Raw genomic sequence first — 123,390 nt, 5'->3', positions numbered from 1 at the left:
TGATGATGTTGATTACGGATTTCCTTGCCTTAGATGGTGTTGTAGGATAAGATGCCATATAGCAGTGTGGTGTACGTTGGGCCACGTAATTAGGCAGTATTTGGTAATTTGCAATTTCGACTCGATTTTACCGTATAGGATTTACATCTTTCTTTTGGAAAAAAATAATATTTATGTGGTAGATACTTTGATGTTGAAATTACTCATTTTAAATCATGATAAAAATTAGAATTGAAAAGCACATCCACACGGACTTCTAATCTAGGACGCATGAAATTAGTTGCATTATTGCTTGTGGTTTCATAAAGTACATTTTGACCGCGTCAATGTCACGCGATGAATATCCAAGAATTGTTTTCCACTCACGTGATGTCATCCATTACTCTCTCTCCTCTCTCTCTCTACTCTCTCTCCTCTCTCCACTATTTTATAGTGGATTGTTCTCCAAGAAATTACTTTCGAGAAAAAAAAGGCAACATTTTCCCTTGTTTGATTGAAATATGAAAATCAATTAATAATTATTTTTTATCTTTTGAAAAATAAAACTTGATTTATTTTTCTGGATAGACGTGCACTATTTGTATGATATAAGACATATTTAATTACTATGAACTTGTGGTAGATATTAGGCTCAATTTCAAGGGATTTATGCTCAATTTTTATGAAACTAAATTTCTCCATCAAGGAATCACATCAAAGCATGCCCCACGGGGGCACTGGCACTTGGGTCTTGGCATGGCTATCGTGGAGTTGAGGATAAGCATCGAGATCTTGGCCCAACCGTGAGAGACTTGGGCTAGGCCTTTATGGACCCGGGCCTATGCCCTAGTGACTTGGATGTCAAACTTGGGTATTTGGGCATAAACATTGGATCTTGAGTATGGCTATTGGGACTTTGGCACGAGCACTCAGGCAAGAGCACCAAGGTTCTGGACCGGTTTTATAGACTTGGGTTAGCCTCTAGGACTTGAGAACTCAAACACTGGTGTCGGGGTATTTGGTAGAAACGCCAATATCTAGTCGTGTTTTGAAAAATGATTTGCGATTTTTCAAAGATGAAATCATTTTCTTAAATTTAAGTGTAGGCTTCTCTACTAACTATGACAAAAATTTGCCATTGACTTATTATTTTCCTAAGCGATTAATGAGGAGGAAGATGTTTCTCGAGAAAAAGTTTTGCTGCAAAACAAACAAAGACTACAAATGTCAGGAGTTGAATTTAGATCTCATACAACCTAGTGGACCCAACCATTTGGTTCAGGTCAATAGTTGGCCCTCAAGTTCCCCAACAAACCCAGATGCAAATTCATGACCAGTCTGACCTGACTCAACCTCTCAAATGCTTGACTCGAGACCTCAACGGCTGAACCCCGATGCGACCGACCACGATATTTGGCGATCGAGCTCAAGACCGCCGCTTGGCCGAACTTGGTCCCTGAAAAATGGCTCATCCATGAGGCCGACGACTGGATTTTAGGAGAACCTGGGAAGCACCGGGTGTCGAGCTCGTGTCTTTTGCGATCCGAATCCGTCAAGAGTCCCCACGGGCAGGACACACTAGATTTTGCCTAGTCAAGGGTTTATTTCCTTAAAAACGCGTCGGGATTTTCCACACGCTAAATTATAAGAAATCTCAAAATAAAATTGATAAGGAATATATTATTGAGATTAATATTCACGAAAAGTAAGCTTGGCCCAATAATTGGGCAAGAATAATGGCGGTCAAGTAACTATCAAATTCGACGAAAAAACAAAGGAACTTTCCAGTATAACCGACCAAAAAAATTTAAAAAGCAACTGTCAAGTATCGTTAACGATAGGAAAATGTCACAAAATGGTCCCTATACTATTACCTAACGCGCAGCATTTGGTCCCCGAACTTTTCTGACACTTTGGCCCCTAAACTATTGATAAATATCCGATTTGGCCCGAACTTTTAATCGGCCATTTTGGTCCCCGAACTATTTAATAAATGTTCTGATTTGGTCAACTGACGGGCCAATTTGGTCCCTAAATTATTGATAAATATTCGATTTAGTCCTTAGTTACTGTTTTTCCTTTTTTATTTTTTATTTTTATTTTTAAATAATTTTAAATTTTAAATTTTTAAATTTTAAATTTTTTTAAATTTTTTTGCTTATTCTCTCTTCCCTCCGCCGGCTCCGGCGGAGGGAAGCCGACTCCGGCGAGGGCGGCCCTCGCCGGCGTCGAGCGAGGGGCTCCCTCGCAGATCTGGCGAGGGAGCCCCTCGCCGGCGTCGGGCGAGGGGCCTCGCCCGACGCCGGGCTGCGAGGGAGCCCCTCGTCGGCGTCGGGCGAGGAGCACCCCGGCGTCGGGCGAGGGGCTCCTCGCAGATCTGGCGGGGCTCTCGCCCGACGCCGGGCTGCGAGGGAGCCCTCGTCGGCGTCGGGCGAGGAGCACCCCGGCGTCGGGCGAGGGGCTCCTCGCAGATCTGGCGAGGGGCTCCCTCGCCCGACGCCGGCGAGGGGCTCCTCGCCAGATCTGCGAGGGAGCCTCGCTCGACGCCGGCGAGGGCCGCCCTCGCAGATCTGGCGAGGGGTGCTCCTCGCCCGACGCCGACGAGGGCTCCCTCGCAGCCCGGCGTCGGGCGAGGGAGCCCCTCGCAGCCTGGCGTCGGGCGAGGGGCTCGCTCGCCAGATCTGCGAGGGAGCCCCTCGCCCTCGCCCTCGCCCGACGCCGGCGAGGGGCTCTCCTCGCAGACGCCGGCGAGGACGGCCCTCGCCAGATCTGCGAGGGAGAGCCCTCGCCGGCGTCGGGCGAGGGACTCGCCCGCTTGCGAGGACGCCGGCGAGGGGCCTCGCCGATCTGGCGAGGGGCTCCTCGCCGGATGCCGAGCCCGCCGCTCCGGCGGAGGGAAAGCGAAAAAAAAAAAGGAAAAAAAGGAAAAAAAGGAAAAAAAGAGGAAAAAAAGGAAAAAAAGAAAAATAGTAACGAAGGACTAGATCGGACATTTCATCATAATTGGATCAACTCGAGCCATCGAAAGTCGCGACTAGATCGGACATTTTATTAATAGTTCGGGACCAAATCGAGCCATTCGAAAGTTCGGGGACTAAATCTGACATTTTATCAATAGTTCGCGACCAAATCGAGCCAATCGAAAGCTCGACGAAATCGACATCGAGTGAAAATATAGGGACTATTTGTGTAATTTTCCCTTAACGATACAACATTTACATACGGTAGATTATTGCTATAAATGAATATCGACGTCAGGTCATGGGATCGACAACTTTGTGAACAAATATTTGCTCAGCCATGACGTGCCTGACAAAAGACCACACCGATTATCAATAATTGCACAGTTTGACTTTGTAAAGTAAGCAGTATAGGTATTAGTGTATTGGCAAAATTACTGGAATTTTTTTTGTTAAAATTTATTGTACAAATATCAATTCAGTTCTAAACATTTCAATATAATCAATTTAGTTATACGTATTTTGATAATTTGTCAATATAATTATTCCAACCAATTTTGACTAGGAATTGCCGATATGGATCGCCAAACATATTAAATATCATAGTCAGCACTGATATAAATAATTTTTTGCACTTTTAATTTTCTGAATTTCTTTTACAAATTTTTTCCTTCTTGATCCACCTATCACCATAAGGGCAAGGCTCTTCCTTGCCGGATCTAGTGAGGGTTGATCCTTGCCGGCCATTGCTACGGCCAAGCAAGCAAGCAATGAAGGACAAAGGAAAAGAAAAAAATTTAAAAAAAAAAAAAAAAATCTTCGTCGAAATGTTATTTTCACGAGATATATATAATCCATCCAAATCCAGCGTTTAATTTTACAAAGGGCATTTTCTTGTTGCCCGTGTAAAAATGAATATGCCCGTGAATATTTTAAACCACTAGTCAAAATCCCAAAAGACGCATTGATTTCGCTAGTCAATTAGTCCGGCAATGTAGATTTGTGACTTTTTAATGTTCCTAAAGTTCACGAAACTATCATACTCTCACGCCTTTTTTTAATTAACATGACAAAGAAAACGGATCGCAATGTTGTTATCAGTCCATTGTGTTAGGTTGGTCTTGGAAAAGCGTGGGTAAGTCCAAGCTCTATTAATTTCAGAGTCCGAAGCTAAATTCATATAAAATTGCACGTGCTTGGGATGAACTTGAAGAGAAAGAAAAAAGAATGCGTGCAATGTTAAGCGGTCAACGAGGTTTTGCTCGCATCATTTGGAAGTACGGATAAATTTCTCCCAATACCAGCTACAGAAAATGTGCACCGTGTTTGACTTTTTCTTCTTATTTTTTGAGGTAGAAGAAAGCAATGCATTCTCCAACGGTACCAATTTTAGGCTCTGTTTATTTCGTTAAAAAATGAATAAGTGCTTACATTGCTTGAGATAATTGATCGTTGAAAAATATTTTCATTATAAACAACAATTTATGTTTAATTATTTTTCGTGAATGATGTAAATACTTTCTATTCATTTATTTGTATAAGCGATAAAAATTATCATTTTTTCGGTCAAAGTAGAGGGTTGAACTTATTTTTATGAAATTCCAATTGCTTCCATTCCTACGAGATATATTTTGTTCCCAAGTCAAATGTAATAATTTCAGTGGGTCCATTATATTTTGTATTAGATTGATGACGAATATAGAGCTATAAGCTCAAGAGACCAAGCTTGTTTTGGCAACATTGACTCAGGGTGTCAACTGCCACATAAATTGAAATTTAATGACGTTGGTGTAAGCCATCTGAATTCACAGGCAAGGCTCATCTACTGGAGGAGCTCAATAGGATACGGTGTATAAACATGCAATACCGTACTTAGGAGTCAGTCTAACTTCTACGATGGGTGCAATGTCAATTCATCATGATTTCATGGTGGACATGTTATACCTACCAATTGTATCCTATTTAAAAAAAAATATATATATATCAAAAAAGTCCTAAATCTATTATAATTATGTAAATTCATTCATAAACTTATTTTTTTAAACTTTTTACAACTGTATTAATTCAGTTTATCCGACCGACGTTGACATGGATAATTTTTTAATAATATTTTATCTTACTTAATTTTTTTATTCTTTCTTTTCATTTTTACCTCTTTGTTTTCCTTATTCCTCCGGCCGGCAAGAAAAGAAAATAATTTTAAAAATTAATAAAAATTCAAATAAAATAAAATATTATTAAAAAATTATCCACATCAATGTTGGTTAGATTGACTAAATTGGCACAATTGCAAAATGTTTAAAACTCAATTAGCCAAAAAAAATAAGTTTATACTTGAATAGGCACAATTGTAACGGGTTTTAGGGGTGTGCAATGGAAACCGCTCGAACCGAGACCGGACCAAATCGGTCGGTTTTGGGCGGTTCCCATGGTTGGTGGTCCGATTCCCGCTTCCTAATCTTGAAAATTGGCGCCCGGTTGGTCCGGTTCCCGGTTCAAGGTGGGAACCGGACCAACCGGACCAATTTTTTTTTATATATAATTTATATACATATTTATATACATATAATATATAAACACATATAATATATAAATATTATATATGAAACTTATTGCAATCGAAATTGCAATTGAGGTAACAATCTCTTATGTGGCCAAGAGACCACCAAAACTTTTAGAAAATTTATTTGTTAGTTTTATCTTCTACTCAATGTGGGACAAGGCTTTAGGAGTTCCTCATACTCACACTCTCTCTCTCTCTTGCTCCCTTCACTTGCAAACGACAAGGCACTTCAAGCCTCAAAGAGTCCGACATCGACTAAACATTCAAAGTATAAAATAGAGATTGTCTATAAAACCTAAGTCAAGCACAAATTTTACTCAAATTGTTCACGGCTTTTATGTTTAAAATTAAGCGTGAAACACATAAACTATGATTGATATTCACGCAAGTGAAATTTGAATATTTTGCACGTGAAAACATGTGTGAGTAGTTTTATTAGATTATTCGGGAACCGAATTGGATTGATCGGTCCGGAGCATGATCATTCTTTAATGAAAAAAGAAAGTGCCGATTCTATTGGACCTGACCGGATTGGACCGGAACCGATGGTCTAGTCCGGTTCCCGGTCTTAGGACCAAGCAGTCCGATTCACGGTTCCCAAAATTGTGAACCGGTTCTCCAGGTCCAGTTCTCGGTTCCATCTTGGAACTGGACCGAATCGGGAACCGATCACCTTTAATAGGTTTATGACTTTTTTTAGTAATTCTCTCCTACATATTTCTCATTTACATTTTTCGGGAATGATATAAAAATTTCGACATGTCTAGTGTAGTTTATCGAATCAGATTTGCAATAGCTCGTGTGCATTACTTAGGGATCGCCATTCTAACCTTGCGGGTCCATGTCCATAACGTCCCGTTTCAAATAGGACGATCAAGAATCAAGACACTCGATTCGTGGGGTTTTGGGATGGGCCGGTTGGACCCGCCCCGCCCCACCCCTCTCCGCGATCTCGCATTTGACAGATTCTTCTAAGTCCTCAAGATGCAATTGCATAAGGTTGATAAAAATATGCTTTCTTTTCTCTTCCATTGTTTCCTAATATCAATCATGAAGCCTCCATAATCTCTAACTTTCTCTCTCTATTTCCATCATTTGCTTTGATGCTCTTAACCAGTTTTTTAATTCATGTGGTGCGTGAGGATTTCCTCAAGGGACATCGGGCAAGATATAAAACGCATTCAATCTTCAAACCAGCTTTTAATTGGGTCATGTCAGCTACAACACATCACAATTGCAAATTACATTCCACGCCGCTGATGGTGATTGCCGTTAGTCGATGGTGATGGCCTAACGGCACGAGGTTGATAATCCTAAATTGTAGGTCATGCGATTCTGACCCTCTTGCAATGGTAGCTTATATATCTCACTTTGATAGGGCTATGATGATGATGCTACTCACCTACCTCGAGTCAATCACAAGAGGTGTTGAGTGACGAGCTCTCTATTAGTCTTAGATCGACATGTTCCATGTGGAAGAATGACTACTATTTACACAAGTCATATTCAAGATAGAAATTATGAAGTGGAGCTGTACCTAGTAAATGATAGTGGACGTTACTGTTGTTAGTCTTATCATCTTACGAAAGAAATATGACGAAAGAAAATAGACAAATAAAGATGCGATATTTTCCTTCATCTCCGAGCCGTTTGATTGGTGGAATACAAATCTAAATCTTACCTACATCTATAATTAGTCATGTTTTCACGCAATTGACATTTATAACTTGCGACCGAGCAAATTAGATAGGCCGAGAAACACATGGTTCTTTACATAAAGTGCGTTGGTCGAGGCGACTTTAAGACAAGCCCCCTTTAGCTTTCCTAAAATTGCTGTCCTTTTGATTGTTGGGAGTGGAAATAAAGGCAAAGCTACACTTGAGTTTTGTCTCTCCTAGTGCCACCCATTCGAATACGGGCATGTCGAAAAGTAAAAGAAGTTCACTTTCTTATTCCCCTTTTCTTTTGCCGAGAGAAATTGACAATTGAAAGGAAACATAATAATTGACCGAACCTGTTCATTGAGAGAGGGACAACCTCCTTTCCTTCCGCTCCAAGAATGCATATAATACTACTGATGTTACACTGCTGTTTAGTGCAGATCCGAGTCAGAACGAATATGCAAGAGAATATTACTGGGTATCATTGCATTAACTTCACTAATCAGATAGTCAATTTTATAATTGAAATCTACTTAAATAATGAGATTCACAACAAGGGCAAGCGAAATGAACACCAAATTGAAGCAAACAACATGATATATAAGGAACACAATCTTGTCAAGGAAGACATGATATACAAGAGAATATTATTGGGCATTATAGCATTAACTCCACTAATCACATAGTTGAATCTATTATTAAAATTGCTTAAATAATGAGATTCACGAGTAGGGCAAGCGAAATGAACACTGAATTTACACACATTGAAATTTAGAGAAGAGAATAATTACAAACTCGTCAGACGGTTCCCGAATATATATAAAGGCACTCTAATGCGATCTTTGAATATATGGCGTTAAGAAAAACATAATTATAGAACTAGGTTTAGGCCGCCATGCCTGGAGTGCAGGCTCGTTCTCACTTGCGTGATTCAATCTTGTTTGTCCAAAGAAACGAGCAGCACCCTCCATTCCCATGCCTGCGTCACATCCAAAAGACGGGAATTCGTCAGAATCATTTGGACAGCAAGTATTTAACAAAGTTTCTTGATGCATAGTTTTGTTATCTGATAAAACCTTAATTTGGATTGCTATTTGGGACATGATTATAGAGTTCCCTGTCATGTGTCCTAGATTAGAAGTCAGGATATGGCATGGTGTGACTTGGAAGGCAATCCGAGTACAGTTTAGACTCAAAACAACTGTGAAATATACTCCAGGACAACAGCAAGGATTCTCATTTCAGAATCATGAGATTTTTCCTAATGGTTGACCCTACTCCTGAACCAACCATCTATGTGGTTGGAAAAACTTGGAATGGATTGTCCAGGAAATGAACTGGAAATTGCACAGAAACACCTAATTCTTAATTTTCCAAAAAAGGGTCCGTTCTAGAACAGAGACTTTGACTCTTATGCTTATACGTTGATGGAAAATATCCGGTGAAAGTTTCCAGGAACACAAGCAAAGTCTCCGAGGAAACAACCATCCAAAATACCAGCTCAGGTCTCTGCAGAGAGAAAATTCTCCCTCCCTCCTTGCAGAGAACCCACGAACCTCATGCAAAGATGTCTCTATTAGCATCGAAATTCTCTTAATCGCTAATCAGCGACTGATTTTTTTCTCTAATTTGCAACAGAGCTTCCTGGGGTTCATTAATCCTATTCCTAATGTGCAAATTTTCTCAACTCTATTATTAGCTGGAACAGAACCTGATCCATCCTGGCATAAGCACAGAAAAGCCGGAAATGAAAGTTTGCTTAATATGAACATACCTCTTGCTGCCACTCGAGCTGTTGCATCTGCTGCTGCTGCTGCTGCTGCTCTTCATGCTTCCGGCGTTCAAGCTCGAATCAACACTCTCGCTGTCGCCCGACACGGAATTCCTCTTCTTCCACCACTCCTTCTCGACCCCGGCGTTCGCCGGTCCATCCATCGAGGGCCTCGGCGAGACCTTGCTAAAGTTATTGCCTGTATTGTCCTTTTTCTTCTTGCTTGAGCCCCAAGGAATTGGGAACACCATTTTAAGCAAGAAGCCACCATTGTCGATGCTTCCACTCCTCCCCATCATTTGCCCTTTATTATTGCTCCCATCAGCTCTCCTGTTATTGTGCTGTCTCTTGGCGCCCCCGTCCCTTTGGATCACCGCCATGGTGTTGAGCTCTTGCCGAGCCCTCGGCAACTCGACAAGGTCTTTGAGAGAAAGCTCGTAGCACGTCTCCGGCATGTTCCTCACCATCTCCATGAGCTCCATTTGCCCACGAGCAATTGCCTGCGTCCTTGACGAGGGCGACAAGCTCCGGTAAAGGTTGCCACCCCCGCCACTGGGGTGGCGCTGCGGGCTCCCCGGAGGGCTCGACTGCCACAGAGGCGGCGTGCATACCCCGGAGTCCTCGTCTGCGTTCGTCTTGCTGCGGAAGTCGCAAATGTTGGTTTGAGCAGTAGCCCTGTAGTTTGCATAGCTTTCGGCGGTCTTTCGAGCCCGGGAACTGTAGTCGAGGGCACCATCGCCGGAGACATGGATGTGGTTGGTTAGCCTGAGGTTGTCTCTTTGCCGGGTCGGGTCGAGCATGGTATGTACCTGTTGTTGTTGTGGCGGTGATGTGTGGAGGGTAGAGGAAGGAGAAGTGAGTGATCCTGGTTTGCTATGGAAGAGAGAGAGAGAGAGGTGGGTGGAATGGCATTATCAAATCAGCAACCTTGTAGCCATTTCTAAAATTTGTCACTATCTTTATTTCATCTAGACTTAATAATTAATGGGGAGCTCTTGAAATAAAAGTCAAGGTGTTCTAGATAAGCAGGAAATAGGCCCACATCATAAGGCTAGAAAAGCAGATTTCATCCCGATCAAATTACACGGCATTACAAATATAACATCACCGAATCAATCAAAAAATATTGCTTATTTATCACGCGTAAAAATGAAAATGATAAACGTGTGAGTCAAGAAAACGAATGCAGTCGATCGTGTCACGCGATGTGAACACCACGCGGTGTAATTCACGCATAGCGAGATGTTTCTTTGTCCTCTTTTCTTGTCTTTTGAGGAGGAGGAGGAGGAGCGTTTGTTTGTTGGCTTTTGCGATATTCCGTTTGCGTGGAAGGGAAAGACAGGCGTGTCTACTTCTGACGGGCGCGAGAGGAACAGGGGATAACGGGGCCATTTGAGACGTATCTGAGTTGAAAGGCCTTAATTATTACTAATTAATTTAATTAATTGGCCAAAAGGATTTAATATAGAGATTTTTTTTTTTTTGGGGGGGGTGGAATATTTGTTGGGTTACTTTCGGAAGAGGGCACTGGCAAGGAGACATTTTTTCCGGCTGCACATAAATATATATAATATTACCAAAACGCGATGTCGTTTTGCTAGGGACTGAGACATCATGTTGTTAGGCTCGGGTCCCCTCCTGCCCCCGGTCTCTTCACTCAACAAACTTTGGTGGTATAAAAATATTCCCTTGAACGGCTTAGGAGTCTATTTTGGCCCCCAAAAAAAAAAATGAAAACGAATCAACTTAGAAGTCAATTCGTATCCTCCCTCTTTCTTTCTTCTCTCCGGATGAATACTCGCACCTTGGGACGTATGAGGACAGAAAATTAATCATACGAATGCGATTGCCCTTAGACTGGACTGGCGACGGTCCGAATTCCTAGAATTCGAGACCCTCGATCGCGAGGCCGGCTCCCAACTCTCTCTTTATTTAATAAAGCGCACGTATGGCATGGTGCCATGATCTAGAAATAGGTATCCAAAAGCCTAGTCAATCTCCAAGTCGTCGCAGAGTTACTAGATGCAAATCGGTCAAAAGTAGAGGTTTGGTATGTCGCACGTCAGGTTGGCCCACGGATTAGTTTAGTCGTGGTATTCTAGGTCGAGGGTCGCGCGTCGCGTGAGGCACTTCATTAATCGCCGTTCCTTGAGATTTGTCAGCACTCGAATCTCCAGTCCCAACCTTTCTTTTTTCCCCATTTTCTACAGAAAATAAGATGAATTTATGTAATCAACCTTCACGACAAGAATTCGTGTTGTCTTCGATGGCCCGACGGACGGGGTAGGCAGCTTCGTCCGCAGGTGACCAGTACAAAAGAAAATTGGGTTGGGAAAATTTTTGGAACTTGGAGACATTGCTTGAGCTGAAAGGCCTCGCCCAACGAGTTTTTGGCAGTACTGGAAAATGAGGTGGCCCTTCGAAGGCACTCCTCGTGGTCGGATATGATGGTCACCTGCCTTCGGTTGCTTCACAATCATTCGGTTGGCTCCATGACCGTGGCTCCTGTTGTTCGACAGGACGCTTTGCGTCGGTTTCTCCTTCCCTTAGAAGCTTCAGAGATCAATTCATTGATCTAAATACAATTAGGTCGGAGATTTCTGGAGAAGAAAGGCTACTCCGGTCTCGCAAGCCCATAACACATTGCACATCATGTTGGAGCAATATGCACGCCAAGAATTCTGACTGATCGTGGCGTAGTTTTGCCAGTTGCTTCTTCTTCTTCTTCTTTTTTTTTTGTGACAACCGACTACATTGTCCAGGTGGGCCTTAATATGATGGAGCTTCACAGCGCGAGTCCAGTCCCAGAAACTGTTTGCTAATCAGACCGACGGATATGTAGTTAACTACTTCGCCATTCTGGGCATGCCTGCAACTTCATTTTTCACATGGATCTGAAATATTCGACTCTGCCAGCAGCCTGGAAGCCCATTCTCCCAATTTGGGGAACCCATGCTTTTGACAAGCACCGTGTATTCTCTTAAGCATCGAAACTGTTGGCTCAAATGGCATTGTCTTAACAAACTTTTTAAGCTCGCGCATCCGTCCAGCACGGCTGTAGAGTTCAATCATTTGCTCATAATGCTCCAGCCTAGGGATAACGCCATAAACATTTGTCATGGATTTGAAAATCCGTCCTCCCAAGTCAACAAGATCCTCACAGATACAGGCACGCAACAGCCCTTGAAAAGTGCCGTGGTCTGATTTAATACCTTCCTTGCTCATCAAGTCGAACAATTCTAGAGCGTCTTTGCCCAACCTATTGTGGCAGCAGCCCAGAATTATGGAATTCCAAAGAACCACATCTCGTGGAGCTGCTTCCATGAAAACTTTTAGGGCATACTCGATGCAGCGGCATTTGGAATACATGTCAATCAGAGCTCCTCTCACGACAATATCAATCTTATATCCTCTCCTAATCATGAATCCATGAATTTGCTTCCCATGAGCAAGAGCACTAATATTAGCACAAGCAGCGAGAAGAGTTCCAAAAGTGAAGACACTGGGCATTGCCTCCCATTGCATCTCACAGAACATTTCCATCGCGTGTTCACTCCTTTGATGACGAGCATAACTTGTCAGCAAAGAATTCCAGGAAACTTTGTCCCGCCACTGACTCATCAGGTAAAAACAAGCTCGAGCATATCTGAAGTTCCCGCATTTTCCATACATATCCAAAAGAGAATTGCTGACAAGTAAATGGGAAAAGAGACCACGTCGATAAACAAATCCATGCACTTGCTTCCCCATGAAAACATCTGAAAGGCCAGCACACAAGTTTGAGATGAGTGCAAGAGTGACATGGTCAATGTCCTTGGTTGAACTGCGCATTAAAGATACGAAATTCAAGGCCTCATCCCACAGCCTGGAGCGAATGTACCCTGCCAACATTGCATTCCAGGATATCACATTCCGTTCCGGCATCTCATTGAAGAGCTCCCTAGCCTTTCCAGTTCTCCCAACCAAAGCATAACCAGACACCATTGAAGTCCAGGAGACCACGTTCTTGGCACAAGGTCGATCAAAAATCTTTTGTGCAGATTCCAATTCAACGCACTTAACATACATATCAATGAGTGAACTGGAAACCACTTCATCATCTTCCAGACATACCTTAATTGTGAACCCATGTATTTGCATTCCCTCCGCAAGAGCGCGTATCTTAGAACAAGCGATAAGAGCGTTTGAAAAGGTAAACTTCAGCGGTCTAGTATCAGTCAGAAACATTTTGAAGAACATAACAATCGCTTCCCTCTCATCCTCCATCTCAAGATACCGCCTCACGATCACATTCCAAGTCACCGCATTTGGTCTTTCCATCTCATCGAACATCTTCCTCGATTCACCCATAACACCACATTTCCCGTACACGTCGACAAGCGAGCTCCCCAAAATTACATTACCACAAAAGGCACGCTTCACCATGAGTCCGTGGATTTGCATGCACAGACCAAGCTCCCGAACGACACCGCAAGAGCCGAGCGCACCGGCAAAAGTGACCTCACTCGCGGAAACCCCGGACGCGTTCATGTCGGAAAACAAGCTCAGCGCCCTCTTCGCGCGCCCGTTCCGCACATACGCAGCGATCATCGCGTTCCAAGACCCGCCATCTCTCTCGTGCATCTCGTCGAACAGCTCGCGGGCGTCCGTCAAGCAACCGCATTTCCCGTAAGCCTCGATGGCCCGGTTCAGCAGGAAGGGCGGCGGCGTCCGCTTGAAGGCGGCGCCCAGGTGGAACTCCACCTTCCGGGCCTCGACGGCGGCGCGGGCGGAGGAGCAGAGCTGGAAGAGGCGAGCGTACAGGGAGTGGGGGAGGGGCTCGTGGGAAGCGAAGAGGACGTTGACGGCCTCCTGGAGGCGGCCCGCGTCGAGGTGGGCGAGGATGGTCTCCGTCAGGGCCTTGGCGGCGCCGGGTCCGGGCGGCGGCGGCGGCGGCGGCGGCGACCTGGGGCGGCGGACTTGGTGGAGGAGCTGGTTGAGTAGGGAGGCGGCATTCACGCCCATGTAACCGAGCACGGACGATGCGACGATGCGCAAAGGCGACTTCCTGTCGGTTGCTTACATGCTCGGAGCCGGAGCATGCGACGAAATTCGACAGGAACCCAACGGAGTTGTCCGAGCAGAGAGATCGAGCGAATGCGAGACGCAGGTGATTTGTCCGAGCTTGTGGATTTGTGTTTTGCGAACCGGACATAAATTACATGCTAATATCACGGAAAATCCCGTTAATGATAAATTATTTTTTTTAATAATAAATAATTTCATATTAATATAATTATGATAAATTTATCTCAAATTATTACTTTTATTATAAAATTTAAAATCAATATTTTAAGAATAAATTTATCTAAAAGTAAATCTCATATTCTTACATTCATTAATTTCTATTGAATTAAATTAATATTAACAAAAATAATAATAAACAGTGAGGAAATTCTTAAATTAATAGATTCAGCAATTATCATGTATAATCTAACTCAAAAATTTGATAATGTACGTCAAATTTATCGCATACGTATTAATTTAAAATATGAGGTAAATTGTTAAATATGTATTAATTTGAAATTTTTCGTAATAATAATACTTTTTAAATCAAATAAAATACAAGATCCAAAAAAAAAAATCAAATAAATTTTTTTGGAAGATATAAGTATTGAGAGAATAAAACTTTTTCCCGGGACTGCTTGCAACTCACCATAACGGCGTAGCTTGATAGTTCAAGTAGAAATGCTGCTCTCACCTTCGCCCCCAAGCACCGGCCGACTCAGGGGCTTGCCGACGGTCGCCGTCGTCTGGTGGCGTCGGACTGGCGGGACGCCGGCGCCGGCGATTTTGGAGTTCAGGCCGACAGCTTCTTTAGCGTAAACATCGAGACATCATGGACATGGATGTGCGAACCTGCGGGCACTTACTCCAGTCCTGCAGCACTCGGCTCGCCGTCCACGAGGGCAAGCAGCTCCATCCTCTCCTCCTGAAAAAGGGTCTCTTGAACTGCGCCATCACGCTCGGAAACCGTCTCCTTCAGCTCTACGCCAAGTGCGGCCAAATGGATAATGCACGGCGAATGTTTGATGATATGCCTCTGAGGAATTGCTTCACTTGGAACACGATCGTTGAGGGCTATGTGAGGACGGGAGAGGCGGCCAAGTCACTGGAGTTTTTTAGTCACATGCCCTGCCGCAATGATTTCTCTTGGAACGTGGTGATTTCGGGTTTTGCCAAGAGGGGTGATCTTCAGACCGTTTCTTGTTTGTTTAATGCCATGCCCAGGAAGAATGCAGTCGCGTGGAATTCGATGATCCATGGTTATGCCAAGAATGGGCGTCCCAGGGAAGCCCTTAGGTTGTTTAAGGACATGAATTCGGATCCTTTCGAGAGAACGCAGGGTGATACTTTTGTTTTGGCCACCGTCATAGGTGCTTGTTCTGACCTGGAGGCTATTGATTGTGGCAAGCAGATACATGCGCGCCTTGTTATTGACAGAGTGGCATTTGATTCGGTGTTGGCTAGTTCGTTGGTAAACTTGTATGGAAAATGCGGTGATTTGGATAGTGCAAATCGAGTTTTGAGTAGCATGGAGGAACCAGATGACTTTTCTCTGTCGGCATTGATTTCTGGGTATGCCAACTGTGGTAAAATGGATGAGGCAAGAAGGGTTTTCAGCAGTAGCAATAACCCATGTGTCGTTACATGGAATTCACTGATTGCAGGCCATGTAGCTAATAACGAGGAAATGGAAGCTTTAGTTTTGTTTAACAAGATGCGTGAAGTAGCCGTCCGTGAGGACGCCTCTACAGTAGCCAGTATTTTAAGTGCATGCAACAGCTTAGGTGTCCTTGCACAGGGTAAGCTAATGCATGCCCATGTTTGGAAGAGTGGTCTCCTTAATGAAGTTATTGTCGCAAGTGCTCTTGTTGACATGTACTATAAATGTGGAAGTCTTAGGGATGCTTGCAATCTCTTTGATGAGCTGGAAGTTCATGACACAATCTTACTCAATTCTATGATCACGGTATATTCTAACTGCGGAAAGGTTGATGACGCAAAAGAAATTTTCCAGTCTATGTCAAAGAAAAGCCTGATATCATGGAATTCAATGCTAGTAGGTCTCAGTCAGAATGGTTGTCCTCTTGAAGCTTTAGATCTTTTCTGCGAGATGAATAGGCTTGGCTTGATGATGGATAAGTTCAGCTTTGCTAGTGTTCTCAGTTCTTGTGCTATTATTTCCTCATTTGATCTGGGGGAACAAATTTTTGGAAGAGCCATTGTCATTGGGCTTGAACATGACCCTATCATTTCTACTTCCCTTGTTGATTTCTTCTGCAAGTGTGGTCATGTTGAAAAAGGGAGAAAAGTGTTTGATGGAATGGTGAAAATAGACGAAGTTTCTTGGAATACCATGCTGATGGGTTATGCTACCAATGGCCATGGGATGAAAGCATTGAGTCTGTTTGAGGAGCTGAGGCATGCTGGTTTGAGACCCACAGATATTACTTTCACAGCAGTCCTGTCTGCATGTGATCATTGTGGATTGGTTGAAGAGGGGTGGAAATGGTTATATGCGATGAAATTGGATTATGACATTGATCCAAGGATCGAACACTACTCTTGTGTTATCGATCTTTTTGCACGGGCTGGTTATCTGAATGAAGCCATCGATCTGATAGAGCAAATGCCTTTTGATGCAGATACAACAATCTGGTCTTCTGTGTTGAGAGGCTGTGTGGCTCATGGGAATAGAACTCTTGGGAAGAAAGTAGCGGAGAAAATTATCAAGCTTGATCCGGGGAATTCAGGTGCTTATGTACAGTTATCTGGCATACTTGCTGACTTTGGGGATTGGGAAAGATCAGCAGAAGTTAGGTATATGATGAAGGAAAAACAAGTAGGGAAAGATCCTGGTTGTAGTTGGGCTGACTGCTGAACGCTAAATATGGTACATCATTCTTTTCGTTGTTTATTAGTTTTCCTATGGCTTGTATTCGTCATTCAATTGTTTTATGGTGGATCTTGTTACTGATAATGGATGCTCATCTAGCATCAGTAGACTAATGATATTCTCTTTGGTCAGATTGCTGGAAGGCAGTGAAGAGGGCATCTGGTATACATGAAGTTCATCTCTACAAACATTATGCCTTGGAAATAAAGGTATATATGTCAAGATTGGTAAAACATATTGGAGAGTTGGTAATGCCTTTTCTGCCCTCGTTTTTCAAGATCACTCTGTTGGTTAAGATATGCATATTAGAGGCAGATTTTAGACAGTTATAGATCTCTCTCTTTCTGCTGCTTTTTTATAGTAAGTGAGTGCTTGGTACCTCAAGACTCGAGTGTTTGTTGCATAAACGTCCATTAACTCCTATTATCAGGTTTAGGAAATTTTCAGGAAACGGCTGGATGAGATGCCGGATTAAGTATGCATGCATAGTGTTGGTGCGCTGCGTTACTCTTCCTACCAGAAATCTCGTGCACTCCTGAATGATCTGATGTTGTGGGTAACTTATTCGTTTTGTTGAGCTGGTATCCGATGTCTCTCTGACAAGAATGTCACCGATATCTCAGCTTGCACACTCATGCTTCATTTTCCTTGTATTGCAAATTAGTGAATACTCTATGATGTGACCAATTGCGAGTTCTTTTCTGTTATTTCAGAATCCAGAAACTAAAGCTCTGGTGAAAAGCATAAGCGTAGCAAGTGGCTAATCAGTTGAACTGTCACATCTCAAGCAAGATGGACCATCTAATTAGTATTGCAGGTAAACGATATTTTCATAAATTACTGATGACTTGTCTCTATCTGCAAGGATTTCTGCAAGAGGAGTAGGCTTGTCTTGATGTTCAGTTTAAGCTTTGCTCTCGTGAAATTGGCATATGATGTTGATCCAAGGAGTAGGGTCAGACACTTCTCTTGGATGATTGATCTTTCTACCTGTGCTGGTTACTAATGCTATGCCACAGATCCGACAGAGCAAATAAATGCCTTTCGCCGCAGATACATCAATGTGGTCATCGGCTTTGGGAGGTTTATGTGGCTTATGGGAATGAAGCTCCTGGGAAGAAGGTTGCAGATCAATTGATGGAAGCTCAATCCAGAGACTGATAGGCGAGGGAATTATGAGCAGAGGGTTGTGAAGTATCGGATAGAGAGCGGGAGAGAATTTGTGAATACACAAATGGTAAGCCCATTTATCATGTGTTGTAGATCTTTGTCACCGTGTGATATAGTTGTGATGAAGGGAGGCCCCAACTCTGCAGTTTCATTTTTGCTAAATTATGAACACCAAATTTATACCCATGATGATTATCGGGAGGAGACTTAACCGAAATGCACGCGTGATTGTATAATTGCTGCCCCGTGTACGGAGCCTAACTCGCCAAATTCCAAAAGGATGATAAGGGACAACCCGGGGGCCGAGGATTTTCGGTCCGAAACGGAACCCGTGTTCGGACTCATCCATCAATTTACGCGGGCCATGCCAGACCAGACGTGGTGCGTGTTTGCAGTGAAGTCGGACCCCACAGCACATCACCCCCATAAACCGGGGAAACGTGGCGAAAGGACACCACGAAAGATGGATGGAGTAAATACTTTGCGAACGGAATCCGTCCATCTTTCAGTCGGGTCTCTTTTCAAAGGCACATCACCGTCCAGTTCAGTCCAGTCCAGTCAGGTGTCATTGATGACGACGATGGACCCCCCACGGCAATGCCAACCGCACTTTCGTATCCAAGGCTTATCTCTCCCCGAGAAAAGTCGGGCTCTTCGATGGCGACCGGCTCCTTTGGGAATCATCATAGAAGCTCCGCACCCGCGATAACGTGCTCCGCCCTTACCCCGCGGTGCAAGCCGGAGTAGCTAGCGCGGACGTTAAAGCGGATCCAGGCTCTTCCTGAAGTCAAGGGGAGGTGGCAGTTCAGGTTTAGCAAATCAACGAAAAGAAACCGAACGTACTTCGGAAGGCCTTCGCGAATGAATAGGACTGGTCTTCTTTTTTTTTTTTCCGGCGATTCCGGTCTAGCAAATCAACGAAAAGTAAACGAACGTACTTTGAAAGGCCTTCGCGAATGAATAGGAAGGGTCTTCTTTTTTTTCTTTGTTTTCTTTTGGGTTATTGCCTTAAAATATTCCAAAATAGTACTTCTATGATAAATTTATCTAAAATTAATTTTTAATTATAAAAAATCTCAAATAGGTACATTTGTAATAAATTTGCCTTAAATGACTAAAAAAAAATCAAAATTAGTATACTTATAACAAATTTATCCTAAAATTAATTTATTCAACTATAAAAAACTCCAAACCAGCACAATTGCGATAAATATACCTTCCGTAAAATTAGATTAATACCACAAAAAATTCAAAAAAAATGGTATAACCGTGACAAATAAAAAGTAAAATTCTAAATTAGTATATTAACCAACTGTCACGTATCATTCAAATCAGCAATTTAATAGTAAAATTTAAAAAAAATTAACATAAGATAAATTTGTCACAAATATACTAGTTTATGGTAAATTTATCAAAAGTATACTAGTTTGGAATTTTTGGTGATAAAAAAATTAGCTTGTGTTAGATTTTACTGCATGTGTATTAATTTGGGATTTATGAGGGTATTAACTCTTTTATCTTTTCCCAACAAGACAAGTGATGAGTTGGAAGTCGGATCTACTTCACCTCCTTAGATGAGAACCAACCAATAATGAAAAGAGCATCTTTCCGTCTTCCCCGTCACAGGCGAGCGCGCACGCGAGATAAGACTGAGGACCGAGAGCCCATGTCACACCCTCCGGCTCTAAGTCTCCAAGAAACCATTAATTATCGCGTCCCCCCGCATCAGTCTTCATTCTCTATTCCTCTCCAGTAGACTCCAGGATCCAGCATCTTTTGTCCCACCCCAGCTCCTCTCCAAAGCCTCCTCCTCCTCCTCCTCCCTTCCTTCCTTCCTTCCTTCCTTCTGGGATTCGTCCCTCGCGCGATTCTTGATGGCAACTTGGCTCCGCAGGACAAGAGCCGTCGCTCATTACCTCCGAAGAAGCAGCGGGCGCCCTTCGTCGTCGCGTGTGGTTCTTGATCGCCAGGGGGCGCCCCTGCCCGCCGTGCCACCTCTCGGGAGCGTTGGGATTGGAGGCGCGGCCGGGAGGATCTCGCCGGCCCCGTTCCCGGTCTTCTCGGCCAAGCGCCTTGAGTCCACCAGAGCCGAGAAGCATCTCGTGTCGGTGCATGAAGCGGAAGACGATGATACTGTTGAGGATGATGATGATGATGATGCTCAGGTATGTTTCACGTGGGGATTCGGTAACTTTTGTCTGGGGACACGCAAAAGGTCCCAGCCACGTCCCTCGTTACTACGAGGTTGGAAATAGATGGTCCAACGTAAATCAGTGAACCGAACTGCGTTTCAACTTTAATCCCTTAATTTTGGGGCAGCTCCATATTATAATTATTATTGCTCTCTCATTAACAAAAGATATTTGTCTTTAAATTTTATAAATACTGTTAGAATTATCCTCTGTTTAGCCTATTTGTGTTGGCTCCCATCGCATTTCTTTGTTGCAATATTAACGACAAGCATTTCCTCGCCATAAAAATGTTTTTTTTTTTTTAATGTATTTGAACGGGTTAATATTAAGTAGAAGTGTAGAGTAAAAAATAAGAAATACAAAAAGCATAAATCACTGGAGGATCTTTGAACTTTTGGGCAGCTTCTATGCTCCTCTTTCACGTTGCACCAAGCTATTTCTCTCCCCAGTCATTAGAAAACGTGTAAATACATACTAAAGTTGACTTGAGACTAGGCTTCGTCTCGGCTCGTTCACCATTTGGGCCTGCTTGCAATCATTTCAAGCCCATTCTGTCCGGCCCATTGGGCCTAAAAGGTCAACGGTCATTCGCTTAATATTATCCTTAAACTCAACGGAGATTGCAAATGCTGCTTCTTTATGTCAATTTGCTAACATGGAACTGCAGGTCTTGGATTTCCCTGGTGGAAAGGTTGCGTTTACCTCCAGAATGCAATTCATAGCAGAGTCGGCCGAGGAGAGAGTACCGTGTTATCGAGTGCTTGATGACTATGGACAGCAAATTGAGAATGATTGCTCTGCCCAGGTATCTCCAGCTTGACGAAGGAGGCATTGAAGTAGTTCATATAAACACTGCATATGAAGTCTTATATCGGAATGAATATGACTCGCATTAGTCTCACTTGCATCAAGCGATTCCCCAGTCCGATTCAAATCCATATAAGTTCGTGTTGCGCCCGAAAACTCAATGATTTATTCGTCTACGGTGTTAACTAGGTGAACGAGGAACTCGCCGTGAAAATGTATACGGATATGGTCACCCTGCAGATCATGGACGCCGTATTCTTTGAAGCACAAAGGCAAGGTCGGATATCGTTCTATCTCACATCGATGGGGGAAGAAGCTATTAACATAGCATCCGCAGCTGCCCTTACGGATGATGACGTTGTCATGCCTCAGGTGTGTTTTCTATTTTTCATGAAGGTAACATAGACACGCATGGAAAGTGCACATGCATATGTTCATGTCAATGGACATTGTGTCGTTGTGTACATCTGTTGAAAAATCAGTTTTGAGATAACATAGTTTTGATTTGGCGACCAAACAGAGGAATGCTCTAATGTTTCGCTCGAGCATGTTGGATGGAGCAGTACTAGAATTTTTTATTATTGTGCCGATCGTTCCTACTTCAAAGAGTACTAGCTTTCTACTTTTACAAATTGTTTACTCCTGATAGTAATTGATGTCGAATGACTCTGGTGTATGCTACAGTACCGAGAACAGGGCGTCTTGCTGTGGCGCGGTTTCACGTTACAAGAGTTTGCTAACCAGTGTTTCGGTAACAAGGTCGACTATGGAAAAGGTCGACAGATGCCAATTCATTATGGATCTAATAAGCACAATTATTTCACTGTGTCATCGCCAATCGCGTGAGGCTCCAGCTCTATTTGTTTTCATTTGAATTCTTAATGGATCTCTCTCAATTACGTCAATTGTCAAGCTGATTTCCCGACATTGCATGCGATTATTTCTTCTCCAGAACACAAATTCCTCAAGCTGTTGGTGCTGCGCATTCTCTTAAGATGGATAAGAGAAGTGCATGCGTGGCTGCATATTTTGGTGATGGCAGCACTAGTGAGGTTATTAGTGCACATTTGGTTTATCTTTTTTTCTGTTTCTATTGTTGAATTAAAGCTGATGAATTGAGCATTCCTTTCAGGGAGATTTCCATGCTGGCTTGAACTTTGCAGCGGTCATGGAAGCCCCGGTCATTTTCATCTGTCGAAATAACGGATGGGCGATCAGTACCCACACAAGAGAACAATTTCGAAGTACCCATCTTGCACTCTTGATATATTTTATATACTGATATTAGTTTAGAAGCGCGAGTGCAACTTTTCTAAGTTAATACACGTTTAAGATAGAAATCATTCATAACAAAAAGCTCTGAAGTGGCTACGTCCTATGGCATTGACAGAATAGTTATCTTGTTGTCATGTATTTTCAGGTGACGGCATTGTTGTAAGGGGTCAAGCATATGGAATTCGTAGCATTCGAGTGGATGGTAACGATGCTCTTGCTGTTTATTCCGCAGTACGTGAAGCTCGTGAAATGGCAATCAAGGATCAAATGCCTATATTAGTTGAGGTAGGACTAATTCTGAGTTATCAGAGTCTCCTTCTCTCTTTCAATTTGACTTCGCGAATTGTGATGCATTAGAATGTATGATCAACTTTAAGTAAATCACTCGCTCATGAGTCGAGCTATAAAGCTGGTATGTTCTTCCGACACATAATTTTCAGTGCAAACTGCTGTAGTAATGTCAAGTTGAGCGTTCTGCTAAATATATGCTTTTTATTTATCGACAGGCCTTGACTTACCGAGTAGGACACCACTCCACATCAGACGATTCGACAAAGTATCGACCCATGGATGAAATTGAATACTGGAAAATGTCGCGAAACCCTGTAAATAGATTCAGAAAATGGGTTGAAAGTAACACGTGGTGGGACGATAAAAAGGAGGTGGAGCTTCGAAATAACATCAGAAAGCAGGTTAAATTTGCATAGGCCTCATTCTACCTATTGTTTCTGCAAGATCGTATTCAATGCTTGCTCACAAAATGACCGACACTGACAGTTTCTGTAACGTAATTTTCCACTTGATAGGTACTCCAAGCAATTCAGACTGCAGAGACGTATGAGAAACCTCCGTTATCAGACTTGTTCAGGGATGTGTACGACACTCTTCCATCGAATCTTCATGAGCAAGAGAGTCAACTCCGGGAGACCATCAAAAGACACCCAAAAGACTATCCACTTGATGTCCCTGTGTAGATGGACTTACAATTATTCAAGAAAAGAATTGTCTCTGAAGCGAAGCCTCGTTAATTCGAAACCAAAGCTTAATAAATTCACTGCTCTGTATATAAATTGTTAAAAATTCTTATGCAGTGGCAACTATTACATGCTTCTAATTTGACGTCCGTACAAATTTAAACTATCTCATACTTTTGAAGGATGTATCCTGGTATCATATTTCAGTGATTTTTTTTTTCTTTTTTATCGATCCTGGATACAAAATCAAATGAAACAAATAGTTCGAGAGACAAATGCATCGAGGATAATAGCTCGTAGGGTTGATATATGGTAAGCATCTTCTATTAATCCTGGCTAGAAATTTATATGTTCAGTCAATTGTAAGTTCAGGAATTAAAGTGCCTCTCCACTTGTTTCTTGGAGAGGGACTAAAGATTAGTACGTCGCCCAAATTTCATCATGAGGATTCATTAGACGATGGAAACTCGACACGTTAAAATGCAACAACTAAAAATCTCCCAAAGTCGAGGCCAAGTCGAAGTCCCGGAGTTACTCCGACTTATAAGGCTTACGGGAGGTTTCATGGGCCTCTGCACTCCTGCCCTGGAGTTGTTCATAAAGAAAATGTGCCGATTGACGCAAAAAGGGAGAGCGTTAGGGCCTCACCTATTAGGCCGTATAATATGAGAAAAAAAGGCAAGAGTCGTTGCGCATCTGGCCACAACATGAGACGAAAGCATGCGCTGATACTGGTGTTAATGGCCACCCAGAAAAGGTTAGGAGCATGGGGTTGAGGGTTCTTGTAATTGAAGGTAGTCAAACATCTACTTCATTATGCGCCTCGACGGCAGGCATTCTTAACTTGTTATGAACGATGATCCGAATATTCAGTAGCATCTCTAGGGAAAATCCTACGAATCTTCCTCGTCCCTCCAAGGTGACACCAAGAGAGACGACCTAATTGAAGGAAAATGGAAAGAGAGTGAAAATTTTCCGTTTCTTGATCAAAACTCATTGGATAGCCAGTCCTGATCTCCGCTCATAATTCTAGTCTTTTCTATACTCATTCCACAAGCTGAATTCGTCAATATGATCCTCTATATATTCTGTTATCTGTTAACCCAATTTTGATATGAACTGAGATATTGGTAAGTAGTTGGATATTTTTCTTATTGAGCTTTGCTTCTCGAGTGATCATCAAGCAATTGCGTCCCATGGAGACTCCTACTTCTCCATCCCATGTTATCGTCGCGTATGATGCTACTAAAGTCCGCAATGAGCACGAATTCACGGTGACGCTCCACAACATGCAAACGAGAGGTGACATTCTTCGAGGAGGTGACACCATTGTCATGCTCGGGGTGCTACATAAGGTGCAACACCCTAGTAAGTATCTACGTATCACGTTCTCGGATTGCGATCAATTCAGCAATGGTTTAACAAATCAGAAAATCCATCAACATTCAAAGTTTGATTTGCTTTGGACGCTTTCTTAGTCTTTGACCTCATTGTTCTTAATTTTTTGAGTGTATCATCAATTCTTAGAGAAAGGTCAAAGTTTTTTCCATCAGAAGAAGAAAATTCAACGTTCCCTGTGAGTTTATGATTGAGGATTTGTTGTTTGCCTCGGCATAGTGGGATATCACCTTGCAACCACACCAGATGTTTCTTCGGTTCGTGCAGTGGAGGAAGAAGTCTCCAAGAAGATAGAGACTTTTGAACACATGTTACTGGGGTGTGCTGAGAACTGTGAAGACCAACGGGTAATATTTTACTTCTTGAAGAATCGTATACTTTCTATTTCAACTGTTCATAGCTGAATTGATGTTACATATACTTCATAGATTTTTTCCATGAGACAACCCAGGAGGTAAACAATGAGAACCCACAATTTTGTTAGACACATAACCATGCGAGAATACAAATATAGGGAAAATCATCCACAAAGGCCTAAACCTATTATATTTTTACCAATTTAGTTCTAAACATTTTAATTTTGTCAATTGAATCATAAATCTTTCAACATTTTGCCAATTGAATCTATCCGATCAATTTTGATGGGAATTCACTGATGTGGATGCCGATTGTCTTAGTAACATAGTTAACGCTGATGTAGATAAATTTTTTTTTAATTTTTTTAATATATCTTTTGAATTTTTTTATTTTTAAATTTTTTTTTCTTTCTTTATCTTTTTTCCCCCTTTTTTCCTCCGGTCGATCGCCCAACCTTTGGCAACTAGTCAAAGGCCAAAATTGGCAAGGATTAGCCTCACTGGGATTTGGCGAGGGGCGACATCGCCAACCTTGCTAGAGGCCACAAGAGTCGACCTTGCAGGCCTCAGGTGAGGCTGACCCTCATTGGCTTTGTCCAAGGCTGGCGAGAGTGACCTCACTTAGGCTGACCCTCGTTAATCATGGCCTCTAGTTGGTCGCTGGAGGTTGGGCAACTGGCCAAAGGAAAAAATAGAAAAAAATAAAAAGAAATAAATAGTATAAATAATTTAAAATTTTTGAAAAATATTTAGAAAATTAATAAAATTTGTTCATGTTAACACTAATCATGCCACGTAGGAGAATCACTATCTATGTTAGAGAATTTCAACTAAAATTCGTTGGATTGACTCAATTAACAAAAATGAAAAAGGTTTATGACTCAATTGACAAGGTTAAAAAGTTTATGACTAAATTGATAAAAGTGCAATAGGTTTAAGACTTTTTAGACAATTTATGTAGAATGTCAACTCAAAGAAAACAAATTCCATAGATTTACCTATGACATACACTTAATTTTTAATGAGAACACATAAGCATACTAATAAATGCATGATTACCTGAGCCATGATGGTATCATTGTAAGTGATCAATGAAATCAATGTCTCGGTCTTTCTATATGATTCATATTGCAACACGTATAGAAATTAGGATTTCTCTACTTTTCCTACTATTGATACATATATCCCTAAATATAGGATGTCATTACTTGAATGTTGGAAATTGCTGTTGTTTTATCAAAACTTTAGGGTTTTGAGCTTAGGGTTTAGGGTTTTAGGGTTTTAGAGGTTTAGGATTTATTGAAATGAGCTAGGAGAACAACATTGTTCTCCATTACAAACATAGCTATTCAGAGGGATAGGGCTAATCATTCTTCCCATGTACTTTTTGTAATTCAGATAAATCTTGAAGTTAAAATAACAGCAGGATACCCACTTAAGCAAGTGATTCTGCAAGAAGTCATGACCTGCAAACCAACTTGTGTCATTCTTGACAGGTATATAACGCTACTTTACTTGCATTTCACTGCTTAATACATCATCTAAAATGACCCCCAAAAAAAAAAATTCTCTTATACATTTTGCGAATTCATCATCTCCTTGAGCATAAATGTCAAATGATTTTCTTACATAAAAGGTTTTCGCACTGGCCTGGCATGTAATTATGGAGATACTGTATTTTTGTTGATAATCTTGACAGGCACTTAAGACGGGACTTGAGGTTTTACCTAAAACAGATTCCTTGCAAAGTTGCAATTATTCAAGATAGTCTGTCGGTGGATGTTTTGAGGCCTGAAACCGCAATCGACACGGACTCAATGGAGCACAAGTCATTCTACTCTATTACTAAATCCGTTCTGTCAGTTGCTAGCCAAGTCGGGGAGATCACAGAGCAATCCAATATTTACCATGGGACTGAATCCTTGACAAATAATGCTACACAAGGCTCTGGCATGCTCAAAGACAAGACGAATTCATCTGATTTAGAGACTTGTTTTATGAATGAAAAAACTGGTAACATCCTATTACTCTTTAATAGTATGTTTATGGAAGCATATGTCTAATCTTTAAGCATAGTATAAATTTGCTCATCCTGTTTTAAGTCATTGTTTGTTTCTGAATATAAATTCACTTGAGATAAAATAATTGTTTTGGTTTCTTTTTTTCTTTTTGTGTTTCAGAAAGGCCGACTAAAGAGGAGAACAATATCATCTCAATCTATCAAGGCATCCAGAAAAAGACCGCCTCTCGGGGCAGATTCTCAGAAGCGCCGATCCTTTGTTCAAGTTGTGGCACACGGACCAAACTATACATTAAGGATGCTATGCCTTTCAGCTTCAATGAGATACAGCTCGCAACCCAGGATTTTTCAAAGGATAATTTGGTTGGAGAAGGTGGGTATGGCTACGTCTACAAGGGCCAGCTCAAAGACGGTCAGGAGATCGCGGCGAAGGTGCGGAAGGAGGCTAGCACGCAAGGTTTCATGGAGTTCAATTCTGAGATACACGTGCTGAGTTTCGCGCGCCACAAGAACATTGTGATGCTGTTGGGCTACTGTTGCAAGGAGAACCTCAATGTGTTGGTGTATGAATACATCTGCAACAAATCCCTCGACTGGCATCTATTTGGTAATTGATGTTTCCTTAATTTGAAACCTAAACCAAAATTGGATTTATCATTCTTGTTAGTCACGAGAAAAGAATATGACAAATTCTGTGTGTATAATAATGTCTAAATCATCTGTTTCAGTCTAAGAATTACTTGAGAAGTGCCTTTTTCGTAGACAATCCAACAAGTGTCTTAGAGTGGCATCGCCGATATGCGATAGCCATTGGAACAGCAAAAGGTCTGCGCTTTCTACACGAAGAGTATCGCGGTGGCCCGATAATTCATCGCGACATGCGACCCGGCAACATATTGCTCACGCACGACTTCGTGCCCATGGTAACTTTTTGCCAATTCAAGTTGTTCCTATTTACCAAATTAAATCCATGCCTTTGCAATGTGTTAGGTTAATCAAATGTTTCTGGGTCCGATTAAACTTCCTGGTTTTCACACAGCTAGGTGACTTTGGCCTAGCTAAGTGGAAAACAAGTGATGATCCAGAGCACACAAGGATTCTTGGAACATTAGGGTGAGGATTGATTTGTCATTGAAGTGCATTATTAGAAAAAGAGTTGCACGTTCTAATGCTTAGTTTCCAGTTAAAGCTAAGATTTTCTTTCAAACATGTAGGTACTTGGCACCGGAATATGCAGAGAATGGGATGGTTTCCATAAGAACAGATGTGTATGCATATGGGATGGTTCTCTTACAACTCATATCAGGGCGTAAGGTAGTTGATCCTAAGAGTGACAAGCCACATCAGTCTCTGAGACAGTGGGTACGTTCGTTCATTGCTTTGGTCTTCAATGTTAATTTGGTCCTAAACATCTTATATATCTTTTCGTTTTCTCCCCCTTGTAATTGAGCGACATTGCAGGCGGAACCACTCCTCGAGAAGATGGAACTGCACGAACTCATCGATGATCGGATCGGTGAGTGTTACGACACATACGAGCTCTACCTCATGGCCAAAGCGATACACTTGTGCCTGAAAAGGAATCCCGAACTAAGACCCTCGATGGGAGAGGTAATTTCTCTTGATGTTTTGGGATAATTTCCCTTTTATTACGATTTGAGAATCCACCTAGACATGTAATTTTTTTTTAAAAAAATTTCTCACTATGAGATTCATATGAAAAGAGTCCTTTGCTGCTGTTATAGGTTGTGCAGATCCTCGAAGGGAAGCCCAATCGAATGCACAACTGGAGGGAGCATCAAAGTAATCATCTTTAGTTTCTTCTTAAGTTTCCCTTCAATGTTGTCGGAGCTACATCTTATGACAGAACTGCTAAAAGCAAACACCATCTCCCTCCAAACAATAATAAGTGCCCGCCTTTTGCATCATGGGGATGTAGGTCAACCCCTCGCTGCATCTCTCTGTACGCGGAGGGCAAATACCCACATGCAAAAAAAAAAAATTGGGAAAAAAAAATCCATGCTTTAGGTCCATATGTTATGAATCAAAATTAATTTGTAACAATCCAATGTTCTACTTTGTAGTCTTAGGAGCACAATTTTGGTATCACTCGACTCCCTGGGGTTGAGTCTCTATTCATGATTTCATGCATCACTTGTGTTAGGACTCTTAGCCAAAGAATAATATGTCTGTCCAAGTATATACTTTGGGTCCCAAAATGTTTGGGTCCTCGTGTTAAGAATTTTCGCACGATCAATTTGCTTTTGAGGAAGTCCGCTATTTACTTCCTCTGGACAAGCTTAAAAATTCTCGAGTGACTTTTTACAACGGTCCCGACTGCGTGCTTCGAGTACCGAGATACCGAGTTTAATAGGATGTGGCTCAACTTCTGCCTTTCATGAATAAGGATCAAAAGCATACTTTCCCTTGAGACTATACCCTATCGTCATCGTAACAACTTGTTGGTCTTGGCCTAAGGTAATTTTCTTTTTCCCATTTCAGTTTCTGTGCCATTCCCCTCATTTTTAGAGAAAAATTCTTCTTACTGTATGAACAAAACAGTATCACGCCTCTGTCTTTCATGACGCTGACTACAAACACTCATGAAATGATTGTTAAAGCTTCTCCTTCATCTTCTCTCTCTCTCTCTCTCGCTCTCGCTCTCTCGTGCCCGATCCATCATCTTCCATCTTCCTGGATGTGCACTCTACCCTCGATGCGCATCTCCACTGCGTTTTTCTTTCCCAATCGCAATTATGTCTCGAGGCATTTTGTGTGTGTGCGGAGTTGACCAAGCACACAGTACTCGGCGAAAGTGGGAACGGTTGCAATAATTGAGTTGGAAAGGTGGAGTTCGGAAATGGGGGAGCAAAAGGGGAGAGGGATGAACAGAAATGGTTGAAATCGTCACCTTGACGACACTGTTTGATGAGACATCGTGATTGTTCTAAAAAATCGTTGGTACCCCACCAGCACGAGATGCTATAGAGTTGCATGAGGGCATCTCTTGAGATCATCTGCATCCAAAATGAGAAAGAACCCGTCTTCTTTACCATTGCTTTTGGTATCTTTAGGCCTCTTAGACCACTCTAGTAACCTTATCTCAAATCACGGAAGTCTTCTAACCCTATAACAATCGGGTTGTTTTAGGTTTTTCTGTACGATCTCGAACTTTGATTAATATAATTCAACAATTGAAAAGCCCTTAATTAGATTTATCCTCGTATTTTAAAGGTAAGGAGTTATACCGATAGCACAAATCATATGAATTCCTTTCTTCTTTGCACAAACAATCTTTACATGAAAATGACGACTAATTAGAGATTAGAGAATGAAGTTTTACTTTTGCGTAAATAAATTATATATAAATCATCACGTGTTGTGTGCTTGAATAGGAAATATAGAATCATTTTGCCGGACGAATATGATGATGCATAAAGTAAAAAAAGAAATAAATAAAGGAATCATCATGGGCTATGTCATAACCATTCATTAAAAAATGAAGCAATCTCGGGTAGATGGACCTTCTCAAATTACCACAAAAATGAGGGATCCATGCCATGTCATGGCGAATCAAATGGTTGGGGAATTTTGATTAATCATGAACAAGGGGTGGTGGAGCGAGGGAGGGCCTTGATCCACTCAAAATAAGGGAAAAAGCCAGACAAAGACAGGGTCCAATTTGACAGCAACACTTGGCAGCCCTTTGCATCTTCTACGGTTGCCCACATTTTTATTCTCTTGAAACCTTTATAATTCATTTTTCTTGATCGAATCCTGATTTTGGAAAAGATATGTTGAAAAAGATGTTTCTACTCACTTCTCAGGGGATATATAAATGACGTCCCGAACAAAAATTATCACAAGACAAATAATATATCAAAATAGATACTTTTTTGCAAGTGGCTAGAATGAAATCAATAGAGAATATGAATGATGTAAGATTCGTAAAATAAGTTCAGAAAATAAAGGTATCCCACATTTAATTTGGTGGAACCTTTTCATGGATACCTAGTAGTTGATGCCTTTGTGTATTGTTGAGCATTGCTTTTGGCTTAGTTCCATCTTTTCCCCATTTCTTTGATGTCTTTTTCGGATTTATCTAAGTTCCATTCCCTTTTCTTTTATTTATCTTATTGAAATACTTTGCCTCTACATAAAATTTAAGGTAATAACGAGATTTTTTTTTATGTGAACAAAGGAGTAAGCATATTTGTTCCTTCCATTTCTCATTTCTTTAATCCATTGATATTTAATTTACATGAACGGATTTTTATTTTTTGTTTAAAAAAAAAATCTAGAGACAAATGAGCTATATCAAATGGAAAGAAAATGAAAGAAATATCAGCAATACATATATATATATATATATATATATATATATATATATATATATATATATATATATATATAATACATAGACAGAAGATAGAGAGAGAGAGAGATTCTCAATCTATATGAAATGTTAGATTAGTTTGATCACATATGGTTTCGCCAAATTGACATATCTATTTGATTTATTCGAGTTAAGTGCAAGAAATAAATTTGGTTTTTTTTTTTTCAATAAATATGGATTTTTTCCTAATGTTTTATAGTTTTGTCCTCCACTATTCAACATTTAGAAAGGTTTCATCAGAAATGTTGGTTGGCACTCGTTAGCTAATTAATAAATATAATTTCTTAGTTCTTATAGTTAATACCAATTAAAAAAAAAAAAAAAAAAAAACCTAAATTATTCTTTGTTGTGATACAAATATTCCGAAACTTTTTTCATATTACAAAAACCCTAAACTTGTCCAATGTGACACAAATATCCCAAACCAATATTACATATAGAGCATTCATTTCAATTCCATTTAGTGTATATTCGTCACAATTGTATAAATTCTAAAGTATTCGTTTTGTTTCATAGTGGTAAATTTTGTGTTTTTTGTGATGCAAAAGGAAAGTTTGCGGTATTTGTCTTACAATTTTCGGTGATACTAACTCAATTTTTATACCGTATCATTTACATTTTCAACCAAGTATGTTTATTAAGTGTTTATTAAGAGTGAAGATTATGTGCCTCCGATAGTGATCAGGGCTATGGAGAACGACGGCCAGCACATGTCTGGTCCAGACGGCAAAGAACGAAGCCCCACCCGCATATTCCCTCCAAGCGCGACGTCTCTTGCACGCAGCATCTGGCGCCCACTTGGAGGCGCCTCGGCCGCCCGCCTCCCCCGTCGGGGGCGGGGGCGCGTGAGGGACAGGCGGCCCGCGGGCGAGTCGTCCACGGCGGAGCAATCCGATTCGCTCCCGGTTGATGAGGTTGGTGGTGGGGGTTGTGACAGACAAATGTTTGGTCGCCGCGTCATTAGCAGCAGAGCATCATCCTACTCTCAGTTGTCTTAACGACCCGCCAGAGGGCAAAAAAAAGCTGATATATTTAAAGAACAGCGCCACTCCAGATCCACGCAATCTCTCATGGTTCCTTCCATATTATATTATGCACGCCACAGAGACAGAGAGAGGGAGAGATGGGTTGTGTTGTTGTGATGGGGGGGAAGTGGTAATCCAACGTAGAAAGCGGGGGGGATCAAATCGAAAAACCCAAAAAGGGACGTCGAAAGCTGAGGTACTAGAATTGCCAATTTTTAAAATGGGCAGAACCAGAGTAGTGGAGGGGTGGGCTCGTGCTTGACATTTACAGGGCGGAGCGCTCTGCGGTGCTGTGGTTTGGGGCGCGCAGTAACGATCTCTCTGGCGAAAATGTGAAGAGACGAGACAAAAAGTTCCGTCCTTTGCCGCAGGTACGAGCTTTCTGCACGGGTGCTTCTCCTCCTCTGTTCTCTCCTCTGTTTTTCTTTTTCTTTTCTTTTTTTTCCCCATTCGCCTGTTCTTTCTGTACTCTCGAGTTGAAGATTAAAAACCCAGAAGTGGATGGCTGTTTCATTTGGAAATGTCGTGACTTTATCTGTATGATTTGAGTGTCATTGCCATGAATTTGTTCTTGGGATGAGGTGTGTTAGCTTTTTAAGTTTGCTTCTTCCTAGTTGACGCTCGGCTTTATCCATTTTCTGTGTCATTACGCGACTTCTTTTTTTCCCCCACTTTATTTCCGTTTTTGGTGAATTGAGTAGTAGGTCCATCAATTCCCTCGTTTTGCTCCAAGTTTCCATTCAAAGACATTACTTCATTTCCAGGAATTCAATTCCCCCAAGATTTTTGAGCTGGCACCGTTCTGGAACATATTTTATAGTCACTCTCTCTCTCTCTCTCTCTCTCTCTCTCTCTCTCTCTCTCTAGTTGCTTTAGTTGAGAACTGAAGAAATTGCGATGCTCTGTTCTTGGGAAAACGCAGGTTTCTTTCTTGGCCAATTTGCGGTAGAAGTGAATTCTCAGAATAATTGGTAAGTACTGTTCCTGATGATAACGAGCAACTCGATCGTATAGTTCACGCCATGTAGTGAGAAAATTTACTTCTCAAAGGAATTATCCCTGGGCAAAAGACGTTTTCTTTCCCTTCTTCTTTTACGCAAAATGGAGTGTGGAAACTTCAAGCAGCCGATTCTGGAATAAGTACTGTGAATTGGATAGAGAAGCATGGAAGGAATTCTAATTTTCTGGGGATCTTGTTTGAACTTTTTATGGTTAACAAGTGGGAATAACAATGAATAGGAAATTGTTTTCTTGCCCCAAGAAAACAACAAAAGTGATAAGGAAAGCAACGGCGGCTGTGTTGTCCATTTTGTTGACCACTTGCAAAGACAGCTTGCCAAGAAACTCTGATAACCTGTTGCTTCTCGTGATTGCAATGATGCTTTGCCACAAACTTCCAAATAGGTAATTACTAATTAGGTAATTACTAATTATTAGGTAAGCATAACGGCGGCTGTGTGTCTCATTGTGCCATAATTATTAGGTAATTACTAATTAGCATCCGTCCTTGTTTAAGTGCAAAATCTGGGAATTTACAGCTTGTTCCATACAAAGTATTCTTAATCAGTACAAAATGCTCGGTAGGTAACATTTTGAGGGTGAAAGACAATGCAATGTATGGCAGTTTGCAGTCCACCATAGGTTGATAGATGGATGAAGTAGTCCTTCCAGCGCACTTAGAAATCCCTCAAGGAGGGAGGGGGAGAGAGAGAGAGAGAGAGAGAGAGAGAGATATCTAACTAACCAACAGTTAAATCGTGCTCAGTTGACTTAAGTTGTGCTGGTGTCATTGACAGGTCAATCATTTCTAGACGAAATAGAATCAAGTCGTATGGGGTTGACCTCTCAACTTATTCTTTTCCTGATAATGGGGCATCTTGTACTATTTGCATACTCATTGATTCCTATTGGGTGTAGCAGTGTGCCTATAAGCATTTATTCCGATTGATGTCATAGTTATGAATTTACATGTTTATGGAAGTAGTATCATTTTGTAGATACATTATTTGCTGTGTTCTCTGGTAACCTGTTTGATAAGATGCTGTTTTAACCCAAATAGAACTTCATTAGACAGTATTCCTAGGGATGTATTATCATGACAGTATTCCTAGGGAAGTATTTTTACGTAAGTTCTCATCCGTGTTACTGTTTATTCTCAGTGCAATGCGATGGAACCTTTGGATATTTTGCTGGACCAATTCACTTCAGAATCTTGACCTAGTAATTACTTGATATTATTTGTGCAGATATCAGAGAGTTTGGCCTGGTGATTCTCTGTGCAGATTATGCTATCATGATGTGAGCATATCTTCAAAATACAGAGAGGAGAGCAATTGTGGTAATTCTGAAATTCAGTTTATGGCCTCAAGAAGGTTGTTTGAGTTTGAAAACAAAAAAACCACCTCAACTGGAATGTCCCCTATATGAATAATAAGAGTAATGGGAAATGTTTAACTATATTATTGCTTTGGCAATTCTGATGCACCGTTTTACAGGTTAAAGGAATAGAGACCGCCTTCCTTGTGTGAATTTTTCTTTATAATGGCTAAAGTTTGTTGGCCATACTTTGATCCTGAGTATGAGAACCTCAGCACAAGGATCAACCCTCCAAGGTTCTCTCTCTCTCTCTCTCTCTCTCTCAGTTATTAATGTCCAAGTAATATAGATGAAATATGGGCTTTTTCCATTGTTTCTCACTGTTTTGCATCATTCTTGTTTTCCAACGGGAGCACATTCTTATTTCAATGCCTCTTGCAGGGTGTCTGTAGACAACTCCAGTTGCAGCGACTGCACACTCGTCAAGGTAAGATTTTTCTTACAAGTAAAAAGGTGGGAGGGGCGGGCTACCAACGCTGGGTGTTCCACACCCACAACAGAGTAAATACTTCTGTTGATGACCATTCAGAAATCCATAGCTTTAGCCCTCGACTTATTTGAGTAATAGAAGGCTTCATAAATATTATTGCCTCTTCTCTGAGCTTTTCTTAGGCTCGGTTATTTTGTTATGCAGAACTACAATAAAAACCAACATCTTTGAGAAACCGACGCTTAATACTACAATATATGGCTGAATAAAAGGGATCTCGATCAACTGTGCGATGTTTGCTTGTACAAGTAGGCAAAAGATAGAGAAATCATGTTTTGTTTGTTTCTACACTCCTCTGGCAGCAAAATCGAAGTCTTAATGATGACCAATGAAAATTATGCAAATCTAGGGCAGCTCTCTGGTTTGAAGAGTAGACATCCACATTTGAAACAGAATATACTATCGTCTCGAATTTTGTGCTAATCTAGGGACGGGCTAGCAACGCTGGGTGTTCCACACCCACAACAGAGTAAATACTTCTGTTGATGACCATTCAGAAATCCATAGCTTTAGCCCTCGACTTATTTGAGTAATAGAAGGCTTCATAAATATTATTGCCTCTTCTCTGAGCTTTTCTTAGGCTCGGTTATTTTGTTATGCAGAACTACAATAAAAACCAACATCTTTGAGAAACCGACGCTTAATACTACAATATATGGCCGAATACAAGGGATCTCGATCAACTGTGCGATGTTTGCTTGTACAAGTAGGCAAAAGATAGAGAAATCATGTTTTGTTTGTTTCTACACTCCTCTGGCAGCAAAATCGAAGTCTTAATGATGACCAATGAAAATTATGCAAATCTAGGGCAGCTCTCTGGTTTGGAAGAGTAGACATCCACATTTGCATAAACAGAATGTACTATCGTCTCGAAATTTGTGCTAATTTGGATACATGATAACCATGCTTTGTGATATCCAGGTTGATAGCATGAATAAACCAGGGATACTGCTAGAAGTTGTACAGATATTATCTGACCTTGATCTTATCATCACCAAAGCCTACATCTCCTCTGATGGAGGATGGTTTATGGACGGTATGAGTCTGCTAAAGATTCTAGAATTCGAGTCATTCATAGCAATCTCATTATGAGTAGTGATGTTTAATTTTCTTTGAATTGACAGTGTTTCATGTCACCGATCACCACGGAAAGAAAATCACGGATTCTAAAACCATTGACTACATAGAGAAGGTAAATTGTTTTCACTGTTTCTTGAATCTGCATTTACTGCTTTCTTCGTGTCTGAAAAAGAGAAAACATAGTGTCTCTGAAATAGGTTTCACTGAGAGGTCTTTCACTTAATGAGGAAGAAAAGTGAGACACCATTTTCTTCACATGAATCCTCTACTTTCTAACATTCTAAAATGGAATCCTCTGATGTATTGTTTCCCACAGGCTTTAGGTCCAAATGGCCACCACACAGATCGAACCAAGACATGGCCGGGCAAAAAAGTTGGAGTGCACTCAATTGGTGATCACACAGCTATTGAGCTCATTGGCAGAGACCGCCCAGGTCTCCTATCCGAAATCTCAGCCATCCTAGCAAACCTTGACATTAATGTGGTAGCTGCTGAAGTTTGGACGCACAATAGGAGAATAGCCTGCGTCCTTTATGTCAATGATAAGATTAACTGCCGTGCAGTGGATGATCCAAACAGACTATCGATAATGGAAGAGCAGCTCAAAAACATCATCCGTGGGTATGATGATGATGAAAATGTGGGCCGCACCAGTTTCTCCATGGGATTCACGCATGTTGATCGGCGACTGCACCAGATGTTTTTTGCCGATAAGGATTATGAAAATTGCGGAGTGACAGCTAGTGCAGACGATTATTCTTCCTTGATGAAACCCAAAATCACCATTGAGCATTGTAAGGAGAAGGGGTATTCAGTGGTGAGTGTGAGATGCAAAGACCGAGCGAAGCTACTTTTTGACATAGTGTGCACGCTCACAGACATGCAGTATGTTGTTTCTCATGCTACTATCTCGTCTGATGGCCCAGATGCATTACAGGTAATTCCTTGATAAATTTTCCCAATTAGTTAGTCCATCATCAACTTTCTCCTTGCAGTACAGACATGGAGAGACTACTCCCAAATGAAACAAAATTGGTCATTCATACTGGCATCCACAGGCAAAATTAATTTAATTGCATTGTCTGATATGGCTTGGCAGCACTGAATCATTGAAATTGTTATGCATCAGTACGTTCAGCAATAGCATCAGTGGTGTAAACTTAGACCTTGATGTCCTTCAGAAGATGACATTGATTAGCTTGAGTATTTTATCTTCTACACAATGCCTACTTGCTCATTGGTCTGATTGGCATAGTCAAATATCCAAACTGAAAGTGTAATATTGGATTCTTGGAGTGAGATAACCCATGGGCAGGAAAGATTGAAGAATTACCAAAAAGGTCCAAGTGAAAGACTTCAAAAATTCTGTTGTTTAAATGCCAACGTCATCCTCTGTAAACTCCTCCCAGGAATGTTGGATGCGCTGCTTAGTGTGTCATTCATTTTCCAGTATGAACATTTAATTATGGTAGTTTGTTCAACAAATTACTTTGCGATCTGTGGCTTAACTTGATCAGTTGAATCGTGAATATGTGCTGAGTTGGTTTTATAATCTTTCAGGAGTATTACATTCGTCATATGGATGGTTGCACTCTTGATAGTGAAGGTGAGAAGGAAAGGGTCATAAAATGTCTGGAAGCTGCAATTCAGAGAAGAGTAAGCGAGGTGCGTGAGAATGCTCACAAAAGTAAAATTGAGAAGACCTCCCATATCACTTACTTACACTTCAATGTAGATATGCAACCAAGGAAGAAAATTTTCAATTTTGAAATTTTTTTAAGTCCTGTAGTCATCCTCTTATCGCATTCTGTCTACATGTTGAGATATTTCAGGGTTTAAGCCTAGAGCTATGTGCAAAAGATAGAGTAGGACTGCTATCTGAAGTGACGAGGATCCTGCGAGAGAATGGGCTGTCAGTTTCGAGAGCAGGAGTCACCACGGTCGGGGAGCAAGCCATGAATGTGTTCTATGTGAGAGATTCCTCTGGAAATCCTGTGGACATGAAAACCATTGAGGCGCTTCGCAAGGAAATCGGACATACGATGATGCTGAACGTGAAGAAGGTACCGGCCAGTGGGAGCGCCAAGGCTCCTGAGTCCAGTAATTGGGCCAAAACAAGCTTTTTCTTCGGGAATCTGCTAGAGAGATTCTTGGCTTGAAAACCAATAAGAAGCAAAGAATGTCCTTAGAGGTTGGTAACGAGCACCCTCCAAATGTATAGAGAATAAGCCATTTGTTGACAAATTGTTGGCATGGCCGTGCTTCCTTTCATCCATGGTGAGAACTGTAAGATATGATGCTTGAAGTATGATTTGCTTTAATTTGCTTGGATCTTTTCTGGCTTTATGGCCGGAAATATCAAAAGCTAGCATATAAACTCGTCGCTTGTCCTTAGAATCCTTGACTTGGCAACCTACCTCTCTTAGGAAATGTGTGAATAATTTCTGGTTCTTCTCATGCGAGGCAGTACAAGATTCTCCTATGCAGATTCTTTCTTTTTCTACTTTTTTGTTGCTAGTCTTTGATACAATCAGAAAAATCATAAGCCTTCAAAATCGTGGAGGGTGGAAGTAGGACATAATTCAGATACAGAATCTTATGAAATCTGAGAAATTCTTTTACCTGCTTTTTCTTCAGTGCACCTTTAGGTAGTCTTATAAATAAATCTCAGTCAAACATTTGCTGCTTAAAGGCAAAGAATGTACATGATTAATGCTTCCGATAAGGTGCTCTTTATTGACATCCAGTTCTTGCAAACTGAACTAGCTTTCATGTTCATTCCATCTTCTCGAGATTCATCCTAAGCGGAAGTTTGCAGTTCTTTTGCTCTTAAGTCTCAATGCAAGATTGCCTGAACGCTGCCGAATTCGTTGGTTGCTTCTAGCGTGCTACCTTTCAATGCAGGGTCGGATATTCACCACGATTGTTATTTTATTTTTATTCTTTACGTATAATCTTAGATGACATTTTAGGCGGTTCAGAATAATATCTTAGATGATTTATTTTCTTTATTACAGTAACTTTGTTTTTGTGTCTGAATGATGACTTCTTTAAAGTTTGTCAGAATTTGAAGTTTTTTAATCAGTTTTATTTCCATTTTAAATACCACCTCTGACATTCGGAATTTGAGAATAACATGAAGAGTTCATCTCCGTGCGCCTCGAGCAGGTTGTGCATTCACACATCCTTGCGAGCTCGATTCTGTGTCGCGGGTTGTGTTTCACCGCCATAACCTTTCGTATCAATTCAGCTCTGGGGTATTTCAAGTCATGCAATACAAGATAAAAGAGCAATTCTGTCGATGCACATACTCTGAAGTAAAGTACCATTTTTTGGCTTAGATGGTCGGCTTAGGATCGAATTCATTCAATAACCATCTCTCCCAGCAGGAGCCTCGGGATGGCATAAAACCACAGCAATCCCAAAACACCATTTGTTCAGTTCTGATGTATCTATCAATGTATATATCTTTCACACTCACGTGAACGGTGTCAAGTCAGCCGTCGGAAACACATCGAAAAACCATTTCCCCCCGAAGTGCTAGATGACACAAGAAAATGACATTAACAGAGGGAGAAAAGAACAAAGGCATAAAAAACTGCCAACAGCATCCTGACACCTCAAATGCGTATGCACGAATTCTCAGGCCTTGTTCCCCATTTCAATCATTTCCTTCTTTTGCAACCACTCATGCACGGGGCATGTGATGATGCATGAGGACGAGAACTTGTGCTGGATACACGATCGGCCCGCCCCGCGGGATCAGTCGGGGACAAAAACGGGTTCGAGGGGGAAAGAGAATAGATCGAGATATCATTAAAAAGTTGGCGGAGTATCGGGGCTAGAATACAAGAGAAAAAAAAGATAAAGGAAGGAATGCGATGGTACGGTGAAGATAGATAGACAGAGAAAAAGAAAGGGGTTGCAGAACGTATCTAACATCGACAGCCATTGATGGAGCATTTCGAAGGACCCACCGGACCACTATGGATGATGGGCGTTGAAGTTGGGGCTGCATGTGGGTGGCGATGATAAAATCTTAATATTTTCTTGCTTTGTGCATTACTGCAATCGCCAACTTTCCGTACTTTGATTGCTTTTGGCCTAGCCTAGCATTTCATTTCGCCCTCCAATTTTTTTTTTTAAATATATATTATATATATGTACAGATATAACACCTAACACCCTTTATGTAGCACCAGCGACATACCCCATGCGTCGTACGGATTTAGAAATATAGCTTGTACATAATTCTATATATTGTTTTTTTTTTATATGAACTTCCGTTAGAGAAATAATACATACAGAAGTATAAGAATTTTTTTTTTTTTTTTGCATCGATCAAATTTTCCGCTAGGGTTTATAAGGAGTTCTATATAAAGTGGACCCAGATATTCTCCAATTAAAAGAAAACATGACACGTAAGAGAGTGTCGTACTTTTTGAATCATAACATATGAGTACAATGCAATATTTTGAGCACATAAAATGATGCGAGTTAATAAATTAAAATTTCCCTCTCTTGATAATTTTCCTCCATTTGCGGATATCTTCACCTCTGTACTATCGACTGGGCGTATAAAAAGCGGACAAGGTATTTATGTAGAATTTTCACAAGAATAAAATGATTCATCCTCTCCTCTTCAATTGCTTCTCTCTATTTATTGAGAGTTAAAAGACAATTTCTTCGAGATATCTTAGTATTCCGCATGAGCTATCTATGGAGATTCTCCCTTTTCTTTTTACTTATCATTTGATGTCCATCTCGTTTATTTTCGCAAGAGTTTATACATACCTCAAAACTCATAAAATGTGACCAAAATGTATCATAAAAGGAATTGTTAGATATATTGCAGAAGAATTATTATTCAATCAATGTTTTTAAATAAATTTGTAATAATTTTTCACAAAAAAACGCATACCTAGAATTTTCTTTGTTTATTTTTAGAATAAGAATATTGACATATTCCTTCCTTATCGTGGGGAAATTCCATTACCAAAATCGGTTGTAAATATATTTCACATATATTGATAAAGCAAACCAAAATATGCTTCGCAACGTTGTCAATATTAATTGGGTTGTATATGATTTTTTATTTTTTGTCTCTTACTCATGTCACGATATTTAATGAAATATAGATATTCATGTCACAATAGTGAAAAATTGGAGACCCCATATTTTAACATTTCTATGAGAATGATATTAAATTGAAAGGAGCATGAGATATTATTTAGAAGTTACAATGGGTATATTTTAAAATACGATGCTTATTATACTTTGAACTTGTCACTGCTGTACATTACTTAAAAAAGAAAACAGAGTGCTAATAGTTGATACAAAAATAGTATTTTAATTCAAAGTTTATTCTGACCAATTTTGATGTGATAAGAAGTATCTTTGATATTCCATTTAATTGTATTTGAATAATCTAAAAGTTAAGCAACGGGTCCTTTGTTCTACGTGCTTGTCGTGTAAGTTTTCAGATATAACTATAAAAAACTATTTCGTTTAGAGTATTCTATAATTATGCATTTTATCATAAGAGTCATGACTAAGATACATATAGCCTTTTTTATTCGCGACACTTACGATATATGGGAAGAATTTAAAATATTTTTTTCTCTAAAACAATCATTAAAAATGGTTCTTACATTTGCTAAAGTTTGCTTCTATTTATTTTTAAGCATTCATTTATTTACCAAAACGATAAGTAATTTTTAAAATTTTCCCTATAATATCATTTATCCGTGAGATATCTGCCAATAATTTTGGATGCAGGATACGTACGTGCAATCATGGAAGTGGAAGATAACTATCATCTTGGAATATTAATTTTTAAGCATTTAGTTTCTCTTTCAAAAAATTATATGCATGAATTTGTTCCGTTTACCGTTTCTTTTATCATGCGGTTTGACGCAAAATTTTGTTCTCATCAACTTGGAAAATTATTACAATTTTACTACTAATAATTGTAAATGCTTAATATATGCAATCATGAAATGTGAACTTTTAAAAATTTATTCTTCTTTATAGCTTATATTTAAGAATTTGTTCCATCGACTCAAAAATTTTGTCCATAGATATTTCAAAAGAATATATATGCGTGACAGTAGATTCATCATTGTGATATGCATATGAACTAGAAATTTGCTAAGATCAAAGATATTAGCTTTTCAAATAATCCTCTAATATTATTTACACGCCAAACATCAGCTAATAATCTAAGATGAAAAATACATATGTATTTGCGTACAATCGTGGAATGTAACTTTTGTCATGTAATATGACCTTTTAATCATTTAGTTTTTCTTTTTATGATTTATATACATGAATTTGTTTCATCAAATTTTTATTTCATTATCTTCAAAATTCAGCCAATTCAACTTAAATGGAAATTTTTTTCTCATCAACTTGAAAAATTATTGCAATTTCACGATCAACAATTTTAGATGAAGATGCAATCACCGAATATAGCTTTTAAACATTCAATTTTTTTTTCAATAACTCATAATTTGGTCCCTCAACCTAAAATTTCAGTTCATATTTCGAAATAAAATTGATATATATGATTATAAATTTATCATCAAAATATTAAGAAAAATAAGGATTTGTTAGGATCAGAAATTTGCTCAAGCTACCATGAAAAGTAATATCGAGATGTTATAATCGAACTTTTTTATGCAGCATCAGTCTTGATGAAATCATTGGCTTTTGAATGTGCGAAAAATTGATAATTAAGGTAGTCCACAATATTGCTTTCTCACTCTCTTTTTCTTTTTCGTGGGTTTCAATGTCATTTGCTCAATCTTGATGAGTTAGGCATGCTATGCAGCAACCTTTTTATGGTGCCGAAAGGACCATAGGCTTTTGGAATTTTTGTCGTCACCCCAGATCAAATCAATCAGGGGCAAAGGATTTGACTAACGTACTTGACAAGAATTCTCGGGCGCAATTCGTTTGGTGCATAAATGCGGGGATTGGATCTCGCTGCGAAACAAACGGGAAGAAAAATGATATGACGAAATCTAAAGATTCTTACATATCTCTACACGTCTCTATCATCAGATTAAACTAAGCACTATGAAAAAAGAATTCAAGAAAAGAAAAAAGCCCATGAAAAAGTTCAGACCAGGGAATGTAATCGGAATGTGTAGATCTTTAATTGGCAACTTTTTTTCTTGAAAAGTGGAATCGAGTTGTTTTGATGGTACAATTGAAAATTGATTATTTCATGTTGTATTTCTTGGATGGACGGTTGAAACTTGATTAAATTTTCTCTTAATCTTGTAGAATTTATTTGGATTTATATAGAGATCTAAAACTAAGCCGTGCCAATAAAAAGATTTAAAATTTTATTTTATTTTGCACATATGTGTATGTGGAATGTAGGACTTGATGCACTAAATAAAAGGTCTAAAATTCGATTTTTTTTTTGGGTACACGCATGCTGGAGCGATGGGATGCTTTTTCATGTTTTATTGCCTACCCGAAGAGAATCGCTTGAGGCCCCATCTATTCATGGTAATTTCCTCTCTCTCCACCATTCCATCTTTGTCAATGGAAAACAAAAGTTGGTCTGTTCAAAAAAAAAAAAAATGGAAAACAAAAGTTGATTAAATGCCTTGCTTGACCCTACAATCTAGTTCTCACCGTCGCATTAAATGGGAGGAAATTAGTAGCTGCTTTTTCTTGGTTTTTCGTTTACTTGCTATTATCCAAGGTCGAAACAATCTCAAGGGTAGGCTATAAGCACACGAGTATTTAGCCCAAGTGCTACAGATTCTATGTCCAAATGATTTGTTTATTTTATTGCGGTCGGCCTATGGGTTGAGCGATATTTGCCTGATAGATGCGACACTTTATAAGTGAAAGGAGCGCAACGGAACCGATGATGTCTTTTGTTGGATGCATATGGGCTCATATAATTTTCGCTCCATGTATATTGTATCTGGTGGAGTTGCTTCATCTCTTCTAGTTTCTGTGCCCTAATGTTTCACCAAGGTTTTTCGTCTTATTGAAGTTCAACTTGAATAGATTATAGCTTGCTGACGAAAAGAAAAATTGAATAAACTTTTTTCCATAAAAACAACTTTTACTTCCTTATTTTTCTTTCCATTCCTTTATTAAGCTCCCCTAAGTATTACAAAGCTTTCGCAAATTTTTTTAAATTTCAGGATTAATCGGGAGGAAAAATTAATAATGAGATGCCATTTCAAGAAAATATTCTTAAATATTTTTTCGGTCATGGATGCGTAATTAGAGTAAATGACACAAATGGTTATTGAAAACTTGGCCAAATATGCAATGCGGTCCTCTGAATTTTAAATTTGTTCGATATATTTCCTTATTAGCCCAACATGCAATACTTCATAAACTTTTAATTTATTTAATATGGTTCTTAGGCTTTGAACATGTATAAAAAATTTAGTGACTACATTGAATATATTTAAAGTTTAGGGACAATATTACATATTGAGTTAAAATTTATGGATTTAGTTGAACAAATTGAAATTCCAGAGATTACATAGTATATTTGACAAAAACTTCAAGAATCATTTAAAATTTAGAATCACCACCATTCAAAGAGGAGGAAAATATAGAAAGAAAGTGAACATGAGAAAAAGAAAGAAAAAAAGAAGGGAAATCTACTGAGAATGTTAATTGCTTTTTTGGTTGTGGGGGGAACGGCTTCGGTTTTCAGCAAAATGGAGAATCTTCTACGCACACGCACACGCCTCATCTGTCTGCCACCTCTCCTTCTTTTCTTTGTACCCCACCTCTCTTTTTCTCGTTCAAAAACTTTAACTTTTACAGATTTAAAAATAAAATAAAAATAAAAATAAAATACCCCCACATAAAATTTCGTCTTTATCTAAAACTTTCATCATGGCCCCGCCTTTCACTTCTTCCGTCGTCACCTTTCCCTCGACTCAAAAGATTAGGACGGAGTGCAAAATCTTTAAATTACCCCCCCTCCCTCCATCTTAAAATAACAAGCTTATCGTCAGAAAACTAAGGGCCCAGAATCGCCGTCGGTTCTACCACCGAGATCGAGAGATATTTAATCTCGCGAATATTACTTTCAAGTTATAGAATATGATCATTATCCTGTCTAATTGACGTGAATTAAGTATAAGGATGAATTGACCCAAATAATTTATATCTTCGATGATAATATCCATCCGACGGTTAATTTAGGATGGAAAGATTGGTCTTTCTTCCAAGACCTCATGTTACACGAAACTTTTTCCCTTATCATCGGCACCGCCTCCTCCGCCGGGGAAAAGAAAAGGCCAAAAGAAGAAAGAAAACGTGGGGCCCAAGGGTGCCGGCCGGTCACTCCACGCCACGTGGATTCATACGCGTCGCTAACTCCCATTCGCTTCTCGTACGTTTCCCTCTCTCTTTTTGCTTCCTTCCTTCTCCTTTTTTTTTTTTGTTTGTTTGTAATTTTAATATTATTCGGAGTTTTTTTCAATTCATTTTCTTGGAAAGTCGCCCCCCGTCTTAAATAAGCGCCAAGACGATTCTTGTCTTCCTTCCCCCCCCTGTATATGTTGACGCAGCACGAGAGAGAGGAAGAGGAAGAGGAAGAGGAGGAGGAGAAGGAGGAGACGAAGAAGGCCCTCGAAAGTTTGCAAGAAGAACGAGCGAAGGGAACCCATCTCTCTCCTCTCGAAGGTCGCAGGTGGGTATTCGAGATCACGCCCCGTCGTTCCTTCTTTCCGTCGGTCCTCTTGCTTCTTGTTCTTGTTCTTGTTCTTGTTCTCGTTCTTTGCTTTGTTGGGTCTTTTTCTTTTCTTGATCATTCCCCTCTTCGTCTTGATGATGTACTTGGCTGCCGATCTTTCCTTTTCTTCCTTTCCCTTCTCGTCTTTTCCTGAATCGATGACCGGTGGCGCAGGTATTTTGCTGCTTCGTTGCCTTAGCTAATTTGGCTGAAGTTGCTTCCTTTTGACGGCCTCGTGGTTGTCTAGCTCGCCCTGTCCACTTCTCCCTCTTTTTTTTTGGAAAATTTTTTCGTAGTAAAGTGATGGAACTGATGGATTTCTCGGAGTCCAGTTTCTCACGGTGCCGACTCTGTTTCAAAGAATGAACCTTGGAGGAATTCTGTTTCCTCTTCGATCTTTTTTTCCCCCCCTTCTGATTTGATCATGTGCACCGGTGGCTACGTGCCTTAATTGAGTAACGCGCGCGCGTATGGTGGTCTCGTCGTATGACTGCAAGCTCCTTCTGTGCTGTGTTTTCGACGCACCCTATGATCATGTTTGTTGGTTATGACGCGCTTGGGTCGTGCTGATCTTGTGCTCTGACTACTCTCTTGCCGTTTTACGACTTGCATTTGACCGAAACGTTGTTCTTTGCCCACTTCAACGGGAGTTTCTTATCGAAAGAGTTGTTACAGGTTGTGCCTAGTGCGAGTGAAATGGTGGTTGAGAATAAGTTCAAGGCTGAGGACTTGAACTTGTGCTTTGAAAAGCTGATGATGCCCAGGGGTGGTAGCGATGGGAAGGCGAAGATGGAATGTGGAGTCATCACCGAATGGAAGGACATACCTATGGAGTTGTTGCTACGGATCTTGTCCCTCATCGATGATCATCACATGATAATTGTCGCTTCTGGGGTTTGCAGCGGATGGAGAGATGCGATTAGCCTCGGCGTCACGCATTTATCTCTGGTGTGGTATGCAATTTCCACTGTATCCCTCCACCTGATGGTGGGAACTATAGATGTGTTGTTGCTTATCTAGGACTATGACAGCTAGAGTTTGCACTGTGACTTTAATTGAAGAGGATAGGCTTAATCTTGATTTCTCTTTTCAGTCTGTTGGTCACTTCGGTAGGTACCTGTGCCATAAGAGTTTACTCTGTGACTGAGGGTTGGTTATCTTAATATTTGTGAGGGCACCAATCCTAACAAAAAATAAAGAAAGGAAGTGATGTGTTTCTCGTGCTTCACTTCTGTACTTGTATTTCTGGTGCAGTTTGTGTGATGAACTTGACATCAGCTTGAAACTCGTGAATGTGGCTCCTGATGTGCCACATCTGATTGCACACACAACTCTTTCTTTTAGTATGTCAATCACTGTATGATCATGGGAAAGATCTTGGAGGACATCAGCCAAGAGAAAATCTGCATCACTTGTGACTTAATGAAGTGTTCTTGTATGATGTGTTTCTTCGTGATGTGGTTTTCATGTTATATTTTAGGGTAAAGAAGAACATGAACAACTTGGTCCTATCTCTTGCCCCCAAGTTTACAAAGCTGCAGACATTGGTGCTGCGTCAAGACAAACCACAGCTTGAGGACAATGCTGTTGAGGCCATCTCAACTTACTGTCATGAGCTCCTGGACCTGGACCTTAGCAAAAGCTTCAAACTTACTGACCGCTCCTTATACGCTCTAGCCCATGGATGTCCTAATCTTAGTAAGCTCAACATTAGTGGGTGTTCAGCATTCAGTGATGAAGCTCTCGAATACCTGACTAATCTATGTAGGCAATTGAAGATTTTGAATCTTTGTGGATGTGTTAAGGCAGCATCAGACCGTGCGTTGCTGGTATAACCAACTCGTTTCCCTTGTATCCTGTCATTTCTATATGTGCATCGGGCAATTTGTGATAGTAATATTTCCCCACAGGCTATAGGGCGCAACTGCAATCAACTGCAATCTTTAAATCTGGGATGGTGTGACGATGTGGGTGATGATGGGGTCATGAGCTTGGCATTTGGATGTCCTGATCTCAGAGTTCTTGACTTATGTGGTTGTCACCTTATAACAGGTACTCTTAAGATATGATGGCTGTACCGAAGTTATTTTTATTCCATGGGATACAAACTGATTTCAACTAATTGTTTGCTGATGTGTTAAGAATAGAATAACATGAAATGTGGATGTGATTTTTTCTGCAAGTCGACTATGCTTGTCTTGTGTGTTCATTTTCACTTTAATGATTTTTCCATCGTGAAATTTAAGATGTTGCCTGCATCCATGAAAATTGTCTAGTGATTTGACCACAAAAGGTCGCCTCAGGTGTTCAGATAGATTATAGTCAACTGGGTCGTGAATTTGAGATTCTGGATTGCCTGTGTTACGTGATTGCTCTACTCAACTAGCTTTCCTTTTCTCATTACCTAGAGGGGTTCTTCGTAATTCAATATGCTGGTATTTTCTGTTGAATAATTGTTCGAGTAAGTCTTGAACGAGCGCGAGAGTTATATGTTTCCATCTCTATCCTTCAGTAATGCATGATATTGCTACGGCATCTAACATTTTTAGGCAATTTTCAACGCAGTAATACCATCTCAATGAGGAGCCAGTAAAGGAGCGTAAATATCACTGGGAGAGTAAAGAACTTGTGATTTTCTGATCTCTATGATCAAACTTTACCTGAGAATCATAGTGGAACTTCTGGACTTAATTAGGTGTAGATTAAATGTGTGCACATCCTGTTATTATCATCTAATTGCACTCCAAGCTGTAGAAATATGATGGCGCTTTGCCTTGCCAGTTATGATTCCTGCTCTTGATGTTTTTCTCCTTTTCTTGCAGACGAGAGTGTGATTGCATTGGCAAATGGGTGTCCACACCTGACATCTCTTGGGCTGTACTACTGCCAGAACATCACAGACAAAGCAATGTACTCTTTGGCACAGAGGCGAAAGAAGAATCGAGTGAAGAACAGGCCTTCCCTATGGGAGTCTAAGAAAGGTCAAAGCGACGATGAAGGGCTGAAGAGTCTCAATATCAGCCAGTGCACGGCTCTTACTCCTCCCGCCGTTCAGGCATTATGTGACTCATTCCCTGCATTGCATACTTGCCCCGGGAGGCACTCTCTGATAATAAGTGGTTGCCTGAGCTTGACATCGGTGCACTGTGCCTGTGCTTTCCAAGCTCACCGTGTTCCAAGCTCGCTTCCACACCTAGCTCATTGATTCGATCGATGAGGTGAAGATCCACAGGGATGTGCTTCTCACAAAAGCGTAGGTCAGAGGAGAAAATGATGTTGTGCCTCATGTATATATGGGTCTGTGTTGAAAAATCGCCGGCTCGGAAAACAAGTACATTTCCATGATGTTATTAGAGACTTCATGTTGTCTTGGTCTCTGACATGTTTTGAAGTGTATAATTTGGACTTCTTGGAACGACGCTCTTGGGCTTGTCTCGTGTTTTTTCTCTACCTCTATGTCTTGCTACAACAATTAAGGACAGGATTAGGAACGGAGATTCTATGCTCGTAATTTGCATCTTTGCTAATTTCTTGCGGGCCTAGGACCGGGCAACATAGGGAGCACTGAAAAGTTAGTATGTTCGAACATGTCAATCGATATTTTCTTCGTAATTGAGGCCGTGGGGCTGTGCCAGTCTCTTTATGAACAATGAGTTTGATTTCCATGCGTCTGATACGCCGAGAGTATTGCGCGGGTGCTTTGGGTGATACAGAGGTCATGCGGGTACAAGGTATAAACTATTGCTCATCTCATATTTACGCTTGGTCGCCCAAAATACGAGTCATGTTCTCGGCGTGAGGAATACACCGTCGTCAGATTTGATAACGTGGGTATGATTCTTGTGGGCACGCGAAGAGGAAACGTGATGGACAGAGTCCTAAATTGAGTCACGAAAACGGTGGCTTCCATATGAAGATTCTAGACAAAAAGATTGTTAATTTCGGAGATAATGTTGCGGGATTTGACCTATCTCTTGCGGGTCAGAAACTTCGGATCTACCTTCGGCAGAATATTGTCTGAACTACAATTGCCGAGAGACCACTAGGACCGTCTCGATCAAACCGATTTTCAGGATATCGGTACGGGCTTCGTTGCGCGGAATCTATGCGGTCCAGGATCCATAGCCTTGGTCCAAGGACCAATCATTTTCTTTCCTCTCCCTTTTTTTCTCCGCCACAAAATACCTAAGTACCTGAACCTCGTACGTGACAATGACGTGAAGGAGTCAATGAGAGATGGCCCCTACGGCATTAATTCAGTCGGGCAAATGCTTTGGAATCTCGTGATATCATCTGTTCCTAGCCCACCGAAAAACTTGAAGAATAATATCTGCTATATCCGCACCTTTTGCGCAGGCGCTGATGCCTAAAGGTCCAACGTTGTTTCTTAATCGATTGATAATGACCAACATAACTGGAACACATGTAAATCCAGTCACTGAAATGAAATACACAATAAGGTTCAGGGACTAATTGTGCAATTTACTTGATCGAGTAACTTCGAATGTAAATACGAAAAAGGTTGCGGTGATCTTGAGGTTGAAAATTTGAGCGCAAAGGCCTCTTATCTATGGGTTAACCCACCCAAATCAACTCACAACGGAGTAATTTACGTTGCCAACGCTTAAAGTACTCTACATTTCTGTAAGAGGCAATCGGTACACAGAATCCACTATCCAAAGAAAAGGTTAACCAAAATTGCTTGCGGCATGTTTGATATGCTGATAAATCAGATCCCACGTGATTTACTTCTTACCCTTTCTTTTTTTCCCATTCTTTCCTAACTTTTTGCTCTTAGCTGATTTGCTCTTCATATATGATATTCTGTCTGCTTTCTTCTGTCTCTCCTTCCGTACCTGTTCTAGATTCTTAATCTCTGAACGAATATTAGCATTCGGAAGCGAACGCTGCTTATATCCTCCCTTGAACTTCCTGTTTGTCCTCTGAAATTTGCGATCTCCTGCAGACAGACGCAATACAAACAGGTCAACCTTTAGTAAATATTTACTACTTGAATAATTGTGAGTTCCTCAGACCGGGAAAAAAAATTGTGAGTTCCCATTAGAAGAGGAGCAACAGAGGAGCAAAATCCAAGAAAAGGAGGCTTTGCAAGGGAAGAGAAAAAAACAAATTAAAACCAAGTTAGGAAAAAAAAAACAGAAAAGAAATTTATATCTAAAATGATCATCAAAGGAGGACGTGCGAAGATGTAAAGATTGTCAACCAGAACTCACCTGCCATGCCAGCAGACTCTACAGAGTTCTCTTCGTTACTAGTTCCTTTCAGTGATATCTTGCTGTGTGACCGTTCTTTCCACTTCTTATATATGCCAGTTTTGTTTGCTTTCACCTTTGCTCCACTCTCAGTCTTTATCTGTGCAGCAATCGTTACATACAAAAGAAAAAAAAATCATATATAGAAATTGATAAGCTGCACATATAGAATGAAATCATTTAACAGAAATCCATCAAATTCCCATGTAGATCTATATTGATTACGTTGCTACACAAGTCACAATTCATCACACAAAAAGGAAAAACTAATATTTTTCATCAAAACAAACTCATGCAAGTAATCTTGGCCAAAGGCAATGGTAACCCAATGATTCCACATATTTATAACAACTGTGATGAGGTTGGAAGGTACCTTTCCACTAGCTGTAACACGTTCACCATTGTTCAACTTGACATACTTTTTACTCCTCTGCCATCGAAAGAACACGAACAGATAATAAACTCTCCCATTTTTCAATAGAAAGAAGTCATTGGCAACGAATACGGTCCGACTTATGTACCTTGTCCCAATGGTATGATGACCTCTGCTTCCGAATACCTCCACTGTCATCTGCAACTAGATCGAGGACAGCACTTTCCAACCTGGAAAAAGTAACAAAAAGAAAAAGCCCATAGCGAAAAACTTACTTCTCATAGCCACTAGAGAAACATGCATGTAACGACATCAATTAAAAAACTTGAAAAGGTTAACAGTCATAGTTTACCTATTTGATCCAAAACCTTCATTAGCTCTCACAGCAAGCCCCGACTCCATATGCTGTACAATACAAGGAGTAAATGATAGTTTACCATCTGGCCTTTATGAATGCAAAATCAGATAAATTCAACCAAGAAGCATGTGTCCTAAATAATATTACTTACATGGTTGGTCGGTATTGAACTAATATAGTACTCATCATCCTTGAAATTCCTTGACTTTCGTTTGGAACCACGGGCTGCTAGCACCATGAGAAAATGCTATAAGAAAAAGGACCATATAAAATTGGAAGACACAAAAATATTGTGCATGAAATTGTGAGACCCAATAATCTGATGACGCTCAATGGCAGAGAAAAGCATGTCCATCTCAATCCGGATATTTCACAAATGCAGAATAAAATAATCCAAGGTAAAGAATACAGTTGTCAGCAGAAGTCCACAACACTTTAGAATCAGATATGTGGAAATAAAAAAATTTCAACGAATTTTTCTTTTAAGAAGTCTGCTCTTCTTCCTTCATCAACATGAAACTATCCAATAGCATTCACTCATATGCTTCTTTAGTTTGTTAATTGTCATCGCAGATGGAAAAGAGCAGGCAGGCAAATCTTAGATACTTAACCTCACAATTGGCTTGGGCAGGAAAAAGAAAAACATTTCTTGAGTAAGAGGGAAAGAGACTGCATACATGGTGACAGAATGATATTTCTTAAATTTGAAAAAGTTTGTCTTAAAACATAAATCAAGGAACAAGACCAGAAAATCTAGAAGACATATCAACTGCCTGGAAGCCTTGTTAACATGGTCTTTTTTCATGAAATCTGATCTTATGCCCAGCTAGTTGCACCAACAAAAATATTAGAGCAATAGAATAAAAAAGGTCCAAAAAAGAGAACCTTTTGTCTCCTTTTCCTTAGAAGAAGTGCTCACTGGATTAATCTGCAAGTAAACCAGGAAAAGGAGTTAGTATCCAAGTAAAGACCCCAAAAAGCAACCAGATATAAAAGAATAAAATTGCCTCATCATGCCAATATTTATCACATCAACAAGGACATGAAATAATCTTCCCAAGTCAACCTATTCGAGCCAGATTGCTTAAGGTCACTAACTTCCTTGACCTTACAGCACACTGTTGCAAATTTTAGCAACATCTCAGCAGTACAACAACACATCACATGGCTTGAGATCTTCTTTTGAAATTACAACACCTAAGAGTATGCATTTTCGGCTATTCAAATGAGCAGTGCAACAGCATGTCCTAGGCTTTACAGTTTTTACTTCATCATCACAACAGCATTTGATAGGGTGCAATAGGGAAACAATAGAGTGCGCAAATTCACACATTTGTGAAACACAATTGAATTCGCATCCATTTGGAGGAAAAAAAAAATCCCTACTTTTAACTTCCTGTTGACAATTAAAAAGAGAACAATTACGCATCCTACACCTTAATCACGAACAGAACAGCTTTTGTTATTTAAGAGCAAACACTTAAAATAACTAAGAGAATAAGCATGAATAAAAGATTGGTGTGGATTAAGAAAGTATCATGACATACACCATTCCCAGAAAGAAAAAGTCTATGAGATCAGATGGTGCAAGTTTAATCCTCTAACTGATAAACTACATGAGTGTTTTTCTTATGTACTATACATATTCACAGACAGAAAATGGAAATAAAACCATACCTCAACCTCTTCTGAAGGTTTGCTATCGTGCTTTTGTTGCTGTACCAAATTTATGATGCCATCATGAATAGCTCTTTTTTTCTTCATCACATCAACCCACTGACATGAGGGACCCTGAAAATAAACCAGAGTAAGTAGAACGATTGACAAGATAAGCATTTCACAATCTCTGACTTAAAGATTATATACTTCACATATCAACATCATGCTTGCACGGTAACTTGAATTGGAGGAAAGTTAAAGAGAGCCAGAAAAGTTGACACCATAAAAAGATTTGCATAAGAACATCCCCCCTAAGCAATAGCAGCATAATAGCTGTATGAGCTCTGAAGAGGTACTAGCCATTGAAAAAAAAAAAAAAGATGCATCCTCATTTAGATTTAAGAAAGCATTCCAAAAGGGGGTCATGCTGTTGGAAGCTACCTGCACATGCTTTGATTTAGCAGCCTCCCCTTCAGCTTCAAGAATCGTCTGCTTTGGTCTAGCATAAATCAGAAAGTAAAATTGTGAAATGTTAATTGTTGGTTCAGAATAGAAGCAATGCAGATATCCAATAATTTGATAGATACGTAGCATGCTGCATTTTAGGAAAAGAAATTGAGAAGATACCTAAATGTTTTCAGTCGCTCAGAAAAAGCCAGAGCTACCAATTCACCACCTGCAAGTACATTTCTGAAGAGAGGATGCAAGCCTTCCCGAGGTAAGTCCTTTACTCTTCTTATGGACTCTTTTGAAGGTGACGGTTTTGTTTTTGAATACAATCTAAAAGCATTTGTACATGTTTTCTGCAAAGCATACAATTCTGCAGATGAATCGATGATTTCCCGAACTCTATCAGAGACAAGGTCTATTACTGTCTGTGGAAAGCGTCCATAAACAGTTTCTCCATTGGCAATTGCTTGGTCGATCTTAGACATCACTCCATCCATATCCTTCAAAACCTCATCCTCGGTAGGAGCAGGCCAAATTGGCTTTGAAAGGAATAGATGAAGGTCTAAAAGATAAGCCATATCTTCAGTTGTCATAAATGAATATGCAGTACCAGTCCTACCAGCTCGTGCTGCCCGTCCAACTCTGTGGACAAATATTTTGGGTTTAGGGGGAAAGTCCCAGTTGATCACATTATCAAGCAACGGAATATCGATACCCCGAGCTGCAACATCAGTGACAATCAGCAACATAGTCTTTCTTGATCTAAACCTTGACACATGGATTTTGCGAGCATCTTGATCCATGTCACCATAGCATACAGAAGGCTCAATACCCTCTTCTCTAAACAAACTATTAAGGAACTCTACATGATGTTTGGTGGAAACGAAAATCAGTGTCTGCTGGTCTGAACTAATTTGCTCCCTTATTAGATATAGTAATGCGGCATGTTTTTCCTCCTGCCTTAGAGTGAAAAAAGCAAGCTTCAAGTCAGGACTGATCCTAGTCTCCAAGTCTAACCGAACAAGCTGAGGGTCTCGGAGACCGGCCTTGGCAAACTCAGCAAGTGCGCTGGGTAGAGTCGCACTGAAAAGTAACGTCTGCCGATTTTCACTGAGTTGGGAGAGTATCTTATGCAACTGCTCCGCAAAACCCATGCCGAACAAGCAATCCGCTTCATCGAAAACCACATACTCCACTGTCCGCAGCGTCATGTCATCAACTTCGGACAAATGGTGCATCAGCCTACCGGGAGTAGCAATGATAATGTCCGGGTTCTGTGCCAACTCCTCAAACTGGCTCTCCATGCTATCACCACCCACGAGTAAGCTCGTCCGAAGATCTACAGCATCGTAAAAGTTATCAACTTCACGAATGCCATCAAATTCTTCCTCATCCTAACAAAACTATACGCACTCAAAGATATTCCTACAGATGAAGTATCAGAGGAGCTATCTAAATCGAGTCCCACATAAAAACCAAAAGTAGAGCTAAATTCTAATCAAGCTGAATAATCACCCTACCACAAGTTAACATCACATAGAAAATGATAAATTTCGATGCCGGCTACATTTCAAGATCTGCGAGAATCGCCTAAAACCCCACCACTAGCTAACATCACATAGAAAATGATAAATTTTGAGGTACCCCCACCTCGTTTTAGCCAAATTTCGACGCCGCCTACATTTCAAAATCTGCGAGAATCGCCTAAAGCCCCAAAAACTGCATAATTTCATCCAGCTTCTCAGGTATCACCCTGTCCTCACAAATCAGCCTGACGACAGATATGGCCAATACAACACCCAAAAAAAAAAAAAAAAAAAAAGAAGCACGAGTTAAAGAAGGAACTAACCGGTGAAGCGGCCGAGCTCCTTGGTGAACTTGAGGGTCTGCAAGGCCAAATCCCTGGTGGGGGAGAGGATGAGGGCCCTGACGCCGCCCTGGGGGAGGTGCTGCTTCAGCCGCTCGAGCATGGGGACGAGGAAGGCGGCGGTCTTGCCGGAGCCGGTGCGGGCCATGGCGACGACGTCGGCGCCGGAGAGGATGAGGGGCATGGTCTTGCGCTGGATCGGGGTGGGGACGCGGTACCCCTTGCGCTTGACCCCCTGAACACGTCGGGGCTGAGGCCGAGGGACTCGAACCCCCCCGACCTCGCCTTCTTCCTCTGTTGCTCCCGCCGCTTCAGCTCCGCCTTCGAGCTCACGTACGGATGCACCCCTCCCGCCATTGGAGCGCGCCGGTGGTGAAGGAGGAGGAAGAGAGGAATGTGGTTTTAGCCTAGAACCCTCGTTCTCTTCTTCTCCTTTTGTTTTTATGGGCCGAAAAAGAGAACGTAATTTGTCGGAGACGAGGGGTTCTTTTTTTTCTGTTTTTTTGGGACTGTCTAGGAGATTTTTCGTCTATTTCTGATTCCAATTTGTAATTTTTTTGTTTGTCGAGGATGGAAAATGCATTTTGAACTTCCAAAAGTTGCGAAAAAAAAATATATTCGAACTTTCTGTATCGACAACTGAATAGTGAAAAAGATTTCAGTATTTTGTGTTCGGAATGAGAACCAAATTATGAGAACTGCAGATTTAGCGAAAATTAAAAAACAAACGTCATATTAAAAAGGCGTCATTCTATTTTATTAATATTCAAAATTGAAGTCTGGTAAAATAAAATAAAAAAAACATTTGAAATTGATAATAATGTGAACGGGCTTTGACAAATATATATATTCTTATTTGTATTTAAAGTATGGTGAAGACTTAGTATAATTATGAGGCAATGTCAAGATGCTATTTTCACCAAAATGTTTCAAGCACAAGAAAATTTGTCAATTAAATTGAATGAATGCACTAGGTAAGTAAATGCTTTAATAACATAAACAATATGATATAAAAAATAATTATCCAATCCATGCTTCATGTGCATTTAATTTATTTATTTTTTACCAAGTCGTTTATTATAGATGTTGTTATATAAAAATACAAATATTATACCCACAAAGGTTAATTCTATTATTGGATTTATGCAGTTTACCTAACCTACTTGTTGAATTGAAGTGTTTGTAATAAAGCTAAAGGAAATATGACATAAATGGTTATTGAATTTTGATCTAATGTACAAATTATTCAACGTGATTTCTAAATTATTGTTAAATAATCGATATAATATTTCAGTCTATTCAAATGATTATGTGGATTGTGAATTATTATATAATCTGTATGTACATCTACTTTAGAAAATGGGGAAAAATAGGGCATTCACATCTCGACCATTATTTGACAATGTTGACTGTCATCAAACTTGATATGATTCAAAGTCACAACAGCAAATTCCATTAACTTGCATTAATGGAAGGACATCAAATATCTTCATATAATTTAGCGGTTAGGTTGATCATTTAGAGACCACATTAAACAAATTAAAAATTTATAGACAATATTGCACACTGGATTACTTATATCATTTCCTCTCAAACTAAATAATCTATAAACAATCTAACATTTTCTGAAAACTGTCAAACAATAAAACTTCCAAAATCTACTCGCGTGATATCAATTATATTACATGCACGCACAGAATTGTGCGTCGACCATATATATTTTAAAATGCTAAATAGTCTAATTTTGAGTTCTTTACTATTTTGAGTAGTAAAAAGGAAACGGGAGAGGAAAAATGAAAAGAGAGGTCGAAATAATGATTTTATTGTAACTATATTTGTCCACAGAATTTGATTTTCTATTAATTTTTGGAGTTTACATCATTGTTCACAAACTCTGTATTTTTTATTGAGAAATCATTGGTATTTCTAAAACAAAAGACAGAAACAATTACCTAAAAAAAGAAGGCCTATTTGTGTGGGCTTAACCAATATTTCCCATCAAAATTTAAAATATTTTTGAAAAAAAATTTCAAAACATAACGAACAAAAATATTTCTCAATCCACCTATCAACAGTTGTAAAAAGTTCTGGTGTCTCGAGTTGAGAAGTAGTCAAAACGTCTAAAGATTTGGATAATGCTTCAAGCAAGAAGCACTAAACTGAAGGGGAACTCAGCCTCCCTTCATAAAATGGATGAATGAAAGACCGACAAACTAAATTCACGTTTGTTGATTCCACGATAAAACATCTCAGATTATAAAAGCGCGCTCTAGAAATGCAAAAGAAGGCGAATTCTACATGTTTCAATATATTGTGACGGGACAAATTATTGCACTTCTTTGAACATACAGCACTTTTGGCGAATGCTCTTGGAAATAGTAAAAGACTAATTCATGACTCTACTTCTATTGCTCCCTTCATTTCAAACAGAAAAATTTCGGTCTCCACCAGACGAAGACTCGAACAAATGTCAATTTCTTCGAAGCTTGCCAAACAAAGAGAACATGCAATGATGCAATCGGGCACCCAAAAGCAGAACAAATTGAGAGATCCATAGCGTGGCATCGACTTTGATTAAAGACAAGCAATCTGTGGGGCTAAATACATTCAAGTAAATAGATAAACAAGCAAACATGTGCAAATTAACATATTGATTCCTGTTACATGGTTGAACTTGTGACGATCCAAAAGACAAAAGACAGCATGAGTTGTGAGATATTTCGAAAACAATTGTCTGTTCACCAGGAACAACAGCTGCTGGCTGCGGCACTTGTTTCTGGAGGTTTCTGCTTAAATATGTTCTTCTTCACTCCAGCCGATCCCTCTGACAAAAGACTCGGAGTTTCCAAAATCTGGCAAAACAAAAAGGATCACCATACCATCAATATGTGAGCCAACTCCAAGGAGAAAAAAAGTAATGCACAGACAAAGGAGTCAGTTGGGCAAGATGATTGAAATCGCAGAGCAAATTTGAGTGCACAGATGCACATCTTTCATCATGCACAGATTGCAACATGACTTACAATCTAGAAGCTGCAAAGAAAATCTAAACATGAGTCATAGTCAGGGGTTTTGAATTTCATACATGAATATAAAATAAATCACATCCTCATGACACCCTGAAAGCCCACATTCTACAAAAGCAAACAGGGCATGCACATCTTAAAGTGACCCCCTGAAAGCCCACATGGAGCTACAAAAGCAAACAGGGCACACGCATCTTAAAGAGATGGCAGTCAAACAGGAAAATCTTAAAAAATAGATTGCTCCGGATAGATCCATACCCCAACAAAAATATGTTATTGTAAAAAGGTACTTAAGATGCATTATGAACACTTGCCTTCAAAACAAGCTCCTCAAAGCATTGCTCTACATTTATCCGAGTTTTCGCACTACATTCAAGGAAAAGGCACCCATATTCTCTAGCAAAATCAATCCCCTCCTTCTTAGAAACCACCCTTTCACTTTCCTGCAAAAGATGTAATCAGTAATTAACAAAACCTGGTTAACCTTTCACAGGATATTCGGATTTACAAGATTACATATACACCAATCAGGAAAGTCAAGAAATAAACTCTGACAACAATTAAACTAAAGAAAAGTTCCAACAAAATGAACTTGAAAACACCCTTAAAATGCTGTGGGTACTGTGGCTAATGAGTGAGGTAGCAGTTGGGAGACATCACCATCGAGCAAATCAGAAATCTTAACCCAACAGCATAACTTTGACATTGAAAGGCTACTTAAAATCCTAGAGAGGGGTTCTCATATGCAATTGCAAACCACAAAAGATCAAACCTTATCGACTTTGTTGCCAACCAGCATCTTGATGCAATCTTGATTAGTTGAGTACAAGTCAATTTCCTTTGCCCATATGTCAGCAAGATTTGTGAATGTCTCTCGCCGCGTCACATCATATACTGTCCACATCAAATACATATAACATCAAGTAAGTTCAGGGAAAACATTGAGAACGGTGGATATTTCCAAAACAGAGACAAGCTGTCCGTAAGTCAAGAAAATGTTGATCCAATTGAGATAACATCAGTCAAGTATCAGGTGTCATATCACTAGACATGTTTCTAACCAAAAATAAATAAAAGATAGTTACTAGAAAACAGCTTTGCCCATTTATGAAGTATTGATACCAAAAGTGCCTAAGTCTTCAATCCTGCAGGCAAAAGCATTGGTGACTAACTAGACATTAACAGCTGCATCAAAAACAAGTCCTCGGCTTTTCCATCCATGCTGCTCAACACAAGATTTTCATGTCACAAAATCCAGTATGGGATTTTATGAACTGCTTTTATCTCATTAAGGACAAATTTCTTTGAGTAGGTTTCTCAATGAGAACCCAAGCGATCCTTCAGAAACTCAACACTATTTGCTCAAGGTATTTTCCACTATCGACCCATAATAATATAGAGCAACAGATTTACACAAACACTTCAAAGTACAGTTTTCTCTCTGCATAATCATTCAAATTAAATTAAGGTGAAGGTCTTGAATTTTACACAAAAACGTCATTAATAGCTCGGTTGAAATAGAAGGAACACAAAACCATTAACCATGGAGATTTTTTTTTTTTTTTTTTTTTTTTTTTGGGAGGAAATATGAAACATAGGTAAACATAAAAGGCTCAGATAGTTTGATATACAGTATAGTAGCAAATTAAAAACAAACAATAGAGCAAGAAGCATAAAGAAGTTTAAACATACCCATTATTATCCCTTGAGCTCCCCTGTAGTATGAGCTGGTCAGGGTTCTAAATCTCTCTTGCCCAGCTGCACCATGAAAGAATAAATCTATTATTGTATGGACCAGTTTCCACACAAACAAAGAGAGCGCTGCTCGCTAACACATGATAAAATTTATTTCTAGCTCTCAATCCCTCCAAAAAGAAAACAACGGAATGCATTTATACAACTATCCACCCACAATTCACATTCATCAAACAATCATAGACATCAGTAGCTCAATCTTTTAACAGATTTAGCAAGAAAATGGAACACTGCAAGAATGAATGCTGGAAAAGGAAGGGGGTAACACTGCCTCAGTTGAAAGATTAACAGTCCTGTTTCTGCTTCATTCAATTATCAGAACATTCATTCCCGTAATACGCTTTAACTTTCAAAGCAAAAACACAGCAACTTCCAAAACCCCACCACCACCCCCCCAAAAAAAAAAAAAAAAGAGAGAGAGGGAGAGAATCTGTTAAACAAGTTCTACCACCTTGTAATTTTAGGATATAAGAAGAAGCTAACATCCAGAATCTAGAACATAAGAGGTAAATTTCATGAGTAAATTGGTGCATAATCTTACCCGTGTCCCATATAGCAAGCTTCAACTTCTTTCCTCCAACTGTAACATACTTTATCTTGAAGTCCACACCTGAAAAACACACAAAAGATTAGGAGGCATATATATCTTCTCAGAAAAATGTGCTAACTCGCACTAATGTACTGCGACTAAGAATAAAGGTTTCCTAATGTATGGCATTCTCAATACAAAGGTGACAATATAATATTTGAAATCATTAAGTGATTAAGTCGTAAGAGCATTTAAGGGGCTCGTAGTAACAAATAATGACTTGGAGATAAAGTTAGTCACTCAGTGTCAGACCACATGTCCCCAAAGTGAAAGATCATGAGGAACATCATGAGCTATTACATGACAAGACGTAATCTCTTAGTCCATGCATGATGTCATATCGAATTTTAATCGGAAATTAGACATGAGGTCAGGCTTATCTTCTTTCGGGCTACTTCTACTTTGATTTATGCTTCTCAATTCACTCTGTTGCTGCAGTAGCTAAGACAAAACGAACTAGAGAACCATATTTGAGCCAGATAATCAATGCTTAAATTGGGAAAAGAAAACTATGTTCGCATCCCATTCTCCCAGTAAAACTATGCTAAAACTATGATTGTGGCCCCACTTCCCCAGTTGCAACAGTGATTTCCCGCCTAACACAGAGAATGGAGAAAAGAGGACAGTTCACAATATCGCATGACAGTATTTTAAAAGGATAATGACAATCCACAATACTTAATCACGGTAGATTCTTCGTTAAACCCACAATTCCTTACTTCATATTCAGAAGCAGTAATGCACAGACATATGTGGCTCAACAATACCAAACGGACACGAGAAACAACTTTTCAACGGAAACCCACCACTCGGACGGTTCGCAAATCCCAAACAAGATTCAAAGAGAACTCTTAGTATTTTTCCCTAAGCACCCACGACATGGATCCGAACGAGAAAACACGGAACCACCGAACGTCCCCTTCCTCCATCCATCCCATGATCTCCATACCCAAAAAAAAAAAAAAAACCACAAGACGGGAAAGCCAAAAACGTTACCGATTGTAGGAGACAGATCCTCGAACGTGTCGGAGGTGAAGCTCAGGAGGAGCGAGCTCTTCCCGACCCCGGAGTCCCCGATCAAGAGCAGCTTGAACAGGTAATCGAACTCCGGCTGGCTCGACGAGGCCTCCATTCGCAGCAGGCACCCAAAACCCTAACCCTAGCCCCTGGCCCCTGGCCACGGCAGAAAAAGGCGCACCAATCTGAGCGACCGACAGCGCGAAAACGGCGAATCGCGCCACGCAACTCCATCAAGGACAGAGCGAGAGAGAACACTGACCTTCCGAATCACCGCGACGCGGGGGAGGACGAACTCGTTCGGCGATCTGGAATCGGGACGCGAATCTCGACCGAGAGATTCGCGAGGGGATCGAAGGAGCGCGAAGAGAGGAGGAGGAGGGAGACGAAGGAGAAGGAGAAGGAGCGCGAGCGAGATTGCGAGGTTGCATCAAGCCGAAGAAACCTCTCAAGTCTTCCTTTTCTCTTTTTTCTTTTTTCTTTTTTCTTTTTCTTTTTGGGGCTAAAATTAGCAAAAATTAAATGAAAATTCGCCGGACGCGCCACCGAATCTGATTAATTTAAGTTTAGCTCGTCCAATCATGCTCTAGGCTATTATCAATTCATTCTTATAACCTAATTCGATTTTCTTTGGATCCTAGCTAGAAATGAGCTGACTCCCAAGTCATGGTCTAGACTATTAACAATTCATCCTTACAATCTAATTCGTTTTTCTTTAGACCCTAGCTAGAAATGAGTTGACTCCCAGTGAAATTGCTTAGAAATCCTGATCAATCAATTTGAAGGTTGTGAAATTATGGATGATATCAATTAACTTCGCTTAAAATCATATATTTTACAGTTGTAATGTGAATGAATTTTACAACGTAATTTTATAAATAATGATATTTGCATTTTATCTAATAAGACTAAGATCGTCACATATGATTACAAATTTAATTTCATGCCATTGCGTGCGTGCACGGCCTCAGATATCATGAGCACTTGATCTTATCCAAAAGGCCGAGAGGTGGGAAACAAATTTTACGGCATATAGAGACCTTTGATTTTGCCTTTGTTCAAATTTGCTAACATAACAACTCGTACTTCTCTCTCGATACTTGAAAATAAAAAATTGTTTTAAGTTTTGATTATAAGCAATCACAATAAAATATATTCAATATCCATGCACTTTCAAAATTTTGCGTAAACTTATTTTTACTTTCAAAACCTTTATGCTCTCTAGACTTTTGTCTACCTCCTTGCAGGCATAGGAATTAAAACCCACACTTAAAACTAAATCGTCCCCATCCCAATATAAGAATGCGGGGATTCGAACCCCCCACCTTCTCTTCCGTGTTAGAAAAATGGCACCCCACTGGCACCCACTGGTTAGTATGCTAGATTGAATGTCCTACAAAATAGGATTTTGCATTCAATTCATCAATGCATGTGCTAATTTAGTCCTTTTGTCAAGATTCTATGATGCGTTCGAGTTGGCATTATTATATCATTCATTTATAAAAAAAAAAAACCTTTTAGACTCCATTTCTGTATTTGCTTCCTTAATCAAAATCTTTATCATGAAAAATTATCGATTTAGAAATAAGTAATCTTAAACAAAGATGCCGCACAGGACAGATGGGCCGAGGCAAGACTATTTCACGTAATTGCAGGGGGCGACGATGGCGCTCAAAGATGGTGTCTGGTTCCATCTGGCGACCATCTATTTATGAACTCATTACAACTACCAATCCATATTTAACCCCAAAGGCAAAATCCCTCTTGATCGAAGTTGGCGTCCGAATGGATTGATTGAGAAAACCGACCAAAAGCCTTTTAGGCATGTACATAATTAACAAGATAAATCAAACAATCACAGCACCTCCCCATCACTAATGCACATATTTGCATTGAACTTCAGATTTAACTGAGATGAAGACTACACATATTAACCAACCAAGTTAAAAGTGTAAAGTAAATTAATTTAATTTAACGTCTAGAATTTTCACTTATCTTGAATAAATTTGAATAATCAAATCCTTTAACCACATTCTAACTCTTCGAAGATAAAATACAAGATTGGAAGAAGTAGAAATTTTCTTTTAAAGATTGAAGGCGAATTTACAAGTGGTCGAGTTTTGCTCAATCTTTGACCAAATGGAAGAAGAGGTGATGACTCATGTTTAATGGTAATGATGACTTGCTTATTATGTCAAAAAGCAAATAAGAGGTTTAATTTCAATAAAATAAGTGTCCTTATGATGCAAAAAAAAAAAAAAAAAAAAGGAGAAAAGAAAAAAGAGACCAGTGGCTCAATGTGGATAATAAGAAGGTGAGCAAGGTGAAAGAAGTCCTTGTAGGGTTCTGACTTGCTTCTCCGCTTCCGTTAAAACCCTTTGCTGACTGTTTTATGTACAGGGCAGCTTCGATTTCTGCATCTTCTTTGATGGTTTTCGGATCCGGTACACATCCTTTGAAGACCACCGAGTTTCTGGTTTTCCAGATCTTCCACAACAGACCTGCGAATAGGGCTTTCGTTTCGGGTGTTGTTCTTGAGGTAAGGTTTTCTAAAATCCATTTGTCAATCCGGGTTATACTTGCTGGAGATGTGTCTGTTTGAATCTCAGGGGCTGACCATATGGGTTTTGTCCAGTTACATAGGATAAAAAGGTGCTCTGCTGTTAAGAAGCGAGTCTCGCCTATCCTTCCTTTGGAAAATTGGGAATGGCCTCTCAGTTTCCCTGTGGTATGACCACTGGCATCCAAAAGGGCCTCTCCACATCCTATTACCGGAACCAATCATCCGGAGATCCGAGCTTTCAGGAAATGCAGTGGTGGCGGATCTTCTTTCGCCCCTGGGTTGTTCCACGCGCCTTATTCTATTGAGCTGGGGTCTCTCTTCTCCGGCACCTAACTCCTCTCCGGATTGCTTTTCCTGGAGATGGCACCCTTCGGGTCGCTTCACCATTGGGTCCGCATGGGACCGCCTCGGAAGGAAGAGACCCCCGTTGCTTGGCTTCTCTCATTTGGGCGGGCGGCATTACTCCCAGGTTCCAATTCATTCTCGGTTGATTGCTAAAAATCGGCTACCCACGCAACAACTCCTTATATCATATGGTAGAATTGACTACACCACCTGTGCTTTTGTAATGAGGTCCCCGATTCCACCGACCACTTATTTTACGATTGCCATCTAACGGCTTACGTCGCTTATTTTTGGGCCACTGCTGCAATCTTCCTTGGCGTCCTAGGCCTTGGAAGGATAACCTCCTCTGGGCTATGCGGTTCCTCAAAGGCAAAGATTTTTTTCACATTATAGCACGGCATTCTTTTGCTGCTATGTGCTATATCATTTGGAAGAAAAGGAATGCCATTATCTTTCGTGGAGAGTCAGTCGTCCTTACTTCAATCAAAAATCACATTATCAAAAGTGTGAAGGACAAAGCTACAAGTTTTTCTAATATCCCTGATATCTCGAGGAATAGACGTCTCCAACGGAGTTGGGGCTTCCACCCAGCTATCTTTAGCAATCGACAGGAACATACTTAGATCGGCGTCCTTCAACACCCCCTCTTCGGTATCCGGGCGTTGGCTTCTCTTACGCGGCGAAGGGTCTTTGCTAATCTTAGCTCTTTGTTGTCTCTCCTGGACCTTCGGTCCTTGCTTTGTTTAGTCCGTGTTGTTCTTCTTTTCTTATTTCTTGATTGTGCTCCCTTCCACTCTCCCTACATTGTATCGAGAGTGCAAGATTAGGAGCCGGTTGAGTTTTCTTGTATTTGGTTCAAAGCTATAATACCATTTACCTTACCAAAAAAAAAAAAAAAGGTGCTCTGCTATTTCTGGTGCTTCGCCACAAATTGGACAAGTTTGGTCAGGTATGATGTGTCTTCTATACGGGTTTTCCTTTGTTGAAATAGCGTTGCTGCATATATTCCATAGTAGGAAGCGAATTTTGGGTAGGCGGGGAGTTTCCATATCTCTTTCCATAAAGCTTTTGGGGCTTGGTAGGAGGAGGATGGAGTTGATTTGGTGGGACATGCTGCTCTGTTATGTATTTGATTGTAGCCACTTTTAACTGTATAGGATCCAAAGGTATTTGCTGTCCACACTAGCTTGGTCATCTTGGGGACTTAGGCTGAGCGGATTAGCTAGAATCTCTTGAGCTACTCTTTCGTCATACAGTTCATTAATTCTGCTGATATTCCATTCATTGGCTTCACTGTTAATTAGTTCAGCCACAACTCTTGGCTCATTTTGGTTTGCTGGGCCAATAGGTCTTCCAGAGGGGAGCCATAAATCTTCTCTGATACAAATTTTTTCTCCATTTCCTACTCTCCATTTAGTGGCGTTTTCAATGGCCTCTCTTCCCATTAATAAGCTCTGCCAACCCAAGAAGGACGAGAGCCTTTGCTTGCTGTCCAGAAATCTCTTTGAGAAAAATAAATGCTTTTAAGAACCTAGGCACCATAAAGCATCAGGTTGTTTGTCCATCCTCCATGCCTTGCTTTCCCAACATTGCTTTATTGAAATCCACTAAATCCTTAAAACCCAAACCTCCACGGTCCTTTCTGATTTTCAGATTCTCCCAATTTTTCCAATGAATACCTCTTCCACAGCATTTTGTTTCCACCAAAATGAGGCTATTCGCTTTTCAATTGCACGACAAATGGAAATTGGGATTTTGAATATAGACATAGCATATTGAGGTAAAACTTGGATGATTGTTTTAATGAGAATTTCTTTTCCGCCTTTGATATCAACCTCTCTTTCCATCCTTCAAGTTTCCTCTCAACTTTTGCTAGAATCCATGCGAACATTTGCTTTTTTGTGTGACCCCATTCCGAAGGGATTCCAGATATTTCCCTATGTTTTCTGAGATAGGAACTCTCAGTTCAGCTGCCATATTCTATTTCAAAACCTGTGGACAATCTCTTCCAAAGAAAATGCCTGATTTATTGAGGTTGATAGCTTGTCCCGACACATAGCAATATTGATTCAATACATTGGCAACATTCTGAGCTTCTCTTATCGTTCCATCTAAAAAAATGATTGCATCATCAGCAAAGAGGAGGTGTGATAGTGTTGGGCACGTTGGATTTAGGCAAATCCCTTTTATACTCCCATCTTGGACAGCTTTAGTCATAAGAGTTGAAAGAGCATTAGCCATTAGAATAAACAGATATGGAGATAGAGGATCCCCTTGCCGAATACCTCTTGTGGGTTGAAAAACTTCAGTTGGCTCCCCATTTACTAGGATGCTGAAAGATACCAACGAGATGCATAGGTTTATCCAATTGACCCATGTTTCATGAAATCCCAACCTCCGCATATAGTCACATAAAAAATCTCACTCAACCCTATCATATGCCTTTTGCATATCTCGTTTTAAAACAGCTGGAAATTTACGCTTCCTTCTTCTCACTCTAAGTTGATGGACCACCTCTTGAACTACAAAGAAGTTGTCTTGAATTTGGCGGTCACTTATAAAAGCTGTTTGCTCCACAGACATTATCTTTGGCAGCCAAATTTTCAGCCTATTAGTCAGTATCTTTGCAATGATCTTATAATTAAAGTTGCAAAGGCTTATAGGTCTGAATTGAGTAATGTTTTCTGGGTTTGTTACTTTAGGGATGAGAGTAATATGCGTTCTATTGAGCTCAGGTTCAAACGTACCGTGGCTAAAAAAAGATTGCACCATGTTGAAGATATCCTCTTTGATGATAGACCAATGTTTCGATAGAATAAACCATTAAGCCCGTTCGGTCCCGGCGCCTTTGTAGTCCCTAGTTGAAAAACAGCAACTTTGACTTCCTCTTTTGTGATTGGTTTTATCAAGTCATCATTCATCTCCTCATTAACCATTTCTTCACATTGATTTAAAACAGGTTGGTAGTTCCTATCACCCACGGAGGTAAATAAAGATTGATAGAAGCTTCGGATATGGTGCTTAAGTGTTGAGGGATCCCTACACCAGGTTTGATCATCAATTTGCAGCATGGAAATTTTATTCCGTTGCCTTCGTTGAATAGTTGTCGCGTGGAAATACTTTGTGTTTTGGTCTCCCCATTTCAGCCAGCTAATTCTTGACCTCATGCACCAATACATTTCTTCTTGCTTCCATAGATTTGCAATTTTCCCAACAATATTCCTGATCTCCCCTCTGTTTTGCTCCTCATTTGTGCTGTTATTTAGCTTCGTAAGTCTGAATTTGAGGGCAGATATCTGATTCTGAACCCACCTGCTCGACGTACGCTGAAGATAAACGTGGATAGTTCATGGAGCGAGTCGTTGAGAGCAGGATCGGTAGCCAGAGTGTGCAGGAACGCCAATGGGACTCTCATTGCTGGTTTCACAAAATCAGTTCACGCAACATCAGCTTGGGTAGCCGAAACCCTAGCCGTGCGTGAAGCCCTCTTATGGGTAAAGCAGAAAAGGGAAGAAAAAACAGAAGCGGAACGCACGAATGTAACTGATCTGGGAGTTTACTCGGAATCTGATCTGGAAGTCAACATATCCACAGATCACTTACCGTTGTTTTGCTACTTATCAGGCCTTAAAGACCCTCCCTGGTCAGCCCAGCCCATAGTGGATGACTGCAAAGGCCTTATGGCTCAGCTAAATCAAGTTTCGATCGTTTATGGGCCCCGAGAAACAAACAGAGGCTGCTAACTGGGTCGCTCGAGCCCACCGAGCGAACTATCTTCCGAGTAATTGGTTAGATTATCCCCCTCAACCGTTATTTTCAATATTATGTTTAGATGTAAAAACTGGAACTGTCCCTTTAATGGGCTAGTAATGAATAATCGATACATATTTCGACCTCAAAAAAAAAAAGGTGAAAGAAGTCCTCCAAAATCGCCCAGACAAGCGAGTCTCCATCAATGTAAGCACGTTGTGATTAGTATTATAGTCAACTAAGGTAAATAAATAAATAATATAATCCATGATGCTTGAATTTACCGAAATTATTAGTAAATCATTCCGAACACTAGGGAAGCTCGATTTTGTATAATGTAAAACTTAACAATCATTTAACATATAATTCAAAAGTATTCGTACTCATGAATAACTAAGATGATGATAAATTAATTAGCATCACTCTAATTATCAATGTATATGTCAAAGCTTTTCAGTTTAGTTTCAACGTGTTGGACTTAGGACGATTACGTTCGCGGTAAAATCATTCTCCTTGCATTCCACACCACATAAAAATTTATGATCTAACTAAGATTTTCCAAATGTCCATCCAAATTTTAAAGTAAATAATTCTTAACTTTATAATCTAAGTATTATTATTGAAAACAGGAATTTCTCTGTCACATTCTCTCTCTCTCTCTGTGACAAATGATTCAAACTGTTGAGTTTGTAGGATAGTATTGTGATTTTGAGTTTGACAAAGATTGAATTCGAGTTGCAATCGAAGATAACGAAGGTTTCTTTGGGTGGGTTGAGTATTTGAAGAAGGTGGTGGTCGGAGGAGCTCAAGCGGGCTGAGTAGGGTAGATAACAACCAGCTGCTTTTTAATTTTTTTTTAATCCTTTTATTTATTTATTTATTTATTTACTATTCTTCTTAGATGTGGCAACAGGTAAATGGGACGTAAGCTCCACATAACGGAAAAGTCATAGAAAGAGTCATATCGGTATTTTTGTTTATTGGCTAAATTAATGAAATTAACGGAAGAACTTGACTACGCCATATGAGTTTGAAAATTATCTAAAAATTTTAGGACTTAATTGTATTTTCAAGACTAATTTTAAAATTTCTAGTGCACTTATTCATTTTATTAGTATTTTTTTGTTTCATCTCTAAGCACGTTTACCATTTCCGGTACTCTTATCTTAGAGTTTACATTTTATCTTTACTTGAAAAGTTAAACCTTTTCTTATCCAAGATCACCGCAAAACCCGCTTCCATAAAAAAGACCAAATTTATAAATAAAAAAATCACCGCAATCCCCATTTTCACTGAAACGCACAGCTATTTGTTATAGTAAAATATGAGATTATTAACACTAAAGAATTAGGATTACCCTTATTCATAGTGACAATAACTAAATCCACCTTTATTTTCACTAAAAAGAAATTATTATCCTCAATTTCAATTGCGATTAGTGTTGGCTCCAAATTTATCTACTTTCATCCCTTTTTCAGTTATTCTATTTCTGTGTAGAACCTAATTGTCTTAACTAAGAATGTCACGTGCTTGTTTTTGTTTATGGTTTTTCGTCAAATTTGAACTGTTGCTATTTAGAAAATAAAAGTAGTATATTTTGCATCATTGCTCTTAATATAACTTATCTTTTTTTTTCGTCCCTCGTATATCAAAAGCTTGCTTTCTTAGTTTTTTTTTTTTTTGAATTCATTTCATTGGTCTAAAATATATATCAAGTCCCTAAACTTACCATATTAAATAATTTGTATTTTTTTCGTTACTATTAGTGAGATGCTTTGTCACAGAGAATGTAAGATATTAGAAGCGTTTAGAAAAACATTGAAAATATTGACATGAAAAAGTATGCACAACGAGGAATTTGGATATTATTTTTAGACACTCCGCGGATAATATGAATTTTTATTAATCCAAAATAATGAAATTTCAATGGCATTTTACAAAAAAATTCTATCTTTTGAAATCGGACGTAACTATGATTTTGTCATCAACGAGCTTCTAAGAGGTTTTTTTTTTTTTTTTTGTGTGTGGTTTCACATAATCATCCCATAATTTTTATATAAAAGATAATTAATAAAAAAATATTTGATGGTGATATTCACAACAAAATATAAAAAATTTATAAACTTGTGTTTTTGTTAAAAATATTTATATGTTAACTTTTTCTAGATTTTAAAGAAAAATTAATCCATAAATTTGCTCAAAAAAGTAGAAAATAACTAAATTTCTTTGAAATTTTTCTTTTCGACAAAACTATTTTATTTTTTTGGTAAGAACCGACAAAACTAATTTTTATAGACATTAAATCTAAAAAAGAAGAAGAGAAAACATAATGCATTTAATATACATGGAATATTCTTAATTATGCCAACTTGATCCTACATAAGAATAGAAAAATTAACAAAAAGGAAAGTAAACAAATTGGGAGGCTACCACTTTAAATTGCAATTGAATAATTAAGGGCAACTCTGTCTTTCCAATGAAAATGGGATGGATTTAGCCACTCAAGGGGGCGAAAATAGCACCACCCCAATTCTCTTGACAATCATTTTCACATTGAAATGTTTTATTAGGTTACATATGACTATCAGTGCCTATTCAAATATGTTTTATCAAGTGTACATGGATCGATGTGTTTGAGTGAGATCCGAAAAAGATTTTTTTTGAAAAGATATATATCAATATAAAAAATATATGTCTAATTCTTATCTTTATATTATTTTTTTCCTTCTATAATAAGTCATCAAATGATTTCTTTCTTTATAGCAACTCTTTCTATTTTGATTAAGGATTGAAAACTATAGAGCGGAATGAATTGACAATACCGGTTAGTTAGGAATTTAATTTCTTTGAAAGTCATGGTGTGATTCTCCTAGCATTATTTTATAGTTGGAATATGTTGACTTTAGACTACGTTAGAAGCCCTAACCTCCACAGAATTCAAAACATTGAACACTTGATCCATCTTTTATAAACATCAACATAATTTAATCACGGGGATGGGTAAGGAAAGACCTAATAATGCCCTTAAAACAAGCCATTGGCTCTTAATTTCGTATCATAATGACAAAGCGCTGCAATATTTAAAGATTTCTCCGATTGGTCTCTTCCATCCTCTTCCTTTTTCTTTTTTTCCTTTTTATTGAGAAAGCACGTAAATGGATTATTAGAAAGAACAATGAAGGTGGGGGGATTAACTCAATTACACATCGGAGAGAAAAAATTAATTAATAATGTCAAATACTAAAAATATATATGTACATATATATTATTTGAAAAATTACAAAATAATTAAGCAATTGAGTTGCAATTTCTTTTTTTAAATATATATGCTAGTCCGGTCCGGGTGAGTGGTTCCGTGCTCGAAACTAGGAACCAGACCGATAGTCATCAGTTCGAGTAAATTAGAATCGAGAATCGAATCAGTCTCCATGGGAACTGTTGGTTCCAGGCTGGGTAAGGGCCAAATTTGGCCAAGCGAGGACCCTAAGTGAGGTCGCTGCCCTTGCCCAGGGGTAGCGAGGGCGGCAACGCCCTCACCCAAGGCCAACGAGGGTTGGCCAGCCCTTCACTGTGGTGGAGGAGGGTTGGCCCCCAAACCCAAAAAGAAAGAAGAAAATAATAATAAAAAATTCAAAATTCAAAAAACTTATTAAAAAATACTACGTCGGTAATTTCGACCAAAATTGGCTAGATGAACTCAATTGGCAAGAAGTGAATAAATTCAGGACTAATTTAGTAAAATTAAAATGTTTATGACTTGAATTGACAAGGTGTAATAGATTTAAGACTTTTTGAACAATTTTCCTGAGTTGCAATTTCTTTATTTTAATATATATACCAATATGGTTTGGATGGACAGTTTAACACCCAAAATCAAGAACCCAATTGGTACTCATCGAGCTTTGTAAATTGGAATTGGGAATTAGATCAGTCCCCATGGGATCCGCCAATGCCAGGTCAGTCCGATTTATTTTTAGGTAGTCCATATGGTTTACGGTTCTATTGCACATCCCTAGTTTCTACTGCTTTTACTCTTCTATGCATAAAGCAATTTCAATATTTTTCTTTTCCATTTTCTGAATTTGTTGTTTAGATGAAAATCTTAGGCACGAATACGAATCGAGAGAAGTGACCATATATTTTGTTCCTTTTTCTTGGCTACTTCGGGTTCATGTGTTGAGCCAACAAACGGTGGTATGGGCTATCGTGCAAGTATCTCCCCTCTAATATCTTGGATAACGTCCTCGGGTTATTGTGCAAGTACCTTCCTTACTAAGCTGAAAAATACAGGCTTCAATGGTCGAAGAATGGGCCGTTTTTTTCTCGAAAGAACGATCAGATCGATCGCCACCAACCCATATGAGTGTTAAATGGGTTAATTATATTAACTAAATGGTCATAAATGGGTTTAAATATAATATGGATATTAAGGGTCTGTTTGTTTATTTTTGTTTATGTTTCCCGAACAAAAATTTATGTTCTTTTGTTTCGGGGAACAAAAAAAAAAAAAATAGAAATGCGTTTGTTTACACTTTTGTTCCCGGGAATAAAATATTTATTTTTGTTCTCGAGAATAGACTATGAACAAAAACAGGAAGTAGAAAAAACTTGTTTCTTATTCTCGGGAACACTTCCTAAAAACATTTCTTTTTTTCTTCTTCTTTTTCATTCCTTCTTCTTCATTTTGGCCGGTTGCTGGCCTCGACCATGGCCGGAGACCGGCCGTTAAGGGCCGGCGACCTTGCTGAGTGTCGCCGGCCCTCGGCGAGGCTCGGCCTCGCCTTGGCTAGGCAAGGCTAAGCATCACCGGTGGCTAGGCAAGCTCAACCTCGCCTTGGCTGGGCGAGCTCAAGCTCATCCACCACCGGCGAGGCTCGGTCTCGTCGGGCCATTCTTTGGGCGACTCCGACCTAGTGGTGGCCCCGTGAGGTCGTCGGCCAAAAGGAAGAAAGAATAAAAAAAAAAGAAAAAAAAAAAAAAAGAAAGAAGAAAAGAAGGAAAAATATTGAAAAATTAAAAGAAACAAAAAAATTATACAAGTTTACCAAACACATTTCTATTAGAATTTTTTGCAGTTATCAAGTGCGTTCTTATACTCAGAAATTATTCCTTGAAACAGAAATGAAAAAAAACTATTTTTATTCAAAAATTGTTCTCCATAATAGAAATGTTATCAAACGCGCCCTAAATGGGTCATAAATGGATTATAAATAGGTTTATAACTTACTTAAACCTAACCCACCTCTACAACTTTCTTTATTTTTCTCGCCCACACTTGATCTCTCACTCGCTCATTTCGTATTTTCACTTTATGTATGAGTTTTTGTAAAGAGTTTTCATAACATAATAGTTTTGAATTACTGTTAAAATAACAATATATTATGAATCACAAATTTTTAAAAAAGTGGATCTCACAACGATTTTTAATCATTTGTTATTTATTAAGTTGTTGTTCTTATAATAAATTAAAGACAGTTACGTATGTATTCCTCTTTCGTAAATTGGGTTAAATATTGAAATGTCTTAATAATGTGAGTTGGGTCGGATATGACTTACGTTGGATATGAATCATTATATTTGTAATGCATGAAAATTAATTAAAATGGATTAAATGAATCTATTTAAATCGGATCAAACTCGACCCGGCCTATTTGTTTAACGGGTCTAACTTGGCTTACCTATTTCTCCACTGTCAAAACAAGAAATTGGGAATCCAGGAGATGGAACACATGACCATGCGCTGAATGGAAATGTAACTGTGACATCCCGATTTTCCACTTCTATTTTCAATAAATTGAGACGGGCATTTCGTTGGCACACATATAGTTCCTTTCCTTGAGTCGGCCACTCATGTGAAAACTAGTATATCGGGTGAAGCCGTTAAGAGTTTCTAATGCATTCGACTCGAGAATTTGGCCAGGAAGCGATCTTTCGACCGAGCTAATCTGCAAGGGTCATTACGGCACAATTAAAAATCGATTAGAGATCGGAGATAGGTCGACTCGATAGAGGCATGTGATCAGGTGTGGGTGATTCCACCAGATCGCACAATTCGTGTCGATCGGCACTGGATCGACTTTTCTATCGATTGGGTACCCTGTGTTCGTATTTGAAACCTTGAGATTATCCCGACAACCGAAAGCCGCCAATGTTTCAAAGATGTACATTGTGGCTTGAGATGATCAACCACAGGTCAAATGCATGAAAATTTCTAAAAGCTACTCGGTAGGTTGGGCGCGCTAGTATCGTGCCAAAGTGAAATTAACCGTGAAATTGAGATCGAATTCGAAATTGGAAGTCGGGTGTGTCACAAATCATTTCAAGATCATTGAATCATCTTTGGAAGATTTTTCATGCAAGCCGAGCTTTTTAGCAAAATAATCAAGAAATGGCTAATTTGGCTCGAGAAATTAGTATGCCGCTTTTGGTCGCGCTGTTGGGATCTAAGTTGATTATATAGACAAGTGAAGATGTGAATTAAAGTGTGGTGACATTGGATTAATTTTATGAACTTCAATTGGACTCAATTGGAAGAGAATTGATGAGAATTGAAGAAATTAGATGTATGAGAATTGGACCCCGGCGGAAAATGAAATTGCAACCATTGGAAAATGTTGTGGGAGGTTTTGAGATAGTGGAATATGACATCACTTGGTGATGTCATGGTGTGGGGCAAGAATGGCTAGGATGTTGACAAGTGTAAGGTGGAGATTTGATGTCAAAAAGGGCACCCATCAACATCATCTTCAAGCTTGGGAAGAGAGAGAGAGAGAGAGAGAGAGAGAGAGGGAGGAGCTGCTCGTGCGACCAGCCCCGACGCCGCCTCCATCCGCTCGACCGGCCGCCCATCGCCGGAGTTCGCCACCTCGCCGTCATGCCGAACCGCCGTTGGCCGACCCCCTCTCCTTCCCCTTCCTCTCCCGTTGCGGTCTCTCTTCTCCATCTCCCTTGGCTGCTTCGAGACCCAGCAGCAACCAGAGAAGTCCGTCCGAAGCTGCACGCCAGTCGGAGGTCTCGCCGTTCGCCCGTCGCCGCCGTCGCGCGTCTACCTCGCGCTCGCCCGCGCCTGGCCGCGCGCCGCTCCGCCCGCTTCGCCCAGCTCGTCGTCCCGAGCTGCTGTTCAGCTCGCGCAAGAGCTGCCGGAGCTCATTCGTCGCCGCCGTGCACCGCCGTTCGTCGCCGCCAGCCACCGCCGTAGCTCCTCCGCCCTTTTCGACCTGAACCGGCGCCGGATCTACCCTTCCTCGGCCTCAAACCGCCATGGACAGCAGCTGAAAAAAAATGGGTATGCAGCGGATGTTTGGCCCGTTTCGGCCGCCTTCCTGAGCCCGGATGCTCGGCCCGCCTTGAGGAAAGTCGATCCTCGTGTCGTCCTCGTCGTTTTGGTTCGCTCGGCTTGCTAATCCGGTGAGTTTAACTCACTAAACCTTGATTAGACGGTTAGTGATGCCCTAAGTGTGCTTAGCCAAAGTTAAGTAAGCTTAGTTGGTTAAATTAGTTTATTTGGTTGATGATTAGATTATGGTATTTAATTAAGTTAAAGTGGGCTTAGTTTAAAGTTAAGTATGTTTATTTTTAATATAAAGCCTTGATGTGACATAATAAGGTTTTTAATTTTGAATTATTTAATTGCTTCGAAATTCTGGAAATTTATAATATTATATTAATTCCGAAATTATTAAAATATCATTATTTGAAAAAAAAAAAAAAAAAAAAAGCGGAAAAATTATTTTTGATCCAGGTTGCTCGGAATTTCGTGCCGATCGCTGCTTTGTGTAGTTGGATTTTGAAATTGATGATTGGATATTATAAATTGAGTGTGGATCGTGAAAAATATGAATATTATTATTTAATTATTTTCGGAATAAATTTAATTATTTAATAAATTCCGAAAATTTTGTCAAGACCCTAAACTCTCAGAATTTCGTGCCGATCACTGCTATGCATTTAGAATTTGATATTGATGATTGGTTGTGATGAATTGAGTGTGATTGTGATTTATAGGGATTCTTTATGAAATCCTAAGTGTAGAAATTGATGGGAGATTGGCTGTGATTGACCACCTATTAGAGGTCGTGCCCAGTGAAGCCGTGATAAACCACGTAGGAAAGGTCGTGCCCGATGAGGCCGTGAAAAACCACCTATCGAGGTCGTGCCCGATGAGGCCGTGAAATACCACCTATTAGAGGTCGTGCCCAGTGAGGCCGTGATAAACCACCTAGGAAAGGTCGTGCCCGATGAGGCCGTGAAAAACCACCTATGAGAGGTCGTGCCCGATGAGGCCGTGAAATACCACCTATTAGAGGTCGTGCCCAGTGAGGCCGTGATAAACCACCTATGAGAGGTCGTGCCTAGTGAGACCGTGATAAACCACCTATGAGAGGTCGTGCCCGATGAGGCCGTGATATGCCACCTATTAGAGGTCGCGCCCAGTGGGGCCGTGGTTGCCACCTGTTAAAGGTCGCGCCGAGTGGGGCCGTGATGCCACCGATTTAAATTTGCCGAGTAGGGCCATAGTTGAGAGCAATGATTGATTTGCTAGAATGACATATAATCGGCCGAGTCGATTGATCGCTGAGACGATCCAAGTGGTTGAATGGTTTGATAATGTGATTATGCCATGGTTGTTTGGTTATCATAATTGCACGTGGTTGGTTTATATAAATTGTGCTAACCTGCAGATAAAGGCTGAGGCGAGGCGAGGTAAGTCCTCGTGTGATGTGGCTAGGCCACCGGGCGTATTTTCTTTCTAATAGGGGTTTAGGGGTTGAACTTGCTTGAGACATCGTCTCATCCGGTTGTGGGATTAAAATTTCAGGTTCTGGTGGACGGAGCGACCAGATAGCTTTGGTTGGCATTGAGGAGTTGCGAGGTGAAGTCATAAGATTGGATAACGTGTCCGACTTGTAGGTCGTAGGACAATTCATTTTTAAGAGCTGGTCTTTTGTAGACTTTTGGCCGTAGACCTCTGTTTGTAATTCTGTTGAATTATGGAAGTGTTATGTTGTGGTATTGCTTCCTGCTTTTCTATCCCGTATTTTATTGTCAGGGGATTTGTTTCGCTTCCACATGCATAATAAAATAAATGGGTCGGCGACACTACCTGGGAAAGTCGCATTTGATCGACCGCAATGGGATGTGCTCGCGCTCGGGGTTCGGGGCGTGACAGTAACAGACCCCTTTTTAGTATTCAGTCAATCTGACCAAGTACGTTGAACTCGAGGCAAAACAAATGTTTTATATAGCCATATTTCAATTGCCTTTTTTTGACCCGATTTATTTTTTTTTTAATTTTTTTCCAATTACAAAAAATAACAAACACTGCCGAAGATAAGATAAGTTAATGTAAAAGATAAATTTTGGGTAAGCATTCCTATAAACAGCATGTAGATTGACATTGCAGAGTCAAATACAAGGAAAATGTACAAACTAGGAGAGCCGACTATGGTACATAATGTCGTTTAAAGAATAAAATCTAGCATTTAGGAACACTCAGAACTGAATTCAAATGGGCAAACTTCATCACAATATTGGATTTCTCGCTTGAAAATCAACACTGAATAGTAGGTGAATAGTTACGTGAATGGAAAGTGAAAAGATGCCAACGCCAATTTTAGATGGCTTGATAGTTAGGTGAAGTATATGTATAGGAAAAAATCCCAACGAATGAAGTTGATTAGTGGCAAGTTTAAGGAAAATCATCCATTTTTGACAACTCTGAACCTGCCAATTTATACTCAGATGTACTTCCATATAAGCTCAAATTAATAATGGCAGATACATACACGAGTAAATGGTCTCTCCCTACAAAAAGCACACGAGCTTGTATCTGCCGACACCACATCACTGAGAACACCCTTGCTGTTGAATCAAAGAGAGCCAAATCATCATGGAGAAGGCCAATGAGAAAGGGGTTGTGGTGGCCATTGTTGGCGCGGGCCCTGCAGGCCTAGCGGCGGCGGCATGCTTGAACCGCCATGGAGTAGCCAACGTCGTGCTCGAGAGAGAGGACTGTTCCGCCTCTCTTTGGAGAAACCGGGCGTACGATCGATTGCAGCTCCACCTAGGCAAGCAATTCTGTGAGCTCCCCCACATGCCCTTCCCCTCCAACTCACCCACATTTATCCCTAGGGACCAATTCATAGAATACCTCGACAACTACAAGTCGCAATTCGAGGTAAAGCTGTATTGCCGAAGGTCCGTCGAGAGCGCGTCATACGACGATCAAACCGGCAAGTGGCGGATTGTGGCGAGAAACACAGGCTCGGGCGAGCATGAGGTCTATGTGGCGGAGTTCCTGGTGGTGGCGACCGGGGAGAACAGTGAGGGGGTGATGCCAGAGGTTGACGGCTTAGAGAGCTTTGGCGGGGAGGTGATGCACTCGAACAAGTACCGGAATGGGAGTGGATTCAGAGGGAAAAACGTGCTGGTGGTGGGTTGTGGGAACTCAGGAATGGAGATTGCGTATGACTTGTGGAACCATGGTGCCAACACTTCCATTGTTGCTCGAAGCCCTGTAAGCAGACTCTTTCTATAATTCAATTCATGCCTTTTTCCTTTTTGGTGGGGATGGAAACTAGCAAAGTCTACCTTCCTAAGCAAATTCGGTTGTGAGTTGATTGGAAGAAGAAAGTAGTTGATTTCATACAGTCATGCTCCCATATATTTAAATGATAATATCCTGTAACAAGTATAGCCTAATAAAGAGGATTTGCAGGTGGAAGTTTTTACCAAGGAAATAGTGTTTATCGGCATGGTTTTAATCAAATTCCTTCCGCGCCGAATCGTTGACATTTTGATGAGGCTACTTAGCCAGCTAAAGTATGGCGACTTCACCAAGTACGGCCTCCGGAGGCCAAAACATGGTGCGTTCCGTGTGAAAGCAGCGACCGGACGAACCCCCACCATTGACGTCGGGGCAATGGAAAGGATCAAGGACGGAGAAATCAAGGTAGATTGAGTAATTATAGGCATTTTTTTCTTTGAACAAGAATTTAAAATCTAATCAAAAGCAAGTTAAACCTTCACAAGTTATAATAAAGCAAACGATGCAGGTTTTCCCCTCCATCAAAAGCATTCACGGCGAGCTGGTCACTTTTGTAAACAACACAAGAAGTCAATTTGAGGCCATAATCTTTGCCACTGGCTACAGAAGCAATGTCCGGAAATGGCTCCAGGTAAATTTCATTTATCTTAATTCTTCCCTTAAGTCACTTAACAATAATTGCTTTAGCTATTAGAAGAAAGAAAATCAATTGATAACTTTTCCTTGTTCCTCTTGATATCTACGGTAACTTAATTAGGGTGGAGATGACCTCTTCAACTTTCAAGGTATGACCAAGGTCCGGGACCAATGGAAAGGAGAAAATGGCTTGTACAGTGTCGGCTTCTCTCAATGGGGCCTGTTCGGCATTGCCAACGACGCGCGGAATGTAGCCAACGACATTAACTTTGAACTTCAGCGTCGAAGGAAGAGCGAGTGAGAAAAATAAGAATGCGATGCTTGCATGTCGAACATGCGGCGATAGGCTTGTACTGATGAATTGTAAAGGGTCTATGATAACGTCGCTCTATATATAGTAATCAAGCTTTATCAAAGCATAAATCAATAAAGTGTTTCAGCGACATTTTGATATGCGAGGACTTGCTTGCCACATAATTGGGACCAAAAAAAGATCGGTCGCAATCTAAGACTAGCAAGAAAAACTTGACAACCTCTTAAATTACGATTCAACATTCCTTATATGAAGCCACTTCAACATTTTTCAAAGCATGGTGGGAACACATTTTACCCACTTGTCTCAGAAAAGGAAAAAAAATAAAAAATCTTAAGGATAAACTGTGGAACAAGAAATGATTTAGTGACAGTTTTTAATTTACCGTGAGAATTACAGTCTGTTCTAGACAAAAAAATCAAATAGCAAATAATTGTAATTGTGAGATTCACTCTTTCAAGAATTTGCGACTCCCTAAAAGCCGTTATTCTCAAAAATTGTTATGCGATCAAAGCCTATATAGATGTATTCATAAACTTATGTACAATAACATGACTATCCAAAAAGAAATTGAAATGGGAGCGGCGATTATGGGCACGGGTCCTTCGAGCGTCGCTGAATCGGCATGCCTGAACCGCCTCTTCATCGCCAACACCATTGTAGAGAGAGAGAGAGAGAGAGGATTGCTGTGCCTCTCTCTCCGGAAGAAGAGGACCTGCGACCGGTTGAAACTCCATATCGGCGCGCGATTCTACAAGCTCCCTCACATGCCTTACTCGTCTAAATGCATCTACTTTTCTTCCCAAAAGCTGCTTCCTAAGTTATCTGAGGAGTTTCCACGTCGAGCCTCGGTATAATCGGCACGTGATCTCAGTGAGTTTTGACACGAATGCCGGGAAGTGGGGGGTCGAGGCTAAGAACACTTCGTCGGGTGTGAGTGAGGCGTATGTGGGGAGGTTTCTAGTGGTTTCTAGCAATGAGAATGGAGAGGGGTGGGTACACAATGATGCCTGGTCAACTTAATTTTGAAGGGGAGTTCATCACTCGAGTAGGTACAAGAAAGAGAAATGATTTGGTGAGAATTTTTAATCTACTCTAAAAATAATAGTCTATTTTGAACCACAAAAAGTCAAATAACGAATAATTATAAATTGTTGTGAAGTCCACTTATTCAAGAATTCATTCAACAAACTATTATTTTCATAGTAGTTCAAAAACTGTTATATCTCCAGGATCTTTCCAACAGGGGCGCTTCGACTTCCATTGTCGCTTATAATCCAATCATCTCTCATACACATGAAAATAGTCGAGGGGTCTTTTTGAGAGTAATGTCATAGACAAGGATCATGTCCTTGATAAAAAGATAGTTTCAAGTACTCTTACTCCTCTTTGGGCAAAGCTCATTTGAGTTAGTTTCTCTTTTTTTTTTTTTTTTTTTTGTTGTGAATTTTGAGCTTAAAATGAAAAGCTCATATAGGAATATGAGTCAACAGAATTGGGTCATATATTAAATCATCTCACACCTTGAATATACAATTTACGTGGCTTTGTGCGCATGCTAAAACCAGAAAAGAATGAGAGAAAATTTTTAATGCTACGAGCGAAAAGAACCGAAGAAGTTCTAGATATATTACATTGGTACGACTTAATTCTAAACCTTTTAATTGGACTGATTTAATCATAAACATTTTCACATTTGTAATAATTCAATTCATCCAACTAATTAAGCTAGAAATTGATGACGTGGACGCCGTCCATCCTACGTAACACAGATAGTACTAACTTGCTGACGCAAATATTTAACTTAATTTTGAGATATTTTTTCGAATTTTTTTAATTAACTCTTTCATCTCTTTTCCTTCTTCATTTTTTCCTTCTTTTCTATCTCTTCCCCCGCCAATCGTCAGCCACCCTCGCCGGCCTTTGGTGCGGATTTGTTTCTTGTATTGAATGAACGATGTAGACCGGTTCATGTTGAGACTTTGTTTCCTCTATCGATCGGCGTGCCTCCTTCTTTACGATCTATATTTCCTCTTAATTCTGTGGAAGCTCTGAATTCTGTGGATTTGTCTGTAAACTAGAGCTGGAAAACACTCAATTTTGCGAGCAACTATAACGGGTGATCTCGTGTTGATTTAATGGCAAAATCTCATAGATTCTGCATCATTTTATTTTTGCGAGGTCACGGTTATTTAAATTTTTCAGTCAACCCATTTTTTGGGTTTTTGTTCATAACAGCCGACCTTCAAAAGAAAAAAATTTCGGTGGAAATCCGACATTTGAATTCTGAATTTGAATAGAACCAATGAAAGTATACCAAATGAACCTGAGATCTTTTGCTCTTTGATTACTATATGATTCTCACAATTTGGGGTCAAACGTTATACTGTTCCAACTGAACATCCATGGAAACCAGAGGAACATACTCACCAAGATAAACTTCGAGATGATCCGAGAGTGCCAACTTATTGACCTTCTCACGATGGTGCGACTTGCACACGAAGCAGACTACTGTGTAAACGACGAGTTTGAACAGGATCAACGCGCAAAGCAGTAAACAACACAAAACTCCGAACGCGACTCTACTCGTAAACCCCATTGAGACGGTGTTGTTCCCATGAAGAACCACGTTTTGGAACCCTAATTGGATGAGCCCAAGAAGCAGATTGAACTTCCAGAAGATGAGCGACGCCACCCGCAGCTTCCCTTTAATTAGTGCATGGCTCTTATCAATGGCATGACCCGTATAAGAAGCCTCCTCCAACACAGCCACGACACTATCCTATTGCCATACCATGCTGATATACACTAGACCCACCCAGTAAAACCCCCCAAGCACTATGTGAAACTTCGTACCGGCATTCTTCGGGCTGATGATGGATTGGCATGCAAAGAAGAAGACCACTATACCGATGTTGTAAATGCAGATAAGGGGAAACAGCAACAGAAAGATGCCCATTAGCTTTTTCCAAACCCTAGGGACCACCCTCATGACCTTCTTGTAGGAGACCTCTTGCCCAGCATAGACCGAGGCAAAGTAGACGGCCGTCTCCTTGTCGAGGCAGTCCGAGAGTTTGTCGTAATTCTCGGCATCAAGGGCCATCGAGTCGTGGACAGTTCCAGAGAAGAGGGCGTCAGAGACCTTCATGTGATAGCAAGAAAATGAAAGGGAGAGAGAGGACGAGCGTGAGAGCGATCTGAGCGAAGAGTTTCTTCCATTGCAGTCTGATCTTGCACGACTCTTTGTAGATGCCAAAGAGACCAAGAAACTGCATGTCTTCTTGCTCCTTGTCCATGATTGTGGTACATATTCTTCCCACCTAAACTTTGCACCCAAATTTAATCAATGGTGAAAGCAAAAGTCAATCTAAATGAAGGATGTTACATTTATAGGGAAAAAAATGATGGTGAGAAAAGAGAAGCTTCGAGGAAATAAGTAGTAGCAGACCTGCGGTTGAATTTTCTCTATGGTGACGGTTGAATTTTCTCTATGATTCTCAAGTCAATTTTGTCTCGTTCCTTGCAATTTCCACCACTGTGCACTATCAAGGGGGCAGAATTGAGAAGACTTCCCTCTCCCTAAATTGTTTCAGACGTATCTATCTCTCCATAGTTGTTACTTGAACCGAGTGCGTGAGTCGTGAATTTATCCCATTGGCCCATGTATAAATTTGGTGCACCGGACCTTATTTTTGAAAATCTTTGTAGTTTTATTATTTTTGTCTAAGCACTTATATATAATATGGACGTGGATGGATTGTTTATAATACAAATAAAGAAGTGCATTACCCTGCAATGAATAGATATGAGTGTGTAGATCTATATATAAATGTGAAATTACTTCTAGGCTTACAATTGAAGGCCATAGGATAAATGGGCTGCACCTTATTGTATCTGCGTGGGGGTGCTGAATTTTGGCGCACTTAGCACTTATTTATTGGCCCACAAACTCAATCATTATTATTGTTTTATCTTTTAATTCAAATTTAAAACTGCCGCCTTACGGTTATTAGACGGCTTACCACCTTTGAAAGGTTGTAGCTATTTAAATATAATTTTTCACTGTTATATATTCAACATTTCTCATTTCTACTCCACTTCGATTTTCGTTTCTTTCTTAAAAAATACAGCCTTCATTCTCTAATTTGTTTCCTTTTGAGAGTTCTTAGAGAAATATCATAATTGTTATATGATATTCTCATTTTGAGATTTTGTTGTATCTTAAATGATTTTTGCGAATAACTATTAGTAATCTTGTAGGGCAAATAATTCATTGTAGACCCATTCACACCTAAAAATCTGATTCTATCCTTCCCCGATCATTTGCTAACAACACACCAAAAGCGATGTCTAAGATGGGAAATGAGAGTTTCGCCACGAAAGAGATTAGTTAACCACAATTTAGAATCACCCCAGTTGGGGTTTGTCTTATGTGTAAAATGAGGCCGTCAACAAGTACTTGCACGCTACTATTTCCAAATATATGGGGAAAACTTCACTGGCGACAACGAAAAAGTCAGTTACATGTTGGAACTCTGTTTTGCGTTTAACAAAGTCACCAACCAATGTGAAAAGGGTTAGCAATTTCCGATAGAAAGTCTTTTGATGATGCTATAGAGTCGAAAGCGATCTTAGTTCTCGTGGACAGTTTCTCTGATGTTGCAATTTGAGCAGTTGAAGTCTTGCATTTTACTGCCTCCTTATGTCCACGCATGCCCTATGCAGCTTGACCATCTTGTTGTCAACAAGGCAGTTAAGATCCTCAAGTCATTGTAATGTGACTATGCTGCAGCTGTGTTTCTTCGTATCTGCTTGTTATGGTCTACTTAAGTAACTACCAATCTGAATTAGCTCGCAAACCTAAGCTGTGCGGTGTTCATTCACGCATGGACAGCTTGAGATGTTTGAGCATTTGTGATCACTACCTAACTCCATTAAAAATCAAAGTGGGTGTCTGAGAACTGGTTCAAGTTTGATAATAGGTGCATCCATATCCTCATATTAGAGACGAAGAATTATCACCTTTCCAATAGTTTATCTTGTGAAATGAATATTGATTCGCCAAGCAGGTATACATACGTTGATGAGAATGGGGCAAGGAAATGTATTGCACAATGTACACCAATTGACTGACTGAAGAAAGGGTATAAAATGACTTGCAGTGCTCTTATCACAAGTCAAAATTATAGAACAATTGGGGTTGCAAAACAAACATTATTCGGTTCGAGCAATGAGGCAAAGCCTAGATCACGGAGATGCTATAACCTGCATGAACGTCAGACTAGTAGAGAACTACTTAATTAATTTGTTAACCGCTTCTTATAAAAATGTGAATTATAACGAGAAGAAGGTTAAGTGAAATCCCTCAAAACCACTAATTAGTTGATTAGATACTCAGGAAAGAAAAACGACACGGATAAATATCTGGGAAAATTTCTCTCGTTATCAATAGTCATATCAAGAAGAAATCCCCACACCAAGGAAATCTATGAAAGGAACGTCTTTGTGCTTGAGAGACTTGTCTGCTTGTTCTTGATGCGTCGAATTAACGTGCAATCTGGTCTTCTCTAACCTCGGCATTTCATCGTGGAAGCTCACAATCTCCTGTTTCTTCATCGTGTTACTGTCGTTGCAGCCATCGCCGAGGCAAACATACCCGAATGGACTTGGAACGACCCTCTGGTATTGGCTAATCGAGTAAGCACTGGAAAGGGATGAATATGGATGGGAATGGAAGGGTTGGCTCAAACTTCTCGCCCCCTCTCTACCGGAATAATTATTGGAAGCTCGATTGTAGTAATCCCTTCTTTCTATTCTATTTAAATCATCAACTGAAGAAGAGTTGTGTGCGGACTTTGCAAGCGACTGGCTGCCAAAAGTCCAAGAAGCCGACGAAGATGACGGTAGAGCGAAATTCCTCTCTTTACTGGGACTTTGAAAAATGAAAAATCCCTTTCCCTGATCGAACCTGAATTGCGAACCAAGCAATTCATCTTGAAAATGAGTCTTTCTTCCTTGCAAACCAGTGGGGTCGCCGAGAGAGTACTCTTGATGGATTCTTTTCCCACAGAGCTTCGATTGCTCTCTTTGCTTTCTCGCCATTATAACGTGCCAATGGTTCTTCACGGCGTTGTCCGTCCGACCGGGAAATAATCTCGCTATGAGCGCCCACTTGTTTCCGTGCACGCGATGTGCTGCAAGAAGCCTCTCCTCTTCTTCTTCGGTAAATGGCCTCCTGTTAATTCTTGGATCGAGTTGGTTAAACCACCTTAATCTGCAACTCTTTCCTGTAAAAAAATAAGAGTTCCAGATTAAACTAACATTCAACCGAAGATCCTTTGCAGATTAAATTGGTGAAGAAATTCACCAAGTTGTTTTAGATATACTCTCTAAATCCATGCTTCGCCATAAAATTAAACCAAATAAAAGCTACCTCGAAGTGAGAGAGAGAGAGAGAGAGAGAGAGAGAGAGAGAGGTCCAACTGAACTTTCGACAGCACATAGCATTACATCATCTGATCGTGAATTGACTAACAAGAAATGAAAACATGCGCGAACAAACTCAAATCTTGAAAGGTAAAATTGATCCGCGAGACAGAGAGAGTTCATATGCATAGATGTACGGGTCAAATTAAAATTTCATGCCTGATCTTCCTTGAAGCTTCTCTGCAATAGAATTCCAGTTCTGCGCACCATATTGCTCAACGAGCTGCCGGAGCTTCTCATCCTCCGCGGGTCTCCAGTGGCCACGGGGACAAGCAGCAGCACTCTTCCCATCGTCGCCAGAGCCGGAGTTCGCTCGTCCTGACGAATCCATGATGGCGTGGCCAAAGGGAAATTCTTCCACATCCGATGCGAGATCAAAGTAAATGCCTGGCTTCGTGATGAGAAGTATATATAGGAAATGGAATATGTGTATTATCATCAGAAGTAGAGCCAGCAAAATAAGAAAGTGGGGTTTGGTTTAGGGTTGTGGATGAGCAGTCACTTTTGTTGGTTTTACACGACAAAAAAGAAAAAGAAAATTTAAGGCTGCTAATTCATGTTCATGTATCTGCGGAGGAAAAGCACTGAAACCTTTTCTTGTTTGTGTGTTATTGACCCGTGAAATATGAATGAACGATTGCTTCGCATATATATAATATATGACCGTTCTCTTTCAATATAACCCATTTTTTTCTTTTTCTTTTTTCCTTCCTTAATCATTTAATCACTTCTTTTAAAGCCATGGTACTACGTTAATATCAGAAGCTCTAGCTATCTGAGCAGTTGCTTGGTTTGTCTCATGGGGACAGCTCTCCTATATAATTCAAAGACTGCTTTCCTAATGATCCTCCCTCCAGAAGGATCATTTTTACTTTATAAGGAAAGGGGGAATAAGAAAATTTTGTTGACCGAGGGTCGTTCGGCTATCTCTAATCCAATAGCATATTAAGGAAGAATGAGATTCACGTAATATCTAATCGTTTGGAAAAAAAAAAATTACACATTCCGATGCGGTTTACATGACATATTGAGTTTGCTCTATGCAGGCCTTCAACTCGCTCCTAATGCCAAAAACATGAGAGGATGAGTCTCTCAAAGTTCCTACTATTTCGTTCATATGGTTCGCTAATTTATAAGAATCCCTAGTTATATATTTCTCATGTGATAAACATATGTATGTAGCTTCTTTTATTAATGGGATGAGAGAAAGAGAGAGAGATGGGTTGCAAGAAGGCTTCGGCTTACCTAAAACGAATAAGCTAAGGCTAATGCCATAATAATGAACAAGCTATCCTTCTGAGCATGTCTAACGAAGATTCTTAATGCGTTTCTATTTATATATATGCAGAATGGAAAAGTGTCCATGTCAATATAAAACTTCCACCCCATTAACGCTTGATTCTTTTTAGACACTCACGTTGATGAAATCCTATTTGGAGGCATAAAGGCATGTGGTAGATGGATCAGTGAATGCTGTTGTAATAACACCTAACGTAGATAATACTCATCAGGATCGGTACGCTTCCAAAAACTGATGTGGAACCAGCTCTTGGACAATGTCTTTAGAGAATGTGAAGACTTCCATAAATATCCCTCATTTCCCAATCCCGAGAAGTATAAATCAAATATGTGTTGACATAAAAGTGTCCATTTCCAGGCTAGCATTTTTGTTGGGTACAGACGCTCCTAGACGTAAAATAACATAAAATATGTGATGCAAACAGCGATGTAGTCCTATTTTCCACGGTATATGTATATATATGGTTTAGGGTTAATACCCTAAAAAACCTCAAATTGGTACACCCGTGACAAATTTACTATAAACTATTTTTTTTTACCACCAAAAACCCAAAATTAGTACACTTTTGATAAATTTACTCTAAACCGATACATTTGCAACAAATTTACCCTCTATTAGTTTTCATTAAATTTTACTGTCAAATTATAAGTTGAATAACATATGACAGTAAATTAGTGTATTAATTTGAGATTTTCCTATATACTTGTTATAGTTGTACCATTTTTGTGATTTTTTTGTGTTATTAAATCTGTATATTTGTTATAAATATACAAGTTTTGGGTTAGTTTGGAGTAAATTTGTCACATGCATACTAGTTTGAGGTGCTTCAAGATATCAACTGTATAGTTTACAACTATTAATTATTATGTCCATGTGTAAACCATATGATAAGAATTGCATGACTTAATGATGTCGCAGCCAATAAGATTTGTTCAAGAACATGCCGCCCCCAATCCTAGCGTGAAAGATTCAGAATTTGCCCAGGTTGACCACATTCTTGAAAAATGTTAAGAAGACTTATGTTGGAGGTTTATTGTCTGTAAACAAGATTGTCGCTGGATCAAGAAACGATTATTATATTGATTTAGTTGTGTAAACCGACACTCAAGCAATGATAGTTTCTTGTTTCGATTTTGTTGGGCAAACAAATGATAAGGAACATGGAGAAACCAGGAATTGCGAAAAAAAAGAAGAAAAAAAAGCGGGTTTTGAATTCAACGCGTGGATCTATCCATGGAAACTGATCGAAGGGCAATAAAAAAATGACGAAAAGAATATGGTAGTTGCATGAAAAGGACGTGGGTGATGGCTCAAATTGAGAAAACGAAAAGATAAAGGAATTAATTTCTCTCGTGTGGGTGAAAATAAGAGCATAACTGACGAGACACGGATTGGGACTTCGAAAGGCCAAAATCAGATTCCGTGCAAGAACAGCATTAAGAATTGTATAAGGTAAACGGTCTGTGTTTGGACGATTCATCAACTCGGATGGCAAGTCAAATAATAAGTTGAAAATTATAAATATGTCAATAACCGAAAAAACAAGGCGCTATTTCATGCGCTTGAATAACGCATGTAGTCCATAGTTTCTTAACTGACGTTGAGATTTCATGCCCCACGAAATCGAACACTGAAAAAAAAAAGAGTTTCTTAGAATAGTTTGTCCATTAACATCACGAGCTTGGATCAAGAAACCATCATCACCAACTGCTACGCATAAAAAGATGGGTTTCTAATTGCAATTGGTGGGTCGCATCTTGTCCATGCCATATCATCAATCATGTTTTGCAAAAACTGAGAAAAAGTGCACGCGCAAGAGATTTGGTTTTATTCAAAGTAGAACAGGATATATATTATATATAAATATGCGTCGTTTTAAGAAAAAGCATTTCTTATTGAGCAGTAATAGTAATTCTCAGTTTGCTTCTAGGTTTTGCATTTACATAGGGCTCAAATACTCGTCGCCAAAAAAGGGTTAACAATGCTCAAAGCCAGCGTATAATATAGCTCGCATCTCTCAAGCCTGTCCCCATAATACAAAACGTAATCAAATGTATAATATGTGTACTAAACCGCTAATCCACTATCTTTTTCTTTTTCTTTCAACGGATGTATTTATACTGTCCAAGAGTTTCTTTAATGATCTTAAGTCGATTTCCCCCAAGATGATAAAACAAGGTGTCTATTGATTTGTTCATAAAAAAGGATCGACACTCAAATTGGTGATTCAAAATCCTTCCTAGTATTACCTACCCAAATAATTGTTATACAGGAAATGGGAAATGGGAATGATCTGTCATGAACATGTCCATACGCAAAAGATTCCATTAAGCACCGTATGCACCACGACACTAATGTAGATTAGTTTGGTCTAAATTAATGGAACTTCTTTTTTTATCACACGAGGGAAATGCAAAAGTAACAAAACTTTCAAACTCTTACATTGAAAGTTCTCACGTTGACAAAAGTAGGGCAAATTTGAGTACGTTCCTATCTTTGCCATCTAGCTAAAACCGTATTCTAATTGTAGAAACGGAAATGACCTATTGAAAAGGCAGATGGACCATTTTAGTACGACTTATAGCAGCTACTTATTAAATGCATTCATATTGCCTATGCATATTTAAAGTCGCTAAAGACTAAAAAAGAACACGTTTTGGTTGTGGATATTAAAGTTAAGGTCACTTATAATACTATGGGCAATCATCGCTCTAGACCGTGATTCTCCTCTGAGGATCTCGGGTCATGCATATATTAAATTTACATTTTTTCAGATTTACCTTGGCTTCACATATTTGCTACTCTCCATCTGTTTTTCCCAAGCTATATTATAATCTACAAGGTATGCTGCTTTTGTAGGGTGATATGATCTCATCTACATTAATCACACAAGACAATTAGGGCCACGTAAAAAGATTATTATTGTGCTTCTCCCATCAAAATTAAAGATATTTTAACCTTAAAAGATTATTATACGTGTAAAATGATCACAAGGGACCGTAAATGATCATGTATATTAGAATTCGGGTGCTTATATATTGAACTAAAGTCAATTCTCATATATTAAAAACCAAAAAAATTAGAAGTGAAAGACACTCGAAATAGAGATTTATTTTTGTCAATCTACGTAATTCTACTGTAAATCCACTTTTCGGAATTATTTTGGTCCAAAATGCTAGGGGAGTCGTAACATAATCGAAATAGGGATCCAAGCTGAACAATGATTATAAAAAAAAACAGAACTGTGGAAACCAATATGATAGTGAGAAGGTGGAATGCCGTTTAAATTTGTTCATTAGTTGCAACCTAAGAAAAGCTTTCAAGCTCTACCCTAGCTTGTTCTGGCAACAAGGAATCCCTTAGGGAGGAATTCATTTGCACTTTCATGAAATTCGTCCAATCGGATCACTAATTGAGTCGAGCTTGAAGACAAATTTGGAGGGAGGAAAAAACCTTGATTGATCAAAGGAGATTCATCTGTACGCGTCACTAGAGTTAGCCATGGCTGCTTCTTTCGTGTCACAAGAAAGTGATTCGTCAACTCTTGTAATAAGTCACGTTCCTATGAGACCGCCTGGCAAACATCTTAAGATGTCATCTCTCTCTCTGACGAAACAACAGATGGGTCTGAAATAGCTTTCAATATTACGGACTCAAAAGCATATTTTCAGTTACTTGCCTAGCCAAACATCCTTTTCTCTCCAAAATAAACGTCCTTCGTTGAAAACTATAGTACCACCTCTCTTTTACCACCATCTTAAGAAACACCTCCACTTCCTCTTCCCAACCGCACACGCACGCAGACCCTCATTTGATGTCAACATAACTAAAAATCCTTAACAGACCAATTTGACTACCCCTATGTCCCGTTTCCATACGCACCCCCAAAATCACAAATTACCTCCATCCTTATGTTAACTCCTCCTTTTAAAAGCTTACCCTCTTTCCTTATCGTCATTCAATGCGTTTTGTTGCATGGTGGTTGATATTCTGCTGGCTTCATTGATTACTCGAGAATATGATGATTCTTGGGCCATGTCCAAAAAAGGTGCAGAGCGGGAGATATGGCTAGCCAATTCTGTGTATGGGTTTAATATCATATTAAGAGTCGCCATCCATGTCTTGTTGTCATGTCCATTACTAAAAGAATTATACTACCATCATGTTTTATCGAATGTAAGTAAAATGAAAAACTTGTCAAAACGAACCGATGTCTAGCTATCAACTTTCGTAATCATCGTGTTGGTATTGTGTTAGAATCGACTTTTCTTTATAAATATATTATCTCATATCGTTTTATGTTCAAATCGCGAGCACACGTATTCCATAATTAACCCAATTATTTGTGTCTGCTCTTCCTATATTCACATTGAGAATCGTCTGAATATAGTTCCCCACGCTATAGCTAGCATGAATTTTCCTACTATCACCAAGCTATACCTAACAAGCAATACGTACGCAATTCACATAACTTTTCCTTGCCATTTTAGCAGCCGGGGAAGGTAATGATCAATTCCAAGACAGCCAATGTCTACAGGTCCTAAGGCTACAAGAATTTAGTGGTGAAGTGTGATCCAGCACAATTGGTGAAGTGACCCGCAAGAATCTGTTTTTGTTGGGAGAGTTTTCTTGTATCCCTCATGCTGATTTGAAACTAACGCGAATTTGTTCTGCCTAAAATAATTTGATTTTGCGAGGTGAGAAGTACAGTTAGTTGGAATTTCTGAGTTAGTAAATCAATATCCTCTATTAGGTTATGCCTGATGTGTCCTCAGTTCTCTCCCCCCATTTCAGCTCTGAAAGTGACGTCTCGTTTCTTGGCCATTTTCTCCCAATATGATGTGCGTAAGACGGGTTTAGTGCCTTGAGATCGTGACAGTTCAGCTACCCTCTAGGGTTTTCTGCTCTTTATGCTTTCCCTCACGATGATCTCCCATGATAGAAGAAGAGATCTTTTTAAGAGCATTGAATGATTCGTCGACTCAACTAATCACGAAACTCCAGATGTTATCAAGCTATTCAAACTTTTATTTTTTTGGAGAAAAAAATAAAGCCATAGCTCATGGCAGCTCGTAATTAAGATGGATTGCGATGCTCCTGAAGCACTTAAAAATATCTCTTGAGAAATGGAGTCCGACTTGTAAAATGGATTGTAAGAATATCTAGTTAAGTCACAAGCTTCCATTTTGACGAGGATCACTCTCAGAAATTATTTCATTTTCAGTGCTTCCGAATTCTCTTTCTATTCCCTATGGTGCTGTTCTTGTTTGATTGTAAGAGATCCACATAATCCCTTATCAATTTTCAGCACTATTCATGAGCGTTGAGCCTCCATGATGGCTGGCGGAGACAAGGGTGGGGACACCCTCTCCAGCCTTTGGCAAGGGCCGAAAAGGGTTGGGCAAGGCCATCCCTCGCTAGATCTAACGAGGGCTCCCCTTGCCTAGTCCTCGTCGGCCTCTAAAGATGATGAGGCCCCTCGCCTATGGCCGAAAGGGCATCTCAACCCTCGCCTCGCCAACGGCTAGTGGAGGTAGAGGTTACTAACTAGCAAAGGGAAATAGGGAAAAAAGAAAAGAATAAAAAGAAAAAAAAAAAGAAAGAAAAACTTAATTAAAAAGGTGAAATTTAAAAAAAAAAAATGTTTATGTTAGCTTTTAGCATCCATGTCAATAGTTTTCAATCTAAATTGATCAAATAGGCTCAATTACTATCAATGTGAAACTATTTAGGATTAAATTGGTATAATTGAAATGTTAAAACCTGAATTAATACTTTCCATAAGCAAATGGTTAAGTAAAATTTATATACAAAAGCTATGTGATTTTAAACAAGCTCCTCATGATGGTTGGTTTCTAAGGTTCAATATCAAGGTCTCTCCATTAGGCTTATTCCTCATTCTACATCTCAATAAGCTCATTTTCGAAAAATAATCCAATCTTTTATTGTGATAAGTACGAATTATCAATTTCCATTGTCAATCAGGTTGAGGCAGGTTAAGCTTTTCTCTTATTTCCATCGACGAATGAATGCATATTATTAAGCTCTACAAACTCAGGATTTCGCATAACAAATGGTGAAAGGAAAACATTTTTTTTTTTTAAATGAGAGCTTATATTGAAATAACTCGCGCGAATTGTCCTTAACAATAGTAATTTTGAAATTGGATATGTACATTAGTTAGCCATAGTTCCTGTAAATTAACGGGACGATCGCTATTTAACATCCTTCACTATCGATAAATATGCAAGATTATGACATCCAAACCTGGCCGACAGGAGACGTTTTCGTTTGCCCTGTACTAGTAATTGATTTTCCAGCTGATTATTGTGACGAGGGGTCGACATTGACATGCTATATCAAAGTAGGTAAATATATATACAGACTATGCCACCACGCCGCCTTCGGCTAACGATAGACGATTTCAAGTTTAACTGAATAATCAATTCAATTAGTTTAAATTGCTTGTAAGATCTAGCTTAGTATGCGGTATATCGTCTCGGACAACGTCGCTTTCAACCAAGTAAAAGCGAAGTTTGAGACGGTTATCATAGATGATGTGCTTCATTTGCGTGACACCGTACCTACTAGTTCTTTAAATCCATTATCAGAATGAATTTTTCACATCTAAATTTTGTTGATGTCATATCATTATCTCAACCTCCATAGATTAGCCCAAAAAATTCAAGATTATGTTTCAGTAAAGTGACTACTTCATTGAATTAATCTCTCTCTCTCTTTCTCTCTCTCTCACAAATGTCATTATCAAGTACTTCACAGTCCCATATTTAGAATCCCTCTCACAATTTGCCCTTTTCTTTTCTTTTCTCTTTTTTTCATTCAAGAACTTGCATTTAGACACCAAGAAACCAGTTCAGGGGCATGAACATATCACTTCATCCACAATCGAGAAGTTTTGTACCTCAAGGAAGTTGTTGCATGGATGAAAAGTCTAGAATATCGACCCGAGGAGCTGTCGTCCGTAAATCGAGGGTATGAAACTCGTGCGGCAAATTCCCAGAAGAAAAAACGGGATTTACCCACATGAATTAAATGAGGATGAGATGTAAATTCAAGGTTCTCTTCTGTTTCCTCATTTCTCACCAATGTAAAAGTCGTTGAAGAGCGATGCTGTTGATGAGTCATGTTGACTGTGCACATCCCATTCTGGGGCAATGGGTGGATGCTGAGCTTCAAAAGTTGACTTTTCTTTTCATTTTTGCAGAATATTCTTATGTTGTCATATTCATTGTTTTAAGAACCAATCAGAAGATGGATTTGAACTAGAATAGCATCACTTCTGGGTTATCTCGTTGATGATTCACAAATAGACTCAAGAACGATACGCCCATAAGAAAAAGGGGAGGACGAGGAGAAGCCAAAAGAAGGATCTGCCTGCCTTGGTTTTTTAATTTATTTAGAGCCCCTTTAATTTTCTACAAATTAAGTCCAAGTCCTTAAAACTCTCTTTTAGTAGAAGAAAAAGTAGGAAGAAGAAAATGTTTATGTTGAGATAATACTGGTCGGCGTAAGATGCTGCTATAATTGTCATGATTCCATTTCGAATTCTGATCTAGAATCTCCAAGTTCTGAAGTGGGGTTAGGTGGAACAGAGAGAGCATTTACTATTTCTTTTGCTCCACCGAAGCATGCACACGATGTAAGTGAAACCAGAGACGATTACAAGAGGAAAGAGTTCTGGCAAACAGGATTACCCCGATTCACTACAAATTTCCTGAATTTGGACATGCAGAATCAGCTTCTTGGTACATCCTCAATTTCTGCAATTTTGGAATTGGACAATGGGTGAGTCTAATTTCAGCGTGAATTCCTTGACGAAACATAAACATGATTTCACAAAAAGTGAAAATTCCTAAACAGCAATATCGGCTGAGACCTTAATGAAGAAGACCCCGAAGAAGCACCGCGTCACCTGCCCAATCTCAGAACACGTTACTCCCTTGGCCACAGGCCAGAGAACTAAAGATGCCAAAGAATTAACCAGAAAAGAAGTCGATGTAGTGTTGTCGTCTCGAAACCATGACCTTCCAGACCCGACTTGGAAGTGAAACACTCGGGGTTGAAGATTTTCCTCTACCTAAGATGAATGAAGAAGGCACGAATCGACTGCAAGCTTGACAGTATGCTTTAGGATTGCAGCAAGAGACAACAGAAGCAGTTCAAATCCACCTCTTGGAAAGTGGAGAAACGTCTCCAATTGACTTGCTCTTTCTTTTCTAACACGAGATACCAGAAAAAAGAATCGATACGCTCTAGTTCCGAAACTAAAGATGCTTTCTGACATTTCTTTTCTTCGCAGAAATGATGTTAACCAGATTTTTAAAATGAAAGTTCAACTAAACACGGATCTACAACGTCTGAGCAAACAAAGTACAAACATATTTACAAGAGAAACTACAGCTCCCAAAATCAATTGGCCAGACAAAAACGAATGCCAATGTACCTCCAATCAAAAGTCAATGCTTCACTCCCACAAAACATAGAGCTACTTCAGCTTGCGCCTGAAGCTCTTCCAAAATCTTCACAATCTTCTCACGACCTATTGTGGTTTCAGTCTGCTCCGCGAGCATCTTCCTCAATCTTAATCAGTGCAGGAAAAAGTGCTTATGAGATAAGTTGAATAATCATTCATGATATTCTAACCGAAATGAAGGCAATAGTCATCATAAACATAAGCAGGCATAAATTCTAAAATTCAATCTAAAAGAGTAGCAAAATGAAGCTAATCAAATTGAGTAAGCCTAAATTCCAATTTTTCATTTCGGGACATCCACAAATTTGCCAAGCCTAACATAATACAGCACTCTTGTAAACCAAATGACTTTTCATGCTATGATATCATTTGGTGCAAATGACGTCAGCCTAGTCCCTCACGGTCATTCTACATTTCTAATGTTGCTATAAAATTGCAGAAGTACACAGACTCCTAAAGACGAGATCTTAAAACAGGAGCTAAATGTGGTCCCCCAAGGGAAGACAACAGGGGCAATTTTTGATCCACCGTGTTATAATCATTGGAAAGATCTAAAACAATTGCTATAAGACTGCTTCCTTTTTCGTGTTGAATCTCATGTATGCAAAAGTTAAAACTGAAGAAGGTCAAAGAGACGATATGACCAGCCCACGAAAACAATCATAATAACAACAAACTGTTGTTGGTACTAAAAACTTATAGACATCATTGATACAATTAACTCAAGTGGTAAAATGCAATTTTACTATCCCTTGCCTTGTTCAGAAGATTAGATAGCAATTCCACTAACATTAACAAAAAGAAACAATTGAAAAGGAAGTGAGTCTACTTACCTCCGTACAATAGCTGTGTCCCCATGACCGGTACAAATTATAAGCATGGCATTGGTGGGTAAAGCGTCATACAGGCTGCGGACTCTAGTATCAATACGTAGAAGAATTTCTTCTAATTCAGGCGCAATCCTACTTTTGGCCCCATTCCTTTTCGAAGAATTCTCCTTGCATGTTAGCAAGGACATCAGCTCTGCCAATCTTCTATTTAAACTATCGGACTCCTCAGCTTGTTTCTCAAAATAGGAATACAGTTCTGCGAAATGAGCCCAAACAAAGTGGGCTCGTTCACTTTTCGCCTGACAAATTTGAAAGGAAAAGGCTTATAAAATTGTTGGACTAGAGGGGAAAAGCAAACTCAATTACTCTTAAACATCTACCTCCTTTGTGGCCTTTAAAAGAGCATCATCATCAGAAGAGACTGGTAACACATGGGACGATCCAGCAGCATATCTCTTGACTGTCGATATCTCATCAATGAAAGAGGAATTTTTCCCACACTCACTCAAAACTGTAAGAAATTTCTTCCGAATAAATGATGGTGGAGCTCCAAAATCAGGTCCTGCAGTATATAGGAATAAACAGGCAAAATCAACATATAAGTTTAAAAAATTATTAAACACAGACGAAAGGGCTTTATCCAAATGCAACATCCATGAATCACTTGCCATGTCTAATCTTTAACAATGCTAATTCCATAGTAGCCCTTGCATCTTCAATACTGTCATGTCCACTTTCGGACTGTTGTATGTATCTAGAAAGAAATCTTTTGGCAAGCATACGAAGAGCAGGCTTGTAAGACCCTCCACGGTGCTTGTACAATACTGCTGTGTCAATTACCAAATTATGAGAAATCTTCAATGCCAACAAGTCATTCTCCAACGAATGCCCAACCAGAACCGTCTCCTGGTAAACCAGCTTAAGGAACTCTCTCTGAACAAGGGTACCAAAAAATTGGGAGACAATTTAACATCAGTAAGAGTTGACAGCACAAAAAAAGAACAAAGCTACATTAAAAAAAGACATGCGGTGCAGGCACACAGAAACACACGTAGACCTGCATTGTCATATATACACGTGACTCACTTGAACATCCTCAAGACTTGTTGTAACACCATCCAGCATCTCAAAGGTGATTCCACTATACCTGGATACATGGTCACGACAAATAGTCATATTTTAACTGCAGTATGTTCAGTCCATAGTTAGAGATAGGACTTTTCAGGTGAACAAAAGGTGATAAAAAATTGTTATCAGTACAGGGCATTAGAAAATTGAGTTGACAATAACAGTAAAAGTTCCACATATAGCAGTCACATTTCCATGCAGTAATATTCTCACTTGCCAATTCATAGTCAGAGGGACTAAAATGATAAGAAATTATAACCAGTGTACTATAAAAAAAATTCACCAGGAAGAGAAGTTCCCACAACATAATTAACGCACTCGCTTACTCATCAATTTTAATCCTACAAATTGGGAGAATAGAAGAAATGTCACATATAGTTACATCATTGATGTCCTGATCTCCACCTGACGCACTTCGTACTAACAACCAACTGCCTGAGGAGTGTGCGCTCGTAAAGGATACTGGCATTTTAATGTTGAATCCAACACATCTGATAGAAAATCTGCTTGGCCCAAGGAAATAAGGGGTGAAGAATAAAGAACTCTTTTCTAGTAGTTACATGTCTGTCTGATTTTCCCATAATATATCTACTTGACAGAGACATACTATTTAGAAAATTGCCACATCAAGTACTATTGAAAAAGGCAAAATGCAGAGCTCAACCACAAAAAAGGTCAATGGTCCTTAGATGGAGATATTTGTTTTTAAGAGAGAAAGAAAATGGTCGGGCTCACAAAACTGGACGAGAGAGAGAGAGAGAGAGAGAACATTTGCACTGATAAAAGAATGGATCTTAAGCTTTACTGCCGAAAACTTAATATGGTCAATTGATAGTAACAACAGACTACTAGAGTAATTGGACAACGATAGAAATATTCTTCAGATCAATTTATCAAAACTAGTATTGCAGTTTTCACAAAATGAGACAACAATTCACTCCACTTAAGGAAAAGAATGTGCTTTACTATATATTCAATGGCTAATAGAACTTCACAACCCAAAGGAGGCCCCACCATACAACTGCCCCCCCAGTGCCCCAGCAAAATAGATGACTATTGCATATACACAAAAGATATGGGAAATTATGTGAATGAAGAGTTTTCTCAAAGGTTGAGTTATTTGAGCCAAACTCAGTCATAAACATCTTTACATCAGCCCAGACCATGCATCAATTGAGAAGCTGTTGCTGAGATTCCGAATACTTACATACATCAACTTAACCCAACAAAATAGCAAGGCAAATGATGTAAGAGAAGTAAACAACAGCATATCAGAAACCATACCTAGTGTTGTAATCGACTATGTGATTTGAGGGTTTGACAAGTTTATCCAAAAGCACCTATGAAAAGTCACATAAAAGACCTAATAAATTTGCAATTCAATTCAAACTCATGAAAATGGTAACTCAATATATTAAGTAATGCAAGATAGGGTGAATAATCTCAGTGCCAGCTGCCAAGTTAGTTACCAACAGGGTTCCCACACAATTCGCAGGTAATATCATTATGTTACAAAATCCATCTACAATGAAATCAATTAACCAATTCAAAGAGTAGAGACTAATGCAAAACTGTTTTCCCCAACACAAAAACCTGAAACTTTCGTACTATCTCTCAATATAGCACCCACTGCCTTAATCAAACCACTCTCCAAACCAAAAAAGTTCAGCATTGCAACTAATAACTTAGAAGTTAGATGGAAATAAAGTACCATTTTGAAATCTCTCTTATTTAACAACTTCTAAAAATGCTCTCCCTCCTCAACTACCAGCACTCCCCCCACTTTCTCAAGCCCCAAAGAACCAAAAGAGTGAAAAAGAAAGAGAAAAAGGAAAATTAAATTATAAGGACTTATTTCTTTAAAAAAAAATAGATGAAAAGTCAGATGATATGAATACCTCTCCTTTCACATCAACAAGGGTAATTCTGGTGAGTTCGAAGCCCTCACCTGTAATGCACTGAAATAACAGAAAATTAACAAGGATATAGCAACCAACAAGCCATCATCGGAAACCTAAGTATTCTGAACTTATGTTTGAATGACAAAAAATTATCTTGTAATTTACACCAGGCTTCTGCTCCTTCAACAGGTCAACAACAGCAAGTTGCCCATTGAGAAAAGCACAAATTTAAAAATAAAGAAGATGATCAAGGGTCATTTCCCCTTTAACACTTCCTATTAGAAAATTCGCAACGATCATCCTGGATCCATCAGGATCATATCTATGTGAACCTCAGAACCAATAAAAAGATCGAGAATCAAAGAACAAGTAAACCATTCTTTGACAATTAAATATAGTGTACGCTTCAAGACCAGTCAGGATGTTCCATACCATCTCACAATCGAGAGCCAACAATTCATAGGGACAAGATCCTGAAGGAGCAGGAAGAGTAGAAACAAATCCTGCAACATCAATGCTTCATAAGCAGCTACTTCATGGTATGGGAAAGAATTGTAAGCTAAAGCTTTCAAACCAAATTTAATTGATAAATGAGGGATTTCTATTTACCTGGTTGGCTGAGACAGTAACCATTGTCTTCCAGTTCTTTGGCTGTGAGTGTGTAATATGAGATGGGAAATGGTATATTCTTCAGGATTTCCGAAGAGGATAGATCTGTGGCAACAACATTGCTCCTCTATTAATTGAAAGATAAGTATGACAGCATGGTCAAACATGAGAACAGCCAAAAATAATTAAACACATCCAATCAGAAATTTGATCTGGCGGCAATGATGTCACTACTGTATAATCATCACAAAACTGATTGTTGCCAGATTATGAATACAGATACAGCTGTGATTTTATCATATCATTAACAATTCCTCTCTGGAAAGATTCAAATAGGTCTCTCTAAATTACCACTAATTTTTCATGTTGCCACCATATGTTCTTTCTTTCACTTTTCTCTTATCTTCAAAGCTAAGAAAATATTTGCATCCCAACAAATGATAATATAACTAAGTGATTAGTTTTTTTCTCTTCATGTAAGCAACTACATCCCATAAGCAGCATTATTTTGGTTCGACTATTAACTGGTCAGTCCATTAACTGTTTTAACAGCCTTTTGTTTGTTCTCTGCAGCTACTGACTGCAGTTCCAATGGAGGGGAATCTAGTATTACATCGCCACATAGTTTACATGTAAGTCAAAATGAAATAATCTTCTACGCCAAAGAACTTCCATGAGATCCGCAACAAACCTTTTCCAAATATCTGATTAGGGTTTTCTGCCAAATCACTTTGACTTCTTTTTCTCTTTAGCTTGCATGTCAGAAGTGCATCTATGGTCTGCATCCCATCTGATACACAACTAGCATGGAATAAACACCAAATCCAATGAGGATTAAGCATTTTATGCATTTAGCACGCAAAAACACACAGGACAAATATATCAAAAAAGACAAGAGGAGGAAGAAAATTTGAAAAACCTTAAAGCCATAACTGCCCTTGGATTTCCACAACATTGTTTAAGCCCAGCAAGTAATTTGGAGTTTGACATATACAGTGCAGCATCCAGTCCTGGGATATAAAGCATGACCACTTTTGGAATAAGGGGCTTATTCTGCAAATTGAACCAAAAGAACTGATAAATATTGAAAGCAACAAATAGCATATGACAAATAATAGAGGGACAAGTACGATAACAGCACATACATTATCTATTCTAGGACAGTGGCTTATTTTGAAGATCAGAAGTGGTAGTTCACTTCCCCATAAAGTTTGCTGCCTTAATATTTGTATGTTGTATAAACAAAATGGATAAGAATAGACTGCTCAAGTTCAATCTAACAATTTACAGTTCATGAAGTAAAAATAAACTTCTAGCAAGCCAAAGCACCATGAATCAAACACCAAAAGACTGGTACAGTAGACAACAGACAATTCAAATAGAGAGACGCCATTTAAAAATAAGTATCGTAGCATGTAGAACAGAAATGATTCTCATATAAGCTACAGTTGAAAAGTAGGCCAAATATTATGATACCTGCAGAAAGCAACGGAAAACATCATTATGACCGCAACATTCCACGTGCATCAAATTATATTGATGAAAGACCTTATACATCATGCAGAGTTAACACCATTCAACTGTAAACGTGAACCATCTCTCCCTCTAGCAGACATCCCAAAGATGCAGTGACGCACTGCACTATCTGTTTTTTTGTCTATTTCATACAGTCCATCACCTCATTACCTTAGTTGACATCAATAAAAACATTAAGCAAAATGCAGAAACCGAATCAGCGAATATCAAAAGGAGCAGTTCAAGGGAAAGAAACGAGAAGTTATTTACTTTAATGAAAACCCATGACGGCATAAACCCTTCAGCAAGAACCCAAGTAACAAGTCCTTGAACGTCCTGTTCCACCAAAAACCTCAAATGTCTACATATCAAAGCAGCACCAACAAGAATGTTCAGGAACAGGAGAAAAGAAGGGAATTACTTGCAAATTCAGGGTCGAGTTAGCTTCAGGAGTCTTCAACTCCACTTCTGCTTTAGCCTGCAAAAGTTGGGTCAACCCAATTAGCAAATCCAAACCCTTCCCACCCCCCTTAAACCCCATGGAACTAGCGAAGATTTCGCCTCTTGAAACACGACTAGCTGTCTTCTAGTGCTATTCTAACAGAAACGTAAGATCTTCCGTCCATTATACTCAAGCAGACAAGCCAAATACAAGCAATTTAAACTCTCTGGCCAAAAAAAAACAAAAGTTGCTTCTTGCCCACCTCCCTACCCCCCAACAAAAAGAAAAAAGAAAAAGATTAAACCGAAACCCACAGAGAGAGAGAGAGAGAGAGTACGTCAGGTCCATAGACATCGAAGAAGGCGTTGCCATTGTTGGAGTCGCTTCTTTGGTTCTTGTGGCGTGAAGAAGCCATATTTTCCATGCCTCCCGTGTCGAAAAGCTGCAATTCTTTTCTTCGTTATTCCCCTTGCGCCTTGCCCACTATTGAACTGCTTCTTGGGTAACCACAAAGAAAGCCTTCTTCGGCCTCCCGGGCAACCTCTCCCTCTTTCTCGGGTCCCTCGGTTTTGCTCTGTTGGGTCTCTCTCTCTCTCTCTCTCTCTCTGTGGGTATGGATGGCGAGCTATTTGATTGTGTACCCTAACGAGCAAAAGCTCTTTTCTGAAGTCCATTTATCAAGATAATTTATAAACCATGATCAAAGATTATGAAAATCTAAAAGAAAACATATCATAAAAAACTTTACCTTTTGGATTACATTGCTTGTATCCTCTAATTTTTAAACATTTACTTTTATACCATTTTGATTCAAAATCATATCCTTTGTCCCGTTTATTTATGAGATGTGGGTTTTCCACATGTACTTACAATAATTTTATAAGCTAAGTGGTCAATAACTATTCGTGCAATAGAAGCCCACTTGATCCATGTTTGGGAAAGTTAGAGCCGAAGTAGAATGATTATAAATATATGTGCATTGCGTTTTCTCATAAAAATTCTATGCAATCAATAACGTGATATTTATTATTTATGTCAATTAATGAATTCAAGATGTATCGGCAAAAAATAGAGCTCCACATATCATAATAATTAGAGTGATTATGCTATACGAGGGGTCAAAGCCGAGCTCGATCTAGGATTGTGCGAAGCCTACCGAACCAATCGACAAGGTCAGTCTACATTTATAAAAACATTATCGTGATTAGTGCCGCCAAACACTTCATTGTGACCAATAGTTTCATGTTTTCAATCAATTTGGACATCTCCCTATCCCGAGCGAGGAATGTGTTTTGGTTCAATATACAATTAGTTTCATCCCGTCGCATCATGTGAAGAGCAACATAATCTTCTGACCAATTTGTGCACGGATGACTAATCCCACCTTCAAACATCTTCCACCTTATGTCCTTTAAGTAGTTGTTTTGTAGTATAGATCATTTGATGACACTCCTACAATCCAATTATAATTTCATCCCTCATGCTTTTCCCAGTTTTCAGAGTTCATCATTTAGCAATGCTCCATAAAGATAACAATTTGGTCTTGAGTATGACCATCGCCTGAATTCTATGACTTAAAATTTGAGGGTATTCTCTGGGGAGAGTAAAAAAATAAAAAATAATTCTATCCAATTGTGGGTTGAAGCGTGCGGATACCGGCACATAATAATAAGAAAAATAGTCATGTCGGCCCACCAGGATTACTTGGCAAGTGGAGCTAAGCTCTCGGGCTTGAGCAACATTAGAACCTTGATCAACGGGCGGATCAAAGGCAGGCCAGCCTAGGAACGAGCTGTAACAGATGTTCTGCCTAGGCCGCCCATGATCAAAAGCGAACTTCAATCGAACTTCCTACTCAAGAGCGAATGGACTCGATAAGAAAAGTCACTTTGACCAGAAGACAACCCAGATTGCATCTTCAGGCCAATCTAGGCCCGGCAGCTTGCAGGCCCACGATCATCTTCAGCTGTGCATAGGTTTTACAAGCGAGGCGAAGGAGAGGACAGAGGAGATATTGTTGCTTGCTCCTATCCCTATTGTTTTTGTGCTGCTCGTTTTATTCCAGCCCAAAAGCCTCAAATCTCGCTCGCTCGCTCGCTCGCTCTCTTGGTTATTACCATCCACATGCACCCGAAAGCCTTCAGGACCTCACGATCCCCCTCGAGTGTCTATCCACCCACTCCCATTCACGTTCACAGGCTCCTCTAGCTGTCGTTCATCCCGGTGAGCACAGGAAAACGAACGGAAAGAATAGAATAAAGGACGCCCCAAAAGATAACAAAAACAATACTCGGGAGAGACTTCATAGGAATCAGCTCGTTTGGCGAGTGGGAGAGAGACAGACAGACAGACAGAGAGAGGGGAAGAGAATGGAGCAGAGTGTACAGATGATGAGCGCGACGAGGGGTAGAGTCTTGCAGTGTTGCGACCGCCCGGTCGCATTCGCACGCAGAGGGATGCCAAATTCGCCGACACGAAAAGGAGGGGCGGTGCTGAAGAAGTCCGCACTCAACTTCTCGCTGTCTTCTTCTCCTCCTCCTCTCGCCAGCTCGCTCAGCGTTAGGCACCAGAGGAGGTCTAGCATTATCTGCAAGGCCCGCGACGCGCTAGACGAAGGTCAGCTTCTAGTTCATGGAGACCATGTATATTTGCACCGCTCTTTCGTGCCAATGTGATACATATGGGTGCGAGCTAACTCGTGCGTCCTCGAACTCTCTCGCCTTTTTATTTGACTGTTTGAACTTTGGATGCACAAGGAAGATTATATTGAGGATTGTAACAACATAAGCGACTAGTTCTGCTACAAGCCCAACGTTAGAGAGAAAATCACCAAGTATCACCAAATCTATAGTCATCTTCACCCCATCGAGGGTGATGAGTTCGTGGTGCGAGCTGTTTTAGTAATTTCAATCTTATAGTCTACTTTTGAAGCGGACCGACCCATGTTAGGTTTTCCATTAGACGTTGGTTAAAAACTGATCATACAGCGCTAAAACACTGGCTTTCATCCTTACATGTCGGCAGAAATTATGTTTTCACCATCGTCCTATGAACATGGATACTTGGAGTACTCCCTGAAGAGGGGAAGGATAAATTGCCGCAACAGATAATGTGGAAGTGCTTGCTTGACTCGATGTTTGTGCAGTACGAGTGGTGACCGACTCGAGCTGGAGCAACCTGGTGATCGCCAGCGAGAACCCCGTCCTGGTGGAGTTCTGGGCGCCATGGTGCGGACCCTGCAGGATGATAGCCCCAGTCATCGACGAGCTGGCCAAGGAGTATGCCGGCAAGATCGCCTGCTATAAGCTCAACACCGACGACTGCCCCACCATCGCCACGCAATATGGGATCCGGAGCATCCCGACTGTCCTCTTCTTCAAGAATGGCGAGAAGAAGGAGAGCGTGATCGGGGCCGTCCCCAAGTCCACCTTATCTGCCACCGTTGAGAAGTACCTTGATCTGTGAATTGAGAGCCTCTCAAAACAATCACTCTTCAGGATTTTGCGTCAGTACTTGTACTACATTACTTGATGTGTTTATAAGAACCCATCACATCATCGTATGTTGTTGTTGTACATGAACATACTGCCGTTTGAAATCTACCGTTTCTTTGTGGGTGAAGAAGAATGGAGATCTCTTTTGGCAAGAGATGTGTTTTAATTAAGATCTGCTCTTTCTCCAGCCACAGAGGTATTACCGGTTCCTCCCCTCTGGTGCTCAATGCAGAGTTAGCCCGACAAGCTTAATTTGAATGACTAGAAGTGTCTCAACGATCGCAAATCACGTGAACAATCCGTTTAGAACATAGTCAAAGCGCCCTGAACCAGCTCTATTTTTCTCTTTCAAGTAATACAATTATACAATTTCTTTGCCTTCGATTCTGTTCAAGCCATCGATCGATTTTGAGAACTCGGATACACACAAGTAACTCATCAACCACACGGACATTCTCTCTTATTAAGACATTTCCCAGTTCCCTGGCCATCCAAATGACATGGTGGGAAGGGCATTATCTTGCGCACAAGAAGTTGGAATTGGAGAAAACCGGGTTTTACTGCAACTTCGAGCCAAAGTAATATAAGAGACGCTGGAGCTTCATGGCAAGAACGTAATCAAGAAAAGTACCAAAATGAAATCACTTCCCAGACCCAGAAAATAAAAGGTTGTACATTGATACTGCTTCAAGGCCCAACAAGTTTATACATTCACAGAGAGAGAGAGAGAGAGAGAGAGAGGAGAGAGGCACCCCGGTGGGGCAGATATGAAGTGAGGTACAGTGAATAGTTTCTCAGTTTGGCTGTGAATCGACGGAAGTACACACTTCCGGGACATCCACCCGAGAGTAACACCTCCCAGAACCGAATTCACCATGTCAAGGGCAGTTAGTCGGACAGTCAGCTGTATTAATTATGTGACGAAGAACCACTCATGTGGAAAAACTGGAGCAATTTTAAGACGTTTGACATTATGAGACTCAAACACTCTATGCTGTATGTTCTACTTTGCTGTTTCTCCGGAATCAGGTAGAAAGCGGAGGAAGCCCCTAAAAACTATCCCACCAGGTATATGATCTCCTAAGGGGCTGATGGCATTCGTGCCATGTCTAGTGACGTTTTCTGCTACCAATAACCCATTCATCGCTTCTCCACAATGTTCAAGGGGATGGTTTCCAATCTAACTGAAGATCGGTAAAGCCATTAGCAGCTCCTAGCCCGTTAAGAAGCTGACTACTCAAGTCCTGTTGATGATTCATGCTTTGTCCCTGGACCATTGGCATCATTCCCACCCGTCCGTTCATAAGTGAACCATTAGCCATCGCGCTCCTGAGGCCACTGACCATTGCAGACTGGCCCTGGCCCATTCCCCCAACCATGGTGCCATACCCAGAACTTCCAAAACCAGGGTTACCGCTGGTGGGACCATTCCCAACAAAGCAGCCGGTACTATTCTGGCCCATATTAGAACAAGTTGGTGAAAGACCGTTGACATTTTTCACATCGTTCCCCATAGAACCGATGCCAGCCATGCCACCTGAACCATTGAGTTGGCCCGATATCATGTTTTGGAGGATCTTCTGGACACAGCTTTTGTTATCATTGGCATCGCCCTCACTGGAAATAGCAGGCGGGGCATTATGGGGACCTTGCATTGGATTGTTGGAGGTGGATGGTGTAGGTGGTTGGAATGGGGATGTGTTCGGTTGTTTTGGAGGAGCTGTAGAGGAGGAACTGGAAGAGGGATTTTGGACCCCACCAGCTCCCCCGTAAGGGCTACCCGCATTAGCCAAAGGACTTAGCTTTCTGTAGTTCATTGAATTCTGGTGTAGGAGGCCAACAATGGTGCTGGAAGAGGAAACCGCGTTTACAGGGTTATTTACACTGACCCCACCACTGTGTGTAGGAATTTGCGTTGCACTGGCCTGGACAGAATTTTGATCTCTGCTTGTGTTCTGACCAGCTGTTTGCCGCTGCTGGTGTTGTTGCTCAGGCTGTAGAGGTACATTGTCACCCTGACATGGCGGACTTGTTCTGCGAGGGAACTTGACCAAGCTTTCTGAGGAGGAAGCAAAATGTCAAAAATGTGTTTTCTGAAAATATCTGGAGGAAGGGGAGATGACTAACGATGCTATTGTTCCCTTTGGCCAGAAAAGTAAGGACACTAACATGATGAAGATATACTTGCATATAAACTTACCCATGGGTCCTGTTCTTGTTTCCCTGCTGTAATCAATTAAATCTTTCATGCTATTAACTACTTCAGATATCTGCAGGAGATCCAGGAAAGACAGAAAAATAAAAAAATGGGTCGCAGATCACAAAGATCTAACAGACAAGGAAAAAAATGTATCACAAAAATTTCTGCATGGATCATGGCGCCAGTAGGCACTACCTGGAGACACCGTACATATCTTTTCGTATATCCTAGATCATTTACTAATGGCACTTCGAGAGCTTTTGCCAATTGCCGAGCAGATGAAAGAAACCTGGAGGATAAATACAAAAATTCATTAGCCATCAGCAAGGCAATCAACCACAATGGACGGATAGAACAGACTAAAAAATGGAATCATGCATCTGAAAACTGTGTCATGCAATGTCTATTGATTTCATTTAAGTAATTCATAAAAGTAGCTTCAACATATCAGATTCATATTATATGAAAGTAAGTCCATAATCATGAACTTCTTCCGAAATGAAGACATGGGGTAATTTCACGGAAAAAAATCCTTCCCTTTATTAGGAGATCCCAATCATCCCAAAGTAAGTCCTCTCCCACTCCAGTGATGCAATTCTTATAACTCACTCCATCCCAATTTCCGTATCACAAAAAACACTAACAAAACAAAGACAATTAGTTATCAAGTTGATGCACATCAGCAGCAAACAGTGCCAGACAGCCATTAATCCAACCAAGTGGGTACCGCATTGTAACACATATAGGGAAATTGCACAGTCCCTTTTTTCTTCAGCATTTTTTAGTATTTGCATCTATCTACACAGGCACACATGGGACTGGGCTTTATATTGCAAAGGAAGCTTCAAATGGAGCGAGCATCCCCCCCCCCCCTCTCTCTCTCTCTCTCTCTCTCTCAGAGAGAAGTGGGAAGGGCCCACATTCACTGAGATCGAAAAGAAATACATAGATTTACAAACCTCCATCGGTCAGAGAAAGGCAAAGAAGTCCATTAATACTACCAATTCAGGAAAGAAAAAGTGCTTCAATCCAATATTAAAAGAAAACTCACATGTTACAATTATTCTGCAACTCTGCTACAGATAAATTAGATGATGCATTTTGGGTAGCTGCCTGGTACTTTTGAGCTGCGGTTCCTAACTGACTAACCTGCATTTGTTGTAAAGATCCTTAAATTAATAGCCAATTAGAGATCAGGAAATGCGCTGAAACCACCCAAATAAGCAGAAGGTTCACCAGATGTCGTACTTCCCACACTGACTAATAAGTCTGTTATGGATAATTGACAAAATATCTCCAGAAGGGCCTTTTCTAATAGACAGCCACTTCCACCACCATCTCATTTAAATGCGTGATAGGTAAATCAGGCAACTATAATAAACAATAACCGATTACAAGGCACCACTTTTGAGACAGGGCTTTTCATTTTCACTGGTGATGAACTTCAAGGGCAGATCAAGATCAACTAGAGAGAATGTGGATTACCACTAAATTGACTATTCATTCAAGAAATTTAACTTTACTCCTCGTTTCATTCGAACAGTCCTTCCTTTTGTCTTGTGACTGTCACTGAACTATCAAACAACTCAGAGATGTAAGAATGATGCTACTTATGTCATCTAAAAGGTCAATTTTCTCTGGGGAGCTCCCCTAATTCATTGGTAAATTATAGATACCAAATAAAGGTACAGAGTGGCCATGATTTGTAGTACTTAGTTATCCTCCTATCAGTCATGAGCTGCCAAAAATAGAAACTAACTACTGACATAAGGTGGTGTCAAATACATCACACCATTCCATGGGGTGGTACATATTGCTAAAATTAAGTCTTATTAATGCCACCTAGCTAGTAACTGTGCAGTTTAGTATCTCAAGGCACCTAGTTATGGCTTTTCTTAAAAGTTCAACTCCATTCTGGCCAAAACATTCTCACAATTAGACATACTGTACAAAGCCCTTGAAAGGATTATGTCTAAATTGCTCGTTCACCTGAGGTATCAGCAATCTTCGAGGAATAAGTTCTTCATGACGCCTTGCACAAAATTCCCAAGAGCATATCTGGCGCAAAAGGCAACACAAGATTGCAATGTTGAATAGTTCATACCCAATAGCCCAAATGCTGAGAAATAATGTACCAATGACCACCTTCAGGTCGGGAGAGAAAACAATTCGAAGTTGACCATCGCGAACAACTCTAAGCTGCTCAAAAACACTTTCTTGGATCGCCTTTGCATAGTCCAAGACAATTTGACCCGATGAGTTTTCCCGCTCCCGCGGCATGTCAACATAGAGTAGTTCTTCCAAAGTACCACTTTCATATTTTATCTTGAAAAGTCTGGGAAGGACCTCAAAGGTTGCTTCTGAAAGCATGAACGAAGCATTTTTCACTAGTGGCATATATTGCACATGACATAAGGAAACAGTAGATGCATGCACTGAAAAACGAAGAAAGCTGTCTTCTAATCTATTTAGATTTCATCAAATAGTCATTCTTCGATCCACAAGAAGCAATAAACAAAGTCAAGGATGTGACAATTTGAACATACCAAATCCTCGGCCTGGCCTGCGATTGCATATTTCACATTGCCAAGCTTCCTGCAAGAACATGTGTTACCAAAACAGTTCATAACATGAGTAACTAAACTAAAGAACTAGATGCAGATCGCAGAGACAGCCAAAAATCTGTGAGATAATGTTAGCAACTATTTGCTATAGGCCTTAGAAGAACCTAATCGTACCGAGCAGGTCTGGGACTGTGATGCACATAACTACATTCTAATTACAAGAGTCACCAGTATATTGATAGGGTAGAGGTCGACATTCTTTTAGTAAAGTAGTCTAAATGCCAACCTGTGGAAAAACTCCAGTTGCTTGCCGACCATTTCCGTACATAGAGACACACCATTTCTTCTTGGCATTGGGAGCAAAGTATTCACTCACAAAATTTCTCCAGAACTCGATATTATTGTCCTAAAAGAAATTAGTAATTGTTGAATCACAATATACATCCATGAAAAACCATTCATAAAGTACAAAGCCTACCTCTGGCCTACGTTGCTGCTGGTAAATGAAGCGCGTCAGCCTACGTGCACATGTCCCAGGTTCATATGCTGGTCTCGCAGGAGATCTCAAGGGCAAGTTCTGCTGCTGATACTGCTGGGGCAATTGAGGCCGTGGCTGGGGGATCGCCTTCATGAGTTGTTGCTGTTGCTGGAGTTGCAAGAGTCTTTGTTGGGTCATGAGATTAATCGGGGCCACACCTTGAGGAGACTGCCTCTGTAAGTGCAAAACTTGCTGCTGCTGCTGCTGCTGCTGAGGTAATAGAGACATGTCTGAGTTCTGTAATTCAAGTTTTACAGGTGCTAGGTTTCTCATGTTTGGAATCTGTTGCGGCTCTAATTTTACAGGTCCAGGATTCCTCAGCAACCGCATTGGATGTTGCGCTACCTGATCACTGCCCATATGCGGCTCCAACTTCACAGGTCCTATGCCAGCCAATCCTCCATGAGGCGACTGGAACTGCTGCTGTGACGGCTGTGATGTGTTGACCTCGTTGAATATCCGTTGCATGGACTGCTGACTTGCTTGCTGGAAATTCTGCTGATCAAAAGATTGAGGCTGGGGTTGGGTCAGGGAGAAATCTGGCATCAGCTGGTTACCCGGTGGGTTCGAAAATTGCTTTCCTGGGACTGGACCAGAGGTACCGGGATTAACAATGTTAGAAGGAACCAATGTTGAAGAAGGGGTGTTGAAACCCATTCCACTGCCTATAGATGACATTGGATCAGACTCTGCTGCTGAATTGATACCTCCATGCAGGCTACTTCCAGAAGCAGCAACAGCTGGATTCTGACCAACATTTCCAAATGACTGGCCAAGCTCAGAGGACGCATTCAACATATTCGCAAGCACATTCAAGCCACCACCAACCTGAGGTCGTGGTGGCACAACATTGGAAAACGTCATTGGAGAAGGCACAGCATTGCCTTGGGCTCCTAACATACCCGAGTTCGATCGCAAAAGCGAAGGTGAGACAGACTGGGCACCACCAATGGGCGTGCTCGACCCCGAAGGTACCATTTTTTGCACCGTCAGTTTATGAAAATGGCCTCTTCACGAAAGTATGAACTACAGAGAACTATCCAAATAACAGTATTAAAAAAATCTCAAATTGCATGAACTCGTTACAGAAGGTTAGTAGAAAAACTAGTGATGCTTAACCCTGGGAAATTTCACCCCCGTATTCAAAGCCATGGGAGTGAGGTTTCTTCTTGTGCACCAACAGAAATGGCCGGGCTTTTTGCCGGAGCATTTGATGTTGAGTACCTCCGAATAAAATCCATAAACCACATACGCACGAGGGCAGGGAACAAGCTTTTCTCTTGAGCATTCTACAAATTCGCTACCTCCAGGCGACAAGAAATCGTCAATTGGCTCTTGCATGGGTTTTCTGCACGAAAATAGATGTTAAGAATCTGAGAATAGCGACAAATCCGAAGTGAATCAGCGAACTCAGCTTGCAGATAAAGAATCTAAGCAAGACCCGTGAAAAACGAAAGCAAACGGAGCATACCCACGAAAGTAGAGACCCGTTCATCATCTGCTCAAGTTCGAATTCCCACCCAAAACCCCAAAAGAAAGCCTCAATCAACACGGTTAAGGACGAGCCTTTTTCGACAAGAAAGAACCAACAGACGAAAAAGAAGCTGAAGAATTCGAAAAGAAACATCTTTGAACAGCCGCCGGTCGATACTTCACGGTGACCAAATCAACGATCCCGATACTTCAAATTAAGTGAAGAGCCTCACTCAAACGCAATTTCAAAACCAACCCAAAAACCATAAAGACCAAAGGAGAAGAAGAAGAAGGAAAGAAAAAGAAATACAGAGACTTGCGAGGACTCACCGGAAGCCGGAATCGAAATTTACAAGCATCAGCCTTCGCCGCTATTTCTGAAACCACTGTTGCCAAATTTACGAAACTTTTCTCTCTATTTCCGTGCTCGCTCACGATAGCTGGGTGGTGGGTTCTCTCTATCTCCCTGCTTCTGTATCAAGAACACTCGCATCTACATGGGAAAACTTTTGCCCCCCCTCTTGCCTTTTCCTTTTCTCCCCCTCTTCGAAACACTGGCAATGTCGATGACCTGTTCCTTCTCAGCTGTGTCGGGTGCTGCGTACAGAGGGGAATTAGAGTGTGTGTTGGTGTGTGTCGTCCTTGCGGACGTCAAAGCCGTATTCGATCGGATTGAATCCTCTTCATTCTCTCTCTCTCTCTCCCTCTCTCAGATGAAGTCAAATGGTATTCTTCTCTCTCACTTTTCCGTTACGTGCTAACGTGTCGATCGCGCATCGCATGTATGCGCATGGCGTCCGAAACCATCATCATCATCATCACCTTCTCCTACAGCCATCACCGTGGTCATCCGAACATGTTCCGATGGCCTTGGCTGGGTAAGGGCCGACGTCTGTTTTTGCTTTTGTTTTCTTTTGCCTTTTTCCCTTTTAAAGGCGACACCAAAAGAGACGCAGAAGATAATGTGATGATGAGCTTCGGACGAAGGTCATCCATGGCTTTGGGTCCCCGACAGACCGACTAAAAATCTAGTGTATGGCCGAGGTATGTGCTCGGTGACGACAGGCTGAGAGATAAGTTTGGAATCCCATTGGCGGCCAGCCCAACTCAATTCTTATGTCATTAGGGTTACATATTAGACAAAACCCAATTCGTAGATCCGTATAATTATATGAATAAGTCGGATTTTAATTGGGGATATCCTCGAATTTGAAACTCGCGTTTCGAGATGGATTGTTGAATTTGGAATCTAATCGAGCTTGAAGAGAGCTTTAATCGGGATCAGGTGTCTTGATGGGTGCGTAAAAATACAATCTACGTTTGTGTCATTTAGTGTTGTCGCAAAAATGTTTTGATGCAATTACAAAATTGCTTTTGTTGAAACTAGAGAAAATATGTCACATTCAAGATTCAGTTGATCGTATTGGATTGTGTTGTGATTGATTCATGTTCTAATGTTGTGTTGAAAATTGTTATAAGGCAAATCGATAGAGAATACTTGATGAACAACCCATGATTAGAAGGAATATTCTCCAATCATAGTTGCCACTTTAACTGCAAAAGAAGAATGCATGATGATCATATTTACATTCCATCAATCAAATAATTCTAGGAGAGTCTTCTTTTTCTTTTTAATCAATTAGGATGGATGAAAACATAACTATTGATCCTTGCAATAAAAAAAAATTATTCAAAAAATCTTAAACCTATTATATAGTATCAATTCAATCCTAAACTTTTTAATTATATCAATTATTTTTAAATCTTTTAACGATTGCCAATTGAGTCATTTTGGCCAATTTTAATTAGAAGTTGTTGATGTGAACACTAGTCAGCCAAAGCCTTTCGTATATTTTATAAGGCAGAAGAGAAATCAGAGATGCTTTCGGCATCCACTTATAGAGAAATAAAATAAGTTTTAGTTCATGAGGTCATTGAAGTTGTCAGCCGTAATAGTCTAACAAAACCAATACTATTCTTGTCTCCATGGGTAAGTAACTTCCCCTATATATCTTACAACCTAAGGACCGGTGCTTACATATGCAGAAAATGCTGGCTAAGGACTCTCTCTCAGCCTATTCCAGGTGATAATAAGAAGTGATCAGAATTCGAACACGCCATGTTTTACTGGGAAAACCTTCATTAAGTTTGAAAGAAGTGTTTGATCAATACAAATCCCTGTATCCATCGAAAGAATAAAATCGATGGGTGAAGGGGATCTCACAAATTGGATTCGAACCAATCAAGCTACTTGCCCTTTAGTAGATTGCGACTTAGACCATTATTGCATTATTAAAAAAATCTAATTTTTTTCTTTCGTCTTTCATTTTATTTTCCTTTCCTTTCCTTTCATTTTCATTTTTCCTTTTTTCCTATTTCCTTTCATCAGTCAAGGCCGCAGCAATGGCCAGTAAAGACCAGTGGAGGTCGTCAGCCACAAGCAAAGGTGTTATTAAGGGCCGGGATGTCCCTGCCTACCCTCACCAACTACTAAGCAAGGGTTAAGACGCTTTGCTGCAACCTATGAGGGTGTCACCTAAGCCCTTGCTCACGTGGGTCGTTGGGTCTCAACCCCACACCATTTTTTATTGTAGAACGGAAAAAGAAAAGAAAAGAAAAAGAAAATAACATAGGATTTTTTTTAATAAAAATAGTAAAAAATTGTCAATGTCAATACTATCTGTCTTGCCATATAGCGTAGGATGATCAGGATTAATATTAGTAATTTCTTATCAAAATTGGTCAAAATGACTAAAGTGACAATTAATAAAAAAAATTAGGACTATATAGGCAAATTTTCTCAAAAAGTTTATAATTAAATTGATTTATTGAAAGGTTTATAATTAAATTGGTTTCATTAAAATGTTTAGGTTGGCCTATAATATGTTGATGATTTTTTGAATAATCATCCCCTTACAAAAGGTGCCCAATCCCTAAATTAAAGACGATTACATTTGAACCTTGGAATTTTCTCGATCAATTCCATTTAAAGGCAAAATGTATTCTTCAGACGAACTAAGGTGTGTGTGGGAGAGTTTGGAAAAAATGTAAAGCCACTTATAATAGCATTAGGACGATTGACTATTGTCATTTTTTTCAAAGCAACTTTGAAGTAGAAAGAAAGGAAGAGAAAAAGAAGAAGAGAGAGGGCATGCAACTAGGCGAGCATCGGCAGAGAGGGCAGGAATAATAGGCAAAGCTTTGAAGGTGATCAATGGCAAGCATCGCCGACGCGATCAAATTTCATGTCGATCAAAGCTTTCGCACCACATCTCCGCCGATCGGCCCTCGGCGGATCGACCCTCGTTGCACCAGGCCTCGTGCGCCCTCGGCAACTTGGTTGGTCGCAGTGATGTTGCCAAGCAGACTCAAGGCCATTGTCATGAGGCCGCGCACAACCATCTGAGTTTGCAAGGGGCAATTGGGGATAAAAGCGGATTTTTAAGAAGTTTAAAGGGCAAGAAAGACAACTGAAAAGAATTCGATAACCCTTGGAGAGGCTTTCCGAAAATGTTGTAAAGCCAAAGCAAAGGGGGACCAACCTTAGGTTTTGGGGTTCGATAATACTAGCTTCAAAAATTTCTTAACAAATGCCCTTTCTTTTATTTAAGGGACTTTTAAAGGCTCAAGTCCCTTCTCAAAGTCCAACCAAATGCAACCTTAGAACTCTATCTTAATGAAAAATGAGAAAAATTCTAAGTAAGAGTCTGAAATACCTCCGTTTATTTAAATAATGGCATAGAGTTAACATTATATTATATATGGGCATAAAATAGTCATGTCAGTCTTAAACAAATGCTTTAAGTGGCTATAGAAGTTTCATATAAGAGTTTGACCTCACCGATTATTGACCAATTAAATATTTCCATCGGTCAAGGGTATTTTTGATAAAGACAATTTTAATTTTATATTATTTTGTCTTTATTCCTTCTTTTTTTCTTTTTGGCGAGTGCTGGTGGCTTTTGAGGGAGGCCTTGTCAAGGCGAGGCCATCCCTTGCCTATGGCTAATAAGGGCAGCCTCATCTAGGGTGAGGGTCACCTTGCCTAGGCAAGGTCGTTCCTTGCTTGCGATCAAGAGGGTTCCCCTTGCCTAGTCAGTTCCAAGTATTACTAGTGGTTGGTCCTAGCTCCTAAGGAAGAAGAATGAGAAAACTAGAAAAAAGAGGAAAAAAAGGAAAAAAAGAAAGGAAAAAATTCAAACATGGTAAAGAACGAAAATGCTCTTGACCAACTGAAAAATCAGGCATTTCTTTAAAATTGACATAGTTGTTTTAGTCTTTTACTTAGAATTTTCCCTAAACAAGGAACAAAATAGTAATCGCAAGTAGTTCATATACATGTTATTAGAATCCAGATGCTTACAAAATAAAAATAACAGAATTCTTATTTTGTCCACCATCTATCAATATTAAAAAAAAATCCCTATGCTTTTGTCGAGATAAGTAATATATGTGTTTAAAATTAGTTTTGTCACCAAATAATTTTATATGCCAATCATAAGAAAATTCATTAAAGGTCAATGCATAATTTACTCTTTTGTTCTAAATGTAATAAAAATTAATTTAATTTATTTTGTGAAAATTGAATGATTTGTAAAATATTTTCTAAACAACAATTGCTTGTATCACCTATAAAAGTGAATTAATGTAAAATATTTTCATCGTTAAAGGAGATAATTAGATATAAATTGAAATTGATGATGAAATTTTTTTCACTGTATAATTATTTAATCGATATACATAATTATTTTTAAAAAAATAGTTTCTAAATCATACGGCCGGAGATGAAAGTAAAATAATTCATTCACATCTCTTCTTGCCTCCGCGTTACTGTCTCTCTCGTCTGCTCTCCTCGCTCTCAACCCAGCTCCGCCGCCGCCGTTCCTTTGCAGCTCGCCGACTCGGAGTCGCCGCCGATCTCCGCCGTCTCCGCGCCCAGCTCGCCGATTCGCCGTCGAAATCAAGGCGAGTCTCGTTCCCCCCCTTTCCCCTCCTCTCTGTTGTGTGCTCGTCAGATCGCGCGTAAATGTAGCGTGCAATCGCACGAGGAGTAGATAGGATTCTGTGCTTTCGGCCTCGATTTGTGGAATTTGTAGGATCCCTGCGATCCTCGGAGACCTCAGAACGATCCTGCAGTGCGATCTCGATCTCGACGACCTCGCCTGCGATCGAAAGGACCCGTTCGATGCCGGCCGGTTCCCGGGTCGAACCGGATCGGATGCTCACCCGTTGGTCGTCGTGTGCTTCGCTTCGGGCTTGACTGAATTTTCCAAAATATCCGTCTTGCTATTGCTTTAGGGCAAACTGATAATGTTGTGAAGTTTTGGGCTGCATTAGTTCGATAGGAGAAACTTAAGGGGCTCGATGTGCTTTCCGGTGCTTATAATTTGTCATTGGAGGCTATACAGCTCCTGCATACTTCTACTCGGCTGTGTTGGGATCAACGTAGATTGACCAAGGTTCAATCTTGAGTCCAATTTTTACTTCAGCCCATATTATATGCCGTATCATTTGCATAGGACAGGGTAATCCAGATTTGTTGAACACAACTGCTACTTGGCAAGTTAGCATTGCTAAAATCCCTCTTGGAGATAGAAGCACTCTTCTTTCAACTGGGTTCGTTGGCAAATCGATTTGTCATAGGTCAATAAAGACCCTTCTAAATGCTGTAGTGTAGCAGAAATAATTAGGCCAGACTACTCATGTAAATGGGTTTGTGAGTGGTCCACTCTACTGTTCCATCCTCTGAGAGCTTAATTGCTGGATGCAGATTCCTAGGGATATGGCAGTACACGATGAATCAGAGACGTCTGGAAGAAAAGAAAGCGAGGAGATTGATGTCCCAATCTTCAGCGCCGAGAATATGCAAAGCAACATGAAAGTCATATATTACAGGTCTGTTTAGAAGCATTTCGTGAACTCTTTTACCTTGCTTTATTGCAGTATAGTTTAAGCTTAAACAGAATTGGGACTAATTGAGGATGCTCATAGATTCCCAGACTGCATCTTGATTTATTGATACGCGTGCTTACTTTTTTGGATGTTCTTATGGATCAACTTTCAGAAGTTTGTATGCTAGGAGATATTCAGTATTAGAAGGCACATGTAAAGTGCCTTTTTTTTCTAACAGACAGCCTTTAAGTTGTCTTGAAATGTTTTGTTGTTCAGCTCCGGTTTGAAACCCAAAGCCTCTTTTTTCTCTCCCATGTGCAGCCGAACGTTTATGTCCATTATTGGTGGTGTCATTGCCGGGATTCTAGGATTCACAGGCTTAACTGGGTTCGTAATTTACTTTCTTGTCATGGCCATCACCTCAATTGGCCTTATTGCGAAGACTGGATTTTCCATCCACTCGTACTTTACTGGCTGGAGTCAGATCATACTTGATGGTTTCCTGGGTGGGCTTATGGTATGCCTTCTATTTTGGTCAATCTATCTTCTATTTTATCTTTTATGTAAGTTAAAAGTTCTGCTTTGATCTTTCTCAAAAGAATTAAAATGATTTACCCTAGACCTGGCGTAGTAACATATACAAAGTCTAGATTTTCACAATATTCATTCTTAATCCCTTAATGTTGGATTTGGATAATGTCAGATTCATGGCTTTGTAAGTAAGTCTATATGAGGAGAGTTTGTGTGCCATTTAATGGAACCTCATGTTTTTTTATGGTAACTTGCTTCATTCTCCATAAAATTTTACTTTTGTCACTTGATAGATTCTTTTTCCCCAATAATGGAATAGTGGAAACATCTTGATGACCTATATTGACACTAAAGTTCATTCTCAAGTTATTGACGAGTTCTTGCTCCAGCTAAAGAGATCCCCTGATTTATTAGTGAGAAAGGGATAGTTAGCTTTTCTTTAATGTAAACAAGATAGACAATGCTAAAATCTGGTCAAGGGATGGGGAGGGTAATTTTTGGCAAAGTTCAATTTAAATTTAGTTAGACTTCGTTATTAGTGCGTGCATAAAAATGCTGACTGTAGAGGAAAAAATTGACAAAATAATAAAGATTTTGCAGACTAGTGCCCCCATTTGTTAAACACCTAATTAAGGAAGGTTTGTCATTTTCAATGCATTGTCTGTCTTGTGTTATGTGTAACGAGTGCATTTAAAATGCAAATGTAATGGGTATGGTCACCTTAATAATAATCCAATCAGCAATGCATAAAATTATAGAGATATCAACTGAGACGAATAAAAAAGAAAAAGAAAAATAATAAATCAGTCATAAGCATAGTATAGTAGAGATATTCTTCAAATTGACTGTTCAATCAAATTAAAGATAGTGAGATATAACACTTAAAATTAATATGTTAGGCAGCTTATGCCAGACAAGTATCAGAATGAAGAATGGAATATTCAGTGTTACATCTTATTGTTCTCAGAGTAGCATGGTATCATGGTTTCACTAACATTATCTATATGAATGTCTTCTGTTTTGCAGTCGTTCGTGCTGTTTTGGACGTATCCTTTATGATAAAATCCGTGTTTAATTATGGCTGAGGAGTTATTGCATATATTAGGATGATCTCGAGTAGCTTATGGATCATGGATGAATGACAATATCATGGTCTTGTCAGTACTTTTCTCGTACACATAATTCTCTGAGTCACGAGTTATGCCATTAGGCATTATGCATGATATTAGGCACCTAAGAATAAAATATTTATTCCCAATGGGGCATTTGGTGAGATAAGATGCCAAAAAAAAATAAAAAATACAGATATTGGGATGAGGATGGTAGAAGTCCTAAAGCTTTTGTGATTAGTCACTTTAGTCCTAAAACTTTTTTTTAGTTGGGTCCTAAAACTTGTTCCAGTTTGTCACTTGATCTGTTCCTAGCGTTAGTTTAAGTGGGCGGAAAGTCTACATGGGATTTTTGTTATCAAATTTTCCTTATTACGTAGACACGTGGTGCTAATATGACACCATGTGGATGCTACATCAGAAAAAAGTAAATTAAAGAAAAATATGTAAGAAGACAGAGGGAGAGAGAAGTGTCAGGAAGGGAGGGGGTGGGGGTTTGGTGGCTGCACGGGGGTGGCACCACATCCCCTTCATCTCGATCAGGGCCAGCAGGTTCTCTCAATGTGAGAGCAGCCTGCTCCATGGTCATGAGCAGGGGCGAGGGGGCTGCTTGGTACTCAACTCTTGGTCTTTGACCCTCTTGGTCACTACAAATGGCCCCAATCAATTCAATGGGGGTTGTGCTGGGAGGGTTGTGGACCTCGTTTCTGCTATGCAGCTCCACCGTGTTGTGCTCATTCTTTTTTTTTATTTTTATTAAATTGTTTAAGTTTCAGATATGTTTTTTTTCTAATATTGTTTTTAATTGTTCAATTTTTTCTGATGTGCTTTTGGTGAAACAATGTCATTTTGTGCTCGAAGAAGCTTCATCACGTCAACAGTCACTGGGATTGAAAAATTATAAAAATTACCCCGTGTGATACTCCACCCAAAAAAAAAAAAAACTGATGGATGAATCGGAAGTGCTGAAAGTGCATGTCATAAAAATTTTTTAAGTTATTAAATGGACCAAAAAGAATTTTAGGAACAAAGTGATGGATCAGAACTGATTTTAGGACTTACACTGTCATTATCCCAAAATTACGCCATTGTTTCTGCTATTTCATAACCATCTGTAAGGCAGGAAATTGGGGGCCAGTGATCAAAATGGACTAGGATAGCCAGAGTAACTGATAACAAAACTTCTATAATCTCTATGTTTTCCCCTCCTATATCCAACCCCCAGCCCTGTGCACCTTTTTTCATGTGTGTCCTAGTTATTTGACTTGTTTAAGTTGATTCTTTCTTGATTTGTTTTTCTGTTTTCTTAAACCATCATGTCTATTGCTATATATCTATTCCGATTGTCTCATTCTGACCCTGCATGGTTTTCATGACAATATATGCAATGGATAAACCAACACCATTGCGTTGCCAAATGCTTGCTAGTGTGACTGTATTGGACTATGAAGCATCTGAGCGTTTTCTTTCAAATGTATTGTGTTGTTATTGATACAAGTGGATTTACCTCCGTGTTACTCCTTGACGGAACAAGATTTGCTTATGACATTGTCCATATATTCTGAGGGAGTGAAGGCCAAGAAGCTGCGCTCCACCCTGCACGGTCTCCTGTGGTTTGAGGTTCTGGAACAAATCTGACAGATTGCTTTGATACTGCAATAAATCCATCTTTGTTCCTCCTTTTTAGTTATGTAATTTTCCTCTTAATCAGAGGGAGCTTCTGTAGTTATGTTAGAACATGGTTTTTTGAACTACGAAACTGAAGTGATGAGAAAGGAAGTTAGGCAGAACGCGAGTTTCTTCCCTCGGTCATGTGCTTTCGCTTGATTGTGCTCTGACGGATTAGACATCGCATATCATTGCTGGTTTGTTTTGGTTAGACTATGGATTTGTTTCATGCTACTTTTCGGACTACTTCAGTCGGTTGTTACGGTGCAGTCCTCTGCTTTTTACAGATTGCATCATGAAGGAGATTGCTTTGTTTCCATAATGTACTCTTTAGCACTGCAAATCCATAAGGGTAATGATCTGGGTGCAGGCAACTTCCTTAGCTCCACTATTTTGTCAATATGGAGCACTTCATTTTGCTGCCGAAAATTGATAAAGCTTCTGGGTCTGAAATCACGAAATTTGGTGTCCATGTATACCAAAAGTTGCTCGAAATTTAATCTTTTTCGGACATTTTTTTCCGTCGCAGTCATT

At 39.8% G+C, this 123,390-nt stretch overlaps 16 protein-coding genes across 35 annotated transcripts; 8 read left to right on the top strand and 8 right to left on the bottom strand.

Annotated features, from left to right (window-relative positions):
• Window positions 1-7,322: 7,322 nt before the first annotated feature.
• Window positions 7,323-9,887, bottom strand: LOC104449652. Of its 2 annotated transcripts, none has more exons than XM_010063884.3 (3): window positions 8,938-9,887; window positions 8,063-8,142; window positions 7,323-7,590 (listed from the first exon to the last, which is right to left on the bottom strand). In XM_010063884.3, exons 1-2 carry the CDS (start codon window positions 9,732-9,734, stop codon window positions 8,082-8,084), a joined length of 858 nt encoding a protein of 285 aa, XP_010062186.2. In that variant the 5' UTR covers window positions 9,735-9,887; the 3' UTR covers window positions 7,323-7,590; window positions 8,063-8,081. The 2 variants fall into 2 exon arrangements, with proteins under 2 accessions (XP_010062186.2, XP_039171967.1); XM_039316033.1 differs by having other exon boundaries at window positions 7,323-7,587.
• A 1,222-nt stretch (window positions 9,888-11,109) lies between these two features.
• LOC120294650 (pentatricopeptide repeat-containing protein At3g26540) lies at window positions 11,110-14,092 on the bottom strand. The gene has a single exon (XM_039314982.1). It carries the CDS (start codon window positions 13,936-13,938, stop codon window positions 11,812-11,814), a length of 2,127 nt encoding a protein of 708 aa, XP_039170916.1. The 5' UTR covers window positions 13,939-14,092; the 3' UTR covers window positions 11,110-11,811.
• A 514-nt stretch (window positions 14,093-14,606) lies between these two features.
• On the top strand, window positions 14,607-18,995 carry LOC104449654 (putative pentatricopeptide repeat-containing protein At1g77010, mitochondrial). 12 transcript variants are annotated; one of them, XR_005552357.1, is made up of 4 exons: window positions 14,607-16,870; window positions 17,006-17,082; window positions 17,587-17,690; window positions 17,927-18,279. XR_005552357.1 is itself a non-coding variant. In XM_010063886.3 (2 exons), the coding sequence occupies exon 1, from the start codon at window positions 14,813-14,815 to the stop codon at window positions 16,856-16,858; it is 2,046 nt and encodes a 681-aa protein (XP_010062188.1). In that variant the 5' UTR covers window positions 14,607-14,812; the 3' UTR covers window positions 16,859-16,870; window positions 17,006-18,279. The 12 variants fall into 12 exon arrangements, 1 of the variants encoding a protein (XP_010062188.1); XR_005552352.1 differs by having other exon boundaries at window positions 17,893-18,279; XR_005552354.1 differs by adding an exon at window positions 17,304-17,425 and having other exon boundaries at window positions 17,587-18,279.
• A 645-nt stretch (window positions 18,996-19,640) lies between these two features.
• LOC104449655 (2-oxoisovalerate dehydrogenase subunit alpha 1, mitochondrial) lies at window positions 19,641-23,475 on the top strand. Its single transcript, XM_010063887.3, has 9 exons — window positions 19,641-20,208; window positions 20,903-21,040; window positions 21,232-21,414; window positions 21,727-21,884; window positions 21,995-22,094; window positions 22,175-22,286; window positions 22,463-22,602; window positions 22,824-23,009; window positions 23,124-23,475. The coding sequence occupies exons 1-9, from the start codon at window positions 19,918-19,920 to the stop codon at window positions 23,289-23,291; spliced, it is 1,476 nt and encodes a 491-aa protein (XP_010062189.2). The 5' UTR covers window positions 19,641-19,917; the 3' UTR covers window positions 23,292-23,475.
• Window positions 23,476-24,487: 1,012 nt separating this feature from the next.
• On the top strand, window positions 24,488-32,459 carry LOC120294454 (probable serine/threonine-protein kinase PBL23). Its single transcript, XM_039314546.1, has 11 exons — window positions 24,488-24,659; window positions 24,909-25,036; window positions 26,444-26,541; window positions 26,745-26,903; window positions 27,230-27,672; window positions 27,828-27,988; window positions 28,105-28,178; window positions 28,280-28,427; window positions 28,527-28,676; window positions 28,811-28,868; window positions 32,140-32,459. The coding sequence occupies exons 1-11, from the start codon at window positions 24,488-24,490 to the stop codon at window positions 32,457-32,459; spliced, it is 1,911 nt and encodes a 636-aa protein (XP_039170480.1).
• LOC104449657 (ACT domain-containing protein ACR3) lies at window positions 32,373-38,918 on the top strand. Of its 2 annotated transcripts, XM_010063889.3 has the most exons (10): window positions 32,373-32,857; window positions 33,409-33,457; window positions 34,733-34,824; window positions 34,982-35,098; window positions 35,244-35,289; window positions 36,274-36,388; window positions 36,477-36,544; window positions 36,749-37,369; window positions 37,993-38,097; window positions 38,265-38,918. In XM_010063889.3, the coding sequence occupies exons 4-10, from the start codon at window positions 35,028-35,030 to the stop codon at window positions 38,589-38,591; spliced, it is 1,353 nt and encodes a 450-aa protein (XP_010062191.1). In that variant the 5' UTR covers window positions 32,373-32,857; window positions 33,409-33,457; window positions 34,733-34,824; window positions 34,982-35,027; the 3' UTR covers window positions 38,592-38,918. The 2 variants fall into 2 exon arrangements, with proteins under 2 accessions (XP_010062191.1, XP_010062192.1); XM_010063890.3 differs by lacking the exon at window positions 33,409-33,457.
• Window positions 38,919-45,959: 7,041 nt separating this feature from the next.
• Window positions 45,960-49,657, top strand: LOC104449651 (F-box protein SKP2A). Its single transcript, XM_010063883.3, has 5 exons — window positions 45,960-46,120; window positions 46,838-47,115; window positions 47,643-47,991; window positions 48,073-48,214; window positions 48,985-49,657. The coding sequence occupies exons 2-5, from the start codon at window positions 46,859-46,861 to the stop codon at window positions 49,365-49,367; spliced, it is 1,131 nt and encodes a 376-aa protein (XP_010062185.1). The 5' UTR covers window positions 45,960-46,120; window positions 46,838-46,858; the 3' UTR covers window positions 49,368-49,657.
• A 954-nt stretch (window positions 49,658-50,611) lies between these two features.
• Window positions 50,612-56,563, bottom strand: LOC104449650 (putative DEAD-box ATP-dependent RNA helicase 29). Its single transcript, XM_010063880.2, is given in 12 exon segments — window positions 50,612-51,122; window positions 51,397-51,535; window positions 51,809-51,865; window positions 51,957-52,038; window positions 52,161-52,213; window positions 52,318-52,394; window positions 53,052-53,094; window positions 53,844-53,957; window positions 54,267-54,324; window positions 54,453-55,614; window positions 56,125-56,379; window positions 56,382-56,563. Coding segments are annotated over 12 exon segments (2,373 nt in total). The 5' UTR covers window positions 56,500-56,563; the 3' UTR covers window positions 50,612-50,907.
• A 2,114-nt stretch (window positions 56,564-58,677) lies between these two features.
• Window positions 58,678-62,985, bottom strand: LOC104449649 (ras-related protein RABC1). The gene is made up of 7 exons (XM_010063879.3): window positions 62,792-62,985; window positions 62,509-62,685; window positions 61,465-61,533; window positions 60,861-60,926; window positions 59,941-60,062; window positions 59,483-59,611; window positions 58,678-58,994 (listed from the first exon to the last, which is right to left on the bottom strand). The coding sequence occupies exons 2-7, from the start codon at window positions 62,642-62,644 to the stop codon at window positions 58,881-58,883; spliced, it is 636 nt and encodes a 211-aa protein (XP_010062181.1). The 5' UTR covers window positions 62,645-62,685; window positions 62,792-62,985; the 3' UTR covers window positions 58,678-58,880.
• A 16,091-nt stretch (window positions 62,986-79,076) lies between these two features.
• On the top strand, window positions 79,077-80,670 carry LOC104451969 (probable indole-3-pyruvate monooxygenase YUCCA10). Its single transcript, XM_010066511.2, has 4 exons — window positions 79,077-79,703; window positions 79,905-80,138; window positions 80,242-80,364; window positions 80,491-80,670. The coding sequence occupies exons 1-4, from the start codon at window positions 79,077-79,079 to the stop codon at window positions 80,668-80,670; spliced, it is 1,164 nt and encodes a 387-aa protein (XP_010064813.2).
• Window positions 80,671-83,056: 2,386 nt separating this feature from the next.
• Window positions 83,057-83,830, bottom strand: LOC120294453. The gene is made up of 2 exons (XM_039314545.1): window positions 83,657-83,830; window positions 83,057-83,464 (listed from the first exon to the last, which is right to left on the bottom strand). Exons 1-2 carry the CDS (start codon window positions 83,828-83,830, stop codon window positions 83,057-83,059), a joined length of 582 nt encoding a protein of 193 aa, XP_039170479.1.
• Window positions 83,831-86,033: 2,203 nt separating this feature from the next.
• Window positions 86,034-87,788, bottom strand: LOC104449642 (transcription factor MYB35). The gene is made up of 2 exons (XM_010063872.3): window positions 87,328-87,788; window positions 86,034-86,969 (listed from the first exon to the last, which is right to left on the bottom strand). Exons 1-2 carry the CDS (start codon window positions 87,605-87,607, stop codon window positions 86,140-86,142), a joined length of 1,110 nt encoding a protein of 369 aa, XP_010062174.2. The 5' UTR covers window positions 87,608-87,788; the 3' UTR covers window positions 86,034-86,139.
• Window positions 87,789-96,002: 8,214 nt separating this feature from the next.
• Window positions 96,003-104,029, bottom strand: LOC104449643 (small RNA degrading nuclease 5). Of its 4 annotated transcripts, XM_039315948.1 has the most exons (16): window positions 103,725-104,029; window positions 103,367-103,423; window positions 103,216-103,281; window positions 102,350-102,483; window positions 102,122-102,231; window positions 101,431-101,535; window positions 101,254-101,324; window positions 100,819-100,878; window positions 100,205-100,260; window positions 98,879-98,939; window positions 98,461-98,725; window positions 98,173-98,354; window positions 97,796-98,091; window positions 96,933-97,069; window positions 96,366-96,401; window positions 96,003-96,249 (listed from the first exon to the last, which is right to left on the bottom strand). In XM_039315948.1, exons 1-14 carry the CDS (start codon window positions 103,809-103,811, stop codon window positions 96,946-96,948), a joined length of 1,674 nt encoding a protein of 557 aa, XP_039171882.1. In that variant the 5' UTR covers window positions 103,812-104,029; the 3' UTR covers window positions 96,003-96,249; window positions 96,366-96,401; window positions 96,933-96,945. The 4 variants fall into 4 exon arrangements, with proteins under 4 accessions (XP_039171882.1, XP_039171881.1, XP_010062175.1 ...); XM_039315947.1 differs by lacking the exon at window positions 96,366-96,401; XM_010063873.3 differs by lacking the exons at window positions 96,003-96,249; window positions 96,366-96,401 and having other exon boundaries at window positions 96,746-97,069.
• Window positions 104,030-105,524: 1,495 nt separating this feature from the next.
• On the top strand, window positions 105,525-107,051 carry LOC104449645 (thioredoxin M-type, chloroplastic). The gene is made up of 2 exons (XM_010063875.3): window positions 105,525-106,003; window positions 106,533-107,051. The coding sequence occupies exons 1-2, from the start codon at window positions 105,757-105,759 to the stop codon at window positions 106,850-106,852; spliced, it is 567 nt and encodes a 188-aa protein (XP_010062177.2). The 5' UTR covers window positions 105,525-105,756; the 3' UTR covers window positions 106,853-107,051.
• A 481-nt stretch (window positions 107,052-107,532) lies between these two features.
• Window positions 107,533-114,347, bottom strand: LOC104449647 (transcriptional corepressor SEUSS). 4 transcript variants are annotated; one of them, XM_039316214.1, is made up of 12 exons: window positions 113,987-114,344; window positions 113,086-113,531; window positions 112,891-112,930; window positions 112,124-112,770; window positions 111,932-112,051; window positions 111,628-111,676; window positions 111,227-111,441; window positions 111,071-111,139; window positions 110,133-110,230; window positions 109,277-109,370; window positions 109,082-109,151; window positions 107,533-108,940 (listed from the first exon to the last, which is right to left on the bottom strand). In XM_039316214.1, exons 4-12 carry the CDS (start codon window positions 112,727-112,729, stop codon window positions 108,042-108,044), a joined length of 2,220 nt encoding a protein of 739 aa, XP_039172148.1. In that variant the 5' UTR covers window positions 112,730-112,770; window positions 112,891-112,930; window positions 113,086-113,531; window positions 113,987-114,344; the 3' UTR covers window positions 107,533-108,041. The 4 variants fall into 4 exon arrangements, with proteins under 4 accessions (XP_039172148.1, XP_010062179.1, XP_039172147.1 ...); XM_010063877.3 differs by having other exon boundaries at window positions 112,891-113,531; window positions 113,987-114,347; XM_039316213.1 differs by having other exon boundaries at window positions 112,124-112,930.
• A 4,093-nt stretch (window positions 114,348-118,440) lies between these two features.
• Window positions 118,441-123,173, top strand: LOC104449641 (ER membrane protein complex subunit 6). Its single transcript, XM_010063871.2, has 5 exons — window positions 118,441-118,621; window positions 119,427-119,551; window positions 119,870-120,065; window positions 121,106-121,125; window positions 122,723-123,173. The coding sequence occupies exons 2-5, from the start codon at window positions 119,439-119,441 to the stop codon at window positions 122,751-122,753; spliced, it is 360 nt and encodes a 119-aa protein (XP_010062173.1). The 5' UTR covers window positions 118,441-118,621; window positions 119,427-119,438; the 3' UTR covers window positions 122,754-123,173.
• The last annotated feature ends 217 nt before the right edge of the window (window positions 123,174-123,390 follow it).

This window comes from Eucalyptus grandis, chromosome 6 (assembly GCF_016545825.1).
Source record: "Eucalyptus grandis isolate ANBG69807.140 chromosome 6, ASM1654582v1, whole genome shotgun sequence".
Taxonomy (NCBI): domain Eukaryota; kingdom Viridiplantae; phylum Streptophyta; class Magnoliopsida; order Myrtales; family Myrtaceae; genus Eucalyptus; species Eucalyptus grandis.
Note: the sequence above shows the minus strand (reverse complement) of the source record. Positions and strands in the feature narration are given on the sequence as shown.

Coding starts and splice junctions, on each gene's coding strand:
- LOC104449652 (XM_010063884.3), bottom strand. CDS start 9,734: ATGCTCGACCCGACCCGGCAAAGAGACAACCTCAGGCTAACCAACCAC. Junction 8,143..8,937: donor AGCTCGAGTGGCAGCAAGAG/GTATGTTCATAT, acceptor GATGTGACGCAG/GCATGGGAATGGAGGGTGCT.
- LOC120294650 (XM_039314982.1), bottom strand. CDS start 13,938: ATGGGCGTGAATGCCGCCTCCCTACTCAACCAGCTCCTCCACCAAGTC.
- LOC104449654 (XM_010063886.3), top strand. CDS start 14,813: ATGGACATGGATGTGCGAACCTGCGGGCACTTACTCCAGTCCTGCAGC.
- LOC104449655 (XM_010063887.3), top strand. CDS start 19,918: ATGGCAACTTGGCTCCGCAGGACAAGAGCCGTCGCTCATTACCTCCGA. Junction 20,209..20,902: donor ATGATGATGATGATGCTCAG/GTATGTTTCACG, acceptor ATGGAACTGCAG/GTCTTGGATTTCCCTGGTGG. Junction 21,885..21,994: donor ACTGTGTCATCGCCAATCGC/GTGAGGCTCCAG, acceptor TTTCTTCTCCAG/AACACAAATTCCTCAAGCTG.
- LOC120294454 (XM_039314546.1), top strand. CDS start 24,488: ATGGAGACTCCTACTTCTCCATCCCATGTTATCGTCGCGTATGATGCT. Junction 24,660..24,908: donor ACATAAGGTGCAACACCCTA/GTAAGTATCTAC, acceptor GCCTCGGCATAG/TGGGATATCACCTTGCAACC. Junction 27,673..27,827: donor CCTCGACTGGCATCTATTTG/GTAATTGATGTT, acceptor CCTTTTTCGTAG/ACAATCCAACAAGTGTCTTA.
- LOC104449657 (XM_010063890.3), top strand. CDS start 35,028: ATGGCTAAAGTTTGTTGGCCATACTTTGATCCTGAGTATGAGAACCTC. Junction 36,545..36,748: donor CCATTGACTACATAGAGAAG/GTAAATTGTTTT, acceptor TGTTTCCCACAG/GCTTTAGGTCCAAATGGCCA. Junction 38,098..38,264: donor TTCAGAGAAGAGTAAGCGAG/GTGCGTGAGAAT, acceptor GAGATATTTCAG/GGTTTAAGCCTAGAGCTATG.
- LOC104449651 (XM_010063883.3), top strand. CDS start 46,859: ATGGTGGTTGAGAATAAGTTCAAGGCTGAGGACTTGAACTTGTGCTTT. Junction 47,116..47,642: donor ACGCATTTATCTCTGGTGTG/GTATGCAATTTC, acceptor GTTATATTTTAG/GGTAAAGAAGAACATGAACA. Junction 48,215..48,984: donor TGGTTGTCACCTTATAACAG/GTACTCTTAAGA, acceptor CTTTTCTTGCAG/ACGAGAGTGTGATTGCATTG.
- LOC104449649 (XM_010063879.3), bottom strand. CDS start 62,644: ATGGAGGCCTCGTCGAGCCAGCCGGAGTTCGATTACCTGTTCAAGCTG. Junction 60,063..60,860: donor AGCTCAAGGGATAATAATGG/GTATGTTTAAAC, acceptor TGATGTGGACAG/TATATGATGTGACGCGGCGA. Junction 58,995..59,482: donor TTGAGGAGCTTGTTTTGAAG/GCAAGTGTTCAT, acceptor TTGTTTTGCCAG/ATTTTGGAAACTCCGAGTCT.
- LOC104451969 (XM_010066511.2), top strand. CDS start 79,077: ATGGAGAAGGCCAATGAGAAAGGGGTTGTGGTGGCCATTGTTGGCGCG. Junction 79,704..79,904: donor CCATTGTTGCTCGAAGCCCT/GTAAGCAGACTC, acceptor GAGGATTTGCAG/GTGGAAGTTTTTACCAAGGA. Junction 80,365..80,490: donor ATGTCCGGAAATGGCTCCAG/GTAAATTTCATT, acceptor TAACTTAATTAG/GGTGGAGATGACCTCTTCAA.
- LOC120294453 (XM_039314545.1), bottom strand. CDS start 83,830: ATGAAGGTCTCTGACGCCCTCTTCTCTGGAACTGTCCACGACTCGATG. Junction 83,465..83,656: donor TCATGAGGGTGGTCCCTAGG/GTTTGGAAAAAG, acceptor GTATGGCAATAG/GATAGTGTCGTGGCTGTGTT.
- LOC104449642 (XM_010063872.3), bottom strand. CDS start 87,607: ATGATAATACACATATTCCATTTCCTATATATACTTCTCATCACGAAG. Junction 86,970..87,327: donor GAAGCTTCAAGGAAGATCAG/GCATGAAATTTT, acceptor ATTTTTTTACAG/GAAAGAGTTGCAGATTAAGG.
- LOC104449643 (XM_039315948.1), bottom strand. CDS start 103,811: ATGGAAAATATGGCTTCTTCACGCCACAAGAACCAAAGAAGCGACTCC. Junction 98,092..98,172: donor TTTTAAAGGCCACAAAGGAG/GTAGATGTTTAA, acceptor CAAATTTGTCAG/GCGAAAAGTGAACGAGCCCA. Junction 97,070..97,795: donor GACACAGCTATTGTACGGAG/GTAAGTAGACTC, acceptor GCACTGATTAAG/ATTGAGGAAGATGCTCGCGG.
- LOC104449645 (XM_010063875.3), top strand. CDS start 105,757: ATGGAGCAGAGTGTACAGATGATGAGCGCGACGAGGGGTAGAGTCTTG. Junction 106,004..106,532: donor CCGCGACGCGCTAGACGAAG/GTCAGCTTCTAG, acceptor ATGTTTGTGCAG/TACGAGTGGTGACCGACTCG.
- LOC104449647 (XM_010063876.3), bottom strand. CDS start 113,161: ATGGTACCTTCGGGGTCGAGCACGCCCATTGGTGGTGCCCAGTCTGTC. Junction 111,677..111,931: donor CAACTGGAGTTTTTCCACAG/GTTGGCATTTAG, acceptor ATGTTCTTGCAG/GAAGCTTGGCAATGTGAAAT. Junction 109,152..109,276: donor GATATGTACGGTGTCTCCAG/GTAGTGCCTACT, acceptor GATCTCCTGCAG/ATATCTGAAGTAGTTAATAG.
- LOC104449641 (XM_010063871.2), top strand. CDS start 119,439: ATGGCAGTACACGATGAATCAGAGACGTCTGGAAGAAAAGAAAGCGAG. Junction 119,552..119,869: donor ATGAAAGTCATATATTACAG/GTCTGTTTAGAA, acceptor TCCCATGTGCAG/CCGAACGTTTATGTCCATTA. Junction 121,126..122,722: donor TCGTTCGTGCTGTTTTGGAC/GTATCCTTTATG, acceptor TGACGGAACAAG/ATTTGCTTATGACATTGTCC.